Raw genomic sequence first — 128728 nt, 5'->3', positions numbered from 1 at the left:
AAGTAATTATGGCTTTTCTGGCTTAAAAAGGCTGTGAGGCTTTGCTTCCACCAGGTACAGAGTGAAGCTTTTTCCCAGTGCCAGATAATTAACCCTGTGAGGCTGGAATGATCAGTTCAGCAGCTGATCAGCTGCCATCAGTATCTGAGCTACTCTTATTTCACCTGTAGGATATTTGGTGGTTCCTGTTGTGATCCCAGGGAAAACAAAAGCATTTTGGGTCCCATGGGATGAAATACAGACTCGGCTCCGAGGCAGTATTATGGGGTTATCAGCACTTGTCCATTTGAATGAGACAATAGGACACTTCCCTACTCATCAGCTCTTCCCATCTTTGTCAGGACATTAAGCTAGTTTACTGTCTCAGGGATACCAGTAATAAAGGTTAAATGCAGATATTTAGGGCTATAAATTACAGACCACAGAAGTACAAAATACACTCAGGTGTTATAACAGAAGCTCCACGCGTTGCTTTGAAGCTCACAGAGGAGAGCCAGCTCTTGTAACGCTGCCTTGGCTTTCCCTGCCCAAGGAGGAACGAAGGGGTAGTACTTGACAGGGAAAGCACAGAAAGAACCAAAGATTCACAGAGCGTGTAATTGCTCCCTCAAGGACAACTCACTGCTCAGATTAGGCTGCCACACACTCCTCCTTCCATCCCTTTTGTGTGCTGTCTCAGTGATCATTTAGATTTTCTGGCCCAGTGTCAACTTTACTGCACTCACCTGCTTTCTGCAGGCAGGGAGGAAGGAGAGCAGCAATGTAGGTACAGACCCACACTTAGGTCATGAAGGGACAAGCTGCACATAAGGCATTCTCAAAGCTAGAAGACCCCAGTGTGACAGCTTGCCCATTTCTAAGAGACTCCCTTCGCACTTCCCAGCCATCCCTGGAGAGCACCGATATTCTCAGACAGGAGCAAGCAGAGCCAGGGAAGCTGGGGGCTGTGATCCACACACACCTGCAAGAACAGCAGCAGCTCCAGTAGGTTGTTTTTCAAGACCCAGGCATCACGCCTGACTTCCCTGCGGTTTTCTTCATGCCGGACTGCAGTAACCCTGGCTGCCCAGCTCCCCATCACCCCAGTTTAAGTCTGGGTCCTCACTGCTCAGCACTCCCACTGTATTCTTCTTCCCACCTCGCTCACATCTAGTGGTATTCCTCAGTGCAAACAGGAGATACTCCTCCTGCAATACAGCAGGTTACAGCCTCTACCTGCTGCTCCAAATGTGTTCTGCAAATGTGAACGCTTACAGGTTACCAACACCTATTTTGGGAAGATTAACCTGTCTTAATAAGGGCTGTACCTCTGCAGTCATGTTCAGTCAACTCAAATGCATATTGACAGTGCAGATGGAGACTCCTCACTTCACATCCCTCTCAATGACATGCAGCAGCATCTCAGAGAGTGGCACAGAGACCTCTTCATACCTGAAACTCTCTTCTTCCTCTTCCAACTCATGTAGTTTTGCCAACTTCTTCTGCCAGAACATAAATAAAGCTGAAAACTTATTCCAACACTACTAACAGAAGGACTTTTGCAATTGTCAACAGAACACCAGAAATTCAGGCACTTCTCCTAAACAGTATTGACAAGTGATAGACAGTAGCATAGTGGTTTGAGTACCGTAATGCTAGAAAATAGTGTAAGATCAGCACTGGACTTTCTTGAGTTTCCAGCATCCTACAGCATTTAGCTGAAAGCAAGCAAAGGGCTCCCCAGGTACTCCATTTGTCCCCCCCTTGGAGGGACAATGTCTCTTACGTCTGCGCCTCTGCCAGCTGCTTTCCACCATTCAGAAAACGGTTCCTTCAGAAACCCTTGGGAACTCGCTTCGCATTTCAGCGCATCATCCCCTTGACTGCAACACTTGTCGGCTCCCAGCTTCAACCTCTTCTTTCAGTTTTCAAAGTAATGAAGACATCCTCTTGGAGTCGGGCCAAGTCTCTATTCCCTGTAATGAGTTTAAACACCTCAAACACATCTCCTGCTTTTGGAAGCTACAGTTGCACAACAAAGAAGATCCCTGAGAGATCACCTTCTGTCCTGACCCAGGCAAGCGCTTACTCAATTAGCCACAGGTTGGTAAAGTTTTAGTCTATCTAGTTCTGATCTTGTCAGAATTGTATTTAAATTCTTCTGACAGATTCTTGGCCTGCAGTTTGTTAACAGATCGTTGTTGAGGCAAGATGTTTGAAATTAGAGTGGTTTTGAACAGGAGAGACACATGGTGCATTTATTCTCCAGTTCAGTGATTATCTCCCTGCCTGGCTCCACTCCTAACACGAGTTCACCTTGGGACATCACAGGAGTTGTTGGCTAGTTTGGGAACCAGTGAGAGTTTGCTGGAATACGCACAAGCCACAGCTGTGACCAGGGCTCAGGCACCACTGCAACATGTGCTTGCAGCTTCTGGACAATTTGCATTGCCTCCGGCCAGTTCTAATGAAAGTCAGGGTTGGATGATGCGGGGCCCCAGTATACTCCCCCCGAGTTGCGCAGACAGGCGCTGAGCGTAAAGGCCGTCACGTTCAGTTATCTGAACTTCACGCGGCAGAGGTACAAGTGTGGCTACTCAGCACAAGAAAGCGTTTCTTAGGTTTCTCTAATTGACTGTAATTTCACATGCATGTGCCAGGGGTGATTTGTCACCTTTCATTTTGAACGGTTGTAGGCACCAGTCCCATAGCCACAAGCTACTGGGCACCACACTCCCACCAGTGCTATACTGGGATCCTCGCTGTCTTTACCTAACAGTGCTGCAGGCTTCACTGCCGTACTACAGAGCGCGTGAGACTGTCTCAGTGTCTGACTGTGGCTGTCAGGGCTGTCTGTCCGTCCTTCGAAAACCTTCAACAAACAGGTGCCAAGTTATTCCATCAGAGCGCTGGAACAATGGAAACCCTCCGTCCGTCACTCTAGCCCATTGCATAAACCAATCCTGTCTCTACAGGATCAAAAGTCTCATTTGCTAACAATTTACTTCTTGCAACACCTTTATTCTAGAGAGCAAAAAATTGACCGATGATTTACACTTGTTACCCTGAAGAAACAGCACATTTGTCTTTCATACTGCAAGAGCAGGCGCAGGCTTCGTAGAGTGAAATTGTACTGAAGGTTTTGTTAAACATTCCAAGTTACCCAATGTCTCTTTAACTGAGGTCCAAGAATTTTAGATGTCATTTGGCACTCACGCACAAAGCAAGCACTGAATACAAAACTGGGAAACCAGGCAGGGTATAAATGCAGACACTAAAATACCTGGGAGTTTACACATTACATATACACACATACTGTAAAGACAGAGGCTTCGGCTTGAATGCCCACCTGTTGAGAAAAACACTAACATTCCTTGTATCCCAAGTAAGTTTAAAAAAAAAATGTGTCTGGAGTGCTATTTAACTTCCCTGTCAGATGTCTTGTAGGATGATAAACCTGGATTGCAGCTTCGTTAAGGCTAGAAACAGACTTGAGGACTGCTTTAAAAAATGAAGAGAAAAGTTTGCATTCGTCAGGCGTCAGCACAGTTCATCACACCAGGTGAAGGTAAGCCCTCAAAGTATGTAGCCCTAGATTTTCCAAGAGGCCATTTCGGACAGTGCACAGATGAACTTCCTCATGCTGAACAGAAACTGCTGAGCGGACCTCGTGCTGTCAGGAGACCGCGCAAGCACTCCTTTGATTGGCCCAGAACCTTAAAAATTCATTGAACTTGACACTCTTTACCCCAGTGTGCTTTCTTCTAATAGTTGGACTTACCGAGCTCTTCAGAACCGGACCATCACATTATGTGTCTTCCAACCTAGTACAGTGGGTACCCAGTGATAGTGCTTATGCCCAGTGACGCCGCCCATTGCCCCATCATCTGTTCAGAGGAATGCAGGGCAGTGTCAGGGGTTCACGGTCCTGACAACCCCTGCACTTGAGGACTCCCAAGGACTGTAGGAAACACGAACAAGACATCTGTGGATACAGTGGAGGGCATCGACCCAGAAGCAAAGTTTGCAATAAAATGGGTGTGAAAAACCCATGTAAGGTGTTCAGAAAAGCTCTTATTCTTAAGACCATAGGTTGTATCTACACAAATGGGACTGGAAATAGGTATCCTATAGTTGAGAAGGAGAAACAATCATTCGTCTGAATCTCAGCCAGCCATTAACCGGCAATAGATGGAGCTAGTGGTGCAGTAAGATGGCTTTGAACTAAGGAAGAAATGTACCTGCACATCTGCAAAAGAGCCAGTCGCATACCTGGGAGGATAGGAAAAGACACCATATTACTAGAAGGTAAAACAATAATTGTAGGACATCTGCTTAGTTGTCAAGGACCAAGAGGGAAATAAAGCTGTTGTCCCCTCTAGCTAAAACCTGCTGTTTCTTTTTCCCCAGACTCCCAACCACCAACTGCTCTACAGTTTGTATGCCAATCCAATTTTGACGCCTGTAATTCACCCCAGAGACTGTTTATTTCAACTTTATCAAGTGAAGAGAAAAACAACTGTGTTAGAATAAAAAAAAAAAAAAGAGCATCTGGCAGCAGGATATTCTTTCTCTCAGACAGCTTCTCAGCCTAACCAGTGGACAAGAAAATGGGATTTTAGTTACTCAAGGGTTGAAAGAAGTGGGAGAAGAGAGTGCAGGTTCTCTGTGTGCTTATCTTAAAGATGGTCTTTTGTGATCTATTGGAACAAAGGCTCTCAGTACATCGCGCTCCACCTCAAACCAGGCAGCCAAGCCCCATCTGGGCTCTACAGGACACAGCAGTGAGGAATCCACACACAGGACGTTCTGTCCGATGTAGCCTATGCCAAAAAAGTGACTGCTGGAGCTCCCCCAGCTTAGTAATGTATCCCCAGGAGCTGCCAGCCTGCGCAGGACAGACCAACACGGCTTTCTGATGGTTAACAGAAACCAAAGGGCACTTAGGCAGAGACCTCCCTTCCTTCTTCCAGATTTCGAGCACCAGGCACATTTCCCCCCTCACCACAGCGGCTTTGAGCAATGTCAGCACATGTCACAGAGTTCACCATCTGCAAAGTGACCTCAGCGAGAGCTGGTAAATCACAGGATCTCTTCTTTCCCTATCGCCAACATAAACTGATTCTTTCATACCTCATTGCAGGACCTGTCTGTCTGTTCACTGGCAGGGGCTAGCGCCGCACTTGGCTCTGCTGCTCCTCCAGTCTCAACGCTGCTGGTGGCTTTTTGCTGCAAATTGACTGGCGCAATCACGGAAGAGGTTGGGTTTTGGTTTTCTTCCCTGTGGCTGTTTTTGTTCCCTCCCCCGGCAAGTATTTTTGAGCATTGGAGGAAAAAGCAGGCATTGCATAAGAACTTTGCCCACCCACCCCTTTTTGTTTGCATACTTTCACCTGAAGAACACACTGATGGAGAACACTCATTTTTAACTAATTAGGAGGGACACTGCAGACATGTAGATTTGGTGTGGACATGTGGGACCTTAGTTTCATTTTTAGGCCATCTGCTAATTGGGTACTGTTCAGAGGGAGTTTGCGAGATGTCTGACTCACTTCTGATGCAAGAGCCATCGCTACTCCTGGAATGAAACGCAGGCCTGCTCCTCTCAGCAACGCCACCTACTCTAACGATGTCGTGTTCGGAGCACTACCTACCTCAAGAAGGAAGACACTTTACCCGGTGAGATACTTGGAGAAAGTTTCCTTTAGGCAAGAAGCCAATGCACTACTTACGTTCTGGTGTTGTTCTTGAAGAGAGAGGGCCTTGTAATTAACATTTAATGTTTGGAACAAGTAACACATTTTTTTTAAGCTACAAGATTTTTAATTTCAAGCACTTACACATCTAGAAAGCAAATTAGATAATGTGATAGACTTTGGTAAAAAGTCTTAACTACGTGTCTGTGTTGCTTTAAAATGTATCCTTTCTTGACAAGTTGCCACAAGTTCTTTTCTCTACAGATACACGAGGCCATTCCTTTTAACAGCTCAGTAAGCTGGAGGAAGAGTTAAAATGGATGTAGTTTACCCAAACCCCACTAAATTAATTTTACTGACTTCCTTGACATACAGCACGACTTCCCTGATTTTGAAAAGGGGCATTTCTCTTTTTTCTTTCACCATATAAACATTACATTAACAGCACAGCAATTTTAGGTACGTTTGCATTTTCTCGTGCAATTAGAGGTTCCTTGTAAGATCTAAACATAAAAGTTTGGGATTTTTTCCCCTTTATGGCATGCATTCATCCATCCTTCCACTTTCTTCTAAAGTCTCAAAGCTTTTTACAAAACCCGCTAGGCAAGTCCTGCAGCCCAGGAAGAGCAGCATTACTGCCACTTTAAATACGGTAAAACAAAGGCAAAGGAGGGAGTAACAAGACGGCCTGGGTTTAGCCGCGAAAGCGCAGTCGGAGCATCTCAGCTGTTCCTGTCCTTCCCTGCTCCGACCACTCCTGTCCCCAGGGACCAACGGCACCTCCGTGACCAGCGGTCCCTGAAGCCCATCAGGGCAACCAGATGCGCAGCCGGAGGAACGCGGTACGGCAGCTCGTTTGGCTGTACAGGACAGACGCGCACCAGCCGCCCAGTGTAAACCTGTAAACTGAGGTTTGTCTGGGCGGGCTCTGCTCCCGCTCCTTTCGGCGGCGCTGTCTGCCCGGGGCTCAGGCGCCTCCAGCCCCGCACGGCGACAACCCTCGGCTCCCTCCCTCCCTCCCCATCCGCCATCCGCCACCCGCGGCCGGTCCGCGGGTCTGTGCTGCGCTCTGCGTGTGCCACATCCAAGTGACAACTATGCCCCGCACACAGCGCCTGCTGCGCCCCGGATTTGACAAGCCCTCCTCCTCGGAAACCAGAGGACTTCGTTTGAAGCCGCCCGTTACCACACCACCGACAGGCCCCGAGCACGAAGGGCCAATGCAGACACAACCCAGAGCACAGCCAAAGCCAGGCACATCCCCCGCGGGGATGGCCGAACCCCCAGCGCCCCTTGGCCGGTAACCCCCTCGGCGGACGGGACCCCGCCCATAGGACCCCGCCGCCATTTCACGGCCCGCGGGCGGGCAGAGGCAGGCCCGGCGCAGGCCCCGCCCCGGCGGCTGACCCGGAAGCACTCGGCAGGCGTCGCCCGTCCCTGCCGGAGCGGTAAGATGGCGGCGGTCTCCGTGCTGCAGGCGCCGAGCGGTGGCTTTAGCTTCGACAACTGTGCTCGGTGAGGCGCGGGCGGGACGCCGGGACTGGGTGCGGCCGGCAGCGGGACACCGAGACTGGGCGCGGGCGGCGGTGCGACGGGGGCCCCGCGGCCGGGGGACGGCCCCGCCCGACCCCACTTCTCGCCCTGTGTTGCAGGAACTCCCTCCTGGAGGCCGAGCTCGTCCAGAAGGGCCAGCGGCTGCCCGCCCCCCGCAAGACGGGCACCACCATCGCCGGCGTCGTCTTCAAGGTGAGGCGGGCGCCGGGCGCGTCCCTCCGGCGCTTGGCGGCGGGCAGGGGGGCGGGCCGCTCCTCCGCGGCCAGGATGGGCCGGACGGGGCCGCGGCCGCCCCTCGCCCCTCCGCTGGGGCCGGGGAGAGGCCGCTCGGCCCCGTGGGGGCCTCCACGGGAAGCGGCGTTGCGGTGGAGGTTCCGCGCTGCTGAGTCACGCTCGGCCGCCGCGGCTTGTGCGGAGCCGGGCTCCTGCGGGCCCCCCCCGAGCTGCCCCGGGCCTTGCTGCCGGAGTCGCTGTCGGCCCCTTTGGACATCGAGGCTTTGGGAATAATTCTCTCTTTCTGTAGGATGGCATAGTCCTCGGAGCAGATACGAGAGCAACTGAAGGAATGGTTGTTGCTGACAAGAACTGTTCAAAAATACACTTCATTTCCCCTAATATTTAGTAAGTATTAAAGTCGTTTATGGTGTAATGGTATTGGTGATAGTATTGGGATTTTTAGCAGCGTCATTTGCTAACAGAAAGTGTTAAGGCATACTTTAAAACTGTAATTTATTAGCAAGGCTTATGGATTTGGGGGTTTCATTTACACTTAAACGGGCTATCTTGTTTCGTGCTTTGAAAACATTGACTGCATGAGAACCTAATTTCTTCAGTTTTACAATAAGAAAACTTCTGCGTGTCGGATAGAGCATGGAATTATATGTTTCCCCTGTCCTCCCTACCTCTTCCTAACTTGCTCATATTTTTCAGTTGTTGTGGTGCGGGAACAGCTGCAGATACTGATATGACAACTCAGCTGATTTCTTCCAATCTGGAGCTCCATTCACTGTCTACTGGACGACTTCCAAGAGTTGTCACAGCTAATCGAATGCTAAAGCAAATGCTTTTCAGGTAACTGAATGGGTTTCTTAATAAATAAGAATGCTGTTAAAACCACCAGATAAGTCTCGAGCTCCTGTGATGGAGTGTCCTTCCTCAGCCTACTTAATATCCATAACAAAGTTTAAGGAGAGGTTTAATAATTGCTCTTTGCTTCATAGGCTTTTGAGCTGAGATAGAAATCAGGTCTATGGTGTTTTACAGAATCAATACTATGGCTGTACTGTGTTACTAGTCTTTACACAGCAATAATAGAAGAACAATAGTTTAATAAACTGTTGATGACACGCATGAAAACTGTTGTGTATCTCGTGTGGTGAGATGGCTGGACCAGTAAAAATCTTGTAATATGCAAGCTTGTAAAACTGAGAATTTCGTGTGACTTGTGGTAGAATCACTACCTCAAAAAGTATTTTTCAAAAGAATAAAATGTTTAACCATTTGAGGCCCACAGCTGTTAATATAGAACTCTGCTGGTGGTATAGTGATATAAATGAGTAAAGTGGTTGGAAGTTTTACTACAGTTATCTTAAGATTTTATTTGATTGCTTGACTGATCACAGACCATTATGGTATGGCAGCTGAACTTCCTAACTAGCAGCAGAACAAAGATCATGCCCTTAGACTGAGGGTATACTCTCCAAACCTTTAAGTATTCCAGTGCTGTTTACTACTGTATTTTGCAGAAGTAAAAACTGCTGTTGAAAAAGAATGAAAATGAGCATATTCCACTCAAGCTCTTGGAAAAAGTCCAGGAAGGTGAAATAAAGCAATGAAAAGAATACTTTGTGGAACCAAGTGACCACATAAATGATAATAATTCAGCTCAGTTGCTTAATGCTGTATTGCTGGGCACTTCACTTTTTTTTAAGTGTGTCACAAAACAATAAATTAAGATTTAAAAGCAGCCAAGAATGTCTCATGGGGGAAACAAAGGAATATGTTTTCTTTGAAGTCTCTAAATAAAAAGTTAATTGCGGACACAGGAATTTCGTTTAAGGCTTGAAAACTAATCTAAACTCTTTCTCTGTTAGCATAAGTGTATCATCCAGCCTACTTGCTTGTTTGTTCTGCTTGATGCTGAAATATACCGTATTTTAGTAAATTTCTTAATTGAAACTATTGCTCACAAGATAGTAAAATTAGTCTTTCTATTGCAGAGATGTACCTGGTGTAATCATGGAAAAATTCTCAAATGCATACATTGTGTTAAAAAAGAACCCCAGCTTTATTGTGGACTTTCACGTTCACATATATAAAAATAAATATTGCTCCTAGGTATCAAGGCTACATTGGTGCTGCCCTGGTTTTAGGGGGAGTAGATGTCACGGGACCTCACCTTTACAGCATATATCCCCATGGATCAACTGACAAATTGCCTTATGTTACCATGGGTAAGTGATACTCCCTCCGTATTGAACATAACTGCTTGGTAAAAAAGGTGAACATTGCAAAGTATTATTTAAAGTGTTTTTACTTAAATTCCATTGTTTGCTGGGCACTGTGCAGATATCAGACTTCAAAGATAAAGTTGTGCCCATATTTGTAAGGCAGGTGTGCTGTTCTGTTTCATTTCTAACACTTAAAAAAGTGGGTTATTATACTATCTAATCCAAGTTGCCAAAAACCTGGTATTAGGAAAGTTGTTCTGTGTGTTCCCGGGCATACCTTAAAGCAAGAGAATTGTGGGATTCCCAAAAACTTGCTGGAAAAAAAAAATAATCCTTAGAAACTTGATTTGCAGATAGTCCTAACTCGTGCTTCATACAAAGTCTCACTTGGTGAATTACATTCTGCCTGAAGTTTTGCTGTATTTTCATTAGGAAAACAATGTGCCTTTCTTCTCCTTTGGGACTGTTGTATTTCTGAGTTTTTTGTACAGTAGCAGCTGTACTTCATTGAAGAAGGTGCGTCATTGTAGTGAAGCACCATCTGGTTTACTTGCTACGTACAATAATTGGTCTTAACTACTGTATGGAGCTTCTCAGTAAAGAAGTTTAATTCTGTCTATTAATGGGGTCAGCTTGACGTTAGTAGCCCACCCTGAGGTTATTAAATGTTAGCACCCCAACTCTTCTGTCTACGTAACGTTTTCTGTAATAGCAGTACTTTGAGCTATATGTACGCAGAATCTTATTCAGTTTCAAACTGGGGAGTGCGATAATATTGAAAGCTGAAACCACAGATTTTTGCATGTTTTTTTGGCATTTAGGTACTACCCTGTCAAGACAAATTGCAAAAGCAATGTTCAGGATATATTGTAAAATACAGTCTTGGTAAATGCATTCTTATTTACTGGTTTTGTTGTTTGTTTGTTTTTTTTTTTTAAACTATAAACAAGGTTATGGGATAATTAGAAATAAGTATTTTGTGGTAGCAGAATGCATATCATTGGTGGCTTTTCTGGAGCATCTCATTTTTCTCGCTTTAAAAAGCAGAAATGTTGCTCTATTACTTGCCAGTTCTACAGAAGGATGAAGAATATCTACAGGAGAGAGTTAAACTTTTGAACTCCTCAGTGCTGCTTTGCAGTAGCAATAATTTCAAGTTGTGAAATGGCTCTTGAGCATATGCCCGGCGATCTTGCTAAACAACCCAATTAGAGGCCTCCTATGAGTGTATTTGGGAATACACTGTATTACTGAATACAAAATCTTCATTCACCTCTAATCCTGATTTGTGAATTTAACGTGTCATTCCCCCTGTGTCTTCTAACTATTCTTTGTCCACATCCTCTAGATAAAATTGTTTCTTTAGACACCTTGTTCTGTTTCTTAATTACTGAGGGATGCTTGGAGAGTCCCTGTGATAAGAATCCTGAAGTAATAAGCTATAATAAGCTTTGTGACTTGCAGGAGAGCCTTAGTGATCACCATCATCCTCGTAATTTTTTTAGAAGGGAAGTAACGCATACATTGTTGAAGTGAAGAACACACACATCTTGAAATATTATAGAATTGTCCAGCCTTTGGCAAAGGGAGTATTTTCAATAGTAGTCTAGAGCTTGTTTGATTAGTTCTGAATTCTTTTGTGATTTATAGGCAATAATCTGGGAGTAAAGGGTAAAAAATGGTGAGATTGAACTAGTGCCTTCTGAGCCGCTAATATGCTTGTGCAGTTTCATCTGTAGTTTTGAAGGTTAATGCCTTACTGAGCATATCGTCTATCTAGAAAAAGTGAAATTCCAAATGTAACCAGGCTTGCAGTTATTTTTGCTCTCTAATTGCTCAAGAAGGCACTGTATCGTTTCAGACTTGTGTTTCATTTTGAAGACTTGGGTGATTTTAAATGAAATCTTGGCTTTGGTAGAGCTATTGAAGTGTGATGTGGAGTCCAAATAAATATATCGGAAAAGAAAATTGATCTGAAAATTAAGTTTATCAGATTCAGCCTATGTCTGATCCAGCTTTTATGCTGATACTGTGAGGGGAAAATGTAACTTCCATTTTAGTTAATCTTTTTCTGTTCATGGTTAGCATCTCTAGATAAAACACCTACTTAGTATATTCTTGGCAATGTTAAAGGCTTTTCTTCTGGATCTTTGCACTACTGAAACTGCAGCTGAATCATCTGGTTAACTGTAATGAGAACTGTGATTAACTTGCAGAAATTCTGCAGAGATGGTATTGGACCAATAGATGGTGCCATTACCTTAGGAACTGGCAAATTAGTTGGCAAGTGAAATCCATGTAACAGTCATGTGATGTCATTGTTTAGCCTTTGATATATAAAAAAAGTGTCTTACTCTTATAATTGCCTTATACTCAACATTGTAGTTAACTGTAAAACTATAACGGACTGTATACTGATAGCTGCTAGTAGTTGATTGCCTGAATAAAGTCACACAGTTCCCATTATGTACATGGATACTTCCGTGCCTGTGTTTTAAAAGCTTTAAAGTGTGGCATTTCTGAAAATCCTGGCCTCTCCTCTTTCCCTCCACAAAGCCAACATAGTAGCAGAATAAATTCAAACAAGTAGGAAGCAGAATATCAATGGATTAAGTTCATTGTAGCTTAAACTTTGATTTGCTGTCAGCTGTACCAGGTCTGTGTCTTGTTACTTTTGTCCACGCTGTCAAACAAAGCCCTTCTCAGCGTAAATGTCCTTTACCTTTCTACACCCGGTACACCGATACTTTCTCCAGTGACTATGATATATTTTAGTAAAAAGATTTGCTTATGCATATAAATGAAAAATAGAACTGAGACATCAGAAAAAGTATTAAGGGTCAAATTGGAGATGGTAGTTGGAATTTTATTTTGATCTTATTTAGACTAATCTATCGTTTGTTGGTTGTTCCTCCCCCCCCCCCCCCCCCCCAAGAGCTCTAAGGACAGTTTGGTAAATCAGGGTAGGTATTTTTTGGCCAGTTAATTTCTGGAAATTCAGTATTAAATAGGAAAGGTTATAGAGGTGCTGGGGTTTTGTTTGTTTTAATATGCTGGAGTGTGTTTTTTATTTAGCTGGAGTGTGTTTGTGGATGGACAGAGTGGTATCCTCCCTTGCAAGGGAGATTTAAAAGATCCTCAGTGCTTACTCAGGAGTGAAAACATCAAATTAAACTGTTTATGCTGACAAAGGACAAAATTGGATTTCAGCAAACGATGCAAGATCGTCTGATTGCTTGGCTTGTCTAGGAAAGCTTCTGGCCAAGACTTATAATGAAATGCATGCATAAAATTAAAGCACTTGAAGTCTATAGTTCAGCTTTCAGAAACAGTAAGTATGTTCCAGTAGTCTCTAGTGGCTAAAGCTGGTCCCCTGGTACTGGTGTTGCTTCATATTCATAAATCAGCTCTTCATGCATTGGCAATGTCGTCCTGCAGAGCAAGCACTACCGCTGCTGAGACTCGGCCCCGCAGCCAGGAACCAGGGTGAAAAATGATCCCAATCGATGGGGCTGTGGACATCACTGAATTTTTACCTAGAATGAACAGCAAATTGAATAACAATGAGTGCGTGTGAATAACTGCCCTGTCAGGGAGCCCTGACACTGATGGATTAGGAAGTGCTAAATGTTACTCTCTCAAGGCTCTGCACATCCTCCAGTGTGGCAGGCTGAGGTAGCAAACAGGTCCTTGGGTGATGAAAATGGACTGTTCTTAGCAAGGAGAAGTTGTCTTCAGTGACTGTTCTGCTAAAAAGATCCAGTTCATCTGTTCTAGAAAAGCTACTGCAGTTGCAAAACATCGTAGAAATTAGTCGGCTGGATTTTTTGCTATGTATCAATAATTATCTTTTCACCTTAAATCAATACTGAAGTGGCACAAATGCTCAAGTAAAGACCAAAGAGGATTTTTAAAATGAGTTTATTGCATCTGAGTCCAGAAAATTTTTCAATAACTTGGTAATTTCAAAAGTTTTCAAAACTAATGTTTCTTAAAGAAGAAAAAAATAAAATCTCTTATGGTCTCATAACTTCCCTGGTCCATGCTGATTACCAGACTGAAAAGCACTTGCTTCAGAATACAGCTTTGCATCTCAGTTTCTATAGTTCCTTATCATTTTTTTGGCAATCAATATTTTTATCTATTTAGATGCTAGATAATTACTTAATGAATATTTGTTTCTAAAGTATAGCTTACTGAAAGCGTATACAAAATAAATTCTGTGGAATTGATATGGCTTTTTTTTCTTGATGATTGTTTCCAAGGTTGTTGAGGTGTAACTGTTCATAGCAGTTAGTGGTTTTTAAAAATCTACCAGAAAAGTTTTTGTGTTTTTTTTTTTTTTTCTGAATGTTCTATAATACAAATACCTGATGACTTTACCAGTTATACTTTGTTTTAATTATCCTTATTGCTCACACACAGAACAGTTGTAGACTTCCAACATTAAAGAAAAAATCCAACAAAGAAAACTTCCTATTTCTGCATTGGTTGTGTGGTGTTAAGATTTCAAACTAAAGTTACCTAGGACAAATACCTGGGTTGGTATTGCTTTGAACCTGAGCTCAGTTAAAGACTCTAGTTTGTGATGCATTACCTCACAGCTGTCCTGAATGTTTTAATAGAGGTTGAACTGCTGCATCTTAGCAATGCTGAATCCTGTTAGTGACTTAAATCAGTTATTGTGTGTATGAGGTGGGAACAGCTATCCCTAATTAATGGATGGTGTTTTGCAGTGTTTGGATTTTATCCTTCTCCAGGCATAATGTTTGGGAGTTGTTAAGCTTGTTTCTACGTAAAGGCAAAGCATGCTTGTTAAAAATGAATTATTGGTGGGCACTGAATACATGGACAAGAGAACAGCTGTTTCCCCACATACAAACTAGTTCTCCATAGACCCTTAATATCTAAGCTTTCTGTGCTTTTAGAGGTACTGCAATAAGAAAACCATACTTGCGGTGTTTACTTAAGTTCACAGATGTTATTGCCAGCTCTCCTGTTACAATGCATAGCTTTCACAAGTCAGTTGAACTACTTGGAACATTGTGGGGTTGTTTGGATCATATGTGGAATTTGACAAGTAGAGGGAAGTTGGTGTAATTGAATAGTGACATTCGCGACTGTGCTTGTGAGCAACTGTCCGCTGCTGGTTTTCTGCATTTCTGCGTGGGCGGTCGAGTGATGGGCTTTCAGTCCACCAGCAGTGCGAACAGGGGGATTGAGGGGTTTTTCTTAGTTAATGTGCTACAGGTGAGTATATGCACATTATTAGTATTTTTCAAAATAGTTCATACTGCTGTTGTCAAACAGCAGATGACTTGTTTTGATGCAGGAACGCAGAAATGCTTGTGTTTCTAAAAAACACAGTGTTTACATCTGGTGCTATTAAGAGTAAAGAATTTTCATTGTGCTATTTCAGATTCAAGAATCTGTTCATTCAGAGAATGCTTAGCTGTGCTGTGAGACTGGCTGAGGCACTTTTTTGAAACACAAGCTTATAAAGCTTATGTTTAGGATTTATAAGCAGTAGAGGAAAAAACCTGAGTTTATTAAGCTTTTCCAGCTTCACTTCCTGTTCTGTTAGAACCTCCTTGGGATTGTGGTTTTTAGATGTAAATGTCTACGTGAAAGTCTTAATTTATTTAAACCTACAACAGCTCTTTGAAAAATTGCATTATAGGACTGTCTGCATTTATTTATTTGAAGTTGATATTAAATTTAGCATTTACTCGCACCTTGCTAATATAGTGGGATAAATAATTAACAGTACAATTCTTTATGTATAAAGGATTTCACGTAATGTAATGTAAGGTCCTCCCCCTTTTTGCCCCTGACTTTTTCCTTTTTCGTCTTTGAGTCTACTGAGTCCTTGCCCATAGGTTCTTTTGGGAACTTCTTTTAAAAATGAGCTGGAGGAATGAATCCAGTCTAAGCCATGTATGAGATTATTGCAATATTTGTGTTACTGATAATTTTTATTTGTAGAAGTTATAATAAATTAAAACTCCTGTTTCTTAGCTCAGTAGCTTTAATGCAGTAATTTCTGTCAGATATTACCTTTTATACTTTCATTCTTGCACGTTTTATAGTCTTTATACTCTTAATTTTTTTTCAAAGAACCCTTTCCAAGGGTAACATTGTTTTCTAGTTTTGAGGCTTCCCATTGTTCTTATGGTAGGCCTTCATTTGAGTGTAGTAAGAACGTGGTCTTAGTTTGAGACCATATCTCAGACATTTTTTTTCACCCCTCATTAGAAATGTTCCTATGTCATTCGGCAAGAAGAATTATTTTATGGTTCAAGTCCTGTGTTTGGTTTGGAACACTCCTTATTTTGACCTTGTTCAAAGGATCAGTAAAATTCCTTTTATTTGTGATTTGTTCTGTGATACCAGCTGTTCATATCAGCGGTTCATTTCTGCTATTAGTTGCTTAAAAATCGTCTTTATTCCCAGTTTCAGCATTTAAAAAATGGAGTCATGTATTGCTCCAAGGTGTAAATGAATAGTCATTGCCTGTAATACAAGTACACACTTAGAGTGTTCTACTGCTTTTAGATGTGATGTATTTGGTACTGTAAAGGTAATGATCCTCAACCGCAGCAATATTCTGTAACAGGAATATCTGTCATATTCATTGGGATTACCATGTTCATTGATTTGTGTCTGTAAATCTGCTGTTTCTACCCTTTAAATTTGATCTATAATTGGACCTCCTTAAATGGTTCAGATAAGGTAGTCTGTATTTTCTCAACAGTGTCACTGTCAGCTTCTCTTTTTTCATTATACATTCAGCAGACTTGATAAAATCAGCAGGACACCTCATTTGAAACTGTTTAATCGCTGCCTTTTTCTTTCACTAAACCATTGAGGTGGTCAAGCGATATACACAAATCATTTTAAATAGAAAATATGGCTTTCTCTGTGACCCAGCTAAACAGATAGCAGTATGCAAAACAAGTTAAAAAGTAATAAATGCCAAAAAATCTTCTAATTGGAGTAAAAAATTGCAGGTAACTTTATTCACTCCCCAAAAGTAGTGCTCTCTGAAATATGATTAGGGCCACAGACAGACATCTTCCTGAAGATTCACTCTTTCAGAACAAAGCAAGTTCCCAGTTTCAAATAGTATCATACTGCTTTTCATATTAATTTACAGAAAGCACGTTTATAACACCTGCGGTTACAGTGCTTTGGGTAGAGATGGCTTCTGTTCCATTGCCACACTTGCACTGCATCCTTTAAGAGAAGTAACATTACACTCGTGTTTTCTTATCTGTCATTTTGTCTCTGCAGTTGCTATTGTTCAATGTAAAAATAATGGCACAAAATAAATGCATAATAAACCGTTCTAAAGTAGATATGGGAAATAACCTGGTGGCAGCAGCCAGTTACCCCATTACCATTGCTAGTTTACTCATCCCCATGCATAAGGGTGACTGTGTCAGGGCAGCTCGTTAAAGCAATCTATTCATTCTGAGTGTCTTAGTATTAAGTGACATACCCTCTAATGTGGCCAGGCACAAAAGTGGGACAGGAGAAATGGAGGAGTAGGAATTACAAACTGGCATCCAGTTAACTCGCTTTTTCTAACCTCATTTTCATATCTTGGTGTTCAAAATAGTAAAAAGAAAAAGACTGTCAGAACAGGGTCCATGGCAAGTCTGTGTACACTAGCTATAAATTTAGGTTTAAATTAGGTGCTGTATTTAAAGAGGGTAGACACTTTAGAGTGTATAGTAAGCTAAGGTAGGCTTTCAGGCTGGTTTGTGCTGCTGCTATGTCTTATCTTGTTGTTTAAGAAAATACTGTAGCTAAATACACTGCCTAAATAAGTGTCCTAATGTTGTTACCATAGGTTCTGGGTCATTAGCAGCTATGGCAGTATTCGAAGATAAATACAAACAGGACATGGAGGTAAGAATTTTTTTTTTTCTAAAGCTTGGTGTTTCTCCCTCAATAATTCTTATGAACATAAGAATTTAAGAGGTTTGAATCTTTTAAAAAGTTAAATCTGCTCTAGTTTCCCTGTACTTAAAATATACTAATGTCAACTTATTGCAAAGCTGTAAAAGTGGACGGGTAAAAAACAATTAAAGAAATACAGTTTCTTGCAAGTTTATGTATGGAAAACTTGTGATTTGAATGTAGATGAAAGCTTTAAAAACATACAACTTACTGATTATAGTTGACTTTGGGGAATTTAACAACCCTTGCGTAGTCACTTTTGCTGGTTTGCCCTTGGTAGCCGATCCTTCTTTCTGTCTTGAAAGGAGAATGCATGACTGCAAAAGCAACAAAAGCTGTTCAAGTAGTGTATGAAACCGATTAGATTTCTGGTTGATTGGGTATGTGCAGAAGTAGGAAATGCACTTTTGGTTTTAGTATCTACTTAGAGGCTGATTATCAGAAGACTTACAAGGTTATGGGTTGTTTGTGTTTTGCTCATGATCTTTATAAAAATTGAAAAATGTTTGGTTGTTCATTATAGGGAATCATTCAGAAGAGCTAAAAGCTGGAGTGTCATGATTCAGATCAGAATAAGTTATTCAGTTCTTCTGATATGAATGTATGGAGTACACTATTTTTGTATTATCTATAGTATTTCCTTATGCTTAGTTGCACCATGGTCAGTGCCTGCTAAACTCAACAGTGAAAAATCTGGTTATCTGCAGACTATTGAGGAAAACAGAACCAAAACAATTAAAGGGCTTCCTGTGACCATATTTTGTAAAATGCCTCAGTAATGTCAAACCCTCTTTTAAACGACACTAATCTCTTCAGACTTTCTGTGAATGGTCCTTCTCATTTCAATTGATTCGTAATTTCACAGTAAAGAAAAAATTGAGTAATGAATACAAAATTGAACCCATTAAAAATGACTTGTAATACTAACAGTTACAATCATTTCAGCCTAAAATGCAGATACAACAAATCGTACAGCTATTTACTATCACTGAATAACATGGAAAAGGAAAAAGTTGATTTACTTCAGAAAAAGTCTTCAGATGTTCCTCATTTTGTGAGGGTGGGTCATTTCCGCCCCTTCAAATGCTGGTGTGACTGCAGTATATTTTCAGGTGATGATCCCATAAGTCCATTGAGTTCCTTTCTAAAATCAATTAATTAAATTTAAAATTTAAAGTGATGTGTCATACCCTGTTACATCTCATGAAGAAATGTGATGTCTAATACCAGCTGATTTAAAAAAACAAAAACAAAACCAAAACAAACAAACAAAAAAAACCCAACAAAAAGAAACCAAAACCAACAACTTGTTTCAAGAAGTTTTCCAGTAGTTAAACTGCTTAAGAGTTAGTAGTGGAGAGTCTTCCAATTATTCCTGGAACTGGCTCCTTTTCTGTCAATATATATGAAAGAGTAGTAGGTGTGCAAAATTACGAAAATGCAGTAAGCTCAGGATTCCCATGTTGCTGCAGTGTTTTGGGCAATACCTGAAGACGCTGGGCTTCTGGCCTCTAGTATATTTATAAATGCTGTCAGAAATATTGGAATGTTTTTAATAGGCAAGTAGCATTACACTAGATGACTAGTAGAAAGAACCACTAGAGAGGTAGACTCTCTACTCCCTCTCACCCCCCACCCCCCACACTGCTCTAGGAATGACAGTCTCTTTTTCCAGCCCCTTGTGTGACTGTGCACTTGCCATGTGTGCTATTCATACTGAAAACATGGACTACAAATCCTTGGAATCAACAGCATAATAGTCCGCTTTCAAAGATACAAATGTCAGAGCTGTGCTGTGAAACTAAAAATTTCATCTTATTCTCAGCTAATTTTCAAGCTTGTATCTTAAGTCATTCTTTGTGTAAGAGCAACCAAAAAAGGCACCAGAAGTTGGTAAATCTCCAACTTTTCCTATTTAGAAAGGTCATCCTAATTAAATTGTCTTCATACACAACCATAAATGGCAGCAGATATTCACTGTTATAACAGGCATGTAGAATGCAGCCTACCAATTTGTTGAAGTAGATATTGAGATCTTTGAGACTTGCCTGCAGCTTAACCTTCCTTTGTTTTTACTAGGTAGTCTGTTAAGTAATAGCAATTCAGTAATCGTATTAAGTAAACCAGCAAAGTTTCAGGTGATAAAGCTCAACTGTACTCTTAAACAGTTCTTCATGTTCTGGTATGGCTGCCAGCTTAAAATATTTACATTTTGAGTCAGATGTAGGTTTTTTTTCCTAGTAAAGCAACAAAATAACAAATTATATTTCTATTGAAATTAAACCAAATCTGAAGTACACTATTTTATATTTTACATAAAATTTGCTATGAAATGGCAATAATAATAAACTTAAATTCCTGAAGATTAATTTAATAAAATGGGTAGAGGATTAATATTTTCCTGTCAGGATCAATACTGCTTTCTTTTGCACTAATTGTCAGAATATCTTGCTAGGGCTACTGGAGGGTAGTGGTGTGCTTCAAGACCATCACATCACAGAAAAATGATTCAAAGGCAAACTGTCCTGCACCCTCTGGTATCGACTTGCAAATTAGCATCTGGAATGTAATTAAACAAGCTTAATGAAAGTAGCAGCTGAATACTACTGGAAAAGACAATCAGCTTTTTTGCCTCTGATATATATTCTGTACTATTGAAGCTGATCACCAAACGCATCGTGTGAGCACAGTTAAAAAAATTAGCATTTATTTGAAGAATAGGAACTGTTTTTCATTCTGTTATGCTTTTGGCATGCACTGGTGTCCCATGAGAGCCATGCCACAGCAGATAGTGCACAATATTTATAAATCCATGACAGGCAATAATAGCAACTTGAAAAATTCTTTTGCTAGAATTTCAAGTTGAGAGCTGCCAAAAGCTGAGAGGATCAAATCTGCAGTGGCAGCTGCTGTGCCCTACAGTTAGAATCGTACACTTTGAAGATGCTCAACTTAAAAAAAAATAAAAAAATAAAAAAAAGAAGACTGCAGGCTTAGCCAATTTTTGCAGGTTTCTAGAGCTCTGGCTCTCTGCCTTTTGAAGATGAGTTGCTGAAGCTTCTACCACTGCCTGAGGCGTGCTAACACCAGCAGGATGTGTTTTTTTTCCATAGACTTAGTGTGTCTTCAGATTTAAGTAGCACATGCTTTATCAATGCCAACTGTGATGGTCCTTTCCCTGGTTGCAATGCCGGGAGATGATCTTTACCCAACATCCTTCACAGAAGCTGCGAAGATAGATGGTGACGTACACAAGTGCCACTTCTGCAGTCTGATTTATGGAGGCATGTTTCATTATGAAGCAAGTGCTGGCCTCTAGAGGAACCATTATAGATTGCTGAAGATGTGAACACTTTCAGCCCTGAAGGCCTGTAGATGCTTCAAAAATGTAATGCCAAGCACCTAACTACTGTGGAACAATATTAATCTGTCATGTGGGCAGCTATAGATCTACTTTAAAAAACATAAGTGGAAGAACAGCACATCTAATGGAGTGTTTTGAGCTTAGATCTTTCATTGCAGCCAATTTTTCTTTCAGTAGAGTTTCAATGGAGTAGCCACATGGTTTTTAAACCTTACAGTCAGATTTTGCAAATGCATTCATGCCTTCTGGTGTTAAACAATAGTAAAGAAATACTCTGAGTCAGTGAATGCGGAAACCATCATGATCTGGGGAAAAAAATGTCTACAGTATTAAATGCTGGAATTCTGGGTTTATCTATACTGTGGTGGTTGAAATCCTAGGGTGATTGGGGGGGTATTATGTATTTTATTCTGGTATTTGACTTCTGTTGTTTGAAAAGTAGAAGCTTTTTGTCTGTAGAAGAATTCCTTGATGTACAGTGAGGCTATGTTTTACCGTTCTGACAGAGCTTCGTGTTTAAGCGAGGAAATGGGCTGCTTGTAACTTCATTTCTTTTCTGTATTTCATCAAAACAGCCAGGTTTAATAAAAAGAAGGAGAATCAGTAGAAGCCACAGAAAAAAGAACTGTTGCAGGGAAAGGGAAGTAAATCTTTTTGTATTGAGTTCAGGAACACGGAATAGGTGGAAAAAGTGGAAGGAGGTAGTGTGGCAGATATTTAATAATTATTGATAAAATAATGTGAAATTATAGATAATCATTTATATATATTATTATAGGGTTTTTTTTAAGTGTGGCAGGAAATCAAGTGGTACGGAATGAAAACAAAAAGACTGGAGGGTTGGGAACAGATTGAAAACAAAAGGGGGGGGCTGTTCTGACTATGTTCCACTTGGCGCGCAGGCGCTTCCCCTCCTGCAGCAGCCGCGCTGCCCAAAGAACTGCTTCTTGCTCTCCTGCCAGAGATTTGCACTCCTTCACCTATCGGCCACGTTTGCTTTTGTGTTCATTCTGCAGTGATTAGTTTTGCTAACTTGTTTGGTTTTGACAAACATGGGTTAGGGAGCAATCTTAGGAGCAATTCAGCTGGCAGATTTGGGTAATCCTCTGTAAAAGGAGAAATGAGGAGCAGACAGGAGGTGTTGCAGGTAGTAACCTTTTTCGGTTAATAGTTGCAGCTGTCAGAGTAGATGTTCACAAAGAAATTGTAGGAGGGAAGAGGACTGGAAGTTGCAAAATGCAGAGACTTGGGCTCTTCTGGTCCACAGCCTTGTTTCTGGTTTTGCCACTGCCTGTTGAGGCACCTGTGAGCAGCCCCATATGCCCCCAGTGAAGGAGCTGAGGCATAAAGCACGGCTTCCTCCAAATGCTCGATGTGCACAGATGGTCTTTGCAGTGTCAAAGTGGAAAGTGGTCTAAATGCAACTTTTACTGTGTACCTCTTCTTTCAGTACAGAATACATCAGACATAGTACAAAAATATTATGAAAACATGTCACTTTCTTCCATTTTTAAACAGCTGACATGCAGATCATTCAAATGTTTCTGTGCTCATATTTCCTACTGTCCCTCAATATGGTGGTATTATTTTTGTTTATTAACTACTGACAATAATACTGAGCTATTTTTGGAAACTGTCAAAACTCTCTAATCTTCAACAATAGTTGTCCCATCAGTCTTATTTAGCCTGCATCTGTGTGATTCGGGGCTGAAGAGCAATGACAAGCTGCATATGAATTCTGTATTCATTAGTGATGGTGATCAAAATGCCTGTGTCCCCGCCATAGGGCTCAGGTGTGGGAGTCTGCAGGCTAATCCCGCCAGCTGACATTCAGAGGTTTAATGACTCCGTAGGAAGGTGACCACTTGCTGGGAGGTTTGTCGGCTGAACTCAGACAGCAGACAATAGAGATCAAGCCAGACTATCAGAGTTAAGCTGGAGAGCCTGCCTGAGATACTTGAACCCCTGTTGGTGTCAAACACAGAGATTAAGTAAATGGGGGGGGAAAAAAATCTGACTCCATGAACAAAAATAAGTACTTAGTATTTATGTGCTCTGTGTATCTGTTTATTTCATTACACAGTGACAGTCACTAAGGCTGTTAGTGGCATATCTTCACTGCCTTTTCTGGCAGAGCTCATGGCGATACAGATTTTGTGCTTTCCTTCTGTACCTGTATTGTCGAATCCTTCAGAGACATGAATTTCCATGGGTAAATATCAGGTGTTAGTGCAGACGGTCATCCAGAAAATAAAGGTTTATAATGCGGTTTCTTATTGTTAAATTAGATTAAAATTATTCTATGGTAACCTGGTCTCTGCTTGACACATTGGACAGTGAGTACTGTTCTCATCTTTCACAGAATTGTGCCTCGGATCGATTTCCTTTGCGGAACTAACGTTAAACAGGAAATATGAGGCTGATTTAAAATGTGCTAGCTAGATGTGCTCTGGAATGGCTAGGATTACTGGAGAAGTGTTTTGGGGTGTGCTTTCTGAATATTTCAGAGCACAATTTCTGTGCAGAAATCAGGTGAGAAACTGCCGACATCAGTCTGAGTTACCAGTGATACCCAGTAGCACCTTCTTCTAGTTTTCTGTTTACAGACTGTACTGAGGGAAATAAATTTTACCTTAGTTTAAATTGGGCCTTGCTGTGTGACAAAGAGCAACAATTTCTTCACCTTTATGAAAGTAACACTTAAACTTTGTACGTAATAATGTAGACAAGCTCGTCGGAAGCAGGGCTCCATGTTAAGAGATCATTTCACTGCACAGGGTAGATGTAGGACAGGTAATTATTTTTGATGCATTTCTCAGGAGCAGGTGTTCCAGTTTAAATCGTTTCTGTTTGTGTATCTCCCATAACTGCAGAACACAGGCAAAACATACTGGAAAATACTTCACAGGGCACGAAGCCCGAGTGCCGCTCCTGCAGAGCGAGGGCTGCGGAGGCAGAGTGCCATTTCTGTCCGAGTGGGGAAGAGTGAATGGGAAGGAGCGGAGGGCGGGAGGGAGTCAGCCCGGGCCGGCAGGGGAGGCTCCCTCCCCGCCAGTAACTTCACGGAGCGTTTTGGTGTATTAGGAAGGAAGAATTACCAGAGGGCCCAAGACATCTCTTTCCAAATAAAATGTTGACCTTCGTTCCCTTCCACCCTTTTTTTCAGAGGTAAAGTAATAGTCATATGAACAGGGATTTGCTTTGTATGAAGCCAGACGTGTTAGTGCTGGATATTCGTTTTTTGATATGCAGTAATAATCTGTAGTAATTTTAATAGTCATCTTTCGCATAGTTTGCATGTCTGGCTACTTGCTGGTAGCTAAGGTTCAGTGTGTTTCTGTATGTTAATGCAGCTGTACAGAGAATTGAGGATATCGCACTGTCAAAGTAGAACATGCAGCCTGGCAGAATCTACAGCTCTCTTACTGTTGAGCAAGTTCCTTTTATTTTGAGAATCCGTTCCCTAATAAACATGAGCCTTACTCAGACATAAGAAGTGATGGATTAAATGAATTTTCATATTCATTCTTAGTTCAGAGTACAGGAATAGTGTTAAAAGAAATCCCGAAGTTGTGAGAGGAGCTTGTAATTTAATTCTGTACCGTTGGAAATACGTATTGTACTAATCTTCGTGTAAGGAATGACACATAGGAACTGATGTTATTGAATAGTAGTTCCGAATCATATAAGTTTCTTGCCTTGGCAGGTAATTTGGCATAAATTGTTAATGTAAATCCAGGTTAGTGGGGAAGACGTTATTTTACTAAAAAAGATAAACTGCTGATTAATTCAGTATAGAACTCAATTACAAATTGAAAGTGTCTCTGCGGGACGCCAGTACCCTAAAGACAGCAGATGTTGAATTGATACTCCAGCATATTTCACACTGGTATGAAATATTAACATGGTTTATTATACTTGTGTGGTGTACAATATCAGAGAGGGGGAGGTGATGATGAGTCTGGGCTTGCAGGCATTTACCATCAGAACATGAAAAAAACTGTAATCACTGAGAATAATAATTAGGGACTAAGGTGCATTTTATTTGAAAAGTTCTTAGTAGAAAACAGTTAGAAAAATAAACATATACTAACACTATTCATAACAAAACTGACATCAAATGCAGTAAAGAATTACCTGATCTATGATTCCATGATCTATTAATGAATGAATGTAGGTACATTGCTGAGTTTTAACAAGACTGCTGGGTCAGTGCTGTGCTCTGATTTCTTTTTGCATAATTTCCTGCCTGTGCTATATTTGTACTGAAGATTGCTGCTTCCTAACAAAATTAGTTTTTCTGTATTCTTTGTGTAAAGTAGACAGCACATTAACCCCGATGTGTTCATAATCCAGGGATTTAAGCAGGTTGGGTTTTTGTCTTTTAATGTACTGTATTGGTGATGGTGGCACAGACAGGCTCAGGCTCTGTAGACCAGAGAGACTCATTTGAGAGAGTGCCCAGTGATGAGCGGGAGCAGTAGTACAGTGGTGCAAGGAAATACAGGAATGTATGCAACTGCAACTGGCCTGTGCTTTATTTTTCCTTTCTTTTCAATAGAAGTCCAGCTTTGAAACCTTGCAGAGAAGTTAGAATTTGGACAAATGTATTTAAAGTTACCATTCCAAACAGAAGGCGTGTTCCACAGTGTTTGAACAGGATGTATTCTGGAGAGAAAATTCTAATCATATTTAATAGCCTTTGAGTCCTTGACACTGTTTGTTGTGCAAATATTGAGTCATTCACTTGCCTTCCTGCAAGTGAATGAAAGTAATGTTTCAGAATTTGGAGTGTTTCAGCTTCTTGTTAAAGGCTGTGGAAACAGAACTGGAAAATAACAGGATACACGTTCCCTTGATTTGAAATAACTTAGCTGCTTAACACACAGAGTAATAGAGTTGTTATTTCACTTACTCCTCTCACTTTTGCTTTAGAAACTACTAAATTTCTGTTTATCTTAGTTTTTAACAGCTGTTCAGTAAAACTAAATAAACTTGTATGTAATATTTGAAGACATATTTTCCTCTAGATTTAAGTTTTTTCTTTAGAGCATACACGATTTCAAAATAGCGTATGGTTGAAATTCAGCAGAATGAAGGTGATGCCATCTTTATACCTATACAGGGCACAATTTTAGTCCCTAGTTATCTTGAGATATCTCAATTTTTCCATCATGTGCTGGGAATATTCTGATAACTTCTGCCCATCCTTCTTTATGTACAAACTGGTGGTTGTTCCCAGGACCCATCTTTGTGCTTTATTGCTCCGTGTCTCCCAGATACTGCTAATCTTACAAATTCCGATTTTCATAACCTCTTTGCCTTTGGTGTGATTGTTGCTTTAATTCTTTCCACTTGGAATTGCTATCTTGTAAATGTTTCTTTGTACTGTGGCATGCCAGTTTAATCATGGGGTTTGTGATTTGGAATCCTGATCCTACATATTTATCACATGTATCTATTTTAATAGGCTGTTTTGCATTGTTTGGACTGTTAAGTCTCAGCATTCTGCCTCTGACTTCTTTTGTGACTTTTTTAGAGCACAAACAAAAAATGATGGAGGAATAAGGGTGAGGGGGAGAGCTAAGAAAGACTGGCTACTTTCACATTTCATTCACCTGATCAAAGATGAAAGAATACCCAACTATTTTGATTGTAGCATAGGTCTATTTAAAAAAAAAAATAATTATGAAATGAGGTATCATTCATCTGCTTATGAGGTACTACTGGAAATGCATACTTTTTGGGTTAAACCTGAGTGGTTTAAATTACACGTGCTTTTCCCTTTCCAACTTCAAGAGGTAGCCAAATCAAATTCATTCTCGCTAATGGAGCCTTTCAACCTCCCCTTACAAGAAAAACACAAAGTACTTTGCTGCTCAGTTTTGTTATCTCTTTGGACTTAGCCAGCAGATTTTAGCATTGCTGCCAGTTACATATTGATCGCTACCACAGCTTCTCCCAACAGGCAGACTTAGACATCCTCTCACATGTTGTAGTCTGCCGATTACTCTTCCAAAGTCTAATTATGCGTCTGTAGGTGCTTATGTCCTTCAAGAGGTATCACTTTCCTAGCCCCAAATTCCCAACACTCCTTTATAGATTTATTTTATTTTTTATTATCATTGTCCTTCCTGAAGCTTCTGATTATTTTTTTTTCTCCCCTTCTCTTCCCATATGAGTCTTGTGGATTCTCACTTTAAGTAGGATCAACTTTTACATTGTATAATTTGAACAAATTTCATTCTGTTGTAAAAGACAGTTGTGATAAGTATTTGGATTTTTTTATAATTAAAAAAATTGTTGCACACTGTCATATTCACTGTGCGCTGTACTTCAGATTCTTGATAAGACTTACTGTTGGAGAACTGCAGTATGTATCATATCTAACAGCATACTGGTGACCTGCAGAAGGTATTCATTTCACTTCGGTAAGAATTTTTTTAAAAAAAGTAAATCCTTTTTACAGTTTTTAAATCTGGAAAAGGCATCTCCTGTTCAACTTGCTTGCGAAGTTACAGAATGTTGAGGAAATAATATTTGCAAAGCCATTCCAGCGGCTCCCTTTACTGCTAGGGGCATAACGACAAACTTGTTTAAAAGCTATTAGTAAAGATAGTATTAATATGATGTAGAAATATCCACATCCTCTGTAGGAAAGTCTCTCTTCTTTTTTCCTTCAGTGGCATTTGAAAGCTGGAAAAGGCTTAAGTGAGAAGAGAAACTTGATTCAAGTCATATACAAGAATAATGTGTAAAAGTTCCTTATTGGTGCTGTTTGGGACTTGCACCATAGCAGCTGTAGAGAGGTAATCTATCAGTTCTTGAGTGTCTACAAAATGCAACTCTCCAGATAACAGGTTTAAAGTAAAGATTTAATACAGGCTCTATCTACTATGATGTTGCAGTGACAGTTTAAAACTCATTCTCTAAATCTCAGCAGACTTTATAGCTAGCAGTGGGCCCATATAAAGCTTAATGGCATTACAACACATAAATCATCTTTTAAAGATGCTACCAGTAGCGCCAATATTAAATGCAGACAATTGTCTGTGTTATAAATAATTTATCAAACACCATTTCAGATTAGCCTTCCATGCTGAGTTATTTATTTTAGCCTTTACTGTACTATTCCTAAGACGCATTTTGAAAGATCCATTACTGGTCACTTTAATGAACTTGGGGGTCTGTTTTTCCCCCCCTCAAGCACTACGGTACATCTGTGGTGACCATTACACGGCTGATCTGGACCTCTTTGCGCCTTTTACAAGTGCTGCCCATTTGTCATGTAGTGGTAAATGGAGTTGCACATTGGAGTCCTGGGACACATTGTGTGATGTGGTGATGGAGACAAACAGATAGCTCTATAAAGCGCTGCTTGTCACCGCTGACTTGTATTACAGTACATCACTCTTGCTGTAATCTCATTTAAGAAGCAGCGCGGACCCCAGAGAATGATATTCCCAGTTAGCTTGGTCTTTGCAACCATAAAGTAGGAAGTGCTCCTTTTATATACTCTGAACTTTTAGGGTTTTTTAAGATTAATTATTACAGTGACTCATTCGTGCCCCTGTACTTAAAAACTGCGTCAGCGCTTTTCATGCTAACCCCCTATATTCTGAGTGTGAAATAGCAGTCCTTGTTAGAACTTGTGTGCAGGATCTCTATCAAGGAATGTTGTGGTTTTTTCTTGTGGCTATTCTGGTTGTCTTTGTAAATTATGAAAAGTGGAGGAGGACTAAACACTGAATAAAGGTTTTCTAAAATTAAAATTATTCTAGGTTCATGAACTAGGCTGCACTATATCAGAGGAATGAGCTGGGTTTTGGACTTCCTCAGTGTAGCAGATGCCTTAGTGCATTTACAACTCAGCTCTACTAACTGTACTGGATATTTTTAGAACTATTTTGATAGCAGTAGGTTAAGAGTACTTTTTAAGAAGTAAAAAAAAAAAAAAAATTCAACTTTCAATTAATGGAGTGAGACGACTCTGCAAGCTTTACATTGTTATCTAAAAAGTACTAAATTTTTCTCCTTTTGGGAGAGTGGAACAAACCCCCACCGATATGCTTTAGTTTTCCTAAGCTGTGGTGTTTTTCTTACAGTGTAACAGCTCACATAATAGCTTAAAATTATTTTGAGTTTGCTACTGTTTAATTTTAAAACATAGCTACACATGCTTTTTTATTTTTGTATGTGTAGTTTCACTATAGTACTAAAATACCCTTAGCATGCAACAGATGAGTGAAAGGAGGCTTCTGTCCGCTGAAGGAGGAAATCCTTGCTTATTGGAGTTTTGCTACCAAACACACTGAAGGAATGGGTGTTTTGTTCTAGTCACCTTGGTAGAAGGTGTAATTCAATGTTTTGCTTTTTGTTTGGTGGGTTTTTTTTTGTTTTTTGGGTTTTTTTAAGAGTAATGCTAATAAAACTGGGAGTGAAATAAGAATTTATGCTGTTTCTGTAGTTTACTGAAAAAAATGCCCCCCTCCTGGTCAATACCTTAATTAAGCCGTTAGAACAGGAATACTGTTATTAACAAGTTCTTTTATAGCAGGCCATCGGAGAATGCAGAGTATGTGCTGGGAGCAGACGCGATTGTAGCTGAGCTAATTTTGGGCTCCTCTTCAGCTGCACTTGTACAGTGGGGCTTGCGCAGCTGCTGTCGGGGGCTCGGAGCGGGCCGTGGCTCCTGGCATTGGTACTGCCGCGGGGCAGGGGATGGCAGAGACACCGACGCCTTTAAAATGAAGCAAAGTTTAAAAAGTCAAATTTATCAAAACCAGCACTGAATACATGCTTTTTCATTCATGATGTCTAATGGCAGAAGATATTAAAATGTGTGAAATATCAGCAAAGCAGTGACGAGCGATCACGGTGAACTGAGCACTCGGCTGTGATCACGCTGGGCTGGCTGAGCAGCGCCTGCTGTAAACGAGGATAAAACCCCGTCCAAAGTTCTGCGTTCAGAGATGTTCCTCAGTGGAACAGGCATGTTCTAGGCGCTTTGCAAGTCAGCTCTTTATACACCTTTGCGAGATGTAAGGGGTCTTATGTGCTCTGGTATGTACTTAAGCAGCTACTGAGAAGATTAAAGTGTATGTGGGTGTGTATGTGTACATACGTGTGTGTATCGACACAACCCCTTTTTCCTTGTATTCTGGCACTTTTGGCAGATGACCACAGCACCAGCAATTACTCTGTAGAGGCTTCAGTGGAGCTGAGGGTGCAGGACACGTCCTTGCTGGGTCTGTGTCTCTTGGCAACTACCAGAGTTCCATGGGAAGAGGCGCAGGAGAGGGCTCGGCCCCTGCATTGAGGTTGGGGCTTCGTCAGGCGAGAGCCCACCTCCTGTCCTCAGGACAGGCACACAGGTACCGGGAATGGATGCCTGTACCTGGTTTTCACAAGATTTCAAGTGCTACATCAAAAGGTTGTTTCTCAACACTTCTTCATGCTTCATCTTCAGTTTCAGTGCAAAACTAAGGGTTTACTGGCCGTGACACATTATTTCTCGTAGCACTGGATCTGATCTGTGATTTCGATAAGCTGCCTTTGACATAAAATAATCCCTCCTTGGGATCTGTAGAGGGAGCCAGCGCAGCTGTAATAGCCTTTACTAGGAGAGGAGGTTCTCGGGCGTATCAAAACTTGTATTTCTGATGGCTTCACATCGATACCATTCACAAATTTTGTGTGTGTGTGTGTGTGTGGGGGGAGAATTAAGATGACCACAGCTCTGTTGCAATATTTTAATGGAGAGTTTGATTAATTTGAACTGTTTCCTTGTAAAAGACTCATCTGAATGTTACTTGTGTTTGTGTCACGCAGACACTATCGCACTCTGTGTCAGGCTATTCAAACAGCTTCTAAACAGTGCATTTCTCACAGTTCTGAGCCACGTGCGTATTTCGGCAGCTGTGTATTTGCCCTTTTAAAAGAAAGGAGATAAACAAAACCTGTAAGAAAGCAAACATTGGAACTTTTGCAGGATTAGCGTGATTTCAGAAGCAATAAAAATAGTGAGCTTTACTTCCTCTTTAGTTTTCTATTCTAGTTTTGCTGCAATAGGATTCTACTAGTTGTACCAAATGATTTAGAAATACACATGCAGTATGCATTAAATGAACTATGTTAAATACGTATTTTGCTTTAGCCACTGACAGCGTTTCTGAAGTGTACAGCAGAAAAGAAACTGTGGCAAATATTCCATTTTTTCATTTAAGTGGCAAGAACTTAACTACAAACTGTGGTATTTTGACAGAGGTACCTAGTTTGACCAGTATTTTCAGCAGTTTTCTTTAAATATTCTGCACGTGTGTTCAGGACTGGAATTAAAACCGCCAGCCAGCTGCTCAGCACAGAGCCAGGCTGCTTTGCAGGACAGTTACTGTTAAGATGAGCTGAATAAATTTTGCAAACCCAGCTATGTTACAAAATCATAGAAATAATTTTGGTACTACAGAGGATGATTAAATCGTCCCTACCTAGGGAAGTCTTGTAACTAAACTAGTGTGAATCTTTAATTTGTATGCAGCTGTTACACAGAGGGCACTATAGGGAACTTGTAATGTACACGTGCACAAAAGCCTGGAAGATAAGAATTGTAAAATTTATTTTCTCCATTCATTAAGACAGAAGTCTTAGTCTTGTTTCCTTGACTGTCTTTACTAAGGCTGATCTGTCCTGAGGGGTGGTGGATCATGAACAGGATAAAAGGTTGTCCCTGTAGGTGGACACTGCTCAGCAGACTGTTGTTAATGCTCTGCAGTACTTCGGTGATTAAAAAGGTGCTGGTATCTCATTTACTGTTCTGAGAGTTCACAGCTTCCACTGCAATACGGACAAACATTTCTGTGAAATGCCAGCACTTGTGCAATGACAGCTTTTTTAACTCTTCCAGGAAGAGGAAGCCAAACAGCTTGTGAGAGATGCCATCGCAGCTGGCATATACAATGACCTGGGCTCCGGCAGCAACATTGATATCTGTGTTATAAGTAAGAACAAGCTGGATTTTCTCCGTCCATACGATGTGGCCAACAGAAAGGGCGACAGGTTAGTACTTCTGAAGCGACACATTACCCATGCTCTTCCCAGCGATTCCTATTTTCTGTAATACTCCATTTTGTCAGAGTAATCTCTTGATCTGTATACTGACTTTCAACTAAACAAGAAAACAAAATTAGTGACTGTACCTGAATTTGGGTAGAGGCTGCCAGTGGCACGCACAGATGTGTGAAGGAAAAAAAAATGAATTTCTTACCTGCCACCACTTTACCATGCCAGGAGACAGCTCTTGCGTTTCAGGAAGTAACGAAGCTTCGCATTTGTGACTGGGTTTCTTTGGCCATCAGGTAGTGACACGGTCCTGTTCTGCCATGTTCTTGCTGAAATTTGCATGGGGTCAGAAAGACTCGTGGCATCCCTGTACCCTCTGCGGATCTGCCTAGTCTTAGCGTGGGGATTTGGCAAAGCGGTTTTGGGTAGCACAGCCCGTCCGTAGCCACTGTGTACGGACTCGCTGCAGGACAAAACCAAAAACCAAGAGGAGACCACACAACTGCAGCCTGTGACTATGAGGGTTGTGTTTTATTTTATTTCTTGAGGCCCTTTCTAGCCCATGGCTGGAAAACATGCCCTATGCAAGATTTTTAAGACAACACAGACATTGTTTTGATCACTAGTTTCCTCAAAACTGTCCAGACATATACTGCAATGTGTTGAAAGGACAGTTTACAGTTAACAGCTGAATACAGCAGGGGCAAGATTTATTTTTTTTCAGTTGAACTAAACTTGAGTCCCATTTCATGTATAAATAAACTAAAAAATGCTTGCAAGCATTTGTGCTTTCCTAACCAAACAGGCCTCTCAGCCATTCCCACTAAGTAGAAACTTGTGCTTTTTTTCCTTCTAGCTCTTTCACTGGGCGGGCAGACAGACTTGTGCACAGCCCCCCTTCACCGTTCTCAGAGTTCATTTCCTTAAAGCACATGGCAGGGGTGTAACTGTCCTGCAGATCCTTCACAAAGGGGACATTATTCTGTTACTTGTGTCCTTAAGTGTGTAATTCTGAAATTTTCTGTCATAAACATTCAAGCATGACGCGCTTTGGGAACAAGGTTACATTTGTGGTCTTGTCACACTGATAATGTTCAGGATACAGAAGTGATGAAATTCTGAAGTGAGCAAAATATGCCTGTTAGAGGAGCTGGCAAATTTTACTTCTAAACACTCGGATAGGTTTCTCTGTGAACTACACTGCCTAATCAGTGAAGCTACAGCCCAAGGCAGCTCAAGGATTTTGCAATAGGTACTTTTATGTTATGTGTAATTGTACAACTTTTCCATCCACTGCCAAAATAGTAGAGTTTAAAGAAATTCTTTCTAAGGCAGACACTATGGCCAAAGCCACAAAGAATTGCACTGCTCTAGTTCAAGGTCTTTTGGGTTTCTTACTGTACCACTCCAAGAGCCCTGACACTTCAACTCTACAGGTGGTCAGCAAGAAGAGAGGTTTTATTACACATTTTAAGTGAGATTTTTGGATTCTACTGTGTGAATGGGTGAAAAGGGTGATGATACCTGTGCTCAGCCACAGGTAAGATTTCAGAAGCATGGCTTCAGTACAGGCAGGCTTTGTGTTAAATGGTAGCTAATTTTAGCACGTGCACTGGTGAAATTATTTTAGAGTTGCAAAAAATAAATAAATTGCTTGTTCTTTGAGTGAGGGTACACAGGAAGAATGCCCTGTGCTGTAATGAGATCCCACTCATTTCTCCAAGAAAGCCTTTCCAGTTACATGGTAATTTACTTTTTCTAAAAGATGATGTGTTGCCTAAAAATGCCTGGTTGATCTGAAACTTTTATCAGTTATTGCAATCAGTTTAGATTTTGCAGTAAGCACAGTTCCTTTACTTACTTTGGACTTGTATAGGAAACTTCTAGAAAAAGCTGGTTAGTTCTAAAATTTTAAATGAGAGTTTCCCTATGTAGTACTGTCTTCCAGCTTAATTTTCCCCTATTTCTTTAACAGGTATGGGAGGTACAAATGCGAAAAAGGAACTACTGCTGTTCTCACAGAAAACGTAGCACTGCTGGAACTCGAGGTGGTGGATGAAACTGTGCAAACCATGGACACCTCCTGAACCACCATGTGCAGCCCTTCTCTGTCACCAGAGACCAGCGCTAGTTGTGCTTAGAAGCCTTCCAGCACCAAGAGAAACATACAGCTGATACACAATAAAGAGGGTTCTGACCATGCTCTTAATTAGTGTTTTTACGTGGCGCTGATTTCTTCTGCTGCTTTTCCCTTCTTAACTGTTGAAAAGCCGAGGCTCATGCAGAACAGACCTGCAGCCCCTCCCCCACTCGCGTTAGTGCTGTGGGAGTAAGTTGGGCTTTGCCCTGAAAGACCCATAGTACTATGGGAAGGAGAGCCAGGCTCCCTGAGCATCGCACTGCCATATGGGGCAGGAAAACCACTACCTACAACAGCTGTTTTGTTACTTCACTCTAGGAGCAAAAGAGCACGGGTAAAACTATTCTGCATAAGCCCAACTTTGACAGGTTTTAATTTAACATAGTGTTCTTGATGGATACAGACCAGGTCACAATCATGAAAAAAGCGAGCCCTGGTGCTTCTGAACTGCTGACCTTGGCCTACAGCAGACCGCTGCTACTTACGTTAGTGCAGGGAAATAACGCTGTTATCATGACATGTTAATATTTATTCTTCCCTGTTTTTTGTAGATAGAGACAGAACATGGAGTAGATCCAACCTCCAGACTGGTACACACATTTTTCATTTCTAAATTACATGACTGAAGACAGCGTAATTCAAAGTCTTGTTACGTGCCTGTATTTTTCTACAAGCTTCCCCTTGAACCTTTTTTGTTCTAAAATCCTCAGCTTGTACTATTTGAGATAAACTGATTTCAAACTGTTTCATACAGTACCATGTAATCCATTAAAAAAAAAAAAAGGCAAGAAAAGCTGAAAATCCACCTGCAGAATTATTTTCTCGTTTAGCCAAAAGGGAAGGTGTATCATCATCTACAGTCAGCTTCAGAAGGTTAATTGGTACCGGGCCCCAGTCTTGGCATCCTCCAACAACCAGTCACAAAAGCAGCTTTAGATGTGCTGCAATTTAGAGAGTAAAGACACTTGTGCATAGTTTTCCATTGGGAGAACTGATGCAGTTCATGTAGTCCGCTCATCCGTTTTCTGATAGCTGTATGAATAGTCTCACACACATTTAGGTCTGTGGTCAGTGGTTTGGTTTTTTTTTTTTACTTTTTCCTTAATACTGGCCTCTTTTTTTTAAACAAAGGTATTTATTTTGTAAATCATTTTTTTTATTTATCTAAAAATGCACAATTGCAAAAAAAATTACCTTTTGAAATACATTTACTCATAATAAGCGCTAATAAATTTTATGCAGCAAGAAAGTGACCAGACTTCTCAAGACACTCAAATTTAAGCTGAGCTTCCCTGGAAGCCAAAGATCCTTTTCTGTGTTACAGCGAGAGGCGCAGCACAACCATCCCTCTGAACGTGTAGCTGCCACCACAGCTTAAAGGAAATCTGCAGTGGAAGAGTGACAGTCGTCAGTCTTAAGCCTAAGAATTGCTAAAGAAGCCGGGTATAAATTAAACAAGTTAGCATGGGAATGGTGGAAGCAATTTGGTGTCTCCACTACATTCTGAAGCTGATTTGAATTTCTTGAATCTCTCATGAGAGCAGCAGGCTCAACTTTCTGCTGAGAAGACGCAATAAAATGGCACCTTGCATTAATGATGCCAACATTAGTCACAGCAATTAATAGCTTTTCTTTGCTACCCTATATAAATATTTTGAAATTTGATGGGAAGTTGTTGAAGATGGCACTGCAGTTTTCCTTTAAGGTAGAGCAAATTAGGTTAAAAAAAATCCACTAAAAGCATATATATGTATGTAATCCTCTAACCCTAATCTTATTTCCAAAAAATTAAGGATTGTATGCTTTTCTTAAGAAAAAAAAAAAAAAAACAACAGGCACAGGCTGCATTTGAACTGTCACACACAAATCTACATTTTGGCATTAGCCACCGTCACACATGGAAGCAGCGCTGTAACAGCACAGGCTTTTTATTCCCCCGCTGCAGTCCTCCAGAACGTTGAGTGCAGCCCCGTTCCTCCGAACGGGCAAATGAAATGGAAACACTTGAACGTGAATCCACGTTTGTTCCAAAAGCAGTGACTATTTTTCATCAACAGTAAAGAAACAAATCATTGATTCAATGAATGAATTTAGTTGGTTGAAAATTGTCATGTAGTTAAAGAAGATGACTCCTTCAAATCAGGTTGAGATTTTATAAAAATTCACATTCTGTAAATTAGCTTTCACAGTTAAACAGACGGGGGCTGAGCCTTATGTAGAATTAGATACACAAAGCATTTTACTTCTTTTTAAAAAAAATTTCAAAGTGTTTAAAACACTGCTTTGCTTAAGTTTTACCTACAGTACCTGATGTACTACTGAACGTGTAAAAGTATCGTCACCAAAATCTAGTTGGCTTAGATAAACAAACACTGGTTTTTAACAAGAACCTGTAGTCTAAAACAAATCATGCCAAATGGGAAAATAAGTTTAAAGAGAAATTCTTTGCAGAAGCGGTGCTTGTTTGGGGGTTGGTTTGGCATTTTTTGTCTTCTTTTTTCCCAGGTATGTGCTTAACATCTCATTGGCTGTAGCCAAGGTAACAGGTAAATGCATCAGCAAAATACTCACTCTAAGTTTTCAATTAAAAAAAAAAATAAACAGATGTGTTTCCCACCCCCCCACCCCTTCCCAGTTCCTAAGTCTGAAGAGGAGGGAATTAATAAAAACACATAAATGGCTGCTTTAAAATATATGAAGTAAAAACTGAGTTTGCTATTAACCTTTTGCAGAAGAGGCAAAGTAGCAGTTATACAAATTACACAAAATCTACTGTAACTCTTACATTAGTATAAAGTGATTTCACTGAAGGAATTATTTCAGTATTTCACATTACAGTTAAGATAGAAGGGGTGTGGCAAAGGCTCTGACACCCTCGGTAATGTCATCTATCCTAGATTACACACAACAGTTTTAAGAAAGGACCCTTAAATGATCTACATCTGTAACATGTTATTGGCCTTTAAAAAAAAAAAAATCACTTGCAATACCTCACAGAATCTTCACTTTAAAGCGTGACCGCCTTGTAAGAGTCCTTGTCAAATAACCTGCAGAAATAATGGAGCATCTTGCTACGAGTGCTCACCCTCTCACTTGTGACTGGGCATCAGTCGGTTTCATCTGAGAAAAAAAATTCAAGTAAGACTGAGCTGTGTTGGCTTATTGCGAGCGTTTGCGGACGGTTCATGTGCTGGAGGTCCAAACGTGCATTTGTTTTGCTATTTGGTGCACGTAACCGATGTCGGGTCTTTGATCCGGATCGGGGTATATGCACATGCTGACCAGCTCCCGCAGCTGAAAGACAGCAAAACAGGCAAATGTGAACGAATGCACTGATTCCTTACGGGAAAAGGCGACGGGAATGTCTCTGACCACTGGAGTGCCGGACGGCAGCTGGGAACCTCTCCTCTGCAGAGGCTCCTGGGCAGACCGCAGGCACACGTCCCTCTGTCTGTCTGTGTCCCCCCACCCTCCAAAAGGGCCAGGAAGAACCTTTTCCACCAAACCTTCAGCACTGAAGATGTAAATCTTCTGCACAACCCAGTGGATTTTACATCATCATTTACATCGCGCCAGTAGCATACACCTACCGAGGGGCAGAACACAACCGCCACTGGGACACTGGACACTGGGAGTTTCAAAGCTTTTTTTTTTTTTTTTTTTAAATTAATAAATCTTTTTTTCCTGGGGGATTTTTGATTCACTTCAGAGAACCAGAGCACAGATGAGCAGTATCACCAGACGAGCAGCAGCTCACGGCCAACGGGAGCCTGAAGCCGGAGGGAGGGCGGCGGGGGCAGCGGGGCAGGGAGCCCGGTGCGCAGGACCCCCCGATGGGCACTGAGCGCCGGGGTGGGGAGGCACCAGCGGCACGAGCAGGATGGAGATGAAGGAAGGAAAAATGGAGATCACTTCCAGCAATGAGACTGAGCTGACAGATGGGAATGGACCTGCCAGTGAAAATGGGACTCTGAGGGAAGGGGCAAGTCGAGGGAGGGGTTGAAAAGCCTGTCCCGAACAGAGCTCTCCTGTACGACAACTGCACCTCCCTTCCCACAGCAACCCCTGGGCACGATCCGGTTCAAGGTTTTTAATGTAAGAACAGCACTTGTGCATCTTGAGATACTGGAGCACGGCTGTCAAACACCAGTGTTGCCTAAAAATCTTTGTGCAGAAGAGAGACTGGTCATTGATTAGATTTAATAAATAAAATGCAGAAGGGCTGAAGTCTCCCCACCTCCCAACCCTCTTTATTGTGCACATGAAAGATTGTAGCTTTTAATTATACAGACACTGAAAGCTGCTGGTACCCCCGAGGCACCGGGAGAAACAGCCTTGAGCCTCTGATCTTCTCACATCCTCCCAGTAGCCACAGTGCCAATTATTTTAATGGTAATTAAAAGCATGACCATAGAGCTATGGAGCACACGGCTGCAGCTGCATTACCCAGTGCACCCAGTGAGGTTCAGCTCTGGAGGGATGGAGCAAGGCTCCTGCTCCAAGTTGTCACTGGGGTGGACGCGTGTCTCAGCGGGACCCCGGCAGGCGGGACGGAGGCAGGGGCAGACAGGCAGCGCAGGCGGCAAGGATGCAGTGTAACGCCGCTCCTGCTAACGGTCCTCCCTGTTGTCCTGTGTGTACACACCGAGGGCAATTCAGCGCCCCCCTTGCCAGGCTGTCTCCAGAATAAACCCAACTCCGCTGCGTGGCCCTGACCCGGTCCCTCCTAACGGCTATGGGGGGGTTTTCTGCTCCCCCTGAGGGCGGGGGGTGCTGCCGTTGTAATGCTGAGGCCCCAAGATTTAACACAGACCTCAGCCCTGACCAGACACGATCACCACAAAACACCCACAAACAAATGAAAATGCTCCTTAAGCTCTGAGCAGAGCCCGCGATATCCATAGTGTGTGTAACCAGCAGCTGCGCTCCCACATAAACACAGCACCTCAACACCGCCCGGCAAGTTTTGCCCTCTGTCAGCGAGCAGGACAGCGCAGGCACTTCCCCATCATCCACGTGGAACCGGAGGACCAAGCCTTGACAAGCACTGCCAACCCATATCTCCAATTACTAGCAAATTTGTTCCTGATATAGAAACCTAATCCTGGCTGGAGTCCCAGCTCCTCCTCCTGCTACAAGCAGCACGCCAGTTGATCACGGGAGGATTTGGACTGGTTAGCCACAAAAGGCTGCAGAGAAGAGGAACATCACCGAAAGGAAACACCATTAAAGCAGCATTCTTCAATAAACGCTCTGCCTCGTTCATCTACAAGAAGGCTGCAACTAAAATATTCATGAGATCAGCAGTCAGCCTACAGCCGACGCTTTGCTTCGAGACTGCATTACTGGGGTGAAGGAAAGCCATGCCGATGGCCCCGCAGCATCACCAACAACTTGGGTAGTGTGGCAGGGCCTAATCCCCCCCCTGCCCTCGGGCGGAGGATGGAAAGGTTTTACTCCTCTCCCACATCACTCACAAACCTGCGGCAGTGACAATATTCGAGTGGTTGCAAAGACTCTGCCCTTTACATCTAAAATGGAGACATTTGCTTGATAAGGAAAACGCGTACGTCCAGACGGAGATAACCACCCACCCACCGGCCGCGGGGAGAACGAATTCCTTCTGGTGCAAGCTGCCGCCACAGGGAGCTGCCTCCGCTTCCGATCCTGCCCGCGTGGCGCACCTAGCTCGGCTGCGGGGAGACACCAACACACCTTCCCCTTCGGCCATCCACTCAAAAGCATCTGAAAATCCCGTCTTTACAAGTCCGTACTCAACGAATATTGTTCACGGTGGAGTCACGTCCTAATATTCACAAAACCGAAGCGCTCTGCGGTTGCAGTCAGAAGCAGCAGCGACTGCAGCGAGATGAGCCGCAGCCAAAGGCACAGCCCTCCGCAGACTTCGTCAGCCATTCCGTTAATAGTGCATGAACACCATCTGGAGTCTCCTTCTCTGGGACCTGGCGCCTTTGAGCTTTAAACCATCCTTCTCACCCCGGATTGTATCACTACGCTACACACACTCTTTAGCACTGCCAGAGGGAAGCAAACAGACAGTAATTGTAAAGACAGGAAACACATCTGTCAACTTACACTAATTCCTGCTGCCAGCAGGCATAGCCTGAACCGCGGGCTGCAGCGGCACGGAAACGTGACTGCACAGAGCCGGGACGCGCTGCTACGGCAGCTCGGGGGAAAAAAAAATAAAGAAAATCCACTTTCCCAGAACAGTTCTCAAGTAATCTTTTGCATGAGTTACTTAGCAAGTAAAGAACTAAGTAAAATGTATGGTGCAGGGTCCCTCTTGGGTGGAGACCAGACCGTCTGCTGCCGGCCGCGTACGGGATTTCCCCTGCATCCGGCCTCTTGCTCCTCAGAACTCTGAGGCAGAACAAAAGAAAACCCCCAAAGGATACGGTGAACATTAAAAATTACATTAGCCATTTCCTTGCAAAGAGAAGGCAACCGTAACTGAAGGAGGAGGTGAGGAAAACCAGCTGGTTTGTCTCGGGAAGGGAAAAAATAATTAAAAGCCCCAGCTCAACAGGCCCCGAACAAAACCAACACACACGTTTGCAGCTGAAGTGAATCACCGAGCGAACACGCACAGTGACAATTTTTTTATATACTCTGGTTCAGCTACTGCTCTCCATCCCCCGCCTTCACAGGCACAAACCCCGACTTTAAAAAGCCCCCGTACAGCTGCCGTATCGATGCTTACTGCATTACACTGAGCAGCCTTCCTCCCCTCCCCCTCTTTTTTCTTTTCTTCCCCCCTTGTTACACACCGAAGGCTTCGTAAACAAAAATCTAAGCACCATTTAATGGGAAAGGGTTATTTTAAGGGAAAGGACGCAAAGCAGAGGACTTTCCCACGGTTCACTGTTGGGTTTCGCCAGCGTCACAGACTTTTCGTTTCGAAATATTCCCCACATTGAGAAATCTTCTTTTCTGTCTTAACTCAGCTTGTTGATATTCAGCCATCACAAGAGCTGCCTCAGCCGGCCCTGACGGGACTCGGGGCACTCTGACCACCTCCTGTTCTGCCGCGGATATGGGGGGGCTTCTCCTCCCGCGTTCCCTCTCCCCTTTGTGGGGAGGGACTTCGCTGCACCCCCCGCGTCCCCCTGCAAAAACGCTCCACGATTTACCTTTTCGGAATAATGTTCCGCTGGAAGAGGTGGGTAGTCACATTGCTCTATTTTTTGGCAAAGAGAAAACAGGTTCATTTTATCTCCATAGAAAGGGCTCTGAAGAGCTGCCATCTGCAGAGAAAAAAAAAACAGAAAATATTTCAGAAATGCAAAGGATTTGATAGCCCCGGTACCGCCCATTCGCAAGAGCAAGTTTTGTTCTCTGACAGTGATGATGTCGCTCTCTGAGACTGTCCACAGCCAAAGTTACTCTGAGATCATGACAGTTTCACACCCGTCCGAGGGCGGGTGCCCGGCGCACCGCCGCACACTTCCCGACGCCGTTCCGTCCTCGCACGCAAGTGTGAGCGAGCGGAGCAGCAGCAGCTGCATGGAGCTCCTCCTGCCACGCAGCACCCCGTGAAGATAGTGAAGATGCGGCAGCGCCGGCAGTGTCCGCTCAGCACAGCCGGGCCCTGCGGCGACGCCGGCTCGGGGCACCGTGCGACACCCCCCGCGGCACTGCCTCCCGCCGCAGCGGCCGGTGGCCGCAGCACCAGCTGCTGGGCAGCGCTGGGCCTGGACAAGGCTCTGCCTTCTCCCATCGCTGCGATTCTTTCTGCCCAAAGCGTTTCAGATGTCTGAGAGTGCTCTGTCCCACAATTCGACAGGGACACAGAAAAGAAGGACCCTTTTTTTTTTTAGCCCAAGAACCAGGACTGTTGGGCGATCAGTTAGAAACCAACTGGCTGGAAGATGACTATGAGAGCCTCTCCTAAACGCGATCACCTCTATAAAAAGTATCAGCTCTTCTGTCTTTGATAACATGTTATGGTTTCAATCTTCCTCGGTTTTGATCATATTCAGAACAGCCAGTTCATTTGCTCTCTGGGACTAGTAAATTTTTAATAGACTGCCACAAGGAATAAATGGATTATTTTGGGACATTTGGCTACCTAGAATATGAAGAATGCTGTAAGTATGAGCAATGCACTTCAGCCTTTAAAAAAAACACAACAAAAACCTCAAAACAAACATCCCCCTCCTGCCAGAAATGTGATATTTAGGAAAGAGTAATTGGGAAGGGCAGATGTGGGAACCAAACTGCTGAAACTTTTCCTAATCAATCTGGTCTTTTTCCTCTTTTAACTCTATTTCATGAATCCAGTATTTGCATCTCCAGAAGCGACAGATGTCCGAGATAAACAGGCTGCTCACACAGCAAGGAGAGCACCATGGAAGGCTCTGGGAGGGGAAGAATTCCTTCCAGGGCACGCGGAGGCTCCTTACAAAGATATGTTTATATTATACTTAAGTTTCAGGAGGAAACTGCATCTATGTGCGCGGAAACCATTCGCGCTGCAAGTCCTCAACCAGGGGGACTAACCGAACACCGAACGCTGAGCCTCAGCAGAACAGCTGTAGCAACGTGGGCATTTCTGAACTTATAAAATATGGCTTAAGGCGTGCCCGTGGAAGGTGGACACGCCGAGCTCAGCGCCGTCCCTCGCGCTCCCCCACCGCCGGACCCAAGCCCAGCACAGCCACCGCGGCCACCGGCAACGCCGGGCCCGGCCGCTCATTAGCCCAGGGTGTTACTCCAGCGCTGCTCGCCGCTCCCGCCGCCCGTCAGAGGCAGCACAGCGATGCCGCCTTCTAACGAACCACCACCGGCTAATAGTGGATATTATCCACTGTTTAGATCTTTTAAAATCATTTTGCTCTGAGCCGCATCAAGTCGGCAAGCCTCTCGTGCTGAGGCCAGCTGACATTGATGCTTCTCACTATGGCTTTAATAGGAGGTTATTTGACGATTATTAGTCTTTTGCTCATTACCATGCGCTGTGAAAGGCATCCGAAGAACACCGCTTTGCTGCTGACACGCACAGCGCGCTCCCAGCAGAATTAAACAAACTCAATACTACATCCTCCACTCTATTATCCTGCAGTTAGGAATCAAGATTGATGGATTATTAGTGATTTGGTGACAGACGAGCAGGTTTGATTAGGGCAGGGCTTGAAACGCTGCGTTTGGGCTGGACTTCCAGGAGGAGGATGCGGCCCGGCGCAGAGGCACCCCGACCTCCCCCCCCTGACTGCCCCCCCTTCCCGGGCTCCGCAGGAGCGCACTGCAGCCGGGGGCGTCCTACCGAAACTTCATTGCCATTAACACCCATCCAAGCGTTAAGCAATGCAGGACACATCGAGGTAAACCAGCCTTGGCTTAAATCACAAGCCTATCTTTTAAGTTATTTAAAAGTGGTGACGCTTCTCCCCTGCTTATGTGCCAGACACACTGGTCACCGTGAAATCAGCGCAAACGCCTCAGCCGCAGGCGTCACCTCGCGCACGAGGTAAGAAACCCTCTGCAGCGAGTCCTGAGCCGACACGAGAAGTAATAAGATAACCTCGGAGATTGGGCCAGAATGTATCTCATCTCCTTAGGTACCACCAGACTGAAATGTTTTTCAGGAAGCTCTTCCAGACATATTTATCAGATATCCAGAGGCTCAGAAATGGCAATACAGGTACCCAAACTGCACTGGAGGACACAATGAACCGAGTACACGGCTCCCAAACACCTCAGACAATTCCAGGCTCGTTGAGTTTTCCCTCTGTAACGCTTCGTGTAACGCAGCTTGCGGTATCCGCTGTGCTGGCGACATCGGCTGTGCCCCGCTCGGGCTGAGCGAGAGGAGGGGTTACGCCTTCAGCAGCTGCAGGAGGCAGAGGCTGGGGACCTGGGGACCGGGCACGCTCGTGCCTCTCTGGGGCTTCACCACGTCCCCGGCAGCAATGCCGCCCCACGGGCCCGCGGCTGAGGAGTCGCCCGACGGGCTGGTGAAGGGAGCCCCGCGGGCGGGGGGAGCCCCGCGAGCCCCCTGCTCCCGGCCTGGCGGGAGGCTCTGACGGGAAAAGCTGAAGTTGTATCACTGTAACTTCATTACTGTCATAACAGTAAGAGGCAAATCAGTGGGGAAAAAAATTACAGACTCCAATTAGAGACCATAATCTCCAATTAGAGATTGATAGCAAACTGCTCTCAATCAGTTAAAACAAAACTGGAGAGCCCAGCGCGCCAGACTGTTCCAAGAAAACCACTAATGGGCGCATTAGGGAAGGCACCGAAGGCAATCAAAGGTTAAACAAGGTCTCCGAGATTTCAATACAAACATCAATAACGCCAGTAAGGCTGAAAGGGATTTTTCAATTCCCATTAACTTTTCTTTCCAAGTCTTTCCAAGCAGTCATGTGCGAAAGAGAAGGAATGAAAAAGAAACACCGTGGGGTTTTGGGGTGGTAACTGCAGGGAATTAAAGTGGAAAGGGACAGCACACGCGTCCTGAGCAGAGCAGTCAGGTCTGCGGGCGTCGTGACCACAGGCGCTCCGAGTACCTCCCGAACCACAGTCTGTGATGCCACGATGGGGTCTGCTCCTGACATTTTGATTAGAGCAATTACCCCAGGACAGCTAGATCTCCATTTAAAATGACCACCATGCAGTATGACTGGTTAAAAAATATATATATAGGAACCACTGTTAGTGCTTAAATTGATCGTCTTGCCAGAACTGCTGAAGTCGTTGCTTGTAGCTATATTCTGGGAATTAACAACTTATTTCTGTCCCCTCCAAGTCATTTTGCTGACAGATATCTACAGGAAGTGAGGGATGAAGACACTTACTACTATATTGATAAGACTTAATAAAAATCACTGTACGATTATCAATGTCAAAGTTAAGTGGTGCTATGTGGCATCACATCCCAAACCCCTCAATGTTCCCTAAGTGGATTCCAGTGGACACGCGTGTCTCTGAAGGCAATTTGTACATTAAATCTCTCCGCGGCTTATCTACACAATCTATCTGGAGAAATATCAGAAGTGACTCATAACCAAACAAACATCGCTTCCTTACTTTTAAGCCAAATGGAAAAACAGTCTCGTTACAAGAAATTAGTGAAGATAAAATACAGCTCCTTCAAAGACATATGAATTTGATTTTTAATTTTCCAAACTGTAGAAAGTTCAAAAAGTCAAGTAGCTGTTTATCTGCTGAACACAAAATTGGTAACTGTCCGGTCCTCCTTGGAATTCGCAAGATCTCACAGCTCCTCTTCACAAAGTTAAGGCTTACCTACGTAGGAAGTAAATTTAAAAACGCTTCACGTGCCAAATCTTTCACATGTTACTATAGTACTGCTACTCCTACCAGAGAATTATGTTTAGTGCGCAATTAAGTCAGCTTCTTGAAATATAAGGAGTACCAAGACTACTGTGCCATAAGGGGACCATATTGCCTGCAACAAAAACATATCTTAGCACAACGCTAAATATTTCTCTCTGCATAAATCTGGAATCCCATCTCCAGCAGAGCTCAGCCTCAGAAACGATTCAGAGCAGCCCGAGGGAGCTGCTGTACACCGCAGCGGCAAACCAGTAGCGGTGTCCAACCTGGGCGGCTGTGACTGGTATTGGCAGACTTGGCGCGTCCAACACGCCCTGGCAGGGCCAACGTCCTCAACTCAGCAACGCCTTAAACTGAGAATTCCTCTCTGGGAAGCGTGCCTGGCATTGTTCAGCACAATGAACCACTGGGAGCTCAGGCTTCAACCTCCCTGTTCCCACAGAAGAGTCTCCAAACTCCTTTTCAAACACCACCAGCAGACCCAGATACACACAGCTACGCTGCATTATTGCGGTGTTCAGTATCTCATTAGAAGCATCACAAGCAAAACCATCCTTCATAAAAAAATACCAGCTTTTTAATGGTATGTCGCTGCTGCTTTGGGAATTATTAAAAGCCTCTTCAATTCTTTCACTAGAGGTAACAACAATTTGAGGATAGGCACAAAGCCGCTCAATTTAAGCTCACACTTTTCCAAATATTTTTGATCAAGTACTTCGTAGAGTGTCTTACACTCTTCCTCTCCCTCCTATCCCATGGAACGTTAACAATACACCAGTAATACAACCATGTCGGGTTCCAGAGTCTCCCCCAAAGCGGACCTTCCCTTCAGCAGACCATGGCTATTTGCTCCGATCCTGGGAAGGCCAACGCTGGGACCCGACACTGCTCGTGCGGACTTATGGGGCATTTACGCCAGACACCCAGATAAATCTCCTTAACGAAACTCCGCGCCACGCCAAGCGCACAGGGCAGTCGGCCGGCGTGCGCCCGCTGTCCGAAGCACTGTGGAGATACAGTCTTTCCATGGACACTGGTCGGAGTATAAAAAGAATGGACAGTCGTGAGGTTTTTTTCTCCCCAAGAGCATCTTTTGGACCACACTCAAGTCCATAACCCTACCTGGGCCAGCTGTGCTGCTGCCCTACACGTGGGAAGCGAAGGGCTGATGGAGTCGAGCCCCCAGGACTGCCTCAGACCCTTCCGCAGGATGATAGCGATTTATTTCCCTGCGTTCCCAGCACCAGTCTCTCACGGAAGCTGCACACCCCACACAGCACTTTCACACTGTGCCAACAGTAAATCGGCACCTATGGAACTGTGAGACTCGGGGCTGGGTAACACACCAAGGACAGCGGGTTACCGCGCGCAACGAGCTTTTAGTTGTGTTCTCCGAGTGTTCTTCCTCGGAGTACGTGACAGTCACAAGCACTGAACTCCTCCTGGGAAGACCAACGTTATGGGAAAATTTACTTTTGTACCATCTTGCCCTAAAAGGTTTGTTTAATCGACCAGCCAAAGTACACGCTTAACTGTAGTAGTTTTCACATCTGATGTGCTCACAAAATAAACTACATTTCTGTTCGTTCTCTAATTCCATGCGGTTACGAGAAGTTGTAGTGAGAAGCAAAACGTCATCAGTTTACGTAATTTATTATCCAAAGAGGATGTGAGCAATATTCTTCTTACTAAATATCCCAGGGATTTTGAATTCTCTGGGCTGGGATAAAAGCTTTCTAAATGTTGACATGCACTTTCACTTGAATGCAAAGATGCATACATCTAAAAAAGATTAAGATTAGATTACAAATGAGTACAAGACCGTTCAATACCCTTTGATCCCTGGTAAAAATGAAATCACAAAACTCAAAGTACTGTTATAAAATCATCGCACTTATTGTCAAAATACACATAATAGCTTTCAAGGAAAAGTTGCACACTAAGTGTGTAGTGCACACAAAGTGTGACTGCGTTGTATCTGTGCATTTGGCTAGAAGACAAGGTACAAATAGAAACAAATCCAGCTTTAGTCTAGTAAAGTTAGAGAAACTGATTTCACATTACATAAACCCGCTATTTTTCTATATGGAAAGCCCCCAAAATTAAAATATTCCAATTGGTCAGGATTCAATTTAACAAACCAGTAGTTTACATTCAAATGAATTTGCTATTTTTAAAACAAATGCAGTATTCAGGAGAAGCTACGACTATGCTGCTCTAATAGCAGCTCTGCTCCCAGCAGGAAGGATGCCTGCAGAAGCTCGCTTGTTTATGTTTACGTCCTCAACATCTACTCTGACCTACTAAATTAACTTTGCGTGAGTACTGCGCCGCATGGCACAACCCCTTTGTTGTTCGTGCTCAAAAAGCACGTGATGAGCACAAAAAGAGTTAACTTTTCGCAAGGTTTCTCAACAATTAAGCTAAAGTAAGACTGACCTACTCAATTCCTGTACCGTATACTGTGTGGTTAAGACAAACCTGGGAAAAAAAAGGTAGAAGATACTTGCCTCATACAATAAACAGCCCAAAGACCAGATATCAGATTTAAAGTTATAGCCGTTTTCATGTATTCTTTCTGGGGACATATAGTATGGCGTTCCCACTGTAAAAAATAAACAAACAAACAAACGAGGAGTTATCGACTTAAAAAGCGACTGTGCAACCTGTATTATAGAGAAGTTTGACTTCGTTAAAGGATTAGGTTTAGCATGAATAGCTAATTAGAAAAGATTGGCACAAAAATTTGGAAACAAATCACTGTTTCGAAGGCAAAGAACCAAATGTGTCATCACATACAGAGCTAGAGGACCAGTGAACATTACTGAAAATATCTTCTGTATTTTTGAGATTTGAGAACGTTTTCTTCCCCTTCCAGCCTTCCAAGTACCTTCAGAGCGTCACGGACGGACACAGCAATCGTAAAGGATCGCCCTCCTTTGGTTCACTCAATGGCACTGAAACTGCAAGTCAGATGTTTTAGCAGAGTACGTTCATGACAAGAACCCCGTGACAGCGGATGAACTGAGCGCTCCCCTGACAGGCGCCGCACGAGCGGCACGGCAGAGCGGCTGCAGAAATGATGGGGGACCCTTTTCAAGAGTTCAGAAGACCACCGACGGCAGCAGAGAAACGGAAGTAACAAGCCCAGCGTCAGACAGCTGTTCAAAAACTTTCTGAAAGAACCAAGATAATCATTCCGAACTTTAAAACACTGCTCCAACTTGCAGTCACGTCAGAAGCTGCGGGATTTCTATGTACTTCCAGAAGTCTGTATTCTATCAAAAGAAATTTACTCCAGCATTTTGGACAGAAGTTACAGGAAATTATTAATAAATTCCTTACCTCAAAAAGGTTCTTTTTTAAATCCTAAATAAGTTTCAGTTGTGGTACTGAAAATACAAGACATCCTGGCAGTCTCAACTACATCAAATAATCCTCAGATACATCATTTATTAAAACATCCAAGGACTTTATATGCTCTCTTTTCTCCCACTTCCCCTGCTTGCCCATCCCCTGTCAGTTTTTGGTTGGGTTTTTTTTTTTTTTTTTTTTTTGCTTTTGGCATTCCAGTGTATCCTTCTCCTAATTAAGGACCTTTCCTCACAAGATGGCAAATGTTTAATTTGCCTGTAACATTCAGTTTACAATTTCTCCATTTGAAATGCTGACTGCCGCCAGCTGGAACACTAATAAGCAGATGACGGATGGTGTTGGAGGTGGGGGAAGAAGAGCCACCACCTTCCCCCAGCGTTCCTACAGAGGGGTTTGCGCGCTGTAGGAAACGAGTGAGGTCTGGGGCAGAAAGCGGTAGCTTACCGAAAAGCAAAAATCAACCCCCGCCGAGTGCAGAGCTGACCCAGCACAAAGCTGCTGCCGTCAGTGCAGTACCTGAGCAAAATCACTTTGGGGTCCCTCTGGCTTAGACCACACCGTGCTAAGTGTACGCCAGGCCTCACGCGACAAAGATGTTTACAGCCCCAAAGAATTCCCAACATGTATCTGTACACCAAGACAGACAGAGAGGGACGGTTGGACGTGAGACAGCACGTGAGGAGGCGGACAGCACTCCTTCTCAGTACACCAGCATCCTGACGGAAGCTGGGAATCGGAGAAATACAAAAATCTTCTCTTAGGTTGAGCACTGATTTGAAATTAGCGCTGCCGACGCTAGCATGCAATTACCCGATGCACTCCAAAGCACCCCAACACCCCCCCTTAGGTAGGTCTGGCTGGAGGTATGGATGCCGTATGCACCAGATCCTCCCAGTTTACCCATTACTAAAGTCTCTACCGTATCCGCACTCTGAAGGTTTAAGTTTTCTGCAGGGTAAACTGGGATCGTGTTGCACCAGCTACTCCACCTTAAACACGCAAGGCAGTTTCTTTCTCTGGGGTGAAAACCAGGCAGCTTACCTCAAACCAACACCACAACCCCCTCCCCCCAAACCAACACCTTCCATCTTTATTCTGCATCGTCACACATTTATATGCCCAAACCTTGAGTCTACTGAGCCTCAACAATTTTTACCGAGAGCTATTCAGAAATGTAGCATATAATGTGAAATTAGTCTTATGGCATCGGTGTAAAACATAAACCGCTACAGGAATACACATACAAAACTCTACTTCCCAAGTCAGAGCAAGCAACCAAGAAAGGGGACCGCTGCCCTGACTGGCTCAATTATTTGGTCCCCCAGGACTTGCAGTAATCAGCTGCCCTATATGATAAACTCAGCTTGCGCTTGCAGGCCATTCGAATAAGAAATTACTTCACTTTCAATGTGAAGAGTACCCTAATGAGAAATCACATTTTTTGCAAATTCTGTACCAACTACAACACCGGGAAAATAACGGACGGATATTATTCTATTTCCCCCCTCAGCAATATCACACCCAGCCTAGGAGGATGCCAAACCCACTGTCCCAGATCCGGCTGGTCTGAACTGCCAGGGAAAGGCCTCTAGGTACGGATGAGGCCAGAGTTCTGCTAAGAGTTAATCATTTTTAACAGGCTGTACGGAGTAACTTCACAGAACACCAAGAGCAGAACAGGACTCAAGGAACCCAACAAGGCTTTCCATGGACCTCTCCCGTGTGCGTGCAGGATGCGCGCAATGGCCAGCACAGCGCTCCACAAGTCACTCCCACCCGCCTGCCAGATTTCTGTACAAGAACTGACTTGGTTGGAATAGCACCGATTCATTTTCCTGCTTAAAAATATGCAGCTGCAGAAGAAAGGGTGAGTCATTATGTGAAGTTCTCTCGAAGACGGTTCGGAAGTCCCCACTGAGCACCAGTGCGTAAGACACTTCCCCACCTTCAACTCCTCAGTGCCGCCGGCCGTCTCCCGTCTGCCGGAGCGCGCGGAGCAGCTGCAGCAGCAGAGGTGCTGCCGGCCCTTCGCCGCCAGCGAGCGCAGGCGCGGAGCACGGGCGGCCAGCGGCACCCAGCTGCCAGGAGGGAACACCGGGATCGTTCCCACTCTTGCCCCCCAAAGTCGTCGTGCCTCAGCGTGCTGGTGCCAGGGGCAGCCTCCAGCCGTCGCTGTTCTCGCGATCAGTTATTCCGGGTCACCGCGTGCCAAGCTCGCAGCAAATAACAACGTGTGGGCTCTAAAGTTATGGCCTTGCCTTCCACACTAGCAGGGGTCTGCCGGGTAGGCTAAAATTGTCGTTTCAGATAATGCCTTAAAAGACCTCCGATCAAAGCAGAATGACAGGGTTTATAGTACGGATGAGCGCGTTATAGTCCGCATTTGATTTTCTGCGCATTAGTCTGTTCCATTATATTAATGGCTCTGTGGAGCAGTCCACGCCTGAGCTGATTTGCTGAAGTCTACCTGGCGCGTTTACCTATCGTTACTGTAGTGTTGTCAGCAAATGTACGAACAAGCAGGTCTCTGCGTTTCAAAACTGATGCATTAATTTTTAAATAACTGTCATGATAAAAGACTGACAAGCCCAATTCTCTTTACGGGCTGTCCAACATTACGTGGGAATCTCCCGTAATGAGCATCTTCCAGAAAATCGCACAAGGCTTCCAGTGCAATCAGCCAGTGCTCACCACTGCATTACATTAGTCAATTTGACAAGAATAGTCTAATCGGAGACTATTAATCAGAAACTTTCACTGGCATCTGCCCTGCTGGAAATACAAAATATTGTTCAGATTCAATATTAATCACCAGCTGGTGGAGTAATGCCTTTAAAGTTGTAAAGGTCGCAAAAAGGTAGAGAAGATTATTACTAAGTAAGCATCTTCCCATTCTGTTCCTGAAAGTTGAAGCACTTCACTCCGATCTCAGCCTCCTTCAGCGATCCCAGAACACTTCTTCCTGTTCTCTCCTGAGCTGTCTGTGTGCACAGCTCCAACGCGGCCCGGAACAGCTCTGGGATATCTGCAACACCCCACTTAGGGAAATGCCAATTATTCCGATTTAGATTAAGAGCAGAGTCTCTTGTTTCACCAGGAAAACACACAGGCAAAGGCAGCAAAGTCATTCCAGAAATAAAATTCGAATTCCCTTCCTCTCATACCAAGTTCGAATGAAAACCCCCATCTGCCCAAGCCCTGCAAGCAGCGCGCAGGGGCACTCCGCGCGGAACTCCCACCTCTGCCACGCAAACACCCGGGTGAAGAGCTACACCGCTTCTGAGCTCAGCAAGTCTTTCGCTACACTGCAAGATCACGCTCACTCGATTTAAAAACGTTTTCCAGCTTGAAGCAGAGGAGTTTCGTTGTTGCGAAAGTCACAGTGGCCGGGTTATCTGTACGGTCACACACGGGATCGGTATTTTCTATACGGAGCTTCTCCCTGGGCAAATACAGTTCAGCCCGCGCCCAGTGCTTCCTGTGAAGCTCATCCTTCGCTGCACATAGGCAGAAACAGGAGAAAATCCGATTCCTATTTTTAGGAGGCTCTATCAAGAGTCTCATCCACTGAGTTCAATGCACCACAGACGCATCTCCTGCAGCAGCGTTCTCCCGCAGCTTGAGGCAGATTGTCGTCGGACCGAAATCAGTGCAGAATATTTCCAAATATTTTCATAGGCTCTGTACATTGGGGTTTTTTAAATGCTACAAAACCCAAGCATCTCTTGAAATTAATCAAACTCCAGAGCCATATTTGGCTGCAAAGTACAAGCAGCACAAGCCACAAGGAAAGCTTTTATTGTTCCGCCTTCACCAACGCCTTCCAGCTAATCTTTAACACCGAGCTGAACGGTGGTTCTGAATCTATCACTTGGCTTTCTCACAGCAGGGAACAGAGTTCTGAATATGAAAGAACCTAACAAATTCTGACCTTTATTGTATCTTTACAGAGTATTCCCAGTTTCAAACCAAGAGATATCAGAGCGCAACGCAGGCCTCAAAGGGGTGATACTGATTAAAGCATTCCTTCGTTCTAGAGATGTTCCACTCCTGTCAAAACAAACTTTGCCATGTTTTGAAATACTTGTGATTTTTGAAACATGCTCATTACAAATGAAAAAGGCAAAGAACTATGCTCAAAAACCTGAGATGCCACCCATGGGTAACAAAAACACACCCAGTTTTTAAAATAATAATAAAGTATCTCCAGAACAATTAGCTTAGCTTTAACGTGTAAGACACACTATTACATATTCCGTGAAAATACATGCAGTTGAGAAAAATATTTTAGTATGTTTTAATAATATCCGGTGGTACAAGCACAGGGAAGCAATTCTACTTGAAAATGAAAATCCACAACTCTCACCTGTCTCATCTCTCCAGATGTGCTTGTAAGTTACCAAGAAAAAATTAAAGCATTATTTAAAAATAGTCATAGTTCATCGGTATCTGTTGCTAAACGTTGGCGTTACTTGGGGGATATTTCCAACAAGAAGGCTGAGGTCTTTTCCCAGAAGGAGAATCTGGGAATTAGCTCAACTTTTGGGAATTTGCTAAAGTGAAACAGGGGTCAAAGGCACTAAAATATATTTTAAATTCCTTCAAATCTCAGCGTGAGGTACCTCTAGTAATTGTTTCAAGGTGGGGAAAAAGAAAAAAAAAAAAAAGAAAAATATTAAATTACTTTTCTTACAAAAAAGAATAGATATTTTGTACACAATATCACAGCTGTTTCTGCAAGACCTGTTGCTCTAAGCTCTCTGTTTTTTTCTTATTAGTATTTAATTACACACACAACCGTACCAAAGCTTTTGTAGATTTTTTGTTCGGTGGGGTTTTTTTGTGTTTTTTTCACATGTTGGAGTACAATATACCTGCAGCAATTGTGCAGCAATCTCTTCCTCTTCTTGCACAAATACTGTATACTACAGGCACAGACCAAAAGGCCAAAATTTCTCAAAACGCACAGAATATTGGCTGCTGAAATTTTAAGCGGATTTCTTGTGTCCATTTTTTCTTAACAAGCACTGCTTGCCGGCCCCTGGAAGGACTGTGATTTTGTTTCAGATGGCAAACTGGCTTGACAAGCAAAAGGAAAAAGAAAAAGAAAAGACAAATAGTCCATTTATAAGAGAGCTCTTCTCGTGACTGCAGTTCCTCCCTGTTCACCCTCATACCCAACACGAAACCAGAAGGGACGTGTCACACCCCACGTACTCCAGTCCGCGGCTATTTGCATGTTCTAAACTGGGAAGCTTTGATGACTTACATGCATCCCCCAAAAGGAAAATCTGCTCCAAGTTTATTCTTGTCCAAGAATAAATACTAAATCATCTGCTCCAGAACAAGACTGTTCTGTGTAAAATTGTTTTTTGGTTTTGGATGGTTTTTCTTTTCTTCTTTTCTTTTCTCTTTTTTCTTCAAAATGTAAAGCCAATCAGAAGCTTTGGATAATGTAAAATTTATTTGGCTAAAAATGGGCATTATACCATTTCACAATAAAATTATCCATTTTAATATTAACGGAAATTCTCTATATTTATTACAGCTCCTAGTAAAACAAAATCTAAAAAAGATCTAAATCTAATCTAAAAGCTAATGACTTAAATTTTCTAAGAAGCATATTAGAATAGTCTTAACTGACAAGATAATCCTCTGGATGTCCACGTCAGAGATCAACAAAATAAATAATGGACACAATCAAACGTTAAAACCAGACAATTAAAATACTCCTAGCGCCTATTAAATGTGAATGAGAGAGGCGACACCTGGAAGCACATCACACACCAGTACTATAAAATCAACCCAAACTGCGCAGTGTCACACACCCGAACTCCAGCATCCAGATGTCACTTCATTATTACTGCGTGCAAAGCCCTGGGTTAAGTACAGTCATTTTGTGCAGTGAGACAGCCTGTCAAACAGGTATCATACAGCTCCGCCAGGGAAAAAAATAACCGCACAAACGAAAGAAAGAAGGGGGGGGGAAGACTCTGAATGTAGTAAAATGCCCACATTATAAACTACAAAAGAAAAGGCTGTAAAAGTTTTTCAATAAAATAGTAAAAAAAATTAAAAATAATATTTCCTCACTTCATGCTGAATTGCACGGCCGTTCCCTTCTATGCCCCCCAATAAAATGAAGTTTCTGCGATATGTGACTCCATCTCCATTAAACTAAATCCTGAAGCTTCTGCTACAGGGGAGCTCCCATCAGGGCAGGAAGGCGGTGGGCCACCAGGTCGTAATAAGTGGTAGTACATTTCACCTTAGCTGCACTCATTACCTGTAAACCAGGGGAGTTTTCTGGAAAAGCTTCAAGCTCCTGGAAGGGCACAAAGAGCTCTCCCCGACAGAGAAGTCCTCTCACAAGCCGTGCAGGGAGATGGGAAAGCAGCAGGCGAGGTGCCACCTGGGGGATTCACCCTCCAGCCCGCGGCTAGTTCCCGGGGTTTCTCGCCCATCCCGCAATACCGCTGCCTTTCCCAACACAGCCCTGCTACTTAGTGAGACAGGAGGTGCCCACGGTTCCCCTCTCGCAGGTCTGCCCACGGAGGTTCTCCAGGGGCCGGGGCTTTCCCTGCCTCACGGTCGCCGCTGCCCCGGCGATGCTCCGCCGCTGCTCCGAGCCAGGCGCTCGCCTGCATCTCGCGAGCTGTGTATGGGCAAATCTTTCATTTTTCTTTCATTACCCCGGCATGTACTGTCACTTAATTTTTATGTATGCAATCCTTCCTGACAAATATGATCTGCTGCCTGGTAATTCGGCTGACGTTCATTCTGTTCCTTGCTCTAATTACGGCTCCCATTCCTGACACGGCAGCGGCCGCGCTGCCGCAGCCCGGTGGTATACCTGTCAGGCGGGTCATGGTACTGCCTAATGCCCTTTTATGCCAGTCTGATGCTAGTAAATACAAAGAAAGAAAAAAAAAAAATCAGATGAATATATTTGCATAAGCTGCGCGTTCAATTCATGGGTCAGCAGCCAGAGAAATGAGGGTTCAGGGCGGTTGCCGGGGCAACGCGACTACGGGAAGTGCCCGGCACCGCAGCCTGGGTACCACGCTCCCGTTTGCAGGGTGTTCATCACTCAAGGCTACTTAAACAAATGTCTTAATTAAACCAAATCCAAGATCAGTAGAATTCCTGCTGCTACAAAACCTATACGTCTGGCAAATTACCAAAAAAAAAAAAAGAAAAAGCAAGCTTCAAGTCTGTGCATTTTTTGATTGTAAAAATGTTCTTTTTACTTGGATACAAGAACCCCTGGGAGTGGTGGTGTGCCCATTCCTCCCACGACACAACGCACTGTCTCTGGTATCCCTCACTGCTACTCCTGGAGCGTTTTGCATCTTATTCACCCGTTTCCAGGATGCTGTTGATTTGAGGAAGAGCAAGGTTCATGCAGAAGAGGCTTAACTCTTCCTACATGAGCTTTCTCAATTAAGAGAGAGCAACCCTGGTAAAGGTCACAGGCTTGGCTTACATGTGCAGCCAGTTTCCAAGCCCCAATTTACTCTTATTAATATAATAAGTGCAGCAGTCAAACTAGATAAGATCATATAATTAGACATGATCATATTTTTTCCTGTTCCAATGATGCGATTGTAACTTTCTGTGAAGAGGATTTATTTTAATCTATTAAGTAGAGTGTGTATATAACCTAGGATAGCTTTTGATGCAAAGGGAAATCTCCTAATATTTTATGAAAGTAAACTGTAGAAATGCATCATTTTTTTTCTAAGCACATACAAAATAAGGCATATATCTTCCTTTCTTGTGCACTGAGAAGCCCCAGTGCTGTTGGCGAGAACTATATATTAAGTTTGTACACATGTAAGAAACAATGCAGCAAGAGTCACATTCAGTGGAGGAAACCGCACGAAGACAAATAATGAAACAAACATTGTGTGTTCCAAAATCAGCTCTGAGAGCTAAATGTAAAAGAGCTTAAATACTGCGCTAAAAACCAAAGTTCCTTCACTACTGTAATACAGAAGTTCCTCTGTGACTCAAAAAATTGAGACCCATTAATAAAAACAGAAAATCACCATCTCTCAGGAGGTTACAGACACAATTATGAAATACTTTATACTGTGATACTTAAAGAATGAACTGTATTTACTTTTTAATTAATGCTAACGGTAAAAATGAGGGAGAGAGGAACCCAGATGCTCTAAACCAGCCAACTTAATTTCAATTCCCAGAAAAATGCTGGAGGTATCATCATGCTACTTGTAAAACAGAGAAAAGAGCAAGAAACAAATCATCATCATTATGACTGGTCCACAAAACATCACGCCAAATGATACAATTTTTCTCCACGCTAAGGTAAGAGGCTTCAGAGGGAGGGAAGCGGAAGTAACAGACGTATTACAACTTCAATGTTTTACCAAACACTTATATAACTTTACTTCTCAGCAAACTCTTAAATCTGTCTAAATGAAACTACTTAATGGATGCAAAATTGGTCTGAAAAGCAGCTCGCTGTCAAAGCAGGAGGCTACTTCAAGAGAAGTCCTGCAAGACAGCCACTGGCTCTAGTTGTGTTCAACACACGCATTAACACGGGGGGGACTGTGGTGACACTACTGCCTTTGTGGGTAACACGGAGTTGGGATAAACCAAAGCACAGCACAGTACAGAATAAAAGTTCAGAGTGACCGCAAGTAGGAGACTCTGGAAACAGGGTACAATTCCGTAAGAATAAAAGCAAGGTACTACGCTTTGGCAAGAACAATTAGCTGCACCAAGAGAAGAGCAGGAAAACAACCCTGAGATATGAAAACGTGGACCTCAAAAGCCTAAGCTGAGTTTCAAGTGATGTCCCTTTTTGGGATAGATGAACCGTGAGGGCTTTTTAACACTTCCCTCGCCTCAGACGGCGGTCACAACCCCTGTTCGGGGTAAGGCTGCTGACCAGCAGCCGCTAGAAACGGTGGTGGAGTGACATTTAATTCCAGCTAGCAGAGTGCGGGCAAATAAGCCATTTAGAGGGGAAAAGTTGCATTTGTTACGTTTGCTATAAATCATGCACTTACCAGGCCGGACCTTGCAGAAAAGATATCAAGTGTAGTCTTAAAACAAAAAATACCTGTTAATTTCATATGAAGAGTGTTTAAAAGACACGTCATAGAAAACATAGCATGCGTCCACGGAACCGAGCCTCTGCCGCAGCAAGAGGACAGACCCACTCCTTTTGAAGACCACGGCTGACAGCTGTACAAGTACCGTCTTACCTAAGGAATGTGCTGCAGTGGTTTTAGAACTGAAAAACCGGCCTAATCCAAGATCTCCCAGCTTCACCACCCCTGTGGCTGTTATAAACACGTTGGCTGGTTTTATGTCTGCAAGTAGAAAAAGGTAAAAGGTCAAAGCCACGAAAGGGTATTTGGTTCTAATACTGCGATAGAAACATAGCCCGGAGCGCTCTCTGTACAAAAGAGGTTCCAGGAGCACCGTGTTTCTTTATAGCTTTGATAGGCTGCATCTTCCAAGACTTCAAGCTCTGCACACACACAAAAATCAGAGTACGCTGCCCAGCACACGAGAAATACCGATGAGGGAAAATGTAGGAAACAGCACAACAGAATAGAGGCAACCTCTTCAGCTGCCGGAAATCAAAGAAATAAGTCTGCTGCTCTTCCGAAAGGATTGCTTTCTGCAGGAAACTGTTCTGCCCGCCATGGTCCCCTCACACCAAGGGCAAATTATTGTCCCGCATATACATAAATTCTGGGCTCTATACAGCCCAGTTTGCTCGTGGTGTGTAGAAATTACTGGAGCCGCAGTCTCCCAGGCAGCCACCTCAGGGCCGTTAGCGAGGCGCCTCCCTCACGCTAAAGCAGCCTAAACGTGCCAGGCTCCGAATTTCAGCCACCGGTGACAGACCTAATTGGGGTACAACTGAAAAACTGCATCGGGGGATGTGTGGAGGAGCAAAAATGATATCACATTGCTGAAAAAAACCAAATACATAGTGAAGAATTCACTACTTCAAAGGATAAAGGAACTAACGGCAGCAGAGAGCGGTTCTGGTGCCTTTGGGGATATTTGCATTTCCCGGGTCAAGTCCTTCACAAAACATTTCATTTACACTGAAAGAAGCCACATAATTTTTGGACAGAGCTCAAAGTTACGAAGAGTTCTAAGAAAAGAGATTCGAAAATAATTAATGAAAATGAAGAACAGGTTACGAGAGCGTGAGACGTATTTGTATTAATATTTCAGAAAAGCTCGCAAGACAAAAACTCTTCTAAGCTCTCTAAGGTCACAGCTAATGTAATGAAGACTATTTCTTAGAGTTCACTGTATCCAGTAGTCTCAGCGTTTTACTTCTGACACTCTTCTAATGGCAAGTTTGACACTTCTACTTAATATCAGTGTCTGGAATACAAAGCAGCTCATCTTCCTAATACCACACTCACTTCGGACTGAATCCTTTAACAATGAGGCAAAGAGACAGAAGGAGAAATCCATCTTGCAAGCTCCAGCCTCTCTAAACATGCATTGGCTGAACATCAGCATAATTGTTTTTGAATGTAGGCACTTACTAATTGGAACATTATATTATTATTCAGTGAAAAGAGACTGAATTAATGTTACCTCTGTGCATCACCCTGCGGGAGTGCATGTGTTCAACTGCACTGCATAACTGCACAAAATATTTCCACACCGTCCTTTCCGGGATTAACCGTTTCTGCTTTTTAAAATACTGTGGGAGAAAATAAATAAAAGATCAGTGAAAAAGGAACATATTTGACTCGTTCCTGGACTCATGTTAGTCAGCTGCAGGTTGCTCACTCTTCCACATCTGCAGCAGCACGACTTTTCTTCTGATTAGCTTTTAACTCCTTCTCTCTGTATGTAAACTTCAGTGCAGTTCACTAATTAACAACTATTATGAAAAATACGCTTAAATAGGTTTGACATTTTTGAATGGACACCGATTATAATTAGCATTAATCTCCTTAATTACCTTGCAAAACATATTTAATGCCTCAAAACAACAAATGTCTCAAACATTTTGCCTTAAGTAACAAAAGATCATTAAAAAAATATCTTGTAAACATTGGTTATTGTACAGTCTATTAACAACAATAAGCTAATCGGCTTCCCCTTTTTAAAAGCTGGCCGGAGCACCAGTACAGTACCCATGTTTCCTCTGTGATCGGGTAGGATAATATGTTCTATTTCATGCATAATAGGAATACTAAATTAACTGAATTCTCTCCAGTGAGACAGAAAGACACTACAGATCAAGAGACACAGATCTGGAAAAAGACCGTTTTGTGCGCATTTATGCAGCGCCAAGCGCAGCCCAGTCTGGAGCCCATGGAGCTCTCGGTGCTAATAGCTCTCAAATAAAATAGTCGTAAGCATAATGCACAAGATAGGAAGGAGTGCGGCACGGTGATGGTTCTCTGGAATACCAAGGTCGTCTTCCCGAGCAACTTATTACGGGAATAAATAACGAGTGGCACACGTCGGTGAAGGCTAAACTTTATCTATCTTCAACTACTCTTTCCATTTCAGAAATGCACAACAGCCACGTGCATCACGCGCAAAGCCTCCTCCCAGGCATCCCAAAATCACACTACTTCAGGCTATTGGTCCCTAACTTCTCATCGCTCCTTCCTGTGCTAGATACCGAGCCAGCTCTCCACCCAGAGCATTAACAAAATACACTTACAATACGCTTCCAGAGGGTTAAGATTTATCCCCATCCTTTGATACACAAGGTGCCGTGGGATAGCGACTCTGAAGCGCCGTACACCCTTCCAGCACACTACAACGGCGCTGCTTCTGCATCGCACCCCTGAGAATTCCCATCAGCAGCATGCAAGAGCAAGAATGGAGGGAGGGAACTGGTTGTTGCCCCCTTCTGTATCGTGTGCTTTCTGCTCTCAGTACAGACATCTGATGTCCGTTGTCACATTTTGTATTTTATGTGAAATGCTGTTACCGGTTCGTGTTTGACTCGAGTAATGGCAAATTTCCTTTTGCAGATCAGCTGTGAAGGGGCACGACCGTGCAATTCCCCAGGCAGCAAATCTGACAGATTGCAACAGTTTCAAACCAAAACTTGATAGAGAGCACAGAGGAATTGCAGAGGGTGAGGGATAAAGTGTTATATACACGATAAAATTATTTAATTCTCATTAAAGTATTTAAGAGTGGATATGCAAGACCACAAGTGATAATTTTCTAAATGTCATGTCCAATAAGATTCGCCTGACATTTACAAGAAAGTCCCAACTCTCAGCGGGTTATCCTGCAGCACTCTCTTACATCAGCTTTACATAGCTCATAAATAATGCAGGCACCAGGGGCGTGACAAAGACAGTCCCTGTTTTTATCGCTCTCGCACCTTCAGAGTGTTGTTACTGCTGTTCCTACCGCCTCGCCGAAACCGAAAATCCTCACCATAAGCTTAAATTCCCACGGGACGGGTGGGGTGCGGGGGTGACAGAGGGGCAGGCAGGCAAACTCCGCTTCTGCGGTTCAAGCTGTATTTAGGAGGAGACTCTTGTTCCCTCTTGGTTTTGTTTTGTTTTTGTGTTGGTTTTTTTTTTTTTTCTCTATTAATAAAAAATGGAATTCCAAGATTTGCACCAATGGAAAAGCATCATTTATATGACCTTGAAAAAACCTACTGCATCTTCTTCGTGCCTGCAATAAACACGTGGGAAAACAGCCCAGACGGGGGAGCGCTGGCAGAAAGAACGGTAGTTACAGCGCTGTTCACGTTATCAACCTAAGAATCTACAAATTATATTTTGGAAAATGTAACTCCCATTTATAATGACATAAAAAGTAATTTGAAAAAATTAAATAACCAACTTTGATAGATAAATGAACATATTTATCACTAGGGAATGTTTTAAACTAAAAGCTGTAAATGAAAAAAAACGACAAATATTTTAGATTTTATATGATGACATCTCACAATTATGTCGGTAAAACCTTTTGTAAGGTAAGAGTGAAAAACCCAAGTAAAACACCCCAGGACGATCACAGCCTTAACTCCTGCTCCCACAGTCCTCACCTTTTCTCCCACCTTTAACCGCAACTACAAAAAAGCCTGAGATAAACGTCAAGTTTCCCAGGATCTGCTGGGAAAAGGGTAAAACATGCAAGACGCCCCTCCCCAGGCGCTCTCCCCCGCAGAAGGACGAGCTCCGTCTCCACAGCCCTCGGTGCGCGCCCCAGACCCCGCCGGCGGCGGCTGCAGGCGGTGCCCGGCTCCGGCGCGAGGCGATGGCACCCGCTCACGCGCGCGGCTTCGGTCACCCCCGGCTCAGACCCGACCATCGCTCCCGCGGAGCAAGGCTGTGTCTGGAATTTTGGGGCTCTCCCCAGGAGGGGCTCTGCCCACTGCCTGCTCCCGGCTCGCTCGCCCGGGGAGACCCTCCTGTGAGATGGAGCAGATTTTCATGGATACTGTAAATTTAGCCACCGACTATGGACTAAATGGATAACTTGTTTGACAGCCTTTGGCCTAGTGCCTCATGGCTCTGCTGGCAAAGAAAACAAATCTGTTAATAAGATATTTTAACTGTGACAACAAGGAGGAGAAGAACTTTCCAAACATTCATTTATGGTAATTACAGAATAATGATGGCAAAAAAACAGGTAAAACACGGAGAGAAGGTTGAGAGTGCTAACAAACATGATATAACACATCTGTTCTCACAAGGGATGTATGTCTAAAGATTAACATGTCAAAGAAAATATAAAAGCAGGTGGTAACAGCTTAACTAAAGCTGGTTTGCAGCAATACAAGTATTCCTAAGAGCAACATAAGAGGAGAACAAGTACTTGAAACATTTTCTCAAACCCAAATCCCCATTGCAAAGAAAGTCAATACACTTTCTTGAATGTCTTCCGAGTGGCAGACAGGCTACGTGAATAGTGAATCTAACAATAATTAAATGTCCCCATCAATCACAGACGGGATAAATCAACCGTGCGAATACCACACGCGTCCCACCAAACCGTAGCGAGGCTTGCGGCCTTCCGAAGCAGCGCCCAGAAGCAAGAGGCACGGCCTGGCGTATTTAAAATGCCACCAGACACTTTGGGTTAGGCTCTGGCAGCACCCTGTGGGCGTGCAAAACCGCAACGGGAGAATAAAAGTGCTTCTAGCACCGACGTGCTTACCCCCACCGCCCCGCGCCTCTGCCTAATCCTGAACGATTGTAGCACCTCGAACTGACACGTCCTTACCTTAATCATCTGAGAGAGATCACCAGCGTCAGCCAGTTCCAGGACAATGTTAAGTTCATTATCTTCAATAAAAGAATCCAAATACTTAATTATATTGGGGTGGTTCAGTTGCTGCGGACAGAGGGAATGCAAGAAGAAAATTTTTAACACTGTAGTAACAACAACTCCAAGGTACGATACCTGTACTGGTTTTGTAATCAGGGGCAAAACACTTCATAATGGGTGCAGCTACAAACCGTGCTCTGGGTTATTATAGACAAAAACCCTGTAAGAAATATAATTTATCGCAAGCACAGCAAAATAAAATTATCTTGCGTAAAGGGTGAAACCGCCTTTAAATATTTTCTGAGTTTACAACAGAAAAGGCTGTCTTGAAAGAAACTTTAAACAATAACTGATTTTTCCCCCATTCAACAAAAACAAAAACCCCAGCTGTTGATTACAGTACTCCCGGAGACCTCTTGGCCCCTTAGAATGAGAACAGAATTCAATTACAACTTTGATGGAAGAAAATAAAGCACAAGTTGCATACATCAGTCTGTTTTTCTAATTATTTATGTTTGCATCTTCACTAGTTTTTTCATTTCAGTATAGTTTTTTCTTATAATCACAACTGGCATTTTAATATTTTATGTCCGAATTCTTAAAGTGTAAAGCCGTAATTGCTTAGAAGATAATGTAGTATCTGGATCTCTCTATTCACTCTCTCATGCTCATTGTGCATTAGATTATCTTTCTTGCGGTAAATTTAGAAACTCCTAAAGTGAGCATTTCATCTACTAAACAGCTGTGACTCAACCTGTCTATTCCAGGGGTTACAGAGTCAAAGGAAACACTGTTATGGTCCATCACGCTAATCACCCCTCTCTGCATGCGCGTTAGCGGGCAGATTCTCCCGGGCAATGCCTCGCCACCAGCGCGCGTTAGCGTTAATGGGATCCATGTGCAGGCATCGGGACAAGAACAGTCCCGCAAGACCAGGCCTTAAATAAGTAAATATCACAGCCCACCACTTCTGTTGCAATTTCTTTTAAATGTCTCCTCTCAGGTACCTTCGTCAAAGACCAACTTCCACCCAAAAAAGCATCAACATCGCAGGCAGAACAGCCCGCGGCAGCCGACGCGCAGCAGGGAGCCCCCCCCCCCCCCCCCCCCCAACAGCACACCCACCGCCTGCGCACCGCGTCTGCTCCTGCCGACACCGTTGGGCCGATCCCACCGCATCGGGAAGTTCAAGCCGTCGAAGAAGCCTCTTTCCAAACCTCGGCAGCACGTGCCAGTGAAACACAACGTCACGCTATGGCAGGTGAACAGGGAGCGAAGGCTGCACGCCGCTGGCGGGGTGTAACAAACCCCAACTTCCTCAGAGTCAAGCACCGCTTAACCGACACAAGGGTGGTAAATGTACTCTTGTGAGGGAGTGCGTACACCCCGTCTACTGATGGTTTGTATTGATCTCAAGAAGCTCATTAGATCTAAAGAGTGATGCTGCTTCTGTTACGATGAAGTTGTGCAAGATTCAAAGCAAACACACGCAACGCCCACGCCGCCACGCGGACGCCCGAGGGAGCTGCTTCGCAGAGCGGACGGCGAGGGCTCCCGCTGCCGCGGCGGGGCGGAGGGCCGAGCGCTGGAGAGGGAGCCCTGCCAGGCTGGCCTCCACGGCAGACTGCCCCGCACCGCGGTGAGGTGCGAATGCGGATGAGTATGTTTTTCCTACGATTTATTTCACCCACCTTTCAACTCCGTTTTCACGGCACAGCCAGGTAGACCACTCTGGATAAGCCAAACCTCCCTTTTGTCAACCTTATTTTAAATAAATACATTGACTCTGGGGTTATTTTTATAACTATCGTATTCGTCTGCGGCATGGAAAAGACTATCTGAAATCTCTTTTGTCAGAAGGAAAGTATATTCACTCTCACAAATCCTTAAATGCACAGAAGATTACAAACGCTTTATCTTGGGTTAATGACGTTCCCTATTTCTTTAATGCATCCTAAAAGTTCGATGGCAGTTAATGCCTGATGCGTATGCACGGCAGCACTGCCAGCCAGGGGCACGCGGAAGGGTAAGCCACCTCTAAATGAGGCGCTGTGGGTGCTGGCAGCCCAAATGCCGATTACAGCCACATTACAGAGCTGCTTTACCTACACCCTTCAGCCAGAATTACACTGGAAGCAACATACAATTTTGTCTGGCTTCTGTTAAATTTTGAATAATTATAATTTATTTAGAAATCACAAAAACCCCCACATTTGTTTCCACGGTCACACAGAAGTCTTTGAACAAAAAAGACAAAGTATTATTTTGACAGGGATGGACTACGGCAAGTTTGCGCAACCCCTTCACAAATTCCTCAATGGTCTACGTTAGAAATAAAAACGGAAAGCAAAGCTCTTACAGCAAGTCGTTCTAGTAATAGTGTATAAATACTTCATACTAGACACCAGTTTAAAAGTAGCCAGAAAGTTTTAAAAATATGAATATTCCATATTACACGGCCAGACACTAAACACAACTGCAAGGCGGACATTTACTTCACATCAACAGTGATGAAAAAAAGTTAAATCGAGCAAGATTTAAACAGACTCTGAAATACTGTGCTGAATAGGTCCTTACACCCTTCACACACTTGCTAAACACAAGAACAACTATCTTAATTGATAAATTTAGGAAGAGGAAGGTATTTTAGCTTTTAGTATAATGACACTAAAAGTGCTGAAATTAAAATTATTGTAAATAAGTCATTCAAGAAAAACACACCTGTCCTACTTTCCTGAAGCTGCTCACACACTATTCTAAAGGAAACCAAAACGTGAAAAGCTCACAAGAAACTCCATGAAATTCTGTGAAACGCCGTCCAGAGATCGCGCGTACTCTGTGGCGAGAACTAAAGCCTCACTGCCAAACCTTCTTCCTACTTCCAAGCAGGGACCGCGCTGCCGACAGTCACACCTCCCGCCCGGCCTGAGAAGGGACCCGCGTCCCTTCTGATGCCGCAGCTCTGACGTTCCGAAACACGACTTCAGGACTGTCCCAGCACACCCACATACAGACCTCCGGCTATTTCTAGGTGGCTGTGCGAGCAGGCAGCACGGCAGCGACCAACTAGCAAAAGATGAGTCGCAGATATATTGATTTGACAGGTTATTTGTCTTCGGGCACAGAACGACGTGTGTGCCAGCTGCCGAGGCTGCCACAGCACCCTCCCCTGCCCCGGCCAAACCCCGAGGACGTGCCCGGCCGCCCGCGGGGAGCAGCCTGTGCCCGTGCCCGGTCAGCGGCCACCAGAAGAGCGTGCTCGGCTCCACAGCCCGCAATTTCAACTTTCAGTATTTTTTACTTATCATCTGCTGATCTCAGAAGCTGAGCTACACGCATCTTGGATAAAATTCAATGGATTTTGTCGGCTCTGACTTCAAAACTCGTAGCCATTTGAAGGAAGCGAACTATCGGCAATATTCAGAAATATATCCCCTTCGCATCTGTAACACAACGGGACTGATCAAACTGACTTTTTAACATACTCAGACTTCAGATTCCTTGGATGGTGCTACAGAACTGCCCAAGCAGGAAGATTTGTTGACATTCAACACTAAATAATAATTAAACTACCAGCACAGTAATGTTTTGCATAATAAACAGCATATTAGTATGTTTCTGTAGAAACATTCAGCAAGTATTCCTGCTCCTCCCTTTACCCCAACTAAATGAATTTACCAGAATGTTTCCTAGTCTTCTGTAAAATATTGTGCAAAACAATCCAATTTGATCAACCCTGTTTAGCCGAACGTGTTGGACGCGCTGCCACAGCTCGGCCGCTGCTGCAGCCCGGGCTGGTACCCGGCGTCGCGGTGAGCTTTGCACAGGAAGATCAGTCGCCCCCGGTCAGCCCCCAGCGGCGGGCGGGAGCTGACCTTCCACAGTCCCCTCTCATCCTCGGTATTTTAGTGTCATTTTCCTCTAATATATTTGCACATTCTGCTCTGAATAAATCCTGTGCAAGTTCATGACATCTTCCATAACGATAAAACTGCTTACGTTACCTAGAACCCCAAACCATCGCCAACTCTCTTTCTGATTGTTGAAGTTGGCATTATTTTTCACCATAACTGTTAAGCAACTGGATCGCATTCACTCAAACTGCTGTCGTCTTGGTTATCCCGTATGCCTTCCCTACAGTCTAGCAGACACAAGTTTTGTCTATAACTGCAGGAATACACATCAACAATTTAAATAGAAATACCTAAAATCACATTTACAAAATGAATTATTTAATACTTTAAAAATTAAATTTGACTAGCTAAACAAAATTTTAGGCTTCTACAATCTGTTGCATTTACTCAAAATAGACATCTAAAGTGCAATGCATGTATATTCTCTACCAACATTTTGAAAGAAATTACTGAGACAGAAAGAAATCACTAGTTGGTTTAATCGCTTAAAAAACACTCTGGTTTCAGAGCCTTTATCTAAACTACCATTTTTCATATGTGATATGTATACACACACATACACACCATGCACACGCAAAACTGTTTTCCCATTCAGCTAGTTCATGAGTCAGTTTATTTTAAAGTGACAAACAAATCAAAACACATAAAGGGCAGAATTTACGTGCCTCTCTGAAAGAGGAGCACTTGTGGGGTTTTATGACAGAAAGATTTTTAATAGATTCCTTAGACTATAGGCAGAAAACTCAATAAAATTAAGCTTTAAGACAAACTCTTGCATCATGTAGGCATTCTGGCAAAAGAAAGCATGGTCTGTTGAGATCATTGGGTGCTCTATAAGCTCTATTTGCCATAAAAGGCAAATGACTGTTGCCAACCTGAAAACAATTTTTTTTTTTTTTCAAAACAAAAACCAGAAGTCATTGTAAAAATCCTTACCTTCAAGAGGTCAATTTCTTTAATGCAATCTTGCCTAGCCTTGGCATCCATCATTTCAAATATCTTCAAAGACAAAAAGCATAGAAGATGAAAATGAGACAACAACAACAAAGAATTTTATATTTTAACAAGAAATTGGTTTTTCCTCCCCCAATCTGTATCTGCTCTATCGTAATGAGTGTGCACACAAACCCCAGATCAAAGAAAGATCGATGTTTTCTTTATTTTGAAATCACTAAAGAGCTAGCAATAGTGTAAAAGTAATTTTAGAACCTGTAGGCAATATTCTAAGCAGCACAAAAAAGAAAGATACTAGTTTGTGAATTTGCTGTCGTGATTTTCAAAACAGTTACTATTGATTTCACACAGTAAATAAAAGATAAAATGTTTACTTTTTTCTTTTAAACAGGTATAGCTTCCCCTGATTTCTCTGTAATAATTAACAATAATATTGAGCATTAATATTCATTCCGTAATAATCACAGTAAGCTACTAGAAACAAGAGTTTAAAGCATCTGTTGAAGGATTAAAGGCAAATTTCTTCAAACAAAACGCTGTTCTGAGCACTGCACAATACTTTAAGCCAAATCACAGATCTATACTGCTTGCATGAAAGTTTTTCAGAAATTCTTCTAAAACTCCACAGCAAACACAGGCGTTTTTCCCTTTCATGCTCTTGTCTTCTCCCAATTCACCCGTGTCGCGAGGGCAGTCCCCGAGCTGGATGACTATGGCCATTAAGGCCTTGTTCTTTCACATTTAGTAATAATTTAGTGAACCCTTTCTATAAAGGAAAAAGTGAAATTAAAAATAAATATGAAATTGCGCTACTGCTACATAAATCTGATTTGGAAACATAAACCCCCTCCAAGACGAGGAGGGATACAGACCCCACAGTGCGGCACAAAACGGACAGGGTCCCGCGCGGGATCCCGGGCTGCACGGAGCAGAGACCACAGAGGACGAGGCGCGGGGCGGGCAGGACCCCAGCGGGGCCGCTGAGACTCTTACAGCCAGATGTAAACTCAGCACCACGGAACTAACCTCACCTCATCACGACTTGTACAACTGCTTTGAGACCATCAGAAGCACTATTCTTTATTCCTTATCTTGAAGTAATAAAGTAAAACAACCCCCAAACACCCCAGTTCTCAAATCTTAAACTCTCAATTTATAAACCATTTTATTGCATTATTACTGCTGACAAAAGAACACTGAAAGAGGTAAACGATGAAAGGAATCTGCGTAGACACTTAAAACATCCCATTCCACTTGCAAAGTAGTAAGACTTTGAACTTAAATGCTCACCTGAACTTTCTTTAATGCCACAGGTTTTCTGTCCAGAAGACAAGTTGCTTTGTAAACTTCGCTGAATTGTCCTCGTCCAATCTTTTTCTCTATCTGAAAATCTGCTAACGTGCAGCGATACGGGTACGATGTTAAATGTCTCTGTTCAAGTCAAAAGAAATTAAATCAATTAACTAGAAAAAGTGATGCAAAAATATGAGCTTGCACTCCCAATCTGTCTTCTTTACGACGGCAAACTAGTGGTTTCTATGACTAATCATATTCAGAAGGATAAATTCCTCACAGTAAGGATTGCCCAGCAAGAAAGACAAAGAAATTTGGTGTTGATTTGGTGTACAATGGACAGCGCAGTGGTCTGGCTTTCCTATTCCCCCCTTCAATCGTCTTTATCCACCGCAGACAGCCCCGTACCAGAGCAGTCGCAACAGAGAAGCGCCGCACACAGCCGCAAGCACACACACCCCTACCGGCAGAGACGTGAATAAAAATACTAACCAAACCAAAGCATAAAACTAGTAACAGCTACCGAAAATGTACAGAACAGAGTTAAGATAGCCAAATGCACGCAGCCTCTTGCTCTCGTTTCTGATGGTCAAGAATTTAATCCAGGCTGATCAGTCTATAGATAATTCTGACCGCAAATGCATTAACTCCTGGTAAATGTATTGGTAACATAGGCTGAATTAAGTTAAATGACTTTTATAAAAAGGAAACAAAGTCCTGCCTTCCGCGTAAGTAACTAATTAGTCCCAAACTACCGTCTCCCTCGTTACAAACCCTCTTCATCAACTTCGCCTGCCGGTGTCACCTGAGAGACGCGGATGCTGCTTCTGAGCAGCCTCAGGTAAACACCCACCGGGGCAGGTCGGCACAGCGGAACGAGGACTACCGACCCCACGGACTAGGAACTGCTCCCCAGAGCCATTCTGGTCTCTTCTGTAATTAACGCGACCACTAACCAATGTTTAAAAAGAAATTATGAAAATTAATTACTTAAAGTTGCCATGCACAGCCAAGCGGAGTGTTTTTAAGTATCCTGAGTCATTTCAGAGTTCCCAAAAAGCAATTAGAGAAGTTTACCAGGGACGCAGCCGTCCTTACAGCCGAACCCTGAGCAGACAGCCCCAGCAGGAGTGTTCCCGCGCAGCCCAGCAGGGCCGGACGCGTTAACCCGACTACTGCTACCACTGCCCTTCCCGAACAGGGGGCTGGAGCCAAGATTTAAAACGCAGGTAACGCTTTCAGTCCGGCATCTCTCGCCAGCACTACACACGAGGCTGCGTGGGGATCTCTTACAGTGTGTATTTATTTTGATGAGTAAGTAAGTTTGGACTTTTCTTTGCAACAGAAGTAAAAACAACTACTATTCAACAGACAATAAAAAGTATCAGTCAGACATTTGAAAAAGCTTCCAGATTTCAAGGTGTCTGTGCAACTCCGAGCTACAATCACAGTTCTTTGGCAGAGTTTTTGTAAACAAAGTTGTAAAATTCAGTGTTTTTAAGAAAACTCACCAATAAAGTCCCCTAAATAATCATTTTGGACCCACAAACTGCATCAATCAACCAAGAAAAGCTATTTTGAAAACTGTCACCTTTACAGCACCTTTACCACAAGAAACGCAGGAGAAATCCCCGCAAGGAAAGCTACTCTACCGCGGGCATACTCAAGCAAAATGATAATGTTTTATAAACGCTGATGATCCGGAGATGCAGATAGAAACCACAAACCAGACGGTGAAAAGACTATCAGGTCTTTCTGCTGTCATCCTCCCCCTCGGCCCTGGCAGCGGCTGGAGCCCGTCCCCCACGTCCGCACCCCGGCCCTGGGTCAGCCCCTGAGAACTTACCGCCGGTGAAGCTCCGCAGTCACGAAAAGAGAGGACTGGTGCTAAACTGAAAAGCTTAAGACGGTTATGAACTCCAGAGAAGACAAAAAAGCAATACCGTAACGTCCAGCCAATGCCTGCTAATTCACGCAGGCCCATAACCGGAGGTTTAACTCCAGCCACCACCATCATCAGCTTTCTCAGTCTAAGTTCCCTAAAAGAGCAAGCACACTCCTTTTCAGTTGAAAGGGCACTTCGAGTAATTATTTTTGAAGTGCCAAGGCCACAGGTAAGTTTTTCTATCTGTCACCATGAGCATATAAATATTCTCACACCGTGAGAAGCGCTTGTCGTTTCTCTAAGCTAAAGATGACACAAAAGTTTTAATTCATGAGCAATAACCTACGCAAATAAGACGGAATGTCTTCTAATGTTAGAATTTGCAGTTATTCATGAAGCCGAGTCACACAGAAACAGGAAGCTAATTTCAGCAAGTATTTCCTTTAAACAGTTCAGGAGTGTTTCCTGTTTAGGATGACTTTCGTCTCCCCTGTACCCTGAGCGAAGCCCCGTCCCCCGCGCCCCTGCGCAGCCTCCGCCGGCTGCCATCAAACTCTGCCTCAGCACCAAAGGGACGCTACTCTCCGGACTTACGCTGTGCTTGAAGTTATATTGCGTTTACGAGCTACAGCACAACAAAATAAAAAGTAAAATGAAGATTCAGGGTTCGTTTCTCTAAGTTTTGCAGCATATACTATACAATAAAAGGAGAGTATCCTTTCACTGGTGAGGAAAAAGGCAGCTTCTGGCTCAGCAGATAAATAGCAGATAACACTGCTGTATTATTTGCATACATCCCCCTTTAAGATACTAAATTATCAACAAAGTATGACAACATGGGACAAAACCAGACAAGCAAATATTCAAAGTAATCAGCCCCTGCAGCTTTCTCCGTTTAAACTGGTTGCAATCTCCCTTTGCAGGGATTTGATAAACAGCAATACTCATCGATATACGCGGCAGTAATACAGGAACACTCAGCTCATTCCAGGGAGGGCTAATGAAACATTCGTTTAGGTGCATTTTGTGTGCGACGAGATCACCAGAAGAGTGTCTGAACACAACTATCTGTTCAACTTGACTGGTAACTAACCAGGAACATCTCCGTTTCCCCACTATTTTACATACGAGCTACCGAGCAAATCAATTACGCTGCCCATACAAATCGCTTTACCCAGCCAAAACAAAGGTGTCAGTACATAAAATTACAAAACATTTTTTCCTAGTTAAAAACCAGAAAGGAATCGAAGCATTTCCTTAACCGCAAACATGTGCGCCCTGAGCTACGCTCTTCTCGAGCAGTAAGAAAGTTTGAGCAAACACTTTTCTAGCGTGGAGTTAACATTCGCAATAGAGGCAGCGCTTTTAACGAGATTTTATGAAGCAACTACCACAAAACTTTAAGGAAGAAATCCACGCCGCGATCAAGGATGGTATCCATTTGCCCTTCATAAATTATTAAATTGTGTGTTTAAACCAAGAGTGTTTAAGTGTAAATTAATATTTTAAGCATGTGCCAAGAAATATCTAGCAACTTCTTAATGTGAAAATATAAATAAATGTTGGGCAAGCGACGGGGTGTGGGGGGGGGTGCCCGAACCACTCTCACACGTGAGCACGCCGGGCCTGCCTGCCGTGCTGGAGTTAACGCCGGGTGACGAGCGGACACCTCAGCTGATATGTTCTGGCATCCTCCAGGACTACAGCTGCACATTTACATATGCAATGACCTAGATTTGCATTTGCTATCACAACCTATCAGACCTAATTAAAGTAATGGACCTTTCATACAGGCTCGAAGACGTTTGATTACGGTATAAAGCAGAGAGCGCGCTGGGGTCAGACCCAAGCACGCCAGAACGCCCCCCATAGAGCCCAGCGGCCCGTCCCCGTGCGTCTGCTTACCCTGAACCGGCCTGGGCCTCCCAGGCCCAAACTTCAGCAGGAAACTCTTCTAAATACCGTTACAAGACACGTTTGGAATGGCTGAGAAATATCTACCTCCTCAGAATACCATTGCTATAGTCTGGCCTTGCACACCTTTCACTTATTTCATGACTTTTAACAAGGGGAACTCTCTTTTTTTCCAAGTCCTTCCATGTTTAACCACTACAATTTTTCATAAAGCCGTTAAAGAACCGACACCTGTTCATCCAAATAAACCGTGATCATTATTTCTGCAAATCTCAGAGTTTTCATACACAGATATAAACTGTGTGTAAGATAAGACACCACCATCATCTCCAAACCTGTTCATCAAAAATGGATTTTCTCAGTTTCGGGACAGATTCAGGCTCAGTGAAGGGTTCAGGTCTGCGTGAATACAGTAAACCAAACCACTGTCTCTGCGGAACAGGTTTCAAGGTCAGTGATGGAGCTTCAATTGAAAAAAGAAATTAAAAAAGGGGGAGGAAAAAACCAACAAACCCCTCCACTCACTGGACCTCCAAAGACACTATGAAAATTGGGCTGTTTGCGCATTTCTGTTCCCAGCGCAGCTGTAGGAAGGGGACAGTCTGGGAAGAACTAGTTTTGAGACAAAGGCTGTTCTCTTCATCCACACAATGAAGTCTCATTCTTCTACTACTTCATTTAAAAAAAAGAAAAACCCCAAAGATTAAAGTCAATTAATTCCTCATTCAAATAAAGAGGCTATTCATTTTTAAGACGAAACGCCGAGATTATTCCAAGAACAAGCTATTCTGGACAACATCTCTGGCATACACATTCTCTTTCAGATGTAATCACTGATGCGAGAGCAAAAATGTCAAAGCTTGGCAAAAGTATGCAACGGCAGCCCTCGTCACGATACTTAAGGGAGACCTTTGCCAGAACTTTCAGCCTCAAATTTTAAGGTGTTATGAGATTTTCTGCAAAACAGAATTAGTAAGGTTTTGTAATACTAAAAAAAAATCCAATTAAATAAAAACTTTGGTTATATTAACTTGTACGCACCTGAACAGATATGCTGCAAGGATAAGAAGCTTAATTAAAGATTAATAGGAGTGTCTATACACCAGATTATAAAGCAACCCAGGCAAGTATGGAGGATGACAGTATTGAAAAGTTCCTTGCCATAGACCTGCTCCTTGGAGATAGGATGTAGTTTCTGCTTACACTTCCACATTTTGGGGGATGTCCGTTACAGCGCGACCACAGGCGACTCTGAGCATGCAATACAAACATGCCAACATTTACAGCTGGAGATTTGATACAATTTCCTCCAAATCCTTCATACCCTGCTATAAGCACACGCAGGTAGGACAGCTACATGACCTGAACGTGTTTTTGGGTTTTTTTTTTTTGACTGAGTAGCTGTACAGCTCAGAATTTGTATTTTGGGATAAGGAAGAATAAGAAAAAACTATTCTGTAGAAAGCCTTTCAGTCTCCAGAACAATTAATGTTTGGTAAATAAATTTACCTCTTTGTAATTACTTAAGAGTTGGGGAAAAACTGAACAGCCCCGAGAAAACTGTCCAAGCAGCCGTTCCTGCAGCCTCTAACCCCACGCTTCAGGCAAAGGGGAGCACTGAGACTGAAGACAAAAATATCAGTAAAATACTAACGCGCTGCAGAGCAATGCCTGTATGACTGCTTCTCCCGGAGGCACGGAAAAAATAAGCCTGAATGAGCTGAAAAAAAAAAGGGAACATTCACTGCTAATTGCACACTATATAAACGCGGAGTGCTAATGTTAATTAATAATAAAGTCAGTTGTTTTATTGCTGTCTGATTGGCACGTGGAAAACTGGCACTAGTCACCAGTCTGCACAAATGGCTACAAGGTCACGAGACATTTAGATTATTTGCAATCAACCTAAAAATTGTTAAAGACTGGTTAACCAACAGTTAAAAAGTCAGACACTACAATCTTTAGATGCCAATAAAAGCATCTTTCCTGTAGAGCCATGAAATGAAATATTCTTTAGAAGAGTAGAAACATACTCGCCCAATTAATTTTCTGAAATCTCATTAAAAAATTTAGCCCGACTAAGTCATACACTTCTGACCTGAATTTTAATTATCTTTATGCTGGATATAAGGTTGGGTTTTTTTTCCTGATATTTGCAATGCATCATTAATTTTAAAGGAATGGCTTCCTTGCTTCTAAAATGCATACTTCATCTGAATGACATTTACCGTAAACTAATTTCACCTTTAAAAGACATCTGTGATAGTGGTTGGGGAAGCTTCAGCCCCTCCAGTTGAACACGTATACATTATAAGCAATGATTTACTATCGACATCAGTGTTTCAAACCTCTTTATGATGTTCCAAATTATACACCCATCTCCGTTCAATAAAGCCTACCTGAAAAGAATTTTGCATACTTTGAGGCTGAAATTCCAGTGTGAGTTTATGAGAACACTTTAGAACAGATTGATTAAAAAAAGAACTTCTAAGCTCACAAGAGATGAGAAAACTTTTAAAATATGGATTATCCTTCAAACAGGTAGTCAAGTAATTATTGAAGAATACATCAGGTTTTTCAATTTGCAGCTTCAAAACTAGACTACGCGGTCATCATAAAATATCCTTAACCTGACCCGTTACCTAGACTTTAAATTTTACTGAAGAACTTGACTTGAATTTCAAAGTTTTAACATCCCTATCAGCAGATATTTGTACTAGCTCATGACAAGGAAAGAGAGAAATAACAGTTTGAAAATAATAGACCAAGGTGATATTCACGAAGAAATTAATATTAACACAGAAATAATTTAAGCGTTTCAGAAAACCATAAATTGAAGAGCCTTCACTCCTAGATGACCAGTTCAAAACTACCTTCAATTCACAGACCAAATCAAAACGGCCATGAAGAGCTCCGCTGCTAAGCTGTGAGAGTACATAAAAGGGTTGTTTAAAAGTGAATTATTGCATCTATTCAGTACAAAAACTAAGTTGAAAATTGTAGCTCCACTTTTTTTATATTACTGATTTACTCCTAAATAGCTTTTATTGCTTACTGCTATAAACACTAAGTAATCCAGAGACTTAAATAATTGACACTTTCACTCAGGAACATTACTAGAGAACGTTCTGCCTCTTGCTGACGAACTTCCTCAGGGTAATGCTGGGCAGGTAAGGGAGCCAGAAACTAAAACTCTGATTTCATTGTGCCTTTTTTATATTTATATTTTGCTTACTCTACAAAACTTCTAACTATGAAGCATTACCCAAAAGTGTCATCTTATTACTAGGCTATAGTAGTTAAAGAAAAGTCTGATACACCTACTCACAGCTCTAGACTAACCAGTTATAAAACAGAAATAACACCTCTGTCAGAATGAAAAAAAAAAAAAAAAAAAGGTTTAGGAAGCAGCATAATTATAAGAAAAGTTTCTACTAGAAGAACACACTGTTGCTCTGGTCCTTTTTGGAGCGCCACAGTAGTTCTGAATGGAAGGCTGGAAGGAAGAGAGGGCCATACCATACAAAAACCCCTCCTCACCCAAGACTCTGAAAGCTCAAGTCCTGTTTTCTCCTGCTTAAGCTTTTATCGCTGCCATTCACGGCATTTCTTGTAAGACAAGTTTGGTCAGATTTTCCTTCCCAAACCGCTCTCTCTTCCACAAGCTATTATAGAGCATGTCTGCGTTACCGATATCTTCAGAAGAAAGAAATAATGTAATTTTGGATTCTTCCAGGTAATGGGTACCAGAAAATTGAAAACGATATATAATTACGTTCCTGCAAAATGGAATATCAGAAACATGTAATAAGCCATCATATCGTGCCATCAATGTAAGGCAGCCTGCCCTCTAAACAGTACAATTTTTGTTAATTTCTAAACCGAGTGTGCTGAGGAGATGCATTCTTTCCCCAATTCTCCAGTAGCCTGTGTATTTTTGTTATTCAGCTTTTTCTAAATTTTATTTTAACAGCAAAACCAAAGTAAGTCTTTCTGCAATCCTAATTCCAAACTAGATCGTTCTCAGAACAGTTAATCTACTCAGAGACGTCCATTAACACAACTTGGGTATTAGCAGAGTTGAGGGGAGGTTTTACTGAACAATGACCATACAGCAAAATGAGCCCACTCAGCATCAGCGTAACGGCAGAACATAGATTATTAGCTACTAATTACACTTAACTATGTCATTACAAATTCTAACATGCGCTCCAAGATGCCATGAATGTATCTGCTGCACAGGAACACTTCCTAATCTTGTTCATGAAATAATTACAGGGGCTCTATCCTGCCAAATGAGGCAGTAATTAACCCTAATTGCTCAAAATGCAACTGGCTAATTCTAGGAGATTAATCAAGGGGATTCAATTATTATTAAATGACTTAATATGACAAATTGCCACATTAGGAGAGGGGGGCTTTGCTCCACACGACGTTGCCTTCCCAGCAGAGCTGTGAGACACGTTCACTGCTGTATTCTGTGTGTAGGCAACTCACCGCTTTGGCAAATCCTACAGCGTGTTTTGGTGCCGCTTTCCTGCCCACCACCGCTTCTCCAAGGAACCTGGATCACCGCTGGGCTCACGTTTGGATGGACAACTTCACACCCACTGCCCCCTCCCCAAGGTAACCTTACACAGCAGTTGCCATACTCCTCCTTCTGACAGCTTTTCCATGAGGCTTTTTGTTTACTCCTTAAAATACATATAGGTAAAACGTAATTGCTCTGATAAACTGACAAAGAGCCTAAAAAAGGCAAGCAGCCAGAATTCACAAAATGCAAGTTTCATGATTACCGTGAAGGTATCGCGGTGACTCTGAATGCAGGTCTAACCCTAGTTTCAGCCCACTTCTGCAGAAAGGCAGGGAAGAGAGATACGAGCCGCTACAGTGAAACTCGGTTACAGTATAGACAAAATACATTGTGGGAGAGATCCCAGAGACTCTCAGGAAATGAAATCAGAGAGCCCACAGTTTCAGGTAGGATGAACCTCTCCTTGTATTTGGTAGTTACCTCTTCAGCATTTAATATTAAAATCTAAAGGACATAAAATACATTTATTCACTTACACAATCAACTGCTTTTCTTTGGCCTTTCTTCAAAGAATCAGAGAGAAGAGAAAGCCAACACAGTATGTGTTTTTATAAGATGATGTAAAAATACTTGCTTTAAGCAAAATTCAAACTATTTCCTTTTTGTCTTATTATCATCAAAAATCTGGATTCAGGAAACTCTGGCTGGCTGGAAGAATCCCAAACTGGATATACCCTAAAACTGCAGTAACTGCACCATAAACACACAAAAAAAAAAAGGGGGGCGGGGGGGGACTAAATGCTAAGAAGTCTACAGACCTTTATAAAGGAAGGAAAGAAAACACAGAAGGAGAAAGGTTAAAGACACATGCACTTACCTGAGGATCATGCTGGTATTCCTGCCCCGGCAGCTTGCAGAGAGGGTTGTTCTGGTCCCCTAGATGATGCGGATGGTTGTGCTGCCCTTCCATGGTATCATACCAAACTCTGCCTCACAGTTCTGCTGCAGTTCAAAGAAAGAGGGGAGAGAGAAGTCTCATCACTGTCCATCCAGCGCTGACAGCAACAAACTCTTTCCAGCGGTGTGCCTGCCTGTGGCTGTACATCAAGACGGCACTGCTTCCTCCCCCCTTTCTTCCCTCGGATTGACTCACACACACAATTCTCAAAGAAAGAAGCCCCTTTTCTACCACCAGCCCCCCGGAGCTCAGCTGGTGACCGACAGACCCGAACGCGCCCGCTGCCGCCCGCGAGCTGAAAGGACACAGCAACAGGTCACAGCTGCTCCAGCTCCCCCGGGATCACAAAACAAAAATACCGATGTCACAAATATTACTGGTATCACTTCATAATAAGCAAAATAGCATAAAATGGGTTTATTTGGTCAGTGATGTATATCTACAAAAGATACTGCTTTTGTCAACTGTAAACGCGTCTGGTGTGACCTCCCCTGGAACCACCCAACCGAGACGATCCCCAGTGGTACAACACACTTAGTGGAAAATCCAAAAAAGGTTTCCAAGAAAGCATGTTCCAGTTGTAAAACAAAAATGACAAGAATTCCCACTAGACTTTCCCACTAGCTTTCTTTACACAACCTAAAAGTGTAGCTTTACCCATATTCTTTCTTCCCCACCCCGAAATTAAGTTTTCGTGTAGGCTGGTAAGCCACGGGAAGCAGTAGCTAGAAACTGCATTAGATTCCAGGAGATCAAAGTATTACTCTAGGAACAAACAAACAAACAAGGGAAAATTCCATGAATGAATTTCTTCCAGTTTTACCTGCAGCAATCACTAAGCACAGTTGTCAGGCAGAACTTCCTACAAAAATTACAGAAATTAAAAGGACGGAGAAGAGAATTTAGCAAAATATGGAGCCTACTGTAAGGACACAAAAATAAATTCACCATCACTGTTTGCAGTGATCCTTCATTTTCATTCCAAAATTACCCTTCACCCTGTATAGACCAGTTCAGTCTCCCCTCTCTTTTTCCAGTGCAGAGATGTCGTTTGTGAAGTTCTGAGTCACAACACAAAACAAAACATAACCTTCATCGATGCTGGTAGCACAGCTGGGGGAGATCCAGCACCTGTACCATAAAACTTCCACACGTCACATCTTGAGTCTACCCTGAATCAAACTATTTCACAGTATGACGAGATTAGTTTTATTTTGAGCAGTACTACAAAACCAAGCAAAAGCTTGTGGGTAACGGGAAGCAAGAAGAGACACAAGTACTTGGGCGAGAGGGCTCAAAAAAGAGATTATAATCAACCGTAACACAAACCAACTAGAAGGAATCAGAAGTGTGGCAGTCATTTCCATTTTTTGGAACTAAATAAAGAAAAGGAAAAGAGAAAATTAAAAAATGAAATTGCCACAATGGCTGAACGAGGAACTTATTTCCCAAACTGGATGTACCAGTATTGCCACTATTTGATTAAGTTGCCGGGCAGCTGAAAACGCCCCCCAAGTCCAAACGCAGCAGTGTGGGTACGACTGCTCATCGCCGCTGTGCAGAAACACCGCATTTCTCCACGTGTGTGTGCAACCACTGTGCCGTGGCATCGGGACGAGCGGCACGGCTGCGGAGCTGGCTGCCATGCTGGGCGGCTGCAGGCCCCCTCCCCAGTGCCCCCCGTGTCCAGGCCAGCACGATGTCCAGGCCGGCACGACGCGGTCATCCGAAGCAACAGGCCACCCACCTTCCAAAACCGTCCCCAGCAGCTGCGAAGAGCCGCCCATCGGGCAGCCGAGACACTCCCAGTGCCAGAACAGCACTGCGATCCCACATGAACTGACCCCCCTGGGCCAGAGCTCCGCGCGGGGTTCGGGAACGCTGCGGTGAAGGCCAACAGGGGCCGTTACAGGCGTTCGGCTGAAGGCCCTCCAGATACACCCTCTGCTCACAGAAGCCCAGGAGACCAGGCACATACCCATTTTCTAGCCCTTCTGGGAACAAACCCCATACCTGAAGTGTCAGTGTCACCGCGCCTGAGCCTGACAAGTCCCGGTACTTCTGTCCGCTGCTCAGGGCGCACTTTCAGCCTGGACCCCCGCTCCCTGCTCCGCGCCCCCAGCAAGGCCAGGCCTCCGGACACAGGCACAGCATGGACAGAACACACACAATAAATACATTAAAAGGAGTGTACGCAGGTTTTGGGGGCTAATTTAATAATGTTATGAATAACTAGTTACTCATTTCCACACACGTTGTAGGTAATGTGTCATTTAGAGCTGCATTTTTGCTGTCCTTTGCAGCGACCAGCAGTGTAACGGTGACAACGGAAGATTCAGTGGCCAACTCGAGCATTTGCAGAAACTTGTTTCAAGAATTTTGGCAAGTATTCACTCAGTGAAAGAGCACAACCTGACCTCATTAGTGTATTAATAGTGCATGCCTGGCACTTGGGCAATGACTAACTCTTAAATTTAAATACAAAGGTATTTTAAATATTTGGGGGAGTGGGGGAGAAAATATGGTGCAGGAGAATTTCTGAAGCAAGTTGCGCTTGGTTCTTTTAACAGTTGTCAGTGAAATAAGCTCCAGCAGATCTTTCCCAAGACCAGCTACCGTAACACGTGCACACACAGTACTGGGGAGAAAGCGGAGAAAAGGCTCTTCTTGTTTCTTAAACAAATGAACTTTCACTCTAACAAACACTCACTAGAAAGGAGTTGTGAGAGCTGGAGTACCCGCCGCATCTAAACAGGCTAACACGTGGGTTGCTCTCAATAAAAGCAATTTTTTCAAAGTCGGTACTACGAAACCCCAGTGGGAAAAGGATCATCGCTATTAGTGTGCAGAAGTTTGTTTTTAAGATTCCTTCAGTATCAGGCATCTGTAAATTTATTAGTAACCAGGTGAACAGTGAAAAAATAAAAATATGTCTCTTAGTATCAACATTAAACTATCAAATGAAATTTCTACTTGACATTACACTGCCAAAACTATCTTAATGATTTTATTATTCATGATGTTAAGAAGGGCTGTTTACCTGAAGGGAGAACGTAACACATGTTCTTTCTCTTCTAAGTCCAGAAGCACAGAGAAAACACTGATAGGGACTGCGGGCTACTGAGAGCCTCGCTTCGCACCACTTATCTCCAAAGGAACTCAGAAATTTCACATTTACAGCCTGGAGATAAAAGGCATGTCCAGGCAGTGTCATGTGAGATATCTGCAGTATCTACCGCGTCCTGCCTTCAGAAAGGACTAAAGCTCAAGAAGAGGAAAAGGAGTTATTTCTCAATACAAGAACCTGAGTCATCTGATCATACACAAATCTGGGCCATTCCCAAAAGAACCGTACTTCCCAGCTGCCACGAGGAGACTCCAGGAACAATTACTTACCGTGAGGGATCAGACAACGGGAAAGCAATTAACAGCTCAGCTCAGCAGAGCTGCCATGAGTGTGTACAGGAATGTATCAGGCTGAGAATTTGGGTTTGGTCACTGTTTGTTTAAAGCACTACAGCTGGAAGCAAAGGAAGAAGTAAGAACAAACTATCAGCTTTGAAAAGAGATACGGCACAGCTCACATGACACCAGCCCCGAGCCCGCTGACACCTACGGGACAGCGTGTCCCGCTCCAGGCTGTCGGCTCAGCTATTCTGGGCTCCTGGCAAGCACGTTATAGGTAGACTGGAAGGGGGATCCCCGGGAAGGGGCTTCGCGGGGGGTCCTCAAATAGCAGCCAACACCACAAAGGCACTTTATGATGTCAAAAAAGGTACACATTGCACAGAATTGTAATTCTACAAAATTCTACGGGGTTTTTGAGAGTCTCTCTTTTAAAAAGTCTAACTACAGAACTGATGTTGCAATTGTGATTCTATGATTAAATTTTCAAACATTTTCATTTTCAATGAAAACATTGAGGAAAGAAGATGACAGTGTCTGATACAACTGCTTAAAACCAGTGACCATGCCAGATACTTGCACTCTCCTGAGGAAGCGACTGTGTTTTGAGCTACGTTTATCCTGAAGTTAGTTTGGATATTTGCTGGAACACATTTGATAGGAGTTATTTTAGACTACTGAAGAAAACTGTAAGTGCCTAAGGAATGTTTAAATGTGTTCAGCCACCCCTTACTCCATCACTCCATTCAGGCTACACAATCTGTGCATTAAACAGATTATCTGATAGAATCCAACAGTTCCCATGAAACCCTTCCTTGTAATTAACACAAGCGTTTGAATGAGATGTAGCATACCAAAAGCCTTCATTCCTTTGAGAAAGGACGATCTTCTCAAAGTTACTTGAATAAGTTACAATCTCCCACCTCGCTCAGGCTGTATGCGTTGGGATAGAAGTGCCTCATAGTAAGAGAAGCTGTTTCTACATAGTGTCATATGAATGTTAATGACACTGCAGTAAAAAGGCTGAACTACATAACATTTCAGCTTAAAGTATGTAATGCCTTATTAACCGACAGCAATATTGTTAGGTAATGAATTTTCCTTTAACCATTTTTAAGCAGCATTCTTAAATGCAACACTTAATTCACCAACATCTAGAACCAGCGGTCACCATGCCCAAACCAAAGTTATGTCTCCCCGTCTAATTCAGTCTTTGACCTGCATGAGAAGTGGGAGAAAATAAATCTACTCTCCTGATGTATTTTAACACGTTACTCTACTAACAACCGGACCAAGATCAGCAAATTCATTTACGTGTCACTTCTTAGCAGCAACAGTATCACTGACACAATACAGCATCAAAGACATCAAACAGGGAAGGAAAAAAAGCTACTCAACACAAAACCAAGCGGTAACAATAACACTGCAGATTCGGTCTCATTTCCGTATTATCAAATGGGGGGATGGGGGACAGCAGTTGCAGACAAATAATTAAAGACTTTTTTATCTGTTTAAAGAGCCAAACACAATAGCAGGAAATAGGATAAGAGGTCTTGGAATAAGGTGTCCTGACATTGGCACGTTTTCACCTTGCATTGTTCCAGCTCTGCACTTTTACTTCTCAAGTGACAGACCTTTTTACTCCTACTTCCAAATTTCCTACAAAGCTTTGCAGTGTCAAACATTTTCAGACTGGGTCTTGACCATGACAGTAAATTAAAACATTTTTAAACTGCATGAAGCATCAACATACCTTTCCAGAGAGTGGATAAAAGAACAGGATCATCATCTGTGAAAGGCATTACAAGAACAACCTAACAGCTTTCTGGAATTACTACAAATATTCAAGTATCTCATACACCTAAGTCCCCAATAACACATATGCCTCAAAAATCCACATACACAAAAGGAAGGACTGTATACAGTTCACAAAATCTCTTGCAGCGTTTTTCAGCGTTTGAAGACAGATTTCCGCCCTATTTTAATCAGAACTGCAGCATTTAACTCCACCCCCAGAAAAGCAATCATCTGCTTTGGGAACTATACAGTAAAAAAGAAAACAAATGATAGCGATTGGGTTCCAGTCCTGGAGAGGGTTAGCGGAGCACATAACCGTGTTTGTGCCCACTGGTAAACGGAGCACAGGGAGGGAGATTTCACCACAGCTCTGCTGATGCAGCAGTACTTCCATTATATTCCAGCCAAGTTGTGTTAAGGATGTATCACAATTGTTTTAGTATTTGGGGTCAATTTTAATCAGCCAGACAAATTCCGAATTACTTGGCTTGGCTGCCAACCAACGTAATAACTTTTACACCAGTAGAAGCGTCAGCAGTTCAGGTTACTCTCAAATACTGGAGTTCATGATCAACCGACATCAGCAAAGCCAGTTACCCTGTAGAGATGCCATCTCTGGTCTACAGTGACAGACACGGGCTCACCTCCCTCCGCACCGACCGCAACAGCACATTCGTCACACCAAAATCAGAGGGAACTCTCATGAATACAGAATCCACTGATGTTTGCAATTATTAAAATATCAGTATTTAGCCACATAGTATAAATAAAGCACGACATATGTTGCCTTGGTAAAGTTTTTAACTTTCTAATACAAGAAAGACATCACGACAGCATAGAGCACACACAAAACCCAGCAGCTCCCATGCAACTGAATGGTGCGGGATTGTTTGCCTGAGACACCGGGGTAAATAGTTTCCGAAAACAATGGAAGGAAGTGAAAGATTTCCAATTAAACCAGAGGCCAACTTAAAATAAATAAATATTTGAGAAAATATAACCAACGTCAGTGTAGAGCTGCTTCACTTCTCCCAACAGATCTTAAGGTATAAGTTGAGAAATTTTGAAAACAATGCACTGAAAATGCCCAAAGTACCATAAACTTCTACCTCATTTTCTTCAGGTTTGTACATCAATAGTTTAGCAGGCAATTCAGTTACTCTCTAAGAATTCAAAATAAATTTAACAACCTAGCGGGGAACATGGCCGAAGCCCACGTGGGATGAGAGCTTATTCTCTCAAACTACAGCTTGAGGTAGGTTTGTCTGTCACCATGTGCCCTCCACTCCATAGGGGAATAACGCAGAAAGGAGAAACACAAACCATATGTCCAACTATGCCAGAACACCTAAAGGAAAGGCCCCATCCATACAGCACCGTAAGTGATTGCCATCATAGTCTTCACGCATCCGGCCACTTACTGTCACCCTTCTGCAGTACAGTTCTTACTGCACACAGCGGCAGCATTCACAGGTAACCTGGGGGTTTTACAAAGCGAGAGAAAATAAAAACCCTCTTGTGCAGTCAGCTCCACTACCACGTCCCAGACTGCAACTCCCCTTTGGGTCCCTACCCGTCCTAACGCCCCATCCCATCCATCTGACACCTGAATCAGTAGAAAGCAAAACAAAACCCAAAGCCCCATCAAACCCTGTGGCACCTCGCAGGCTCCTGACAGGTGGGATTCTCGGAGCAGCACAGCCCAGGGCATCCGGTAGCAAAGGCCAAGATCATTAGTTACGAGACACTCATTAAGACACAGAACCTCATCAGCATCTCGGCGTTGAGTCTCACGCACCCTGCTGCCCCGGGTGCAGCTCCTCTCTAAACCCGCTCGGTGAGACAGCTGTGCCCAGTCTAATCGGGTATCACCATGTGTCTCTGGATGCCTCAAACTCCACTACAGGCCAAATTATTTCCTCCTAGATGTATCACCAGCGCATTAGGACTGTACACCTCTGAAGCAGGCAGCAAAGCAGCAGTTTGAGGGCTCAGCGTTACAACCGTTTTCTGCTCCGACACTCTTCGCCTTCCTGCAAGACGCACCAGCTGCCCCCTGTGCCCGGCGCTGCTGCTGCCCCCCACGCTGCCGGAGCCAGCGCTCCCCAAGGCTCCAGGCGCTGCCAAACCCGTCCTGGACAGGCAGGGACATGGCGAGGGGTGGCACTGCGCAGAGCAGCTCCTTCCGTGATACATGTTGGAGACTTCGCAGTGAACAGCTTTGTGAACGCAGAATGAGCCACGGCAATTCCCGCTTTCCCTCCTGCTGCCACAAAAAGTATTCTCTGCAGAATACACCAGGAGGTTTTCACTTCTGCACCACTTCCTACTGTAAAAGCAACTCGACTCCATCTCAAGGAATCTCAGCATTCTGGCTGTGAAGTGGAGGCAGCTGTGCCCCTCCTGGAAATGTCACGGGGCTTTTTTACCTCCGACCTGCTCCAATGCCCTCAACCATCATGCGAAATACATATACGTGCTTTTCCACGAGAGTTATCCTCTCGCTACACGGGGACTTAGGGGGGAGGCAAGCAGCTCTGTTTGGGTACCCTGCGTGAAACAAAACAAAAAGGCAAGTCTTACATAGCTCCAGAAACCCACGAGTTGTTTAAACACAGTGAAGTACGTTACTTAAACTACTGCACAAATTTCCGTCTTTCAACGTATACAAAGAATAGAGACGAACAGTACAAGAGATGCGGCAGCGCACATGGCCCCGGCTGCTGGCTCAGCTGCGACACCCGGCGCGGGCGCGCAGGCTCTCCCACCCCCCGGCCATCGGCGTGCCGCGCTGCGGGGTCCCCAAAGACTGGAGCACTGCAAACTGTTTTACAAAATAAACACAACCACATCAGTAACACCTTCTTCCTCTCTACTGCCCAATAACATTCATCCTCTTGCTCGCTCATAAAATAAATCTGTCAGGACACTATATGAGATTACCTATATATTTAAATGATGATCTTGGCTTATGATTACATTATTGCTGTGGTTCAGGGTACGCGCTGCGGGGAAGGCAGTCCGGTCCTAGGAGAGTATTATTTTCGAGTGACTTTTATTGTCCATTATCTTACACCATTTCTGTCACAGCTGTGATGTCTGGTAGGAATAGTTCACAACAGAAATATCTTTGTCGTTAGTATTCTCATTGCAATTTAGTCAGATCAACCTTTAAATCTCATCCATCATACTGAAGAGCTTTGGCAAAGCAAGCACAGTAATATATGCTTCCATGCAAAACCTAATTACAGGCTAGGTTAAAAAGCCTACCCCGTTCCTTCTGCAGTGCAAGGTGACAGAAATCCTGAGCATCCCTTGGTTTCTCACTCTCCCTTTTTGCTGGTGAAGTGCGTAACCCGTTCATTACAGCAGACTGATTCTGTCTGGCACATGACAAACTTACTTGAACCTAACAATTAAACTTCTGACAGCGTTTTCAAAAGCAGAGAGTATTTACTGTAAATGCTTGACAATTTTTTCCTCTCTGCTCATCCCTCTCAACAGTCACCTTATGATGACTGGAAATTACCATAAGCAAATAGCAGTCTAACATCCAGAAACCCCTCATGTTAATGTGAAATACGCACCTGCCAACAATGAAAAAAAAAAAGGATATGAACGTTAAAGGAAACAACATGAGGAACGCCACTGAAATGCATGAGACAGGAGAGAATGCTGCAAGAGCAGAGTTAAATAACACAATTCAGTAAAAAATTGTTCAGAAAGAGCCGCCTGCAGAAGGCACCGCTGGCCGGAGCGCTGCGGCGGCGCGGCTGCCAGCGACCAGTCCTGCGCAGGGGGGGCTGTGCGCCTTCTCTCACCAACGAGGGAATTCAAGCAAGAACTGTTAAATAGAGTACAGTAAACAGTCTCAAACTTTTAGGCTTAGCATGAAGATGAAATTGCATCTATAGATATGCACAGGCAAATGTAACACAGAATGAGTTAGACCTGAAAGGAGGTTGTTGAGAGGTGGGGGTCGGTCTCTTCTCCCAAGGAAGAGGCAATAGGACAAGAGGAAACGGCTTCAAGTTGCGCCAGGGGAGGTTTAGATTGGATATTAGGAAAAATTTCTTCCCCAAAAGGGTTGTCAAGCACTGGCACAGGCTGCCCAGGGAAGTGGTGGAGTCGCCGTCCCTGGAGGCATTTAAAAGACGGGCAGACGTGGTGCTGAGGGCCACGGGTTAGTGGTGGGTTTGGCAGTGCTGGGGTAACGGTTGGACTCAATGATCTTGAAGGTCTTTTCCAACCTAAATGATTCTATGATTCTGTGTATACCTGCAAAGCCTGAGAAAGCATAAAATATACAGAAGCGTTAACAGACTCGTAAAAACAATATATTGAGATCACTCAGTTACACAACTTTGTTGGATTCAGTAATGCCATCCGTGACCAAAGTGCCAATATATTATCTAATGTAACTTTTTCTCATCCTCATTGACATAAACTCTAAGGGACAAATGAAAACTGTCAGAAATTAACTTTCCCAGCCTTTCATATCAGGGAAGCTTTGAAGGGTGGGCCCTGCATCCAGCACTAAAAGTAATAAAAACAGTCACCAAACACAGTTCAAGACAGCAGTTGTGCTTCAAAGTAAACTTTTCTTTATCAGTGTTTTTCAGTACTAAGGACCCCAGCTGTGTTTTTTAACTCAACCTTTATTTGAATTTCATTTAACGGATATTTTTGAAAGCTTTCAGAAGCATATCCTCGTCCCACCTTAAATAACTTGTATTATTAATAGAAGTTAAAAATATTCAAACTATGGAATTGACCTTCACAACAAGGAAATGCAAAAATGTATTTATGTATTTATACATTGGAAGTTTTACAAGTAGCCTCTGCCCAATCAAAATGCAGAAACCAAGTCACAGCCCTCAGTGAAAACTCCACCTGCAATTTATAAACCCCTAAGAAGGATGAGGACATTTGTAACAAACTGACCACTGAGCAGAAGAACGGCGTTTTAATCACACCTTCCATTTTACGAGCTTTGGAACGACCCTGAAAGCAGGTTCAGATGGGTTTGTGTTAAGACTTTGTGCAAACCAGATTTTCAACAGCCAGTAACGGAGCGCTGGCTTCGCAAGGACCCACAATCCACTAACTGAGGACGTTTCAGTAAAATGGCTGAAAAGCCCTAGAGCTTTTTCATACTATGTCAACAACCGATATTCATTAAACAAATGCTGTGACGGAAACTGTAATTCACCGTTCCATACCTAGAAGCAAAATGACATTAAGTCAACTATTTAAAGGTATTCGGAGCCACCTCACTGTAGATGTCAATAAAACAAATGCTTCCTGCCAATAACGAGGCATCTGTGTCAAACGTCCCCCTCTCTTTCAAATCACATCACTCTCTACATCCAGCTCAGGCCCACATTCCCATTTTAAGCAAGCAAGAGTATAATCTCAAATGCTCTGTATTCTAGTTCGAGGACAAATCTAGTAAAATGACTTGAAAACAGCAAGGTTTGACACGGTATTCTCCCCGCCCCCACTGTATTACTATGTCTGAAGATGCTCCTGAGTTTATACAATACTTTTGACGGAACATTTTGTACGCCCATTATTTTCATCAGTCCTCACCACCAACCAGGAAGGTAGTTAGCTTACTTCTAGGTTTGGTTTAAAAAGGTTTAACTTGAGTTAAAGGTTGGGCGGTTTGGGGCTGATTTTTTTTTTCTATGGTGTAGTATCAGCTCCTTAGAACTTGGTCCCAAATCAAGACATAATTGTAAAAGTCTTCTGAACACACTTTAGATGCTATGTAGCTCAATCCATCCATTACAAGGGATGGTTTCACACGGCTCCCATTAACCAGTCCTAGGATCAGTGCCAAGCGCACGTGGTGATTTATAGTTACGACAAAGTAATCAGTGTGCTAAGGTAAATGTTCCTTTTCACCAGGACGGGACTACTCCACCTCTTATTTCACTGCACAGAATTTCCTAGTGCAACACCACATGTAAATAGTTATGTAAAATGTTTAAGATGTAGATAAATACAAAATACATATTCACATCCAAAATCGAGGATGGATAGCAGTCAGTGGCCTTTAAAGTGACAATGGTTCCTTTGAAGAGAGGTAACGCTGTAAACACAGTACGGCAACCGCAGGCTGCATTTTTCCCCGACTAGTTTCCACTTACGTATGTTTCAGATAAAGAATCCAACATACCTTAATTTATATTCTTCTAGTTGCAATTTTGTGCCTTCCAAAAGTATTCAATATATTCATTTTTACAACCTTTGAAACGTTACAGATAGACCTCTCAGGCCACTACTAGTGCTAACGAAACACATGTTAAAAATAAACACATACTAAATCTACCTGGAATTTTACTGTATTGCTTACTAAGCATGCAACAACATGCTCACCTTTTAATTTATAATGCAATAAAGCTTTCAAGCCTGAAGCCAAATTATTTAAGAACATTTCTGTTATCCTTCTCAGAATTCATTCATTTCCGATGAAGGAAAGATTAAATATAGGTTGGAAACATATTCCTAACGTATATGTTCACAGAAACTGCCAGACATTTTCACATCATTAAATCATAACTGCAATGAGTAACATCACATACAGCTATGAAAGGCGCAGTGTCTGCACCAGTAATGTCAACGTCACCATCACACCGGCCGTACGGTCTCCCTCCCGCATCGAGGGAACAATCAGCTATTTGCACCTAAGTAAGCAAACTTACTGTACTACCAGTGAGTTGACAATCTACATGTGAAATACAAACAGTTTCTACTCTTGATCAACATCTGAAGAGTCCTTGTAGAAAAGAAGAGCCAAAAATCAAGTAGTAGGGAAGACTGTTTTTTCCCGACCTACGGCAAAAACATCCAATTCAAGCCAATCCCTAAAATAAGGTTCTACCATGCACAACTTAGAATCCAAACTACTTCCACGGCGTGCTCCTATCAAGACACTTTTAGTAACTGCCCATCTCAAACAAGAGCCCAAGCAAACCGACCACCTTAAGCCAGTAAGACAAAACCAGAAGTAACATCCAAAGTACAAAAAAAAATTTTCAATAAGCTCTGCTGCTACAGCCCCAAAACCCAAATGTGGGAACTGTTCAGCCCAGTCTGTTCTCAGAAAGCTCAGCAAACATCTGACCTTAACTCCTCACAAAGTTTTCTATAAATATATATACATATGTGATTAGAAACACAACCACTTAGCACCAATAAATACCTTTTAATTAGCACACTTCCAAGCACTTGACAAATATTAAGCAAACCTCACTAAGATACTTCTGAAATATTGCTGTAATTTCTCAAACCTTTAAGGAAAGCTTAGGCAGACCAAAGTCAAAGGGCAAGCCCATGTCAGATGGGGTCAAGATCCATGAGACCTGCTGTAACCACTCTGTTCATATCTGTCTCGGATACAGGGAAAAGGAACAGAGGAAGATAGAGATATGTTCACCCAACTTCAAAAAAATTAGAACAGCTTGAAGTATTTACATTTCTCATAATCAGAAGTAAGAGGAAACGATGCCGAGAGTTATGCAGCCCAGCCAATCTAGAGATTCATATGACTCAAATCCGAAGGCAACTTCAAAGCCGCCCCATAAAGCCCTACGCAGAGCTTCCGAGCAGCCAGATGCTGGCATTGCAGGAAGAGCCTTCCCAGCATCTGGATCTCGCAAGGAGCAGCCAAACGGAAGCAGAAAGTCTTCCCGCTGTAAAAAGATTTCATGGTTTTCTACTTACAAAAATAGCTACATTAGAAATACGTTTGTATTTTTTCTGCCTCAAAACATGCTAAATAAGACTGTATCATCAATATTGCTATGACTGTATTGCTATAAGGTGTCTTATCTAGACTAAATAAAACAGTCAGCCTCCCTACAGCTTCCTGAGTCTCTGCAACTAATGGCACCAGTTTTCCAAAAATTAATGCAGCTTTTTAGTTCATATCCACACTTCCCTATCACTGTGCCTAACGCATCTCCATCCCCTTTCCCGCATGGGCACAGTTTTCCTTAAAGAACAAGATTCACTCACCAGGGCCTCGTGGATCAAGGCTACAGGTTACAACAAAAAAAGATCTGTTCTTTATAAAGTCTGCATAGCTACTTTTATTACTGATTTTGATGACAGACAGGGTTAATGAAGTTCTTGCAGAGAACTCTCCCTTTCCTGGGCTAAATGCCCAAATTCTTTAAGGATTCACAAGACTTGTCTATTTAAATTGGGTCCAATTTTTCCCCCCCCTACAGAAAGGCCTGCACAGAATGTTCTGAAGAGAAACTGGGTATTAACCTTTCAAGAAAATTATAACTAAATGAGCAAGCGCTGTATAAGAGACAAATCACATTTCACACTATATTCTGCTCTCTATGTAACAATTTCTATTATTCTAATAAGCTTCAGTGTCGAAGCATAAACTCAGTAGTACCAGATTATTAAAAACCATAAGCTTACTCATGCAAAAAATAAAATCTTCTGTCCTGCCCACCCTGCATTTTCTTCCCAACCTCCCCGACTGCCGAGACACCGCACTGGTCCCAGATTAACACCGCGCTGTTGGCACAGAAAGTCACCTACGCGAGGGAGCTAGAAAAATACGCTTTGCCTACCACGACAACAGCTCCACAGTTTCACTTCCAGCTTCTTGTCTGAAAAATCTCTGCTGTATCAGGTGCCTTCCAGACGTTCCCAGCTGTACCGTGACATATTGACCACAGACTGAGCAGTTTCTCCCCACACAGCTACAAGAAATGGGCAGAGTGGAGAGGACCTGCCCTGTCCTGGTCTTTCCTCCCCCCAAAACCGAGGTCCATCGCACAGTTGTTTTGCAGACACTACACAGTCCTTGTGTATAATAATAAAAAAAGCACTTGTGTCAGAGAGCATGAATCCAAAGAATTAATAGATGTTTGCAAAGGCCTTTACGGTATGTTTCCAAAATGCAGCATCTATTCTACCTACCACCAGATACCCCCCTACCAGCCACAGCCACGATAAGAAGTGCTTCAGGTTAATGCAATTAACAGAAAGAAACAAAGAAGTCCAAATGAGGCACAGGATACAATTTAGCTTTCAGCGATCCATGAACTAAGTAAAATGTAATTTTACAACCATCTCAAATTACCAGGTTTTAAGAGTAATTATGCAGAACACAGCTGAAAATATCTACCACAGACCAGTTCATCAGCATTCAAATCCAACTGTTTACCATCAGAAACTTGCACAAACGCAAAGGTTTGTTTCAGAAAAGAAACACAAATATTTACAGTATTTCAAAATAAGCTACAATATGGTCTAGTAGTATCCATGCAAATTATGCTCACACCTTATTAATACCTGTGAATAACACACTACTACTCATCAAGAGGAATAATTTTTCAAGTCCAGCGAAGCTCACGCGCAGCCATCCCCGAGCAGGGAAGCAGCAGGCAACAGGGCAAAGCCACTGCAAAAGCAGAAAAATACAAATTGAAGAGCAGAGACAGCAAATGATCAAATTGACCTAATGTAAAATAAATGAGCTTAAAGAGCTAGTACAAAAATACAAACGAATGGTGATGTAGCAATTTATTTGGAAATCACAGGAATTGCTGTATTAAGTGTCCAGACTCGACTGGAGTCAAAGACGGGGACAAAACACGCCTGTCCTGACTCCGTACTCCGCTCTGCTCTAATCCCTAGACAGTACCACAACAGGAACGTGGATCACCACAGCGATGTCAGCAGGATCCTGCAGGGATTTATAGACACTTGGAAAGCCAGAGGAGGGTGTGGGCAAGGTTTCCAGAAAAACAACACAGCCCTTCTGGTAGCACGCAGTGCTGTGAGTGGACAGAGCTCCCACACTACAACCAAGAGCTGTGTAACAACTTGTTTTAAAAGAGTAAAGGTGTGGAAAAGGGGAACACGTGGAAGAAAAATACGATATTTAAATAAACAGAAAACATTTATTAATGAATTTGCAACATCTACCAGTCGGCTGACAGACGCGGACTGTTTCAGATCAAACTTAAGAGAGAGGTGAATCCAAAGTCCCAGAAGCGCGACCCCCCGGTGGGGGGAGGCAGAGGCAGGTCTACACCACCCGGTTGTAGAGGTCAAACCCAACCTTTAAAACAAGGGAGGTGGCACGGAGAGTTGCTTTGGCACAGCAGCCAGTGCCCCCAGCTCCGCTGCGCGATGACTCACGCGTGAAGAGTTTACAGCCTAAACCAAGCTAAAAGCGTACAACGATAGTTAGTCTACGGAAGAATGTAACTGCCACACGCTCTCAGCAAAACGTACAGCCACGTCCTTGCAACCACCAGTGTTCACGCTATGGTAACAGCATGGAGGAAAAACTACGGACAACAGCGACTGAGTCCAGGGGGGAATTAATGCCACACATCGGATGCACGAACAAAAGCCACCCTAGCTATTACTGCTGCCTGATGACTTAAAAGTAAATATTAATTTAAATATGGTCCTGTATAACAAATTAGAGACAGTCTCCAAATGGAAACTATATTCCCCACATCATCCAGCTGCTGTTAACAAACCCATTAGTGCCATCTATGACACCAAAAAAAATGAGCAAGCTGGCACTCAGTTGTCCCCAATTTCAGATGAACAATAGGAAAAATAACACGCTACTTCAGCCAAGTCTGATAAGACTCGTGATGAATGATTCATTTTAAGCTTTACTTCCTTTGGATAACCAAATGCAAACAGGTTGTTTAAAAACACACAGAACACGCATCTCCTGCCAGCCCAAGCTTCACTTTCACTTACTCTTTTCTAGCTGACGAACCTCTCCCACACCAGCCCGAGGAAAGACACTGCCAGCTTCTCCTGCCAGTCCCACCAACTCCAAAATAATGCTGACAAGAGGCGGGAGGGCACCTCAGAGACTGGTGCCACAGCCACGCTGTGCGGGAGAGGACACCAGCACAAAGCTCCCCCACACAGCTGCCTTTAGGAAAATGTGAAACCAAGTACTCCAAAAGGTGTGCCTAGATGTGAGTAAGGTGACCAGGAGAGGATGGTCTGAGCAGTGCTGAAATACTGCTTTTCATTGCCTTGTTATTGGCAGAATGAACGACGCTGAGGCAGCAAATGTTTGACCTTCCTACTCTGAAAATACACTTCTTGTTTCCTTCATTACCCCTTTGACATTTTTTCTAATCCATAAGTAAAGAGAATACTGAAGAGGTTTATGGGGAAAACAAAACCAAACAAAAAAACAGGACCACCACAGTGTGATGTGCTTACAAAAGAACTAACTATGAGAAAAACCTGGCTGAATCTCTGGAATCAATACACGCTTCATTGAGAGCGGCAATCTACAGTACCTTACACCAAAAATGCTACAAGGTTTGTGTGTCCATGAGAATGAATCATGGCTTACCCCGGGAACAAAGAAAAGTGCAACTAGAACACGGGCTCCTTTGGGGACTTAGCATCTGTGGTGGCTTTTTGAGGATCTGAAACCTGCTTTTGCAGCAGAAGCTTCATCTTGAAAATATACAACAGAAAAACGTAAGAGAAGAAAAGCCGGTAGATTACACATCAGCATTCACAGGTAACAAAAGGAGAAGACTTCAGCACGAGACTATTTAGCATCTCTGCCCTTACCTACCTTAGGCTTTCCAGAAAATTTCCTACCGTTCTACCGTTTCTAAGAGCTGCTGGCTGCATGAGCAATGCTGGATGCTGCCCAAACCCAGGGTTTCCAAGTCACCAGCAATTTTTTTGACTACGCATACGTCTCTCCCAGCCTACGGCTCCAAACATACCCTCAACGGATAAAATGCTATGGAAGGAGCCCCTTTGCTACACAAGAACCACCACTATCAGGTCACACTGCTGTGGCAATGCTGACATTAGCAAAAGGAGCAAGGGGAAAGGCAATTTCATGAACAACGCCGGTGCTGGGAGATGACTTTATTCTCTTTTTCCACAGGCCAACTGAAACCCCACAAAGCCAGAGCAGGTTTTCACTTTAACGTGGACACCTACAGCGAGAACATAAACTCAAGTCGGCCATCCCTCCCTCCTGCAGAGCCAACCGCCCCCAGAGAGCTGTCTGCGCTCAACACGGCAAAATGTTTGACTTAGAGCAATCAGTTTCATCAATAGACAATCAAAAATATTAAAACACTCTTTGCAGCAATTTTGACTTAAGTACCTGCAACTTGATTAACAGTCTTTTCTCCAGAGAGCTGCGGCAAGGTTTCCCTCTCCCTGCATTAGCGATGAAGCACAAAAGCTAAAATAAGCCATCACAGTCACTTTAAAGTACAAAGCAGGGAGACTAAAAGAAATCCCAGTAAATAAGTCACAGAGTAAGTTATTGCATACCTTAATATACAAGAACTAAGAGTAAACACAGGTAAAGAGCTGTACCCAACTCTGTTTACCCTTGGATGGTAAAGTTCTTACAACTGACATAATGTTATAAATTGAGTAATTGACCCGCAAGGAAGTAAGGAGCTCAAGAGAGTTAAAAATTACCCTATAAATACCATAAAGATTAACAGATTTGTAATACCCACCCAAGAAGCACTTACTCTAAGTAGAACGATTATGAAAACACAGCAAGAATATTTACTACATAGTACCGAGTTCAGTATATACAGACTGCCACAAAAGGCAGCACTGGTTCTTAATATAGTGACAGCTGAAAGTCACCACTTAGATTTCCCAACTGATTAAAGGGTAGCGTACAGACACACACAGTTGTGACTTACTTGCGTCTTTGGAATACATTCATACATTTCTAAAACCCTTTTCAAGGTTGTTTAGGGGTTTTTTTTGTTCCGATTTAACATTTTCGAGACTTGGGTTTTTCACAGCTCTGACAGAAGAACTAATGAAATACTGACAGCACAAAAGAAGGAAAGCAGAACTTCCACGAATGAAAGAGCAGGGAATTTCTGTGTCCATGTTTATTGATATCTATTCCACCCTGAGTCCCTCCTCTTGGAGGAAAGGAACTTTGAAATGTCCACAGCTTTTCTCCCATCTCCCCACTGTAATGACATACAAGCCAGAACCCACCACAAACTCTCCAAGACAGGCTTGACATTCAGCGTTCCTATGCAAGAAACAAAACATTCCAACAAGAAAACCCACTCCTTTGCAGGGTGGCAGAGACAAGTGTCCACAAGGTTCAGACTTAAACTGAAATTCCTGAAAGAAATCGTAGTGAGTGTACTGTGAAGTTGTAATCCATCCTGTAGGTCAACATTCCCCAACTATTGCAACATCTGCAGCGATTTTGATCTCCAACTCCACAGTTTAAGAAAAAAGTTACTCTCCCAAGTGAAAGAGGACAGTTGGCTCTAAGGACAGAGAAGCTGTGGCTGCCCCATCTCTGGAGGTGTTCAAGGCCAGGTTGGACAGGGCTTGGAGCAACCTGGGCCGGTGGGAGCTGTCCCCGCCCAGGGCAGAGGGGTTGGAATTAGGTGATCTTTCAGGTCCCTTCCAACCCAGACCATTCTGTGATTCTATGAAAGAAGAAAAATTGGAACTTATATTATCCTGTGCCACTTGAGCCAGGAGACAGTGGCTGCCTTGGAAGCGAGCACCACCATGAAGCAAGTATGGATGGAACAGCTCAGGCTGTGCCACCTCCCAGCACACCGGCTCTCAGAGGGAGCAATCCCAACTATCCGGCACCCGTCTTTCCTGTCAGCATGGACTTAAAGCTCCGCTTCATGCACACCATGAGTTTTCAACAGACTGGTTGATACTTCCCATCTCGTAGCAATTGGGCTTCTCAAAGACCGAATGACAAAAGTCACTGGAGAACAGTATCTGTCGCTGAGCTCCGCAAAATGAAAGACTTGCAAATCCTCCCCAGGGTGTGGAGCAACACCTGCTCCGTCAGCAGGCTGTGCCGGGCACAGGGTCACAGCCCTTATCGGTTTGGTTTTTGACCTCTGAAATACCAGCACACTAGGTGAGGCGACTATGATTCACTTGGATACAGCGCACGGAGGAGCAGGATGGTGAAAGCATCCCCCAAACGGACCGCAAAACCACTCCTGGGGAATCCCGCCCAGATCAAATACCGAAAGACGTTTAGGGCCCAAAAGGTGGGATGCTGCAATGAAATGAGACACTGAGACCTCCTCAAGAAGGTCCCTCAGCTGTCTCCTGGCAGTGCTGAAATGCCTATTTGGGGACACACCAGCCAGGCTGTTGACAGCCATCCATTTTGTAAATAGCTGTGGCAGTGCAAGACATTATCACCCCCCTCCTCAAAGGGGAATCTCTGCCCGGTTCTCCAGCATTGCCACGCTTGGGTTTGTTACCCTTGGTTCCTCAGTTAGGAGGTTTAAGCTCACCGGAGCAGCGTTGCCCGAGACGTGCCAGGGAGCGCTCCCACATGCCATTCTGCCACCAGCAGCACAAGACCAGGAGCCACCTCTTCCCCCGAACCACAAGTCTCCTTTGCAAAGGGGCTTTCTGGAACAGCCTCAGCGGCATCTCCATGCTTGGAAAAACATTTCAACACAACTGCCAACTGATCTTACACAAACAATCCATCCACTGAATTTAAAAAATAATAATAATAAAAAAAAGCATATTACACATTATATTGAGATAAATCAGCCCAGAGGTGCGGCCACATTCTAAAGACACGGTGAACGAAACACGCACGGGCCACCAGACCTGCCGGCTTCCAACAGAGAAATCAGAATAGCTTCAGAATGAGAACTACTTGAAACTATGACCAAAACCAGTCAGTACATTGATAAAACAACAAAATAAACTGCTTTCCTAAAAAGCAAATGCATTGATGTGTGAGGGTAGGTGCCCAAGGTCTGTCCAAAGGCAGGGGATGGCTTGGCACCTACTTGGATTCATCACGTGAAGCACATATAAAATTTGGAGTCCAGAACTGGAGACCGAAGCTACTCAAAGCAAATAAACACAAAACCTTTAAGAAGTGCTCAGGGATTGTAATATATCTGTTCATAGTCCAGAAAAAGAAAAGATAGTGAGGAAACAACCTTAAGGGAAAAAGCTTTATACCAGCAGCAGCAACTTTTTAATTTAAAAAGAACAATCTTACCATCTTCTGCGTTTTGTGATCAGGCATGTCGTAACTATTTTAATAAGTTTCATAATTGCCATGCTGTACTAGGTCATAGAGCACAGCATATCCAGTTTACAATCTAAAACTAAATTCATGTAGTTCTGTGCACAAACCCCATTTCTGCCATCATGAGATCTTAGCAGAAAACACTCAACTCTAACAAACATCATTACATCTCTCATATCTGCTCTTTTGCAGACGCCATTGCACTGGGACCCTACTGAAATACGGATTTGCTCCATGCTTCCTTGACAGTTTCTAATCTACGTGATTTTGTTGTAGAAAACACAGTAGAAGAACAGTATAGAAAATACCACCTTGTCTTACTGAAACACAGCAGACTCCAAAGTAGTAATTCAGAAACTACCTGCAAGTATTTTTATTTTTTTTTTTAATGTAATAAATAATGCATTCTGACTGCTGAACAAGCATTTGTGAGGTTTCAAGAACGCTTTGGAGCACAAAATTCCTAGAGTCTCATTCACTTACACCATTTGGTTTCAAATAGATACAGTCTGCTGTCGGTTCACTTCAGCGTGTAACAGGAAACTCAAATTTGACTAAAAGGTTGTATTACATTACTACTGGTTTTATATGGAAACCTTTTTAGAAGTAAGAAGCTAAGGGGAAGGTTTTTTTTTCCCCTCTCCCATCTGCGACAGACAGCTGCTCACTGCCTGGAATCTATGATAGCAGACACTTAAAGTAGCACCAAGCTGGAGTAAACACCAAAGAAATTAAATTTCTTTAATTGTACTGACACCGTAAAATTATTTGCAATTTATTGCATTGTGCCATGTGATAAGCAGTATCATACAACCAAACACTGGAAGCTAAATATGCTGGTTTTTCTGAAATATTTTAAAACGTTAAAAAACAATCCAAGAGACTTCTCGCACATGTACAGCAACAGCGCTTACAGCAAGTCCAGATGTTTAAACACTTAGCACAGGTTAGAACTTGAAGTAACCTTGATCCAATCCAATATGCATATAAAAAATAAGCCAAGATAGAAAGAGACCTATCTACCCATAAAAAGATTTGACAGCTTTACAGACCTCTGCATTCAAACCACTATTAAGAATAACTCCCTGTGGCTTTCTGTTTTTAAACAAAATTTAGCTAACAAGCTGGAGAACTGCCCACTTTGCCACACACTTACACAGAACCTCTGTTCTCCCTGTCCTACGTTTTGGCCAACTGAGGACAGTAGCTTCCAATCTGGCTTTAAAAAACAAACGCACACATCTCCACATGCACACCCCCAAACCTGTAAGAAATTTTTAAACAAGTATTCTATACAGCTTAATTTTCTATGTAATTTAGACACACTGCAGCAATTTCTACCTGCTGGGGAAAAAAGCTATGATTTTAAAGTCGGTTTTAAACCTAGATTTCACATGCAAATTTTTTGGCTTCTGTTTTTTCTTCAAAAAGAAAAATATTGTCTTGGCCAATATTAACTCTCAGTTTGAATATATTCTTCTTCTATCTCCTAGATACTATTTTTTCCTCCTTTTAACTTTAGAGACACAGATGTACAGTGAAACATGGAATTCAGAACTGGACAAGACCTACTACATCACGTCGGCAGCCGACAGACTACCGCTCCCTTAAAAGCTTCAGGCCAGAAGGGTCCATCCTGCACGTCCTCGTCCCCCCTCGGTGGCCGTGTCCCCGCTGGGAAAAGGCAAGGGCACAGCCAGGGAAAACACAACCTGTCCTTTCAGCAGCCACAAAGAGTGAAGTGGTTCAAATATCTTACTTAATCAAACTTCTTTTGTTTTTTTCCCCTCCTCCTTTTTTGCTTCCTTAGCTTTACGCCAACCTACTCAGCTGAGCCACCTCACCATATCCAGACCTTTGGCACAGGGGAACGGAGAGCACAAGGGAAACCATCCGCTCTGGTAGCTCCAAGCTGTGCTATGTTGGCTCGGCCGTCTAGGGACTCTGCGTGACACTGAGACATACCAAACCTCTGCGATTCTGTCATCCTCAGCTTTCAGATAAACCATACTTATCTTCTAGGGCACTTGGAGATCTTCTGATGAAAAAGCACAAGGCACTTGCTGAGTACTTGCATGTGTTTGTACTAAAAGCTTTACAAAGGGAAGGGCGAGTATAATAAACACAGCATTAACAGGACTTACGAACAGAAGAAACTATTTTCAAGGCCTCTGCCTTTAACAGGATAAAGTGTTAATTCTGTCCATTTTAGACAACCTTTAACTTCCACATGATTTTATCCTGGGAAAGGCCATTTTGTCTGGTCCACGGAGATGCCTCTGCTGCCATGCCTGTCCTGTAACCAGGAGCAGAGTGAGTCACCATTTTTTTGCCAAAAGCCACATTTTCAGGGTCTTCAGTGATGAGTGTTATCAAGGCAACCGTGAACTATATTTCAACTGCATGAATGTTTAGCGTTTGCCTTCAATATTGCAAAATGTTTTTCTTGCATCTTGCATTTATACTGGATACAAAGACATGTAATTTCCTACACGCAACCTGGTCAAGCACCTGGATAGGTGTACACTGAATTAGTCACCATCATTCCCATAAAAGGTAAAACAGACTGGTTAAGTGAGTTTACAAGACAAATGCAGGAATGTGTGTCACAGGTAGAAGGGCTATCCATGACTCCCTTAATCATAATTCTGTGCTCCGACCATATAGAGCACCTGTCATGGCCCCTGTGTGTCTGGATGAGTGCTGAATTGTAGTAACACTGAGGAAGTCACAATTAAAAACATTTACATTCAACGGTAAAGATGAGCCCAACTTCTAAAATGAGGTTCCATGTGCTTATTTTTCTCATTTGCTGGAGATCACCATGAGCAACCTCTTCTATAATAAGAGCAGTTAAGAAAAGCAAATTAGAATGTTTTACTCATTTACTGTAAGGACAGTATCCCAACCGGGCTTTCATCTAGGACAGAGCAAAAATCAAGCCCCAGAGGTCATACTGATGCCCACTTCCATAATTTCATTTTTGAAATCTTCCTCCAGTACTTCCTCTGCTCCTCCAGCGTCATACAGTCCGTTTTCTTGCTTGAAATTCAGAATGAATACATTCCATTTCTACCGCCTGCCCCACTTGTTGGCTGCTCCGGCTCCCACGGTCCAGCCTGTAGTGCCATGGTGTTTGTTGTCTATACATCTGCCACAGCCTTGAGGTTAAATATATTTGGCGCCACATGAAGTAGGAAGAGATGTTAAAGTACATCTACTAATTCATCTTCTACACATTTAGAAAGCGTGTTCTGAAGGTGCACAGGAGATGGACTTGTTGGTGACTCCCCCCATTTTACGCTAAGAAAGAAGAGGTAGAGCAGGAGAAAAACCCACACACAGGTATTTCTGCCTCCTATCCCCATACAAAAAAAAAATACTCGTTTAAAAACAATCATTAATAGATCATTCAGTATGCAAAAAAAAAAGCATTAAAGCCACTGAAAGAGGCCTTCAGACCAACAGGTAGGTCTGAATAAAGCAAAAAAAAGTATGCTGTAAGAGATATCTCAGAAACTCCCAGTATTTTCTTCAGTACAGCTTTGATTATTACAAGAAATGAGAAAAGCCAGTGTAGGCTCAATATTTTCAATGTACATTTAAGTATTACATATTGACATAAAACTTTTTGGGTAGGAACACAGAAGGTAAGTACTACAAAAAAGTCTGTTTCCCAGTGTGGGTTTGGGAGTCCAAGTTATTCACCTTCACCTGCTTTTCTTCTAACAAAATGAATACTGAAGAATTTGAAAAGGTATATTAAACCTCGTATTCAAATTCCATCCTCTCTTGCAAAACATGTATTTGTCAAGAAACAGAATTCCAGGGGAAGGAGGGAAACTGAAGCAAGCAGAAGTGTTTTATAAATCGGAGGTGTTAAGAAACCCGAAGATTGATTCTGTTCTGACAACTCCTTTGGGGTGGCAGCAGTCACTCACACTCCGTCTAGAAATCTCACTTCCCACAGAAGATGCTCTTTTTCCACCATAATAAAAGCTCCTCCCAGCCCCCAGTTTTTTGAGGTCTCTAAGGCACAGAGCCATAGGAAACAAGGGCAGCCACGCTCTTATCTAAAAGTTCCTTTTTTTTGTTGTTGTTGTTGCTTAAAAGAGTATGACTGTCACAAAGAATGTCGACAGGAAAAAAAAAAGAACCAACAATGGAAAGAGTTTGACTCAATGTCAAGAGATGTCTTGAAATGTAAAAACTGTAGAAGTGGTGCAGAAGTTAAACAGTTGCTTACAATGAATCACAAAAATGAACTTTTAAAGGAGACAGAGGAATGACAGCAAGACAGTCATAACGTGTCAGGAACTTGCATCACCGGACTTGTAATTCCTACAATATTTCTTATCAAACTATTTATACTGCAATAATGCCACAGGCAATCACCGTTGGCAGAAATACTCCCTGTGTGCGAACAGACAGACAAACAGATGGAGCTCAGAAAGCCACCATTATTCTAAACACGCGTAAATCACACTTTGGAGGCAATAACATGCTGGGGGGAAAAAAATGGTGATTTCAGAGTTCAGCTCTAACATGTGCTCTCTCAAAAGCGATGTGGGAACCCCTTTAGCGCTGGAGTTCCTGTCGCCCGAGCACCCCGGGATGGCGCACGGGGTCCGGCGGGAGGGCCCGAGGGAAGGCCCCCCGGGAGGGCCCGGGGCCAGTGCCCGGGGACCGCCGGGGCTCCCCCCGCCAGGCCGAGGCCCCGCAGCGGGACACGGAGCGGGCTGGTGGGCAGCGACCCTCGGAGGGGCACCCGCGGGGAGCCCCCGCGGCACTCCTTGGTGGCACTACTGCTTTTAATGTTAAAAAAAACAAAAAACAAAAAACAAAAAAAACCCAAAAAGATTCTGCAACGACAGCAAACCGCACAAACATTCGTATTTTTATAACACTTTTAACTTTGGTGAAATCTTAACGCTGCCCGACGCCGCCTCCCCCACAGCAGCCCACGCCGACCCGCCGGCCCTCGCCGCTGAGGCGACGTTCCCCTTCGCGCCCCCCTCCCGCCCGGGCACGTGCCAGCCCCGGGGCCGCGGGCGCGGCGGCTCCGCCACACGGGAGGCCACGAGGCGCCGCGGCCCGGACCCCGCGCCGGGACGGCCGCCCGCACGCCCCACGCCGGCCCCGCCATCGCGGCCGCGCGCTCCCCCCCGCCGCCCGCCCCCCGGCGACCCGCGGCCCGGCCCGGCCGGGTCTGCGCGGCGAAGCGGGGGGGGGGGTGGGGAGGCGGCGGAGGCGCGGCTGCACCGCCTGAGGGGCCCGCGGCGGGCACACCCCCGGCGCGGCGCGGCGCGGCCCGTCCGCGGCACTCGGCGGCCGCGGGGGCCCCGTCGTGCTCACCTGCGGCCGGCGAGGCAGTGGAGAAGCGCCGGTGCCCGTCCCGGAGGGGCCGCGGCCCCCAACAGCCCCGCCGCGAGCGAAGGAGCGAGCGGCGGCCGCGTCCCGCAGACAACTTCGCCGCGCGCGCCCGCCGCCCGCGCACGCGCTGCCCGCCGCCGCTCGGGCGCGCGCCCCGCCGGCTGCCACGCAGGCCGGGCGGGCCGGGAGCGCGCGGCGCGCGGGGGGCGGGGCCGCGCGACGCTCTGCCCACCTGCCCGGCGGCGCCGCGCACCGCGGCCCGGCCCGCTCCCGGGGGGGCGGTGGGGGGGGTTTCCACGTCCCGCGGTGCGTCAGCGCCGGAGCGCGGCGGTCCCGCTGGAGCGGAGCGTGAGCGCGGCCCTCCCACCGCCGCCGCTGCCTCCGGAAAACGGCGGTTGCCCCGCGCCCCGCGTGTCGGAAGAACCCCCCGCCCCGAAAAGCGACGCGGCCGCCGCTTGCGGGGTTCCCCGTTTGTGACTGCGGAGTGGCGGTGCCGGGATCAGCCCCCGCCGGTGGTGCGAGCCGCGGGGCGGCGGGCGGAGCGGAGCGGAGCGGAGCGGTTGCACAGCTCCGCCGCCTCCGCGGCTTTGCTGCCGTCGGTGCTCGGCGGGGACGCGCGGTTCGGGGCCGGGGCCGCGGGGGAAAGCGAAGCAGAGACGCGGCTCCGCAGGAATCGGCGTCTGAGCGGGTCCTGCTCTAAATGATATTCCGCGTTTCAGGCGGAACATCCCTCGTTCCCAAATCGCCGTGTTTTGCAGGTGAAGGCCAGCGCTAGCGCTCAGTGGGTTTAAGTTGAATTTGAACTTGAAATTCAACGGGATTTGTTACAAGTGAACAAAAACCTGAAAGCGAACTTCACAATAAATAAAAACGAAACTAGCAGGTCTCATCGAATTGTCTAAACGGGGCGAAAGGCGCGGGGTAGCAGCACATCTGGTGAGAAATGCTCATGTTTTGTCAATGTCCGTACTCCAGGGCCTGGCTCCATCAGAAGGTGTTTGCTGGTGCAACTGGGAAACTCCTGGTGCTGTCGCAGCAGAAAGAGCCAACGCCAGCGCGACTTGGAGCGGTTCAGCAAACGAAACAAGCCGTGCAAGCAAAAGCACCTCTTGCCAGTGCAACTTCATTTCTGCTCAGCCCTTTGCCAGTTAAAAATAATAGTTTTTTTCTAAACTCAGTCCTGTAAGGCAGACTTGCTGAGCTGCTGTGAGCAGTCGGTGCGGCGCTGATTGCCGCAGCGGGGATGGGGAAGGCAGGCAGGAGGGACGGGGTTGGAGTCAGCCCGGTGCCTCAGGACTAACACCGGGCACCTGGCGTGACACCGCGTGTTCTTTGGGAGTGAGTGGTTTCATCCCGTTTGTCCCGTGCCTTGGCCTTCACGGGTTTCCACGCTCCCTCGGGTGCTCTGCTGCTGCGCTCAGCTCTCCAGAGAAGACAGTCGGGCGCCATGAGGCCCTTCCCAACAGCAGCGAGTGTTTGGTATTTCCATCCCCTGGGAGCAGCGGGGAAAGGCCCCTTTTGCATTCCGCGCGTTACATTGACGAACATGCAACTCGCAGTGCAACGCCTGCAGCCCGCGTGGAGCACAGCGCTCAGCTGCTGCATCTCCTCTCTCTCCACCGATTGCATCACCTACACCTACACCAGCGCCGCGGGGAACCTGCTACCCAAGACATTTTGGTTCCAATAAGTCACTTTTTCCAGCAGACTCCACGCACATAATTTAAGCTCCAAAGTGAGTCTCTGTTTTGCAGAACCTGAAAAATCGTGGCAGGTCTTTGCTCAAATGGCGTCATTTACCCTTCGAAACTCCTACTTTTGGGAAAACATTGATGCTAAAGCAGTGCCACCTCTGGCATCCAGAGAGTCAAGAAACTGCAGCAAATGTGTGCAGGATATTCAGGTGGTTTTGTAAGATTTGGACTGTTTCTTGTGAAACATCACTAGGTTTTGGGTTTGTTGTAAAGTAGTTTACACAAAGCTAATAGAAATTCAGTGCATTCAGTTTGGGTGAACATAAACATGATCCTTCCAGGGGCTCAAGTTGCTGATACGGCTCTCATTGAAGATACTGCAGAAGTAGATTCTCTCTCCCTGAGCATTTCTGATAGCGCAGAGTTTTCTCTCAAGGGTACAGATGCCTGCACAGCTATGCAATGCTTCCCGCTAGAGACAGAGCAATAGACACAACAGATGGAAACTAAGAGGCCACCTGGTTTTAAAGCAAATCATATCATCAATCTATCAGTACAAAATCTGAAACATGGGAAAGTGCTTAGAGAAACAAAATGAATTCAATTTTTTTCTCCAAACTCAATTTTCCCAAGGTCTGTCGATGTACCATTTGCAAAAATGCATTTCTTTCTCTTAAAAAGAGAGTGTTAGTGGATTGAGGTATAAGAACTTCAGTGTTTTACATCAAAATGATGACCAAAAAAAAGATCTTTTGTTACGCTGCCATAAGTTACCGTCATTCTATTCAGAAAAGCTGTTTTTAAAAATCTGCCACATTCTTGTACACAGCTACAAGATCCAGGTTTGTCATTGCTAAATGAGGCAGACCAGACAGAATTACTTTAGATTATCAACAGCAATTCAGTTAGGAAAGAAAATTAAATTTCCTCAATTAAGTCTTGACAGAAATAGACTTTCTTGCATAGTCTATGCTACAGTTCTGTGTGAAATTCTCTTTTAAACAACCCCCAAAGGGAGAACTTTCAGAAGATGTTTACTTCACTTCTTCCTTGTTTCGGTCCCTGTAAGAACAGCCGGGATGCCCCGCGGCCTGGCTGGCCCCCGCGCTCTCACAGCCCCCGCGCCGCGACACCGCCCTTCCAACACGGCGCTCCTGACCCCGGACGGCCAGACTGGGCTTTACATCTCCAGATCGCGTCTCCCGAAGCGTAAGAACTGTATTTTATACACGTCCGCCTGAATGAAGGTTGCACCATCCACAGATCTCAGCGAACCATTTTCATTGAATCAGTTTAATTATTTTACAGGATGTTCAAGGATGGGTTGATGTACGTTCCAATCAATGATATTTAAATCCCACTGGTACACCTGTCAAAGGGAACTCAGTAGCTAGTGTAAGCCTGAAGATCAGCCAGTAAGGAACGGAACTACCTAAATAAAAGTATTTCAAATAACTTAAGTTTTAACCTAAAATAAGACAATATAGTCTTCTATGCCTCGAAAGCTTTTATGGCCAATACTCACATGGTTGTAGAGCAACCACCGCCTCCTCATTATTTACAGCCCAAATGTTTTAGTAGTGACCCGTGGCTAGTGAGGCCGCTTCATTTTAATTGTTCAAACGGAACCAAGCACAGCCAGTAAGCACATAATATCAGTAGAGGCTGAGAAAATTAAACAGGAAAATTTCTGTATTACTTGTGGGTATGAAGGCTGTTTGGGGAAAACTAGAACGATCTTGACCCAAATCTTTAAGGATTTTAAATCAACATACAGTCAATTTGATTGATTTACTTTATTCTGAGTGCTAAATGCAACTGTCACTGTATCCTTCATCCTCAGTCCATCATCGATAAAATCCTGGCCTTACCGACTTAATATATGCCTATTGACTTATTTGTTATTTTCCATTCTTAATAGCATACACCGAGAAGACTCTGCTAGAATTTATTTTCCAGAAAATAAAACAAAACAAAACCAAACCAAATAACAACCTTCTTCCTCAAATGAAAATTACAGAGTTTAAAGGGAGTCAGTTTTCCAGCAGTAGCTAGAGCAGATCGGCTGCGAATGTCTTTTTCCACAGACATAGCTGCAGCGTCTTCTCCGCACACACGCTCCACGCAGGCTGACTTCCATAGCGTGTCTGCAGCCTGCATGCTCCGTTCTCATATTTCTGTAAGGTTCGAGTCCCAGAGGAAGCATTAATGCTAAAGGAATGCATACCAGTGTGGAACTAGTCTAAAAGTCAGTACAAAATCTCTCCAACAGATTGCTCAGAGAAACACCTCTTTTTTACCATATTTAAGATCTGTAGATTGATCTCATGAGCATTTGTGCAGCAGTTTAGTCTCAAACTGATAAGAGTGCTGCAAAAAGAGAGAAATAGAATCAAAGGAGATTAAAAAGTGCTGGTCTTCAGGAAGATAAGGCAACCTAGAGCCGCCACGTGACCCAGCGAACGCTCCAGCTCGGCCGCCTGCAGATCTCATCAGGGAACCAGATGTGACCAGTGGCAGAATATCCTTCGCAGCGTGAGAGCTGGAGTATGTGATTGCCATCCAGGAAAGGGGAGATGGGAAAGTATGATGGAGAAAATGTCCTTTTTTTATAGAGTTTAATTGCTTAGAAGAAAGACACGTTTTCTTTTAAAGACGAAGGGATGCTAGAAAGCAGGCCCAGGAGGGTGTCTGGAGGAAGGCGCAGAGGGATTTTTCACATGGACAGAAAATTTAACATTGCTTCCTCTCTTTGGTGATTGTATATTTAAAATGATTAAGTGGCAGCGGACAGTTCTCATTCATTTCTTTGGTTAGTTGAAAACAGGGTGGGGCAGTACAGAAAAAATAGAAGAGGCCCGTTGTCCCCTTCCAGCAAGGCAGGAAATTGTGAATTTTCATTCATGAATTTCCTCATTCTCCTGTGTGGAGAGGGGCTTCACCCCAGCAGAGCCCCTCCGCATAGCTACAGGGCAGAGGGAACAGCTCAGTGTTGGCCCTCGCACACTCCTCGTTACATCCCGGCACTGTCAAACTCTCGGGGTGGTACCTGCCACCACCCCAAGTGCAAAGAGGGCTCATGGCATGAGCTGCGCGTTGCCTAGCAGGGGCTGTGGGATGGCTGATGCTGTTGCTTTTGTGGAAGGGCAAGTGAAGATGGAGTTTTTCAGGCACACAGCCTCATGGTCACTGCTTGTTTTGGGGAGAGGGGGAGGAGAAGTTTGCCATATAGAGCTGGAGCTGGGACACGGAGTAAGCCGTGTGTCCTGCACACACAGATTTCACTCGCTGCGCTCTTGAGAGAGAAGGAGTTGTGGATGCTTTGTCAGCCCCTAGCAAAGGATTTGGAGATGAAGCCCGTGCCCTTGAATTTGTATTCAAACAAAGAACAGAGAAGTAGTGCAAGGAGCAGAGTGCCGGGGTGAGGCCCCCAGCAGCCTGTGTTGCCAAGCAGATGGGCTGCCGTGTTCTCAATCAACTGCAGTTTTTAAGGTCATGCCTAGATAATGAGCATCACAGCACTCAAGCCTACACATCATGAATATATGGATGAATATTGACTCATGCATTTTCCTTTCTGCAGCTCTGTTCATCTAACTTCCCCTCCGCTCCAAAGCGAGCACATCCTCCCTCTGCTGTCTCCGCAGTCTGCACCACCCTCTGCTCAGTCACAGCTCTCTGGCTTTGCTGGTAGCGTGTGGTCACTGTGATCTCCCCTGCAGCCAGCATCTCCCGTGGTCCTCTTTTGGGAACTTCATCATATGGAAGCAGAAAGCAGACAGGACAAATAATGCCAAGCAATAAAAAGTTTCCTTGAGTTACATTTCAAAGAGTCACGCAAAAAGGTAATCCCCAGCTGCAGCGCCTGCTCCTTAGAAGTCCTTCATCAGCACCAGAAGGTTGTGGCTACTGGTGGAACACAGGTGTCGTGGCCTTTGCCGATACAGCAGGAGCTCAGGACAGGCTGAACAACCAGGAGCCACGGTGCACTACGAGAAGCAGTCTGTGTGTCAGTCTAAGGGCAATGCAAGGGGGGTCAAAGGAGAAGCAGATATCTAAACTTCCCATCACTGCACACGGGCCAGCTGGTTGCTGCTGCTGCCACCACCCTGAGAGACTCCAACAGCAGGGCAGAGAGAAGGAAGGGCAGTGATGGGAAGGAACCCGAAGAGGAGACCTGAACAGTGTCCTGCACCGTTGCTGCAGGCTGTGGCTACGCACAGAGCAGACAGAGCAATAGGGAGAAGGAGTCCCACAGACATCTCAGTAAGGAAATTTCTAGGAGGAGGAACTCGGAGGGTTGGTAGGAGACCTTGTGGAATTGGGAAATTAACCAACCTCCTGCGATCAGAGGGTCACAAATCTGAAACAGGCTGTGTGGCACAGAGCACAGGGAGATGGAGGCACATCGCTTCTCTGCTTTCTCTGATACATCCCATGGTGTGCTATTCGTTGCACCACTTCTCTTAACTGTCTTGTCGGCAGAAGTGTCTGTACTAAGTGAGCAGGAATGTAAGGCTTGCTTCGAGAAGCAAGACTGGCCACACTACATATGGAGCAATAAAAATCAGAAGCAGTGCTATTCGATTGCTGTTTGAGCTCTAAGCTGCACGCCGCACTAGTGTTACAGCTTACAGTGCCGTTTGTGCTGGAGTTTGAAGCACCTTCATTCAAACTAGGTGCCTCCCTCTTGCTTCTGTGGGTATGGCTGAAGCCACAGAGCACCCTGGCACATGGGCAGCGTGGGTAACTGCAGAGCTTGGGCTCAGGTGTGAATGCAAACCATATGTTAAGCTGATAGTAAAGATACACCGTTCTAACTGCTTCATTATTGTGTTAGCAGAGGCACGAGCTTTACTGCTCTGTCTCCCCTATTTTCTTAATGAACTGTCTTAAGTTGGCCCCTGTTCATGTAGTGTCTCTGGTCGTTAGCGAGACTCAAGTGCTGTGCCTTACTCAGCCCCGCTGGAGTTCTCTCTGTTTTTTGCAGAGATGTTCTTTTTTACAGTTCCATGAGTGAATTTCTTGAAAAAGAAAAATCAAAAGGAAGACAAGAAAGGGAAAAGGAAGAGGAAGAGAGAAAATAGAGAAAACATAAGAAAAACGAAGAAAAGAGAGGAAAAAGAAGGGAAGGGAAGGGAAGGGAAGGGAAGGGAAGGGAAGGGAAGGGAAGAGAAGAGAAGAGAAGAGAAGAGAAGAGAAGAGAAGAGAAGAGAAGAGAAGAGAAGAGAAGAGAGAAAAATAAAAAAGGGAAAAGGAAAAGAAGAAAATAAAATAAAGAAAAGAAAAGAAAAGAAAAGAAAAGAAAAGAAAAGAAAAGAAAAGAAAAGAAAAGAAAAGAAAAGAAAAGAAAAGAAAAGAAAAGAAAAGAAAAGAAAAGAAAAGAAAAGAAAAGAAAAGAAAAGAAAAAGAAAAAGAAAAGAGAAAAGAAAGAAAAGGAATCGAAGCCAGATTGAGCAGCTCTGGCTTTAACAGTCCTAGGCCCTTCCCCTATTTTCTCTGACATTCCTCCTTGTGACCCCTTCCAAGTGTTCTGGGCGAGTTTTGCAGGAATGCACAGTTACGCTCAGTCTCTGTGAGCACGGTCTGTTATTCAAAAGGAGTTGGCAGAGCTTTCCAGCTTTCACAGCCAGATGTTACAAGTGTGACCCTGCCAGAAGCTGCATGCGTGCACCTTCCCATTCTCAGCCCCCTTTCACAGGCGATAGTTTCTGAAGAATCTGTTCTGGGTAATACTTTTCTTTTATGATTTGTTCTCTTCTTCATTTCTAAGATCTGTTCACAGCCCCAATGCTATGTAATTTCACAGGTAAAGAAAGTGGGATGAATTTTGCCATAAACTTCAGTGGGAGCAGGACAGATTAGTAACATTGTACGACTTCTGGGTCCTGCTTGTAAGTCAGGACCCGAACGGTGCTTGGTGTTGTGCAAAAAAATACAGGACAAAAGAAGACTCCTGCCCAGAAAAAGCTTGCAGGTCAGTTTTACGTCTCAGACTAAGCATACAGATACACAGAGACGAATGCAAATGGAAAATGAGGCAATACTGGTTAGCATAACACACAGGGATCATACAATATCAACAGCTCTTCCATCTTTTCTTTGCCTTTCCCATATATTCCTCTAGCTTATTCCCAGTTATGGTGATGCATATACTGAGATGCGCAGCCAGGCTCCAATTCTTTAGGAGTGCAGCGATACATCACTACACACTGAATGACAGCACTAAATTTTATGATTATAACTTTGTGTCCCACATGGTGAACATTTACAGGAGGTCTAAACAGTCACGACTGGTCTTATCCAACCTCCTCCCTTCTCTTCTACTGCTCTTCTTAGTTTTGAACTAAACTATAAATTCTGTGGGACAAAAACTTTGCCCATTGTAGTAGCACATGGGATTCCTGACCACTGTTACGCTCTCTAAGATCTACCGCCCTACAAATACTTCACATACGTCTTAGAACTAATGACTTGTCACTTCATTTAATTTATCAAGATGTCAAATGGAGATTATACTGTACCTCAAAATGAGCAGAGGTGGAGGTGGAAATCGTGACATTTAAATTTAATACTGGTTTATGATCCCAGGAAACAAATGACAAATTTAACTTTTAAAATAATATTTTGAAAGGAAGTTAAAATAATTGCCTAGCATAGTTCTTAATGTTAAAGTGTTTTCTGTCCCTCCAGTGAAAGGTGCTGCAGAAATGCAGAGCATTATGTTTATTTATTAATAATCTCACAAAGAAATTTTCATGATCGCCACTGGGGACTGTCTGGCAGGTGACACAGGCGACCTCCTGCCAGGAGTGACATCTCTCCCCTACAATTTACATTCTCTAAATGATTTGTGATCAAATTACTTACAGCACAGATTAGCTTATCCCCCCGCTATTCACTCTCACAGCACCGTATTCAACTGTTTGTTCCACAGGCCCATAAAAATAATAATATGGAAAGTCAGTGCCTCTGCTTCCAGGGTATTCCAACATGGAAACAGCACATTGGCCAGGAGATCAATTCCTGCGCTCATTTTCTCAGGCACTGGGATTTGCATCTGGGGGAGATGCAGGTCATTGGCTTGAAAAGAGCATTGCGAGTTCACGTTTTGATTGCACAACCAGATAAACAAACGAAGTGTCCCAATTAGAGGGAAGAAAATAATCAGCCGGCATTTGGTGGCACAGGAACTGAGCAGACTAAGGAACAAACAGATCTGGAACAGTCAAAGGACAAATCCCAGACTTTTATTGGATGTTAGGGAGACTGCAACCATCACCGGCAGGGAAATGGTTAAGAGAATATATTAAAGGTGCAAAGGGTCTCCCGACCTCTGCCACTGTCAGTTCTGTCAATGGGTCTACAGACACCAGTGGCATAATTATGTCCTATATTTAGATTACGGGTGCATTGGGCAGGGTGAAGGTTGAACATGGGGAACATGGTTGTTTGCAGTTCATTAGCGATAGGAGCAGCCTAGGGTGGGAGGAGGGCACTGAACTGGATTCGTCCCACCTGGAGTGCTTGTGCTGAGCTGCATAATGTCAGGGAAAGAGATCTGATTATATGTGGAAACAAAAGCAATAAACAACTGCGTTCAGACTGTCACACCCAGCAAGCCGAAGAAAGGAAGGAAGGAAAGAGAGGAGAAAGCAAGACCAGCCTCTGGCGCTCAGCCACACTGTTCCTGTACGAAAGAACGCAACGGCCGCTGAGAAACCGGCTGGGTGGAAAATGCAGAAGGGCCGATGAGAGCTCTGTGCATGTGATTGCTGGTGTGGTGTTTGCACGCGTGTGTGTAACACAGAAGAATCATGCGGTACGTAAAAAGTTGTCCCTAGCTGTGTCCATGTTCACGGCACAAACCCGTGTGCCTGGGAGTGCTGGACAGCTGAGGGGTGGGGACATGGGGATGCACAGCGATAAGAGATAGAAGGGTGGCATAAGCAGGAGTTAAGAGTTGAGGGAAAAGGCACGACTAGTGAGCTTGAAAATGTGTACTGTGCAATGCCTAGACGGGAAAACATTGAGGCTGTCACTAAGAAATAATCTCAGGTGCCTGTTGTGCTACAGCCTGTAGAAAAAAAATAATCGACACAAAGTAAAGGATGTAGAAAATAAAGTGACAGTGCAACAAGGAGGGTCATGGCTCATTGCAACGTGATGGAGTCCTTCTCCAAAGCGTCTATTTGAGCTTGTCAGTGATTAAGCGAAGACAGGGGAGCTAACATCACAAATACAGCTCAGGTTAGAAGACTGTGAATTTTCCTTTTGCTAACTGCTGGGCCTCAAAACCAGAAGAAAGCTGAGCCCCAAATGAATTAAAGCCCAAGAGCGCTCTCTGGAGAGCCCACTATTGCTTATTTAGGGAAGAGGAACCTGCTTGCTCTGTGTTCTGCATTTCCCCCACTGTTCTTGCAGTTCCTTTTTAACTTGGAAAGCAATCCTTAAAACCTTGTGCTGAAACTTTCCCGAGTTTAAGCTCACCCCTATTATTCCAGGCTGTGGCATCAAGGTCTGTTGTGAAACGCAGGGGGTTTATTGTTCTAGTCCTTTATTCACATCACCGTGTTGTTTTGTCAAGGTCCTACGTCTTTCTAAAGGAGGCAGCAAACAAGATGAAGGAATGCTGTCTTGCAAAGTAAAAAATTCCTGCTCAAATCTAAAGCATGTTCTCTTTAGGGTAAGAGAGGAGAGAAGGCATGAGATCAACATGGTTTTGTGGCATGTAACACCACTGCATGTGACCGTGCCAGCACTGGGAGTTCTTGGTGGTGCTGCTAAGTAGGACCTCAGATACTGATCTGTTGATGCAGCAATTAGTAAATAGCAAGTCAGGTAACGAAGAGGTTGTAGAGAATGTAAAATGGAAAGCAGATGCCACAGCATCACATTATTTCTTCAATGCAGACTAAAAATGACTGACAGTTTCCCAGCATCCAGGCTACGCAGGGCCCCAGTCAAATGGCTGGCAAAGTTTCTGTACTCCAAGACACTGGGGATAATGAATTCAGAAGTTTCTGAACAGCTGCTTTTCATGGATCATTTAGAATTTGTGATGCAAATATGAAAAATCCATGTTAAATGCCCTCAACTAATTGAGTGGAGTACAGTGAATACAGAAGAATAGATCGCTGACCTTGGTAAAAACAGCACAAAAGCCTTAATCTGCCCGAAGAGACCGAGAAGGTAACTGCGGAGTGGAAGAGAGCAGAAGCCCGTATACTCTCGCTCAGGTTCCTAATTCTGGTTGCCAAGAGATAAATACAAGACTTTCCTGTTGGGAATATGCAACAGCCCCCAACTCCCTTCCTTACAAACCGCAGCAATGGAGAAAGAGGTGGGTGGGAACTGGGATTCTGCCAAATTGCCAGTGTCAACCTCCCCAGTTCAAGGCAGAATTTGGCACTGGGGGAGAAGGGAGAACAGTTAAGGATATCTTTTAGGAAAGGTGGGGAGATATTTTTTAATAGCTTAGAAGGCACAAGATGAAAGGAGAAGAAAGGCAGGGCTGGGTGGGGGTGGGGCGGGTGGGAAGCAGGACTCCTTGGGCACTGGGGTTGCAACACTGACGCTCACATGCAAGTGAGAGATGGAAGAGGCAGTACTGGCAAAACTGAGAACAAAGAATAACTGTGGCTTTCCAGGCTGACGCGGCAGAGCTGTTCACCCTGGAAAAACAAGGAGTTCATTTTGCCTGGCTGTATATATTGCAAATCCCTAACATTTTTCCTTAGCTAGGTGTATGCTCCAAAGGTATTAATTGTTAACCATCAGCTGCCTGGACGAGGGGCTGTTATTGCTGTGTAGGCTGCACAGATAAGACATTGCTCTCCCAAGGCTCCCTGTATGGAAAACAGCAGCAAGGTCCAGCAAGCGAGCAAGTTGTAGTTTTCTAAAATTGGAACGTCACGTCCGCTGGGCTGCACATACCAGCTCTGGTCCTGTCAGCTGTTCCTCACTTTATCATCATGTTCCTTCGCGGGAGACCAGATAACTGCTCTCTTCTTGCTACAGGCACCACCACACCTTTCCCAGGTTATGTCTGTGAGGAGCAGCAAAGCAGAAACACTGGAAACAGTAGAGGCCAATCTATTATTTATACCCAGCTACTCCCTTTGGACCTGAACAAGCAAAAAGCTCTCTTTAAAGGCTTATAATTCTTGGTCAGATTCCAAGAGAGACAAAGGGATGTTGTAAAAAGAGTTTCATATGAGCTTGGTAAAACACTCTCCTAGGGAAGAGGCAGTAGGTTTCCTTGGTGTGGGAAGGCAGGAGGTAGGAGGTTTTGTTTAAATTTACATTCACAATGAAGGATTTTCCTATGTGTGTTTCAATGGCATTCATTCAAATTTACATTTCTTTGAGCAGTTGTCTGCATTTGTGGGGTTTCGGTGCCATTTCTAAAGCAGCAGCCCCGTTTCATGCCCTCTTGAGTCTGTATCACTCAGGAAGTTGGGAGTGCTGACTCAGCTCTCTGGAGAGCCCATGAAGCATCTCTGTCCTCACTGTTTGCAATTCTCAGTTGTGAATAACCACAGAACAAAAATGTTTCGGTGCCCCTGGTTCAAATGCTGGGCAGATACGGGACTTTCTCTGAAACAGGAAGGAAACAGGAAGGTACCACAGTGGTGCCACTGTTGTCAGAAATAGGAGCAAAGACAACTGAGGCGTCCAAGTATCGGGAAGAAAGCAGGGTTGCAGGCAGGTGTTGTGGTACAGGCCTGGGGAAGCACTTGAAACGTGCCTTTGCTCCACTGTTTTCAGCCGAGTTTTAAATGCCCAGAAAGGATCTGGAAGGTTGCCAAGACAACAGCGTTTTGAAAACCACAATGTTCAGGTTTGGGTGGGGATGAGGAATGTGTTCAAGTTATTCTGCAGTATCTGGAGTCACAAGCCAGCAAGAGAGTACACGCGGTCAGTAATGCCCAGCAGGAACTGACACAGCCGTCTCAAAGTTCTATTATTCCTTTTACTCAGCACAAACCACATGTTTTTCATTAGGTCTGAATTGTAAAAGAAAATATATACATATTAAACAAAAATACCAGAGTTCTGTGAATGTGTGTTTGGCAGTTTGCATTCAGGTTACAAATACTCACACTGTGTATTTTAGAAAAAAGCTGTTTTACAAGGTTGCAATCTGCAGTCAAATAACGCGAGACGTGCCATATTCTCAGACATGATTTCGGCCCACATGTCCTCAAAAAGCAAATAAACAAAACCAAGTAAACTAAATCATCCTGCACTTCAACAGCTTGGTTGGTTTGGGTAGATTAGTGCCTCAGAACAAAGGGGTTTATGGATCAGAGACTTCTTCAGTTTTCCGAATGTTTTAAGCCTGGTTTCCTAAGGACGCAAGACTTCGGCATTCACACCGTCCATCTGTCATCTCCCCCCACCTCCTCAATCTTTTTAACTCACTGGCCAATTTTAAATAATTTTATGTAATTTGGCAGGCAGCTGAAGGAGGCTCCAACGCAGATTTCAGTTTGACAAAGTTTATGAAAAATCAGTGGACTAGAAAGTGATCAAATGAGCGTTCTTGCTGCGGAAAGCAGCCCCACAGCCGCCTCTGCCTGGCCTGCCGCGCTGCCCCTTACCCCGTCCAGCCAGGGGACGTGGGGGGGCTGTTGTGCCCCAGCGGGAGCTGTGGCGCATGCACACCTCAGTGCACTTGGCAGCTCACGCCACGGGGGGTTGGATGTAAAATTCTGCCACCCCTTTCTAGCAGCACGTTGTTCAGTGGCATTGTGCACGGCCCTGGATCTCGCTGTTGAGAAATCTGCGAGAACAAGCTGTAACTGTTCAGCAGCAATATAATTTAAGGTACTGTTTACTCCATAAAGGTATGCTGTGCTGGTGAAACATGTATAGAAGGAAGCAGTATCTGAGAAGGGATTGTTTTATGAGGGGCTGACTTTAAAATGACTCATTTAGCACAGAGCAGTAATTGTGACTTTATTAAAAATCACAATGTTCTGGAGTGAACTCCTTGGCTCAGCTACATGTCCTGCCAACTTCGACTTCATCAGAAAATAGGTCTTGCTGAATTCCCATGGAAAATTTCTGGAATGGGCCCCAACTCTGTCTCCCTCCCCGGGACGCTGCTGGCACCCAGTTTCGGCTCGTTTCCTGCGTGCGCGCCGGGGCCGGAGCCTGATCCTGCCACGGTGCAGATCACCGCTTCTGCTGCTTTTGTAACAACTTCCTGTTGTTATTTTCGTTCCTCCACATTCATTAGGTACACTTCGTGCAGTACTCAGACACTGCAAAGTGCTGGTATTAAATTAAGCCAAAATGCTCACTTAAGATAAAAATCAGAGTTTTCACAAAAGATTTGCAAAATGCAGCCCCTTACCAGGCTCTGCCAGCCGAGCAGGTACCAACCACTGCTGCGCACCCGGGGGCAGGATGTTTGGTAGAAAGAGCACATAACCGAGGAACAGCAAGTGTGGGAAAAACAGGACTTCTTGTATTTAAGTTTCCATAGCCTTTAAGAGGATCCAACAAATTCAGATATAAAACAGATTGCTTCATATTTTAACTTTTAAGTGTGTGGACTTTACATGGCCATTTTAAAACTCTGCATCAAACTGCTCTCTTCTCTCCCTTTCCCCGAAAACAGGTTTTGGGGATGGAAATACTGATCTAAACTAAATCCCAGGAGCCTGACAATCCTTCTGCAGAACTTCCCTGAGACCCTGGGACGTTGCCAGCTTTAGGCGATGGAAAGGAAGACTGCCAGGTCACAGGGCATGCCACAGATGGGATTTGACTTCTAAGCAGTCATTTAATTTAGGCCTGGAACAAGATTTATGGGAGGCTGAAATCACAGAGAAAGAAAATGATACAGGGCTGGGGGGAAGAGGCAGGTAGACGTGAATTCAGATGAGACAAACTCCATCTGAAGGGTGTAGAATATTCCTGTGAGGCTCCTAGTTTCCATCTCTGTTTTATGGATGGAGAAACTAATGCTTCAAGTAAAAAAATCCATGCTAGCAGAGTGAATAATAGCAGAGGGAAGAATAAGGACATACAAGTTCTGCCATCTAGCTCTACGGTCTAACCCTCCTCCTTCTCCACACACTCCCTCTGGAGGGAGGATGGGGTGAAAAGGCAGAATCTTGTGTTTCTGTTATTTTCTGCTTGTACCAAACAAGGCACATCCACAACTGAAGATTTAAAATTGAGTTGGTCTTGCGGACACATTAGGCAGGAGACATCCAGCCAGCAGCCGCAGAGAAGCTCCCCCAGCACGATCCCTTCTTGCATGCGGTCCCCCAGGCAAATGAGGCCTCAGCACAGCGAGGGGCGCAGGTACTTCAGTCACGTTCCCTGGAACAGTTTCACCAGCTACCTCTAAGGCAGATTTTGTTGCTCCTACTGTGCAGCACCTGGCCCAGAACCAAGCTGGTCCTCCTGAGCTCTTGTCATTTTCTCTCTTCCCTCTCCTCCCCTCTTAAACAAACAAAAAAAAACAACAAAAAAAAAAGGAAAAAAAGGAAACAAAACTGTTTCCCCACAGGCTGCAGACATAAGTGAGATGCAGGTGCAGGCTGCACAAAGCTAATGAGTTCAAATCCCAGCTCCCCGCACACCCTCACACAAGATGCCCAGCCCTTTGAAGGGTAAAAATGAAAAGAGAACAAGCACAAGTGCGTGCACCTGTAGGAGACGGTGGGCGGCTCCCTCCTCCGGCCGGCGGTGCAGGTGGACAGGACCCCGCTCCAGGATGCCGCACTCACTTCATAGCAATGCCTTTTCCTTAAGAGCTTAAAAGCACAACTTAAATATCAGCCTTCGTAGCACTGCAGTGAAGCCCGTCATTATTATCCCTATTTTATAAATGTAGAAACCAAGGCACTGGTTAGAGCTGGGAACTCGTTTGTCCAGATCATGCGGTTTGCCAGGGCAAAGACACAGGGTGGCTGTGCACGCCCTGGTGTGCCACCCCTTCTCCATCAGCTCTGGTCCTTGAGGTTTCAAAACTCAGCCAAGGAACTCGGTTCCCTCCTTCTCTTTGTGGCAGTGACTGGCCACCGTGGCAAATTTAACATAGAGGGAGGAAATGAAAACTGCTCCTTTCCATTTTGGAATATCAGGAGACAGGCGAGACGCCAAATTAGACCAGGTGTAGCAACGTGCCACCAAATGTCCTGTGTACAGCACAGCTCACAGGGGCTTTCCAAACCAGGACCCACAAACCTCCCTGCAAGAGAGAAGCCTGAGTGAGGACCAACTGTGGATAGAGAAGACCAACACCTCCTCTTCTATCTCGCTTCAAATCATTGTGAAGTCCTGTACCTCACCCTGTCCCACAGGGAAACCACCTAACAGCAGCTTTACTGAGGAGTCCTGGCAGCAATGGGTGTCTTAATCACTGCAAAGCTTTGAAAGTCAGTGGGAGGAGAAACGTGTTCCTACAGCTTTAGCTGGTGCTTTCCAGAATAGTCTCTTGCTTTTCTGCTGGCAGCTTAGGTTTCTGCTATTATTCTGCCCCTTTGCTACATACAGAGAGAAAGGGAAGCTGCCTCCTTCCCTTGCCCTCCACCGGCCGAGCTGCTGGCCAGCCTTAGCCACAGAGCAAGCTCCCTCCGGGCCTGCAGCGTTACATGGCTTGCACTGCCCTGCACATCACTGCGCTAACCAGAAAAACAGGAGAGGCTTCAGCCCTCCCTCGCAGAGACCCAGCTCCACATCCATGGCGCCCAGTTGTCCTTCCTGTCCTCCCAAGGGTCTGCCTTTCCTGCTGCCACTGCCCAGCATCACCTCTGCTCCTCCGGGCAGTGCTGTGAGCAGTCAGCCCTTCCCTGCGCTGCGTTCCAGTCCTGGACCCCATGGCAGGTCCTGACTCCATGCCCTGTTTGACAAGCCTCGTCTCACCCTCCTCCCCACTCTCCAGCCACCAGCCCTATGCACGTCACACTGCAACACAGCAAACTGTACTTAATCCGAGAACACCTCTCCTGTGCTCCAGGCTGGCGGGCACATAGCCTTTCACTACGTGACATTCAGACTCACGGGCAGTCCCATAGAGCTGTGCTGTTACAATGCTTCATATCCAGAGACTATAAATATGCAAACCCCGGGAACAGGGACGCGACGCCCACACCCACACCCATGTGCCAGTGCCCAGATTAAGACAGAAGCCATTAGATCCTGCAGTCAAGAGCGGACGGGTGCTGAGATTCCCCAGAGCCCCACACACGCGCCACTTAAGAGGACGAGGGCAGCCCCCAGCGCCCTTGCTCACTCTGACCCTCGGCTCCACGGGGCTGTGTCAGCTCACTCTGCTGTGCAGACCCAAGGCCAGCGGAAAGCCTCCCTCCCTGCCTGGCTGGAGGTCTGGGCTGCTCTGCAGTCAATCAGGATCACGCCTGGGTTTGCATGTCACTCATGGCAGCTCCTGGCAGTGCTTGGAGCTCCAGCATGTGGGGCACGGCACGGCACGGCTGTGCTGCCAGGCCGCTGGAGAAACCCTGAGTACCCAGGCCGATGGCAGCACCCACCCTGGAGGTGCTGGGGGGAGAGACCCAGACCCTCCTCCCTTCCCACAAATCCCTCTCCTGCCTCCTCCCATCCCATATTAGCTGGTGGAGACTTTCCTTTCTCTGTGGAGGGGTTTGTCTTTTGCAAAGCCCTGGTTTATTAAAAGCAGGTGGGCCCACAGCAGGCTGCACGGAGGGAGCGAAGGGAAATGTGCTGGAAGCAGGGAGTGGGCTCTGCTGTGGCAGGTGACGGCCAAGTGGGAGCACAAGGAGGGGCCACAAATCCTGTCTAGTTCCCCAGAAACTTGGCTCTAACAGCCCTGGGGGGTTGGGAGATGCAGTTACCCACTGGACAGATTCCCCTTGGCTGGTCTGTCCAGAGGGTAGGACAAGGCTCCTTGCTTCTTGCTGGGAGCAGCTGGTACCGGTGGCGGTTAACCCTTTGCATCACAGTTAACACAGTCGCACTCTGCAGCTGCCTGGGCAGGTGGAGTCCCGCAGGCTGGAGCCCTCCGTGTGGCTCTCCGTGTGGCTCTCCGTGTGGCTCTCCGTGTGGCTGGCAGGCTGGGGAAGCCCCCGCCGTGTGTCAGCCAAGCGGCGCTTCTCGGCAGCGTTCCTGCCTGAGCAGCTTTCCCCGCCTTGGCTGCTTTGCCATTTACTCACCAGGAAATGTTTCAGCTTCGCAGAGAGTTGCAAAGCACTTTCTGCCTCTGGTTATTAACCTGCACGCGGGGCTGCCAAGGGGTGGCAGAAAATAGGACAGGAAGCCGGGGGTGTGCTTAGCCTCAGTTCAGGCGGTCCTGTGCGCATCCAGCCGCAGCGTCGCAGCTGGTGACAAGGGGCTAAATCCATTCTCGGCGCAAACAAGTGTGACTCGCAGTCCATCCCCAAAAGCCAGGCCTGAGCTGGACCCTGTGGGGTGGCAGTGCGCAGAGCTCCAAGCCGAGACCAGCTGCCTGTCTCCTCAGGGAGCCGAGCCAGAGCTCTGGCCAATGCGCCTCATTTCCCTCTCATTTATTTTAGACTTTCAGCAAGACATTTCCACAGCTACTCCCGATTCACACCAGTGGGAATAAGTGATGGTCCAGGCCCCTCCTCCCAGAAGCCTGGCTGTGGTTCCTCAGATTTCTTCCTTGCAGAAAGCATCGAGAGTCCATTTTTTCCCTGTTAAATCATCTGATTTTTTTGGCTCCCCTTTCGATAGGAATTCTTTCTCTCTTTTGCATTAATTTTGCCCAGTTCCAGCACTGACCCATGTTTATGAAAGGGGCTTATGAGCTGTAATGTTAACTAGCCTCAGTTTGCTGATTCAGCAGCAGAATAAATAGGTAATTACACTCTGCCATATGTGTCTCTAATTCCAAATAGATGGTGTCCAAAAGGCGCTGTGCATTACCAGCGGATGACTGGAGTTGGGACTGTAAAAATGAGTAAATTGGTCCCCAAGGCCAGAAAAAGCTCTGTCAAATCCCACTGTTTATATCATACTGAGTGGCTGACTTGTGGTTATTTTGTAATTTAATACTGCTAAATGTCAACGGGAAATCCTTTCAACTACAGTTTGATACCTAGTGACAGAAAATCATTCAAGACTTAGACAAAGCAGCTAGCTCAGAGAGGTGCATTTTTTTCTTTTAATCTTTGCATAAAGAGTGCTCTTGCAGCAGCTGCCCTGCCCCGGAGCGGAGAGGGCAAACACACTTCTTCCCCCAAAGATGCACCCTTCCCGTGCCATGCCCGAGGCAGTGACTGTTGGGCGTTGCGCCCGGCTGCCCGTACCTCTCTGTCCTCGAGCGGGAGTCGCTGGACTTCGTGTTCCCTGTGCCTCCCCAGTCAAGCCCAGCTGGGCAAGTTTCTTTACTCCTTGTCCCAGTGTATGGGACCAACTCTTTTGCCTGCGTGTTTGTTTATAAAAAAACAGAAAACCCAGAATGGCCACATTCTACAAATGCTTCCTGTAAACAAATCCAAATCTTCATGCACACGCAAAGGTTGCTCGAGCTAAACTGGGGAATAAGCTGCAGAGAAGAGACTGCAAGCGACTTGCGACATCTCGTTCACATGATGAACTGAATCTTGTACGCCACGTTAAATAAGTATGCCTAAACTGGCCCAGAGCAGCTTCCTGCGCTGCATTCAAGATGCTGCCCTGCCAACCCAAAGAGCTCCTGAAAGGACTGCTGCTGCAGAGCCACCGAGATGGCAAGCAGGAGTCACCTATTCCGGTGTTTCTAGCTGCTGCTCTCCTCCTCAGGCAGAGACAGCCATCCCCTTTTCCCTGGGATGAGAGCATCGCAGTGGCAAGGAGGAAGAGGCTCAGCTCCGAGCTGGCGGCACGCAGCCCGGGGAGACATGCCTCAGCTCTGCGCTTTGGCACAAAATTGTGCCCAGCACTTGCCATGGGAGAGCACCAGCCTGTGACACGTGGCAGGGGGACACTTGCCACAGCCCTGCCCAGCCCAGCCATGCAAGTGGGGAAGGGTTTTTTTTCTTTGTGTGCAAACACAGAGCTCTGCTTGGTACAGGTTCGGGCCATATTACTCCAGCTCTTTGTGCTGGGCAGCAGCAGCCACGTTTTCCAGGGCTGCTGTCCAAGCAGGGTCTATCGCACCTGATATTCTTTGCTCAGTCTGTCTCCAGCACATCTCATCTCTAGGGGCTGAACAGAATAATTAGAGGTCTGAGAGCTGGACAAAGCCTGTCTGGTAGATGGGGTAATTTACAAATGCTCAGACTGTCCACACTCCTAAGCCAAAGGGGAAGCTTAATTAGAGGCACAGGAGAAATTCCTCTGGGAGAAAATTAGGGCAGAGAGAAGCCCCACCCCACCAGAGGCAGAAGGACACCCCGAGTCCAGCCTGCCCCTTCAGAGAATCCTCCTGCCAGCACGGGCCAGGGAGCAGGGCTTCGCTTGGAAGCAGTGGGCAAGTGGCAGCCCTGTGCCTAAAAGCCAAAAAAATACAGTTGCCCTCTGATTGACTCTCCTCTCCCTTCTGTGTTGGGAAGCTCTGACAAGATGCGCTGTACTAGCTCGAGCATCTCTCCAGAGCTGCGTGGCCCGGCCTTATGTCGGCAATTGCCAGCTCAGGCTAATGGGGTCTGCGGGGAAGCTGTTTCACACTCAATTCTTCTGTTACACGCTGTTAGCTGCAAAGTGGGGGGAGCTGCACAAGCTGCTCAGGCAATATGTCTGCACAGATCCCACAGGATCCTGTCTACTGCTCTTCAGTGATCCCTTAGGATCCAGTCTGCTTCTGCAGGTTTAGGCCAGTGGCTTCTAGAAAACAATGACCGAACAGCTCAAACCTTTCTGCGCCAGGCTGGGGGAAGAGCGCGGACGCACAGCAGGAGCTCCACATAGCATCAAGGCAACGGCACCAACATACATTCAGACCAGGCTAGAGACTGTCGCAGTCCCAGCAGTGTGAGTGGCTGCTGTCACAGCTTCTGGGCCTGTGCCAGTACTTACAAGAAAGTACTTCAAAGGTTTGTTCCTTACAAACTCCCCCAAAAATCTGGAGAAGCCCTGTGATTTCAGAGACAATATTCTTCTCCCAGTGCCTCCTCTCCTAGTCTGGGGGATGGAGCTACTTTGTGCCTAAGGCAGCCAAAGGTTGGGGCACCGAGTCCTAGATCTGCTCCAGCAATTTGCTCTGGAGCTTTAAGCAAATCCTTTTTGGCCCAGCTTCTTGCAGGCACCGGACAGAGACAGGAGCCAGTGTCTAAAGGCATTCCTTCTCTCAGAGTCTTACTTTCCCCATTTGTAAGCTTGGTTAACGCTATCTCACCCCTTCCTGGGATGGTGTTAGTCTTCATTAGTACATTTGAAGCACGCCAAGATCTGCAGATGAAAGAAATACGATAATGCAACGATACTACGTGATTATCTGTTGGACTTGGAGACTCAGCCCTCTCCCTGTATCCAGGCTCGGCAGCTCCTGGCATCCCCAGAAACACCAGTGAAACAGCTGCAGAATGGAGGGGAAAGTCAGCAGCATCTATACCATAGCTGTGGAGAGGTGAGCAGCTGCCATCCTTGACAGGCCCAGTACAACTTTAAATATTTCCCTTTCTGCAGGACTGTCAAATCCTAATTCCTACTACATGGGGCAAAGGCACCTGAATTCCCTCTCTAATTCTGCAGCACAGTTTGAGGAGAGGAAAATGCCCATCACACAGTGATCACTGTCACCTCTGGAGCCCCAGAGGAGTTCCCTTCCCACCTACAGCGTGCTGCCATGCTGTAGGGAGATGGGAAGTTTGTTTCCTTGGGGAGCCTATTCTGGCCCCTTGGCTCTTCTGATAAACAGCTCAAAGTAGGACTTACTCAAGGTAATTCAAAGGCGTTCTCCTACCCTCCCCAGCACCACACAGAGAAAGCTGGGGGTGGGTCCCCTGCTTTGCCTAGGAGCCTAGATACAGCCTAAGTGCTTTCTAGGATAATCCTTATTTTTTCCTCACAATGAAGCTAGGTCCTGTGTGGGGCTCATCCCTCCTATTACTTTCTAAATTCAGAAACTCAAGAACTGCAACCAGGAAAATAAAGTCAATTCACTGGCACAGCTGAGCTGGAACCAGCCCTGTGCTAGCCCAGCAGGCAGAAGATGGAGTCACCTTTAATGATGGTTTGGGGGTGTTACAATACCCGTTTGGTGTGCTAAATAGTGCCTCGCACAGACTTACTGTTGAAAAACAGTTATTTGTGGGGCTTTGGGCACCTTGCAGGATTGGTCAGTGTGGGAATGACAGTTCCTGCAGCTCAGACTGACTTCCACTCAAAGAGCAGTAAGTTCCCTGGCTGGCAGGGGCCGAGTCAGACATTTTCGGGGCAGGCCAGGCACTCAGGTTAGGACTGGCTCCAGCATAACCTGCCACCGGCCTGTGCTGCTGTTACCTGCAGCCAGAGAGGCACAGGAGAAGCGTGGGATGTCTCTAGCCACTAGGAATTACTATTCATGTGATCTTTCTTTCCCCATGGCCTCATTTGGCCTGAAACTCAAATTCCACAGCACCCACACTGTGCTGCATCTTCATGCTTTGCTCTGCCTGAGGCCGCTGGGACGCGTGTTGCATGCACACAGCCTCCTGCGAGTGGAGATAAGGCTGGGGGAACTGAGATATGATATGTAGGGGGATTTCCTAGCTTGTAACAATATCTCAGATTTCTACTTTTGAGATCAACGTGGAGGGGAAAGTCTAGTTTGCACAATAGTCCCTGTAAAGCAAGGCAGCCGCTCCTGTACAGCAGAAACAGCTTCCCTCTGATGCTCCCAAAGCCAAGTTAACTCCTGGACCGCTTCCCTCTAAAGCTCTCTACAGCAAGGTCCGTCCCTCCAGGGGGCTGAAGGGACCCATGAGACAGGAGCGTGTGGCTCCCCTGTGTTCTGAGAAATAACTGCCGAAGACACCCAGTCCCGGTTTGTTTGATGAGGTCTCTGGGTGGGCCATACCTCCTGCAGTGGGACCTTCACACTGAGCATGTCAAGAAAAGGGGCTGTGGTGGGCGCGTGCAGAAGAACATCTTTGACAGAGTGTGAGTGGCCAAGACAGTCATTTGAGGAAAGTCGTCTTGGCCGGGGGCATAACGCATCCTGGCTCCAGCTCAGCGGGGTGGCAGGGACAGGGAGAGATGAACTCCTCAGACCTGCAGGGACACACAGGGAAATAGGGCTGCGTGTCCTGTTTGCCCTGGGGTAAAGCACGTTTCCTGGGGAGGAGGGCTCGGCGAGGGGTTGTCAGACATGCGGCTGTGCTTTGGCAGGCTAGATCTGCCCTGTCACCCCAGCCTGAAGTGACACCTGCCAAGCCCTTCCACTCTGGCTGGGAGAGATTAAAGGATGGAGTGGCTGGCGGTTAAGGCTCAGTTCATTAGAAAGAGTCCTGTTAATTGGGTATTAACCGGCCTCTGCTGGGGATCGGGGACACATGGGCTGGGAATACAGGAGCTGCTGTGTGATGCTTGTCAGACATTTGAACTTTGGCAGGCTGGTGTAGCTGGCATGGGGAGGGCAGCCCAGCCCTCAGCTGGCATGTCAGGCCATGCCCCTTGGAGATTCATGACTGCTATTGTCTTGGCCAGACTAATCCCTCTTACCGGGATGCTGGTTTGTTTTTTCCTCCCCATCCCAGATTGTGTATCACACCTCTTGGGCTTTACTCAGTTTAAAAATACATGTTTAGGGCTTAATCTGTGCTGCTTTAGGGCACAAAGACCCGGCTGGCCCCGAGATCACCTGACATGAAGTCCTGAAACAAAGCCCTTAGGGCAGAGTCCTCATACTCTGGCACTAAAGTCTCAATTCCTGTCGCCTGGAAACGTAACAGGATTGTCTCCGTTTAGTGGGATTATGGTTGAAAAAGCCTTTTGTTACTGCCGCTCTCTGCTCCAGGGTTGACAGCTGAATCAAACCAGATGGGAGTCCCACGGTCAGAGCGAGGAAATGGTGGAGGGCTCCTGGCTCTGACATGGGTTGACCTTGGACAAGTCTCTCCATCGCCCTACACTTGGCCTCTCGTCCCTGGGGCAGAGGCGAGGAAGAGGCCTTCAGAGATCAAATGCCTTTTGCCCTAGGCACGCCAGGAAGCTGTATGCAGCTTGTGTAGGGGCAGGGGTTATTGTCACTTCTGTCCCTCTTTGACCTGAGAAGTCAGTCTCACATGTATGTCAGGAACAGCACCCCGCAGTGGGTGCTGTTGGGGGCCAAGCGTGTGACTTTTGGCAATACAGCAGGTCACGTTCACAGGGTGCTAAGGAAACACAGGGAGCACAGAGATTAAATGGGAAATGTGAGGCTTTCCATAAATGATTCCTGTCTCCCCTTTACGTCAAACCACAGCAGTGTCCCCTCACAATAGCACCCTGTGCTGTAGGCCCGGCCTCAGCTTTCTTGGGGTTGGTGGCATGAAACTGCCCAGCCTGAAACTCCCCCAGCTCCGCTCTGAGCAGCAGCGCAGGGAGGATGCTGCTGGAGGTGCCTTTCAACACAGAGTTGCAACCAACTGGCTCCCCCTGACACTTGCAAAGCTGCAGTAATGACGGAAGCCTCTCTACCTTTAAGGCATGAGGTATGCTATATACAGCAAGAAGGTTTGCCTAATTAACTCCGATTGTATATGACATTGTCATGTTGATTTACTAAATATACGCGGGAAATCTCTTTATTTCACCAGCTGATTGGTGACATAATCTGGGTCTGTAAGGAGCAGCCTTGACACCAATTCCCTCTGGTTATGTTACCTGTCTTTTCCACCTGC

At 44.5% G+C, this 128728-nt stretch overlaps 2 protein-coding genes across 3 annotated transcripts; one reads left to right on the top strand and one right to left on the bottom strand.

The window, feature by feature from the left end:
- The first annotated feature begins 7095 nt into the window (after positions 1-7095).
- Positions 7096-34275, top strand: PSMB7 (proteasome 20S subunit beta 7). The gene is made up of 8 exons (XM_082492802.1): positions 7096-7190; positions 7328-7421; positions 7753-7850; positions 8160-8300; positions 9567-9682; positions 17535-17593; positions 31912-32063; positions 34042-34275. The coding sequence occupies exons 1-8, from the start codon at positions 7129-7131 to the stop codon at positions 34151-34153; spliced, it is 834 nt and encodes a 277-aa protein (XP_082348928.1). The 5' UTR covers positions 7096-7128; the 3' UTR covers positions 34154-34275.
- A 2581-nt stretch (positions 34276-36856) lies between these two features.
- On the bottom strand, positions 36857-93190 carry NEK6 (NIMA related kinase 6). 2 transcript variants are annotated; one of them, XM_082492760.1, is made up of 10 exons: positions 93159-93190; positions 78549-78670; positions 69336-69476; positions 68028-68090; positions 63133-63243; positions 59509-59617; positions 58143-58250; positions 48039-48133; positions 41361-41474; positions 36857-37500 (listed from the first exon to the last, which is right to left on the bottom strand). In XM_082492760.1, the coding sequence occupies exons 2-10, from the start codon at positions 78639-78641 to the stop codon at positions 37390-37392; spliced, it is 945 nt and encodes a 314-aa protein (XP_082348886.1). In that variant the 5' UTR covers positions 78642-78670; positions 93159-93190; the 3' UTR covers positions 36857-37389. The 2 variants fall into 2 exon arrangements, with proteins under 2 accessions (XP_082348886.1, XP_082348887.1); XM_082492761.1 differs by lacking the exon at positions 93159-93190 and having other exon boundaries at positions 78549-78706.
- Positions 93191-128728: the final 35538 nt, after the last annotated feature.

This window comes from Vanellus vanellus, assembly GCF_965231255.1.
Source record: "Vanellus vanellus genome assembly, chromosome: 18".
NCBI lineage: Eukaryota > Metazoa > Chordata > Aves > Charadriiformes > Charadriidae > Vanellus > Vanellus vanellus.
Note: the sequence above shows the minus strand (reverse complement) of the source record. Positions and strands in the feature narration are given on the sequence as shown.

Coding starts and splice junctions, on each gene's coding strand:
- PSMB7 (XM_082492802.1), top strand. CDS start 7,129: ATGGCGGCGGTCTCCGTGCTGCAGGCGCCGAGCGGTGGCTTTAGCTTC. Junction 17,594..31,911: donor AATACAAACAGGACATGGAG/GTAAGAATTTTT, acceptor TAACTCTTCCAG/GAAGAGGAAGCCAAACAGCT. Junction 32,064..34,041: donor GCCAACAGAAAGGGCGACAG/GTTAGTACTTCT, acceptor TTTCTTTAACAG/GTATGGGAGGTACAAATGCG.
- NEK6 (XM_082492760.1), bottom strand. CDS start 78,641: ATGGAAGGGCAGCACAACCATCCGCATCATCTAGGGGACCAGAACAAC. Junction 69,477..78,548: donor AATACCAGCATGATCCTCAG/GTAAGTGCATGT, acceptor TGACTTGAACAG/AGACATTTAACATCGTACCC. Junction 37,501..41,360: donor CGGAACATTATTCCGAAAAG/GTAAATCGTGGA, acceptor GCTGTCTTTCAG/CTGCGGGAGCTGGTCAGCAT.